Source organism: Anomaloglossus baeobatrachus, chromosome 2 (assembly GCF_048569485.1).
Source record: "Anomaloglossus baeobatrachus isolate aAnoBae1 chromosome 2, aAnoBae1.hap1, whole genome shotgun sequence".
In the NCBI taxonomy this organism is placed as follows: Eukaryota; Metazoa; Chordata; class Amphibia; order Anura; family Aromobatidae; genus Anomaloglossus; species Anomaloglossus baeobatrachus.
In genome coordinates this window covers 669310393-669454571 of record NC_134354.1, presented here as the reverse complement: position 1 = coordinate 669454571, position 144179 = coordinate 669310393, and positions in this window count along the sequence as shown.

Sequence of the window (144179 nt, the reverse complement as noted above, 5' to 3'; positions counted from 1 at the left end):
GTCTCCCTCGTTGCCACTAACTGGGCCACACACACCCCACTTGACTGGCATCGGTTGAGCCCCCTTTTGAAAAAGAAAAAGATGCTTTGCATGAAGCACTCTCAAAAATACGCGTGCCTTTCCCGTCCCCTGGCTGACCCAGGGGAAGAAAAGTCCTCTGAGAGCCATGACTTGTTCATCTTGGTTCTTTTAGAGACACAGCGAGGGGACTCCAACCACAGTCTCCCTCGTTGCCACTAACTGGGCCACACACACCCCACTTGACTGGCATCGGTTGACCCCCCCTTTTGACAAAGAAAAAGATGCTTTTCATGAAGCACTCTCAAAAATACGCGTGCCTTTCCCGTCCCCTGGCTGACCCAGGGGAAGAAAAGTCCTCTGAGAGCCATGACTTGTTCATCTTGGTTCTTTTAGAGACACAGCGAGGGGACTCCAACCACAGTCTCCCTCGTTGCCACTAACTGGGCCACACACACCCCACTTGACTGGCATCGGTTGAGCCCCCTTTTGAAAAAGAAAAAGATGCTTTGCATGAAGCACTCTCAAAAATACGCGTGCCTTTCCCGTCCCCTGGCTGACCCAGGGGAAGAAAAGTCCTCTGAGAGCCATGACTTGTTCATCTTGGTTCTTTTAGAGACACAGCGAGGGGACTCCAACCACAGTCTCCCTCGTTGCCACTAACTGGGCCACACACACCCCACTTGACTGGCATCGGTTGACCCCCCCTTTTGACAAAGAAAAAGATGCTTTGCATGAAGCACTCTCAAAAATACGCGTGCCTTTCCCGTCCCCTGGCTGACCCAGGGGAAGAAAAGTCCTCTGAGAGCCATGACTTGTTCATCTTGGTTCTTTTAGAGACACAGCGAGGGGACTCCAACCACAGTCTCCCTCGTTGCCACTAACTGGGCCACACACACCCCACTTGACTGGCATCGGTTGACCCCCCCTTTTGACAAAGAAAAAGATGCTTTGCATGAAGCACTCTCAAAAATACGCGTGCCTTTCCCGTCCCCTGGCTGACCCAGGGGAAGAAAAGTCCTCTGAGAGCCATGACTTGTTCATCTTGGTTCTTTTAGAGACACAGCGAGGGGACTCCAACCACAGTCTCCCTCGTTGCCACTAACTGGGCCACACACACCCCACTTGACTGGCATCGGTTGAGCCCCCTTTTGAAAAAGAAAAAGATGCTTTGCATGAAGCACTCTCAAAAATACGCGTGCCTTTCCCGTCCCCTGGCTGACCCAGGGGAAGAAAAGTCCTCTGAGAGCCATGACTTGTTCATCTTGGTTCTTTTAGAGACACAGCGAGGGGACTCCAACCACAGTCTCCCTCGTTGCCACTAACTGGGCCACACACACCCCACTTGACTGGCATCGGTTGAGCCCCCCTTTTGACAAAGAAAAAGATGCTTTGCATGAAGCACTCTCAAAAATACGCGTGCCTTTCCCGTCCCCTGGCTGACCCAGGGGAAGAAAAGTCCTCTGAGAGCCATGACTTGTTCATCTTGGTTCTTTTAGAGACACAGCGAGGGGACTCCAACCACAGTCTCCCTCGTTGCCACTAACTGGGCCACACACACCCCACTTGACTGGCATCGGTTGACCCCCCCTTTTGACAAAGAAAAAGATGCTTTTCATGAAGCACTCTCAAAAATACGCGTGCCTTTCCCGTCCCCTGGCTGACCCAGGGGAAGAAAAGTCCTCTGAGAGCCATGACTTGTTCATCTTGGTTCTTTTAGAGACACAGCGAGGGGACTCCAACCACAGTCTCCCTCGTTGCCACTAACTGGGCCACACACACCCCACTTGACTGGCATCGGTTGAGCCCCCTTTTGAAAAAGAAAAAGATGCTTTGCATGAAGCACTCTCAAAAATACGCGTGCCTTTCCCGTCCCCTGGCTGACCCAGGGGAAGAAAAGTCCTCTGAGAGCCATGACTTGTTCATCTTGGTTCTTTTAGAGACACAGCGAGGGGACTCCAACCACAGTCTCCCTCGTTGCCACTAACTGGGCCACACACACCCCACTTGACTGGCATCGGTTGAGCCCCCTTTTGAAAAAGAAAAAGATGCTTTGCATGAAGCACTCTCAAAAATACGCGTGCCTTTCCCGTCCCCTGGCTGACCCAGGGGAAGAAAAGTCCTCTGAGAGCCATGACTTGTTCATCTTGGTTCTTTTAGAGACACAGCGAGGGGACTCCAACCACAGTCTCCCTCGTTGCCACTAACTGGGCCACACACACCCCACTTGACTGGCATCGGTTGACCCCCCCTTTTGACAAAGAAAAAGATGCTTTGCATGAAGCACTCTCAAAAATACGCGTGCCTTTCCCGTCCCCTGGCTGACCCAGGGGAAGAAAAGTCCTCTGAGAGCCATGACTTGTTCATCTTGGTTCTTTTAGAGACACAGCGAGGGGACTCCAACCACAGTCTCCCTCGTTGCCACTAACTGGGCCACACACACCCCACTTGACTGGCATCGGTTGACCCCCCCTTTTGACAAAGAAAAAGATGCTTTGCATGAAGCACTCTCAAAAATACGCGTGCCTTTCCCGTCCCCTGGCTGACCCAGGGGAAGAAAAGTCCTCTGAGAGCCATGACTTGTTCATCTTGGTTCTTTTAGAGACACAGCGAGGGGACTCCAACCACAGTCTCCCTCGTTGCCACTAACTGGGCCACACACACCCCACTTGACTGGCATCGGTTGAGCCCCCCTTTTGACAAAGAAAAAGATGCTTTGCATGAAGCACTCTCAAAAATACGCGTGCCTTTCGCCTCCCCTGGCTGACCCAGGGGAAGAAAAGTCCTCTGAGAGCCAGGTCCACATTGTCAGTGGACAGACACGTGTGCTTATCTGCCAGCAGACCCCCAGCAGCACTGAAGACAGGTTCCGAGAGAACGCTGGCTGCAGGACACGACAAGATCCTCAAGGCGTACGTGGCGAGCTCAGGCAATTTATCCAGATTGGAAGCCTAAAATGAGCAGGGCTCAAGTTGCACAATAATGGAATCGATGTTTCTTTGCATATACTCATATATCTGTGTGTCTCCCTCTTTTTCCTTGTCCAGCTGTTTTGTTTTCACATGAGTATATGTCCTTGTCACTTTCCCATGTGTTTGTGTTATGTTGTGAGTTGTTTGTCACCTTTTGGACACCTTTCAGGGTGTTTTCTAGGTGTTTTACTGTGTTTGTGATTGCCTGCCATTGTTTCCTATGGGCTCGAGTTCGGTTCGTCGAACGTTCGACGAGCCGAACTCGAGCCAGACCCCCCGTTCGGCGAACCGCCTCGAGCCGAACCGGGACCGGTTCGCTCATCTCTACTCGCAAGCCATATTTCCGATAAATATGGCAACCATAAAAATGGTGTCTCAGCATGCGGACGATGCCGGCACACCCTTTTTATGGGAGCAGGACATTGGGAAATGCCCCAGGCGTGATATCAGCCAATGGGGAACTGGCAGACAGGTCATGAGTCCCCTCGTTCTGTAGCTAAATTCATAACTGTCACAATGAGAGCATTGGCGTCCGCCTACGACGCTCCCAGGCAAAGTTATGGCCATATTCCATGTTGTGGATTTTGTCCATAACTCCAGCCAGGGGTGGAGCAGTGCTTCCCTGTGAGGTCACTAAGGTAGGAGGGGACCTGGATTGCCCAGGTTGATAACCCTACTTCGGCCATTTTCCAGTGTTCTTCTCGCTGGGGGCACGTGTAGGAAACATCTGTGGGAGTTCCTGGAAACCTGGTCTACAGCGCCCCCCTGTGGCCAGACGCAACAAGGTAACTGCTGGAACTGTGTATGCCTGTTTGTAACCCATGCTTTGATTGTAACTGTACTCTGACATATGTATATTCTGTAGATTCCCTATTGTATATATTGTAGTTTCTAGTGTGCTTTAGGCTGATTAAATTATATAATTAATCTTGGGCTGTTCTGTTATCTCGATCTTGAATCCCACGTCTGTGTGTTCGGCTAATAGTTACCGTAAATCGGTTGGTGGCAGCGAATTGTGCCAAGGATTATTGTGGGGAGGCCAGTGAGATTCGGGGAGATTTTATATATTCCGCCCGCGGAGGTCGGGGGAATATATACCTTACTCTCACCGGGGACCCTTCAATAATCGGCATAAGTAGTATAGCGGCCTCCTTGCTTATTGTCGGGCAATTCCATAATTGGCCTGACTATAAGAGGGGCGCTAGAGAGCGCGTCACGTGCTCTGTCTGTCGGTCGGGAGGTATAAAGGAGGGGTGACCCCCACTTGTTACCCCCCGATTGTGACGTACTGGTAGCCAGCGCGGGGGATTTCTGAGTGACCCCCCCGGTGGTTTGTGACAATCATGTGGTCAGATGAGACCAAAATAGAACTTTTTGGTATCAACTTCACTTAGCGTGTTTGAAGGAAAACAAAAAATGAGTACAACCCCAAGAATAGTGTCCCATCCTTGAAGCATAGGGGTGGAAACATCATACTTTTTGTTTTCTTATCTGAAAAGCATACAGGAAAACTGCACCGTATTGAAGGAAGCAACCTCCTTCCCTCAGTAAGAGCATTGAAGATGGGTCATGGCTTGGTCATCCAGCATGACAATGACCCGAAACAGACAGCCAGGGCAACTAAGGAGTGGCTCCATAAGAAGCATTTCTAAGTCCTGGAGTGGCTTAGCCAGTCTCCAAATCTGAACACAATAGAAAATCTTTGAAAGGAGCTGAAAGTCAATGTTGCCCAGTGACAGCCCTGAACCCTGAAAGATCTGGAGTAGACCTGTATGGAGGAGTTGACCATAATCCCTGCTGCAGTGTGTGCAAACTTGGTCAAGAACTACAGGAAACGTTTGACCTTTATAATTGCAAACAAAGGTTTCTGTCCCAAATATTAGGTTCTGTTTTTCTATTGTATCAAATACTTATTTCATGCAATAAAATGCAAATTAAGTAATTCAAATTCTTCCAATGTGATTTTTCAGATTTTTTGTTGGGGATTGTGTTTGTTACAATTGAAGTGTAGTTATGATAAAAAAAATGACAGACCTCTCCATTCTTTGTAGGTGGAAAACTAGCAAAATCATCAGTGTATCAAATGCTTATTTTCCCCACTGTATATACAGTATGTTTAATGCCCTTACCGGTATTCCCGCACTGTCCTGCCACCCTCTCCCTACGGTGATGCTGGCACTCTCATCTTCCTGGCCACACTACTCTGTCTTCGGTCCCTGCTGCTGTTTCCTGGGGCCTATGCACACCGCATAGGTATCATAGGAGTGTCCTTAGGGCACGCACATGGACATGCCCCTTTTCTTAAAGAGCCAGTATGCCCTAACCTGGACTATAGCTGAGGGGCATCAGCTATACTTTCCTTGTTCTCTCGTCCTTTTGAACTGCATCTGCTGCTACTGTGTTGTGTGTTGTATACTGTAGCTAATTCTTATCTGTGTTCCAGTGCATGTCAAGTCTGCTACTGCTGCAACTACCCATACTGACTGCTGCTGCCGCAGACATCCATACCAGTCGCACCTACGATGTTGGCTGCTGCTCCAGCAACTATCTCGCTTGGCTGCTGCAACTATAAACACCAGCCACTCCTACGATATTGTCTGCTGCTGCTGCAACTACTCATGCTATGTCCACTCATTCCAGATGAACCTATGATATCAGCTGGTGCTGTTGCTCTTACTATCATACTATCAGAGACTGTTTGTGTCCATATGTAGCACCCAGGGATATAGGGTACTCAGTTCCGGGCAGTGTACGTCTGGGGAATGTCACGGTGGTGGACGTTACCCGGTTCCGTGCCCTGGGCCCTTTTTGTAATGGGGATATTTACAAGGGATTGTTGAATAAAGTTTATACATGACGCCACTTGCGGTGTAGGGAGCCGCCGCTGCTGAATGTCTCTACTGGGGCTGGTGGTAGTGGCAGCTAGTATGGTAGTCCCTCCGCAAGTAGGGATTTTCCCCAGCGGGTGTATGGTGCAGTGGACGTCGGCAGAAGGGAGTCCACACAGGAATTCAGTGCAACTGGTTTACTCACTTTCTTGAGATAGTAATTGGGGCCCGAGGCCGGCTGGTTTCTCCTTCTGGTTCCCTTCATCCCAGTGTCAGTCTGGTTTCTCTGGTACCTTCTTCCCCTGCACCTGTCTCTGGTAAGTGGGTCCCCGTGGTATAGAACACTGGGGGTCTCCATTCTGTGGTTTGTCCACTTCTGTCTGCATGACGGTAGTGTGAACCCTGTGGGGTTGGAGTCTCTGGTCCTGTCTCTGGTTCTCCCGTTGCTGCTAAGTCTTCGCATTCTGTAGGGTCAGCAAGGTCCTTGATGGTCCCCTTTGCTGTGCAGGTGTTGACAGGTCGGCTTGAAGCTCTTTCCTGTCCTAGGGTCCTGTACCCAGTCGGTGCGTAGTTCCGGGAGTACTCCACCGTACTGCACCGGCAACCACCTATCCTGGGTACCAGGTCACCGTTAGCCCGAATCAGGATGTCACTTTTGTGTTATGATACGGAACCATGGAAGACCACCACAAATCATTGGTAAAAGGTGACAAGAGCATTGGCAACTAATCTGGCCGCCATCCTCTTACTAACCATCAACACTAGAAGTAGCCGAGGGTTGAACTAACATCCTATGCACCGTGAACCCAGCCGGAGAACTAGCTATCCTAAAGGAAGGAAAGATGAATAACTCTCTGCCTCAGAAAATAGATAAAGAATAGCAAGCCCCCCACATTCAAAGACTGCGGTGATATAGGAAAACACAATACACAGATAGATGATAGGATTACCAAAAGGTGAGGCCCCACTGATTAAAATAGGAAAGGACAGGAAAGGGGCTGATGGTGGCCAGAGAAAAACCCTGCAAAATTCCAAATTCCTGATAGTACAAAAAGGCCCTCAGATCGCACGATCTGATCTCCGTCCTATACCAGGCGCTCTTCTCATACCGATGAACAGAAAACAAGAATCATTACAAATTCAAAAGGCCACAAACACATGGACTAATAGGAGCAATACTCCAAACATAACTGCAGGGAGTTTCCCAGCTAAGCAACTGAGAGGGGAAATCCCTGCATGCAAATAAACTGAAAACAACCACAGCAAATGAAAAACTCAGATAAGAGTACAAGAATCAAACAACAAATAAAGAGCAAAGCACTTATCTGGGGTAGATGTGGTGTGGAGCAGAATGAAGCAGGCTGGTGAACAAAGAACAACTGACATCCGGCATAGCCTGCTATCAGACCAGGATTTAAATAAGCAGAGAGTTAGCAATGGAGACGCCCATTGCTCAACACACCTGGTCTATGTCCAAACCATTTCTGGCCACAAGAGGGAGCCTCCCAGCAGCTAAAGCATAACTGACATTCACAACACTTTTGCTTCCACCTTTACACACCTACAGTCACCACTCAACTGACTTTTCTGTCCACAGTCTGCCCCTCCCACCAGATCAACTAGTGGACTGGAATGGCTCCACCTCTAGGCAGCAATCCATTGGTCCCAGCCTAGCTGGGTACCATTGTATGGGGGATTGTTGGGGAAAATGGGGATTACCTAGGACTTGGGTTTTTGTTGGTACCGACACTGGGATTCTGGGTCCTTAAGGGGGTAGGCCCTGCATCCTTGTGGGGATGCAGAACCTTGTAGCACCCTTATGGTTTCAGGGGCGCTCCACATACCTGTGGCACCAGCTGTCAAAGTAACGTGATCCCCTGGGGCTGCTCTGTCAGCTACCTACCAGCGCTAGCCTATCTCCAGTGGTTTTAGTGAAGACTCAGTTGCCGTTCAGGTACACTCCTCCAGGCCAATAATTGGTGCCTTGGTCCAGTGGTTCCCCTAACCATTTGCTCTCCCCGCAAGCATTTCAGTATGAAGCCCCACATAGCCCTCTTATGTGCATTATGAGCCCTCACATGTAATGTCTCCATCCAGCGCCACATCCTATAAGAAATGTCCCCAGTCCTGGGCCCCTTTTGATTATAATGTCTCCATCCTGGCCCGATTATTTTAATAATGTCCCCCATCCTGGGCCCCACCCTGTAATAATGCAATCAAAAAGAGCTGCATCCTGTAGGAAATGTCCCCCTTCCTATAAATACGTCTCCCATCTTGAGCCCCTTGCTATAATAATGTCTCCCATCCTAGACCCCATCCTATAATAATGTCCCAAACCTCGGATGCATCCTGTAAGAAATGTCCCCCATCCTGGGCTCTTTGCTATAATAATGTCTCTTATCCTGGACCCTGTCCTATAATAATGTCCCCATCCTGAGACACATCCATTAAGAAATATCCTCCTCCCTCAGCCCCTTCCTATAATAATGTCCTCCCATCCTGGGCCCCGTCACTATCTTGTGATTGGCCACTGGTCTGTATACAGTGCAGGAATCTGGCGGATCTCTGCGCCGCAATACACTTCAGCTGAATGTGCATTCTCGGAGACACGTCCAACAGAAATAGGCACCAGTGTTGGTGGGCCCCTCTAATGTCGCACCCTTATAGTTACGCCCCTGGGATCAGTGCCCCCCTTAAGCCATCAGGGCCAAAGTGGACCCAAACTAAGGTAGCCAGGATGTAGGTCTTCAATTTGTCTCTAAGCCCCCTAAGGCTAGTTTCACACATCCGGCTTTTTGCCGGTTTGCCGGATTCGGCGTACGCAAGTACAGTGTGATACAGTACAATGGCAGCGCGGCAACTTCTCGGTGACATGCTCCGGTCACATGACAGCACGTGACCGTAGCTTGTCGCACTGCCATTGTACTGTATACACTGTATAGGAGTGCGCCGAATCTGGCAAACCGGTGAAAAGCCGGATGTGTGAAACTAGCCTTAGTAAGAAAAAAATAGATGTGTGAATGAGGCCATATTGTTAAATGCTATGGAGACATATAAAGAAAAAACAACACTTTAGATCCTTGGCCAGATTTAGACATTGTACACTTGGATTGTTATTGGTAATATAGTATCTGACTAATTGCTGGAGTCATTGAAGGGCTGTTTTATTAGAAAAATAGTTCTTTATTCTACTCCTCTGCGCTTGGATTCATCTTAGGCGTCTTATTCCTTTAAAAACTGTAGCAGCTGGCGGGAAAAACAATCTGTGATTTATGTAAACCCAGGCAAGTCACATGATTTTCAGGAAAAGATGCCTCCCCATGTCATTCCTCCCCACGCACTCTGCTCCAGTACTTACTCCCTCCACACCCCTCCCCCCTGATGTTCTTTCTCCCCAATGTGGCCTCAGATTGGCATGCAGCAGTTTGCTAAGGAGGCCTAGGGAGGAGAAGAAGGAAGGAGGGAGAAAGAAGGGAGTAAAAGGCGACCTAGAATGACACAGGAAACCAGAAAAACTAACCTCTTCACTGCCACAGGGCTCTGGAATAACATATAGCCATACATATTCAGAAAACCAAGCATAACGATCTCCGCTGTAAAATCAGTTTCCTAATTTCCCTCTTGCATTCCGATAGTCAACAACACCAACCTATCTGATGGAAAACTCTTTGATTTGACATAGCGCAAACTACAGACAAAACTAGCTAGGATTACATAATACTCTGAAAGATGACACAAACAAAAACAGCTAAAAGAAGCATAAAGCAACATAAAAACAATATAGTAACCTAATAGTAAAACACTAATGTACAGTAGACATGTAGGGGCAATATTATTTGGAAAATTATTTTATTTTGTCCTTGACTTTTTACATTATTAGTAAAAAATTATAAGCTTTAGGCATTAAACACTAATGTACTGTGTAGGGCTTTACAAACAGGGGGCAAAGTAAACATCCAAAATATCTAGAAACCTACAAGCAAATCAAATGGAGAGATGAGATGACCCTGTATTTGCCTCTCTCTTAACATCTATATACATTTTTTGATGGTTAGTTGAACAGTTCTTTGGATTGTAGGTAACGTAAAGTACCGTAATCTCATTCTGTAGGAATTGAAAATCCTAATAAATATAGAAAAACAGTCAAAAAATCAACAAAAGTATTGTCATTTTTGTTTATATTTCCAATCAAATGTAGCAAATGTAGAAATGTCAACAACTGCAATAGTGAAGTTACTCCTCAAAAATAGAATATTAGTGAAAAATAATGTGGAACTTCTGTAGCAGAATTTTCAACACTTCTACGGGATTTAAAGTGTTTTTAAAAAAATGTAAAGACTTTATATTAATATAATAAACCATTATTGTAATGTGTGTCCTTGGGGGAATTAATTAAGAAGACAAGTTAATTAAAATGATACAAAAACCTACTCATACTCGTAGGTTATTACAAGTAACCGCAACTTTTTTCGCTGATGTGTTTATGCCCTCACAATTTGTGCTAGAAATATAATGACAAGTCCAGATATAGTAACAGTTTTGAAAACATCCAGCTGAACAGGCAGAACAGGTGGATTTTTTGCATGAATTTTTCTTAGAATTTCAGAGAGCAAAACGAAGGCAGAATTTTATATATATATATATATATATATATATATATATATATATACAGTGCCTTGCAAAAGTATTTGGCCCCTTTGAATTTTTCAACCTTTTCCCACATTTCAGGCTTCAAACATAAAAAATTAAATTTTATGGTGAAGAATCAACAAGTGGGACACAATTGTGTCTTGCAATATTGTTCATCCCGTTTAAGTTAATACTTTGTAGCACCACCTTTTGCTGCGATTACAGCTGCAAGTCGCTTGGGGTATGTCTCTATCAGTTTTGCACATCGAGAGACTAAAATTCTCGCCCATTCTTCCTTTGCAAGCAGCTTGAACTGAGTGAGGTTGGATGGAGAATGTTGATGAACTGCAGTTTTCAGCTCTTTCCACAGATTCTCGATTGGATTCAGGTCTGGACTTTGACTTGGCCATTCTAACACATGGATACGTTTATTTGTGAAACATTCCGTTGTAGATTTTATTTTATGTTTGGGATCATTGTTTGGTTGAAAGACAAATCTCCATCCCAGTCTCAGGTCTTTTGCAAACTCCAACAAGTTTTCTTCAAGAATGGTCCTGTATTTGGCTCCATCTATCTTCCCATCAATTTTAACCATCTTCCCTGTCCCTGCTGAAGAAAAGCAGGCCCAAACCATGATGCTGCCACCACCATGTTTGACAGTGGGATGATGTGTTCAGTGTGATGATGATGTGTTGCTTTTACGCCAAACATAAAAGTTCGATTTTGGTTTCATTTGACCAGAGCACCTTCTTCCACATGTTTGGTGTGTCTCCCCTGTGGCTTGTGGCAAACTTTAAATGACATTTTTTATGGATATGTTTGAGATATGACTTTCTTCTTGCCACTCTTCCATAAAGTCAGATTTGTGCCACGTACGACTGATTGTTGTCCTATGGACAGACTCTCCCACCTCAGCTGTAGATCTCTGCAGTTCATCCAGAGTGATCATGGGCCTCTTGGCTGCATCTCTGATCAGTCTTCTCCTTGTTTGAGATGACATTTTTGAGGGACGGCCGGGTCTTGATAGATTTGCAGTGGTATGATACTCCTTCCATTTCAATATGATCGCTTGCACAGTGCTTCTTGGGATGTTTAAAGTTGAGGAAATATTTTTGTATCCAAATCCGTATTTAAACTTCTTTACAACAGTATCATGGACCTGACTGTTGTGTTCCTTGGTTTTCATGATGCTACCTGCGCTTTAAACAGAACACTGAGACTATCACAGAGCAGGTGCATTTATATGGAGACTTTACACACAGGTGGCTTATATTTATCATCATCAGTTATTTAGGAAAACATTGGATCATTAGTGGCTAACAGTTGTAAAATAACTAACAATTTGAAGAATTTGGATTATTCTTCTACTAATTTAGAAATATTTACTGAAGCATACTACTGAACTGAAAATCCCTCATTGGCTTCTATGGGAGATTGTTGTGAGCAAAGTTTGTTATTATCAGATGAGATCCTATTTTGCTTCCAGTTTCACACAGGGTTCAGATGAGTGTATTTCAAAGTCCGTATACGGACCATAATGCCCAGATTCAATGCTGGTCTCCCAACCTAAACTTACAGTTTCATGGATACATATAAGGCTGGACGTTGGATCAGAAGACCCACGATAAGTCCAGGCATTGCATTCCATATATGAAACGTAAAATATACCGTACTCATGTAAACCTGGTTTTAAAGTCCAGCTAGACAGTCAGCGCAATAGTACCACTGATCGATAAACTTTTACTGATTGGCAGTCGTTCGAATGCCATGTCACATGGCGTTATGCACAAACTTCACCGACTGTCATGCTGGGGGTGGCAGACTCTGTTCACATTGCAGATTCTGACACTCCGCACCATGGTTTCTTTGGTGTCTGGCATCAACACAGGCAGACTCAGGCATCTACCTGCTGTGTGCTGAATCATAGGCACGGTAGCAATAGTTAATCTCTCCTAGACTGCTTGTTAGGTTCCTTTGATCACCTGTGGTGGGGAGGACAATCATCTCTGCTCCCCTTCTAGTTAAGTTGATTAAAATATTCTACCCAGGGCAGGCCCTATAGATTCTATGTTGGTCTGTGTAGTGTGGTGTCCCAGATTCTCTGCTTAAAATAGTGCTATTTGCTTATTCCAGTTGTGGACGTTTACACCTGTTGTTTTGTAGCTTCCTTCCATTTTTGTGTATCCTCCTGAATCTCTTATTGTCTTTACCTATGTGTGTGCACGCTGTGTGAAAGAGTTTTGGTTTTTCCTTTGTCTGTCTATATCTGTGACGTTCATTATACTCCTATCCCATCCCTCCCTGGGGGAGACGGAGGGGGAAACAGATCAGGACTGGTCAGGAGCAGGGCCAGAAAAGAGACTCAGGCGTCCCCACCATTAGGAGTATCTTTGAGAATAGGGATAGCATAGGGCTCACTAGCTTGAGGAACAGCTTAGGGACCCCTGTATCCTGCTATCAGAGTCATTGTGACAGCCTGTTCATACAGAAAGACTAAAGCAAACAATGTGCATGGTCTTCTATACAAAACATGACATGCTGAGTAATTTTGAGGCCTCCATGTTTTTTACTTGTGTTATTTCCCATATGTTGGAATGGGTCAAAAACGCTGATAGAATTGATAAGCTGCAAAAACTGCTTCAAATCTGCAAGTAAAAGATAAGCTACATGAAATGCAGTTTTTGTAACAAGACTGCATGGAAAAAATGTGCAAAAATATCACACACACACACACCTCAAAATAACACAAAATAACACCACACCACAAAAATAAATATGAGGATTGATGTAAGCCTACAACCCGCGTCACAGAACCTCATGCTTGTAGGTCCCTACACTAAATATAAACATAGCAACAATACCAACAAAAACCTCATATTTATTTTTTTGGACAGGATACAGCCAGGCCCCTTTCTGTTGGGCCTTTCACTGTAGAGTGTCTGTCCGTGCATGATACACAGGTGCGGTACGGCTTGGCAGCCCGCCTGATCTAATAGTATGGGCGTCACCTAATAGGCTGCGGGTTTGTGACTGTGTTATCTGCATGTGTGTACAGCGCTCTATGCAAGCCACTAGTGTGCAGTTTTATCATCTAGCAATCGCCCTCCTCCATTCCATGGAGGTGTGTGTGTGATCTGCTCTTCCTGTACCTGTGACGCTTCCACTTTAGTGGGGGTTTAGCTGTATCCTGGTAGAGTACTAGATTTTGGCCAGGGCGATGTACACACTGCAGCCCATCTTGCTGTAAGTAATACTTAATTTTTGGAGGATATTTTCCTCTTTTTGTTTCTATGTTTATCTTTCCTAATAACATGACAAAGGCTGAAATGCGCGTTTGGGCAGTCTACCAGTCACCAAAGGGAGTTTCTGCTATCCTCATATATATATACTTTACCTGCCATGCTACCTTTATTGTACAGCCATTGATGTCTAATGATTATTGATGGTGTGAATATTTTCTTTACTTCACATTATAGACTTTATTGTTTGCCTATATGCACTTTGTGCTACTATTTTGCCATCTAAATTCAATCTTGACAGTTGCTTACTGAACATTTTTCCTTTTCCCCTCCCACACTCACGATTGTCATACTTGTGTGACTATTTCAATTCATTTCATCTATATTTTGATTTTATGCCCCTTTTCCTTGTACATCCACCGCCTACCAATTGCCTGGAATAAAGATATTATTTTATTATTGACCTTATGATCGTTTTTCTTGTTCTTTGGTTTTATGTTTCATTACCGATTGATCTTGACCATGTTATGTCGGGTTGATATATAATGTGTATATATATATATATATATATATATATATATATACAGTGGGTTCGCAAGGTATTCAGACCCCTTTAAATATTTCACTCTTTGTTTCATTGCAGCCATTTGGTAAATTCAAAAAAGTTAATTTTCTTTCTTATTAATGTACACTCTGCACTCCATCTTAACAGAAAAAAACAGAAATGTAGAAATCTTTGCAAATTTTTAAAAAAAGAAAAACGGAAATATCTCATGGTCATAGTATTCAGACCCTTTGCTCAGACACTCATATTTAAGTTACATGCTGTTCATTTCCTTGTTATCCTCCTTGAGATAGTTCTACTCCTTAATTGGAGTCCCCCTGTCTTTAATTAAACTGATAGGACTTGAATTGGAAAGGCACACACCAGTCTATATAAGACCACCCAGGTCACAGTGCATGTCAGACCAAATGAGAATCATGAGGTCAAAGGAACTGACCAAGGAGGTTAGAGACAGAATTGTGGCAAGGCACAGATCTGGCCAAGATTACAAAAGAATGTCTGCAGCACTCAAGGTTCCTAAGAGCACACTAGCCTCCATAATTCTTAAATGGAAGAAATTTGGGACCACCAGAACTTTTCCCAGACCTGGCTGTCCAGCCAAACTGAGCAATTGTGGGAGAAGAGCCTTGATGAGAGAGGTAAAGAAGAGACCCAAGATCACTGTGGTTGAGCTCCAGAGATGCAGTAGGGAGATTGGAGAAAGTTCCTGGTCATTAAAGTCTTTTGGGATCTGTGAGAAACTGATTCAAATTGGAAGCTTTTCCAATTTGCTACCAGGCCTCAATGATCCACTGCCCAGTGAAAAATGAAAATCTAATTTAAAAAAAAAAAAAGTCAACCGAAAGTTGCATTACGATATTCATCTGTGTTTGGAGAATAGCATGCAGTGCAGATTAGTATTTTTTTGTTGATTCTCTGCATCACATAGACAATGTGCAGTGCAGATTCTGATCACTATAATATTGTGCAATATATATATATATATATATATATATATATATTACATGGTGTGTATATTGTGCAGAATTTGCTGGCCAGAGCTCCATGTCCCCTTTCCTAGATGTTGTAATGTAGTATTGGTACAGGAGCATCCTGTTCTCTGGGACCTTGGCCAAGAATTTTACTATGATCGGTTCGGAAAGGAAAACGCCTGAGAAGAGCAAGTGGACATTGCTACGCAGAGCAGGCCTTGGAAAAATGTGTCAATTTGCGCTGTTATAAATGTATTAACCCCTTTTCAACATTTAATCTACTAATGCGTCACATGTTCAGTCCTCATGTACAGTGCCTTGAAAAAGTATTCACACCCACTGAACCTTTCCACATTTTTCATGTTACACTCACAAATGTAAGATATATTTTAGTGGAATTTTATGTGATATACCAATACAAAGTAGCGAGTGATTAATTGCCTGCAGAAGTTACATAATTAGTAATTTATATTCAGTATAACTACAACTGTTCAGTGAAGGAAGGCCTCAGAAATTTATTTGAGAACATTAGGGATCAAACTGCATTATGAAAACCAAGAAACACTGAACAGGGATAAAGTTGTGTAGAATAAAGCAGGGTTAGGTTATAAAAATAGCTCAAGGCCTGAACATCTCCTGGAGAACTGATCCATCCACCATCAAATAGAAGGAGTATGGCACAACTGCAAACATGCCAAAACTTGCAGTCCATCTAAACTGACAACTCATGCAAGGAGAGGACTAATTAGAGAAGCAGCCAAGAGGCACATGGTCACGCTGGAGGTGTTGCAGAGATCCACAGCTCAGGTGAGAGAATCTGTCCACAGGACAACTATTAAGGGGGCTTTATACGGTAGCGATATCGCTAGCAATTTCTAGCGATATCGACCAAGTAAGTACCCGCCCCCGTCGCGCATGCGATTGTTTGTGATCGCTGCCGTAGCGAACATTATCGCTACGCAGCGTCACACATACTTACCTGGTCGGCGGCGTCGCTGTGACTGCCGAACAATCCCTCCTTCAAGGGGGAGGGACGTTCGGCATCACAGCGACGTCACCGCAACGTCACTAAGCGGCCGGCCAATCAAAGCAGAGGGGCGGAGATGAGCAGGACGTAACATCCCGCCCACCTCCTTCCTTCCTCATTAGGGCCGGCGGCAGGTAAGGAGACGTTCCTCGCTCATGCGGTGTCACACATAGCGATGTGTGCTGCCGCATGAGCGATGAACCACAACGCTAAACAACCCTTACCGATTTTTTACTTTGGGACGACCTCTCCATGTTGAACGATTTTCACCATTTTTGAGGTCGCCTAAGGTCGCTGGTAAGTATTACACGCTGCGATATCGTTAATGACGCCGGATGTGCGTCACTAACAACTTGACCCCAGCGACCAAACATTAACGATATCGTAGCGTGTAAAGCCCCCTTTAGTCTTCAGACTGTCAGTTTTTTAAAGCAAGTCTTAAGTAGAGTTGAACGATGTTCGATTCGAGCGGTTCGCCAATTTCAAATTTGAGTGATTTTGGGCGGGGTTTGAGTCGTTCGACGAACTCGAACGATTTGCTTCAAGTTCGACCGTTCGAGTTACCGTTCGATAACGGCTCGATCACCAAAAACCGTAGCTAGTTAGTAGCTGGCTTTTCACTGTAATACTGTGAGTCAGTGTTAATAATGATATTATCAAAATTCAGCATATAGTGTGCGGGGGGGGGGCGGGGTTTAGATCAGTGCTGCTGCTGAGTGCTGAAAGAATGGCGATCGCCATTTTTTTTTTCCTAACCGCGTGTACAGTTTGGCGGGCCAGCCTGTTAGCCAATCACAGACACACACATACAGAAAAGTGGATTTTTGCCAGACAAGCAAGGGCATGTGTCATAGGCTGTGCATGTCACATGTCTTTGCCCTATAAAACCTGGCCTTTTTCCCCAGCCATTATCTCTCTGCTGCAGGTGGGTGACAGTCACCGCTCCCGCTCCCGCTGCTGCTGCTGTGTGCGCTATAGAAATACAGTGCAATCTACACATCGCTTTAGGGATTAGGGACTACTTGTAATTTCAGCCCTTTTCAGGGCTACATTACAGCCGTTCATAGCCATTGTTGCTAGGCAGGTCTGTGCCAGCGCTGTGCAGGGGTTTATATCACAGCGTCTGGCTACATCAGCTCAGGCACTTCCTTGGGGCATAGTTTCATTGTCAGAGATAGAAAGTGAGGCTTCCTCTGCTGACAAGCAAGCTACAGCACCTCTGCATTGTACAGCACCTGTTCATTTGTGCTATTCAATTTTAATTGCAAAAAGTGCAGGCAGTTTTAGAGGCATACTTTCTTGTCTGGGATACTACGTTAGGGTTCCTCTGCTGACAATTTTGCTATACCACCTCTGCATTGTACAGCACCTGTCCATTTGTGCTACGCAAATTTAATTGCAAAAAGTGCTGCCATTTTTAGGGCCATACTTTCATTGTCTGGGATAGTAAGTGAGGGTTCCTCTGCTGACAATTTTGCTATACCACCTCTGCATTCTACACCACCTCTTCATTTCTGGTACGCAATTTTAAACTGCAGGGAGTCCAGCCAATCTGTGAGAAAGGTGCAGGCGTGGATATAATGTTGCCTTCATCCAAAGGTGGTGCTCTCGATGTCTGATAGAGCTCAACACCAGCAGCTGTTTCCACTTCCAAAACAACTGGCGACCTGACAATCACACTGCATGTTGCGGTTAAAGGGGTGGAAGGTCTGCGTCCAAAAGTATGTGTGACTGCTGTCCCCGCAGTTACAGAGGATGCAAGAGCATGCAGATGCACTTGATGGGGCAGACGGTGATTGCACCGCCCCGCTAGGCCGCATTGTAGCACAGTGACCTTCCCACTGCGACTTATGCTTCATTTAAAGTTGTGTACAGGGTGGACTCCACAGTATACAGCAAAACAACGCACTAGGAAAAGGACTCTATGTAGTTGGGTTGTTAAATGATTGTTTAACTTTACCAAAACAAACAATAACAGCCATGCATAAAACTGAAAGAATAGAACAATCTATTCACAAGTGCAAAAGCCTACACCCCTAGGCTGCGACACACTTGTAATGGCGATTTATATTCCCTTCTCACCAACCTTTGCCTAACCAAGGGACTGTCTAAACAGTTGCCTAATACCTGAGAATCCCTCTGCGTAGCAGGAGTAATTGTGTGTGTGTGTGTGTGTGTGCGAACACGACCTACAAGTGGCGCATCACAACAGCTTACAACTAATCTACCTAAACATAGACAAAACCCATTAATACCCTTGTTTGCTGAAGCCTCACAGATAGGGCAGATGATGAAAGTGGTGAGACAAACCACACAGCTCAGCAACACAGTCATGGAAATCTTGGAAAGCAACAGTCAATGCAAACATGTGCCGCTGTCCCTCTAGGATTTTAACTGTAACTGACAAACTGACAGAGCAGAGGCAGCAAGTCTAATTGTCTATATAGTCGGCCTAAGCAGAACAGCTATGTGTTTTGTTACCAAATCAAAGTGTTAGGTGCACGCAGTCCTGGCTGGGCCCAGCCTACTGTACCCGGGTACCGTGGTGTCCAGTTGCCATAAATACAGACTTGACGATCCTCTCACGGTAATCAGTATAGCCAGCAACTGAAGAATGGCAGTCTCCGGCACAGGATGCTGCTCACAGGCGTTACGGTCCTCCGCACCGAACTCCAACACAAGTCTCCTCACAATCCACCAAAGTGTTTCCACGGTGGCTCCTTTCTGTTCCGCACACCTTTCGCTTTTCCTTCAGCTCACATACAGCACCTACTCCGGTCTCCAAGTCCACAGCCGAAGACCGTTTTTGATATTGCTATAGTGACCAAACAATCAAAGGCAGATGCAAACCAGCAGCCCCTTGTGGGTAGTCAGCAACAATGCATACAATGAACGGCAAATAAGCATCTTGCATTCACAGTGGATGAAGGTCATCAATACACCCTCACCCTTTCATTTCATATTCATGTGACGGTTTATGGACGAAGTACTCAAAGTAGTGATTATTTGGCCTCTACTTAGAGATTGGTGATAAATCTTACAGATGACATGATTTGTGTGATCCTTTGTGATGTCAAAAAAGCCCCAGGCTAGGCAAGGCTTACAGCCATTGTGACCTGCAGAGCCACCACGACTTCTGCTCAGAGACAGAGTTGTGGCTGAGGATTCAGTTTGGTACGTGCTTCCAGTACTTTGTCTCTGTCCATGAAGACGCAACCTAACCTCGTCGTCAGTAGCATCCTCCTCCACCTCCTCTGCTGACCTCATCGACTGGCTGACTGTGGTTTGACAGTAAGTGGGGTTTCCAACTTCATCATCACCCTGTGTGTTTTCACTCCCCTTGTCCTGACTCCTCAAAGCCAACCTCTTCCTGCCCTGACTGAATAGTAAAGTTGTCATTCCAATCCGGTATCTGAGTCTCATCAGCATGTTCCCCATTTTCTCCACTAAGAGGAGTTACAGTTTGGGAATGAGGGTCTACATTATGCTCAGAACCTTTTTCATCGGGGCCTGGATCCGACTCACAAAGCTTCTGGGCATCAGTGCAGATCATTTCCTTGTCTGGACTCAATGCAGCTTTGGAGCAGACCTCTGATTCCCGGGCTATTGTGTGACTGAACAGCTCTGCAGACTCAACCATCTCTGTTACCCCATACTCAGCAGGGCGGGTGGAAACTTGAGAGCTGGTAGGAAGCAAGTGCGATTGGGGTGACACCACAGAGGAATGGAGTATTTAGGATATTGAAGTAGGCTGGAGGAGAGGCCACTTGATGGAACACTTGAGATCTAATTAAGCACCTCCTCTTTTGGTGCCTCATCTACAGTTGTTAGCGATGGTCGTGTCCGTAAACAAAGGGATCATATATTATCCACGGGAAGAAGTAGACATCTTATTTTGGCTGGAAGTTTGGGTTACGAATCGGTGCCGCCGTAGCCGCAAGCAGCCTTCTGCGGTTCCAGTTGTGCCAAGGCGTCAGCTGCCATTTTTGGCTGTGCCTCGGGTCGTCCAGCTGGCTGCTTCCTCCTCCACGTCTAAGTGTGGTGAGGCGGCTAGTGCGCATGCGTGTGCCGACTTACCCAGCCACAGCCAAAGTCCAGTGTTTCGCCTAGTGAGCATGCTCAGCCTCACTGTGCCATTCCTGAGGCTAAGTCCTCAGTTCGGGCTACTGAGCATGCTCCCACACTTAGTGCGAAAAGCCTCTTTGCACAGGTACTTGGATTCCATGCCGTGTCTAAGGCCCGTTTCACACGTCAGTGAAAACCACTGACGTTTTTCACTGGCGTGTAAAACACGCACATGTCCCTCCGTGTGCCGTGAATCACGGCACACGTGGGTTGTCTGAGTGAAATCCGGGCTCCGTTCTCCGTGGCCCGTGATTGCACTTAGAAATCAACTCACCTGTGCGCGCTCCCGCTCTCCATGGTGCTGATCGCTCCCGCGGTGCAGCATCCGGCCGGCGCTGACCCCCGCAGCAGCTGCTTCCGGGTTGGCTGTGTCGTGCATCATGAATATGCGCAACAGTAATGAGCCGGCTCAGAAGCAGCAGACTGCACGAGTTGCAGAGAGCGCCGCTGAAGCCGGGTGAGTAAAAATGATTTTTATTTTAAAAGCACGTTTTTTTCTGGTACGTGTTTCACGGATCACACCACTGCGTGGTCCGTGAGACATCAGTGATGCCAGAAAAAAATGGACATGTCTCCGTGCGGCAATCACGGACACGCGGGTACGTCGCACGGAGACATGGTCAGTGAAACATCACTGATGTGTGAGCAGACCCATTGATTTTAATGGGTCTGCGTATGTCAGTGATTCTGGTACGTTTAAAAAAAAGCACAAACGTACCAGAATCACTGACGTGTGAAACAGGCCTAAAGGGGGCTTTACACGGTAGCGATATCGGTACCGATATCGCTAGCGTGCGTACCCGCCCCCATCGTTTGTGCGACACGGGCATATCGCTGCCCATCATGCAGAAAATCGTGCTCCCCCATCACACGGCTTACATGCCCTGCAACGTCGCTCTGGCCGGCGATCCGCCTCCTTTCTAAGGGGGCTGGTCGTTTGGAGTCACAGCGACGTCACACGGCATTCGTCCAATAGAAGCGGAGGGGCGGAGATGAGCGGGACGTTACATTCCGTCCACCTCCTTCCTTCTGCATTGGCGGTGGAGGCAGGTAAGGAAATGTTCCTCGCTCCTGCGGTGTCACACACAGCGATGTGTGCTGCCGCAGGAACGAGGAACAACATCGCTAATGAGAGGTAAACGATTTTTTTGTTTTAGGACGACCTCTCCGCGGCAAACGATTTTGGACGCTTTTGTGATCGTTTGGGGCGTGGCTGCCATGAGGTCATCAGTGAAGTTGCGGTTCTGGATAGTCCGCTGGTTATGTCACTGATAACGTGGCACTCTGCTATTGCCTCCTGGGGGTGCATTGTGGTCCATCCTGGGTTGGGGCGGACCCTAGTTATAAAAGGGGCTGGAGACAATATGGAGGTGCGCAGTCTTCTATTATGCTCAGACAGAGCACACCTCCATGTGTTGAACCCATTGCGGCTTTAGGACAGAGGTAGGCAGGGATAGGGCGTCGGTGCTTGTTGCCACCACACTTGGTAATGCAGAATGGTTAAGACCAGCTCCTGTCCTACCAGTCCTGCTAGTGCAGCCCAGTGGCATTAACTGGGCTGCTGCGCCTGCTGTCCACAGGTGTGCCCACTTTCCACACGGACAGCGTACCCAATGGCCCCTGTGTTGTTAACAGGGAGTTCCTGGGCTGGGTGTGTGGACCCTGTGACGCTAACAGGGTTCACAGTCTCCAGATCCGAGTGTCGTCTAACTCGGTTCAGTACATTCAGAGCCACCCAGCTCTGTATCCTCCGCCTAACCTTCGGGTTGCCAGCATCTCCTTTTCCATCTGGGAGCACGGTGGACCATGACTGGCGATTGGGATATACCACCTCATCCAAATCTGCCAGTCCCCCTGTAACAGATAGTGTTTCTTCGGCAGATGTTACTGTTGCTTTACCACCAAACCCACGGACACAATCTTTTTTCCCCTTTCCAACACACCTGTTCCCCTTTCCACCAGCATCTGGCCTTTTTCCACTCATTTTGTATATGACCAAATTTGCAACTCTGCAGGGACACACTACTCAACGCCGTCTCAGCACAGCAGCCAGTTCTTGGTCCCTCAGATGTGGACAAGTAAAACACCATTTCCTCCTAGCCATGACAAAGCATTGAGATTCACTCTGTGCAGCACTGGTGTTTGGTGGAAAACCCGATCTAAGATTGCGTACCACCTTCTGCTGATACTCCTACATACGTGCGTCCCTTTCTATGGCAGGAATTATTTCACCAAATTTTGTCTTGTACCGGGGATCTAAAGGGTGCTCTACATGCTGCGACATCGCTAGCAATTTCGTTATTGATGTAACACGCCAGATCGCACATCTGATTTGCCAAGCTCGCACATGTGACCGGCGCTAAAAAAAAAAAAAAAAAAAAAAAAAATGACCTGTGTGTGATCTCGGCAAATCTAATCTGCGATCTGGCGTGTCACATCGCTAATGAGATCGCTAGCAATGTCGCGGCGTGTAAAGCACCCTTAAGAGTGTCGCAAACCAGTACTCATCATCACTTCTAATTCTGACAATCTGATGGTCATGTTGTAGGTAGTGCAGCAAGAAGGTGCTCATGTGTCTTGCGCATCCAGGAAGACCAACTCCTTGCTGTGTTGTTGGTGGCAAGGTGAGAATCATGCTTCCTTCCTCTGCCCTCTCCCCCCAACCACGCACAACAGAAATGTGATCAAGTTCTCCCTCATCTGCGGAGTCTTCCATGCCCATCGCCAGTTCGTCATCCATTTCTTCCTGGGCTCCTGCACCTTTCTCAACAGTTTGGCTGCTATCATGCGCCCTTGAAAATCCCTCTTCCCCACCGTCCCATGCCTGCCGCCTTGGTGCTGCTGACCGTCTGGACCTTGTAGATCTTTTTATCCCTTACGCATATGACTCCTCCTGTCCTTCCTCCCCTTCCTCTTATCCCACCACCTGACTCCGAATAATGGTTAGAGTGTGCTCCAGCATGTACATGACCGGAATTGTCATGCTGATAATGGCATCGTCAGCGCTAAACATCTTCATCGACATTTGTAAACTGCATAGGTCCTTGATCTGAGAACACTCCAGCAGCGTGATCTGCCCCACCTCTGGATCTCGTTAGCCCAGGCTATACGTCATAACGTATTGAACCAGTGCTCGGCAGTGCTGCCAAAGTCGCTGCCAAATGAGCAGAATCAAATTATTGCGTGTCGGCACAACGCATTTCAGGCGGTGAACCGGCAGGCCGAAACACTGCTGGAGCGATGCAAGTCGTTGAGCTGCAAGGTGTGAATGGTGGAAGTGAGTACATAGTGAGCGTGCCCTCTGCAGAAGCCCATGTAGGCCGGGATAGTGGTTTAAAAATTGCTGGACAACCAGGTTGAACACGTGAGCCATACAAGGCACGTGTGTTACATTGCCCCGGTGAAGAGCCGCACCCAGGTTTGCATCATTGTCGCACACAGCCGTCCCTGGCTGCAGGTTGAGTGTAGACAACCATTGATGAAACTCGGTCTCCAGGGCTAACCGTCCACAACTCCTCAGCTATGTGACTCACATTTCCCATACATTTCAAAGTAAGGAGTCGACCGCCTGATGCCGTTGAGCTCTGCTGCCAGCATACTAAGGAGGTGTGCGGGATTCCTTGTGCACAGTTACAACGCGGGTGGTCTTACCAGACAGGATTTGAGCATAGGTGGAGGACCAAGACGAGGTTGAGGAGGCAGAAGCAGTGGATGAACTTCTACATACAGAGGAAGGATTGACACACAACTCGTGGGGATGGCAAGACTTGTACAGCACACCCTTCACCATCTCTCACCATAGTTACCCAGTGCCCAGTCAGCGACATGTAACGCCCCTGTCCATGGTGACTGGACCAAGTATCTGTGGTGAAATGCACCCTGTCACACACAGAGTTTCTCAAGGAAGCGGTGATGTTGTGTGCGACATGCTGGTGTTGCGCAGGCACGCCTTTCTTGGAGAAGTAGTGGCGACTGGGCATCTTCTCTTGGGGCACTGCGATGGACATAAGGTCTCGAAAATCCTCTGTGTCCACCGGGTGGAAAGGCAGCATTTCTGTAGCTAACAACTTGCAGATGCTGAAAGTTAACCTCTTAGGCATGTCATGCCCTTCTAAAATCAGGTAAAACACAGCAAGGGGACTCCAACCAGAGTCTCCCTTTTTTCCCCAAAATTGGGCCCCGGACAACACTTAAGTGACATCACTTGTCCCCCAGTTGCAAACTTGACATGTTGATTTGCATGAAGCACTATCAAAAATCCACAAGCCTTTCGTCTCCCCAGGATGACACAGGGGTAGAAAAGTCCTTTCAGATCCATGATTTGTTCATCTTGGATCATTTAAAACATAGCAAGGGGACTCCAACCAGAGTCTCCCTTTTTTCCAAAAATTGGGCCCCAGACACCACTTAAGTGGCATCACTTGTCTCCCAGTTGCAAACTTGACATGTTGATTTGCATAGAGCACAATCCAAATCCACAAGTCTTTTGTCTCCCCAGGATGACACAGGGGTAGAAAAGTCCTTTCAGATCCATGATTTGTTCATATTGGATCATTTAAAACACAGCAAGGGGACTCCAACCAGAGTCTCCCTGTTTTCCAAAAATTGGGCTCCAGACACCACTTAAGTGGCATCACTTGTCTCCCAGTTGCAAACTTGACATGTTGATTTGCATGAAGCACTATCAAAAATCCACAAGCCTTTCATCTCCCGAGGATGACACAGGGGTAGAAAAGTCCTTGCAGATCAATGATTTGTTAATTTTGATGAACGTTAGTCTGTCCACATTGTCACTGGACAGACGCGTGCGCTTATCTGTCAGCACACAACCAGCAGCACTGAAGACACATTCCGAAAGAACGCTGGCTGCGGGGCACAACAAGATCCCCAAGGCGTAAGTGGCAGGCTCAGGCCATTTTTCCAGATTGGAACCCCAAAATGAGCAAGGTTCCAGTTGCACAGTCATGGCATCAATGTTCATTTGGAGATACTACTACATCTGTGTCTCCTCCTCCATTTACTCATCCAGCTCTTTTGTTTCAGCATGTACTTGTCACTTTCCATGTGTTTGTGGTGTCTTGTGAGTTGTTTGTCACCTTAGAAGGTGTTTTGTATGTGTTTGTATGTGTTTGCCTGCCATTGTTTTCAATGGGGTTCAATGGTTTCGTCGAACGTTTGCCGAACGGAGTCGCGGTTCGACGAACCGAACTCGAACGTTAGGGGGGTGGCTCATCTCTAGTCTTAAGATGTCCCGTTTGCAGTTTGAAAAAGCCATATAGAGAATGTAGCTAGCATTTTGAAATAGCTGCTCTGGTCAGAGGAAACCAAACTAGAACTTTCTGGGCTAAATGCAAAATGCTATGTGTGGCTGAAAACTTAACACTGCACATCACCCTGAAACACCATCCTCATCATAAACATTGTGGTGGCAACAACAGGATGTGGGATGCTTTTCTTCAGCAGGAACTGGAAAGCTGGTCAGAGTTGATGGGAACATGGATGAATCTAAATACAGGACAATCCTGGAGGAAAACCTGCAAAAGACTTGAGACTGAGGCATAGGTTCACCTTTCATCAGAACAATGATACTAAACATATTGCCAGAGCTATAGTGGAATGGTTTAGATCAAAGTATATTCATGTGTCTGAATAGCCGAGTCACAGTCCAGCCCTAAATGCCATTGAGAGTCTTTGGTAAGACTTGAAAATTACTGTTCACAGTCGCCTCCATCCAATCTCAGTGACCTAGAGCTATGTTGCACAGAAAAATGGGCAAAGATTATAACCTCTAGATGTGCAAACCTGGTAGAGATATACTCCAAAAGACTTGCAGCATTAATTACAGTGAAAGGTGGTTCTACAAAGTATTGACTTAGGGAACTGAGTACAAATGCAGATGGCGATTTCCAGATTTAGATTTTTAAACTACCGTATTTTTTTGCTTTGTAAGACGCTTTGTGAGTCTTACAAAATGGATATGGCTTACCGGGGTGGCGGTAGTTGAGCGGGGTCATAGGAGGCAAGGTCAAAGGATGCGCTCAGGGGTGTCGTGGTGGGCAGCATTGATCTGCAAGCGGACTGCTAGGGTGTATCACTACAAATATTTGAAAAATATTTGAAAAAAACTAACCCGCACATCCAGCAAATACCACTATTTGGACTACAAACCTCTATGTATGGGCAGCTAGACTCCTGCTATAAAGGTTATGCACACAGCCTCGTTATAGGGTGGAGTGCTCAGTCAGAAAGAGACTGTAACCAGGCTGTGTGCAAAACCTTTATAGCAGGAGTCTAGCTGCCCATACATAGAGGTTTGCAGTCCAAATAGTGGCATTTGCCCAAACACGGATGTTTTAACCTAGATAGTGGCATTTAGGTTAGGTTCCCGGATTACAGAGATTACCTTGCCGTTGGTCCGGGCTTACATGCATTGGCCAATAAATAAACCAAATATCTCTTTTTTCATATATTCCTATAGCAGTAATGCAGTGCCAAAGTTTCCTTTATACATTGTTGGCTTTTTAGTGTGCAGCTGTATGCATTTTCTAGTTGCTAGGCTGTCTCGGCGGCAGGTGTATTGATCTGTGTGCAGGCTGCAAGGGTGTCTCCGTGGCAGGTGCATTGAGCTGACTGCCGACTCAATTGAATCCCTCGCGGTTTATGCGATGAACTTCAAGAAAATGACTGCGGAGGCGGCACATGTGCAGATTGACGCGATGGACGTCAAGAAAATGACTATGGAGTCCTATCTGCGCATGCACCATCTCTGCTTCCATTTTCTTGCAGTCCATCTTGTCAATCGTGGGCGATTCAATGGAGCCGGCAGTCAGCTCAATACACCTGCTGCTGAGACACCATATCCTGTGACACCTGCACAGACCGCCCCCCGGCCCACAGATCAATGGCGCCCACCGTGACACCCCCGAGTGCGTCTTTTGAGCCTGCCTCCTATGACCCAACTCCATTACTGTTGCCCTGGTAAGCCATACCCAGAAGATTTAATTGCGCCCGCCGCTACACCCCTGAGCCCGCAGTATCGTCGACCCTCCTGAGCTGTAACACCCCGTCATCTGAGCCCGCAGCATCGCCTACCCTGCCTCCTATGACCCTCCTGATTTGCTCTGCCACCACTGTTAACCTCTGATGAGCACTAAAATTATAAGACGGACAGTTATTTTAACATTAAAAATAATTTTTTCCTATTTTCCTCCTCTAAATTTGGGGTACGTCTTATAATCCGGTGCATCATATAAAACGAAAAATGCGGTATTTAGAAAATTATTATTATTATTATTTATTATTATAGCGCCATTTATTCCATGGCGCTTTACAAGTGAAAGAGGGTATACATACAACAATCATTAACAGTACAAAACAGACTGGTATAGGAGGAGAGAGGACCCTGCCCGCGAGGGCTCACAGTCTACAGGGAAGAGGTGATGGTACAATAGGTGAGGACAGAGCTGGTTGCGCAGTGGTCTACTGGACTGAGGGCTTTTGTAGGTTGTAGGCTTGTTGGAAGAGGTGGGTCTTGAGGTTCCTCTTGAAGCTAAAATCATGTATCATTTCCTTTTACACTTCATCAATACTTTCTCCTTTGTGTTGGTATATCACATTAATTCTAGCAAAGGACTTCTGACTACTTGAAAGTGGGTGAGCGGGATTATTTCAGATTTTTCTTTCAATCCTGAAGGAAAACCTTTTAGAGGCTGTAAAAGACTTGAGACTGGGTCGTAGGTTCACCTATCTCAGGACAACGACCCTAAACATACTGCCACAGCTACAATGGAATAGTTTAGATCAAAGTATATTCATGCGTTTGGATGGCCCAGGCAAAGTCCAAAGCTAAATACCATTGAGAATGGGAGGTTTGCAGTTGTGTCATACTCCTTGCAGTTTTGGATGATGGATTGAACAGTACTCCATCAGATGTTCAGAGCTTGGGCTATTTTTTATACTCTAACCTTTCTTTACTGTTATCGGCGTCTTTATCTGACCTGTCTGGTTGTAGATACAGCATATTGAGAATAAATTATACACAGTTAGACTTGATTTACTAATTAGGTGACTTCTGGAGATAACTGGTCATTCAAGATTTTATTTAGGGGTATCAGACTACAGAAGACTGAATACAAATTCAAGTCACAAATTTCAGATTTATATTTTTAAAGTATTTAGGAAACCATGTATCATTTCCTTTACACTTCACAAACAATTGTAACTTTGTGTTGATATATCACATAAAATTCCAGTAAAATACATTTGTATTTCTAGCGCCTGTCCATCATCGGACCTCCTTGGCCTCCTGCTATAGTGTTTCATTTCATTCAAATATTGATGGATAGTTTGTGCTGACACTGATGCACCCTGAGTCTACAGGACAGCTTGAATTTCTGTGGAAATTGATTGGAGCTGCTTATCCACCATCTCGCTATGCTGCGTTGCAACATTTCATCAAATTTTCCCTGCCTTCCACGTCCAGGGAGATTATCTACAGTGCTATGGGTTGTAAACTTCTTGATTACATCGCACACCGTGGTCAAAGGAACATCAAGATCTTTGGGGATTGATTTGTAACCTTGAGATTGTTAATATTTAGAAGGGCTGAGCAGATCTCAGACTGTAAAAGTCCGGATCCGCGCGGTTTTAACGCTCTGTGGGTGCTGGACCCGGGCGCAGGATTCCGGGACCGTGATCCGGATTCGGAAATTAGAGTAAAAATAAAGAAAAGAAGAAATAAGTGAGTTTCATACTTACCGAGACTTGGTGTCATGGCGGCACACTGCTTCCGGGTCGCGCATTCACTTCCTGTACTGTCCATCGCATACACACAGCTTTCCGCGTTTTCCCCGCCCACCGGCCGTTCTCTCGTCTGTGATTGGTTGCAGGCTGATGCGCCCCCCACCCTATGACAATCTCTGCTGCAGTCATCGCTCATTGCGGCTCGGTAATAGGCTACACTCAGAGCTGGCAGTCTGCCCTATGGCTGCTAGCTGTGACATGTAGCAGACCTGGATGTGTCATTGTGGGATGTCGTGTGGATTATGCCGGAGCTGCAGGGTATTGGGGGTTAATAAAGTGGTGAAGGAGGGTGCATTTTGTGCTTTATTCCAAATAAAGGATTTTTCTGTGTGTGATTACTTACATTCACTTACTGGTTTGTGTGACGCAGGTATCTGATAGACGCCTGTGCTATCATAAACCTAGGGTTTAGTAGCAGCTGTGCGCTGCTATTAACCTCTCATTACCCCAATTGGCACTGCACCAGGCCATCAGGAAGAACCGATATCGCACTGGGATTGTCACATCTAATAGATGCGGCAATACCGGGCGGCTGCGGGCTGAGAATACCAGCCCCCAGTCAGCGTTAACATGGCTGGGGATGAAAATTAGGAGGAACCGCACGTCGTTTTTTTTTTTTTTAATTATTTATTTAAATTAAAAAAAAAAAGCCAGAGTCACACTTGCAAGGGATACACTACTTTCCCTGCCCACCGGCCGTCCTGGCACCTGTGATTGGTTGCACTCAGCTGACACGTTACCACGCAGGATGGGGACGTGTCTAACCGCAACCAATTACACGTGCCGGTAGGCGGGCAAAGTAGTGAATATTGAATTGTTAATTCCGGAAAGAGAATTACGTGACCCGGAAGGAGTGTGCCGCCATGACAGCGCCTCGGTGAGTATGCTGTGCTCGCTCCTTACCCCCCATCCCCTACACAAACGTTTTTAATCTCCGGATTGACTTTATGGGCACCGGATTCCGGAGCGGACTCTTTTTAAAATCTGGCAGTGATCCACCGCTCCCGGTTTTTGGGGGCGTTCGATCAGCTCTATTCGCAAGTCCTCAGATAGTTTTCTCCTCTTTCTATTCTCCATGCTTACTTAGTGTGCCACAAACGGAAACACACAATGCAAAGATTGAGTCAACATCTCCCTTTTTTATTTGGTTTCAGGTGTGATTTTCATATTTCCATCACCTGGTACTAGACACAGGTGAGTTTGAATGAGCATCACATGCATGAAACAAAGTTATTTCCCCCTTATTTTGGAAAGGTGCCAACAATTCTGTCCTGCCCATTGTTGGGGTTTTGAGTAAAATTATGTCCAATTTGTCTTTTTTTTCCTATTATTTTTTATGTTGTTTCAATACACACACAAAGGAAATAAACATGTGTAATTGCAATAATTTTCTGGGGAAGTACTTCATTTTCAGGAACAGTTTCAAGGGTGCCAACACTTTTGGTGATGACTGTATATTTGCAAGGCAATAAAAGAAGAAGAAGCAATATATGAAAGCACACAAAAGAGAAGCAGCTCTCTATGCTGCACCATACCAGGGGTCTTTTTTATCAGTTTGTAAGTAAGCACACTTTTCAGTGATAAAATATAGAATTCAGCTAGCATGATACCTTGGATGGTAAAATCACAAAGATGTGTGAATGCAAACTAATATCCACATACATCCTACCCAAGGTATCCTAGTAGCACATTGCCTAGATCATTGCTTTTCTGGCTTTCCTGCAGCCATGCTGGAAGGGGATCCACTGATGCTAACGACTATCTCAGCTGAATGTGCATACAAGGATGGGGACATTATACCAGAATAGAAGGGGCCCAGTATGGGAGATTACACCAATATGGGAGACATTATTATCGGAATGGGCCCAGGATTGGTGACAATATACCAAGAAGGGGTCCATGACGGGGTACATTAGTAGTGGACGTGGCCCAGAATGAGGGACATTATTACTAGAAGAGACACAGGATGGGGAACATTCTTACGGGAAGGGAGGCAGGATAGGGCACATTAACAAGAAAGGGGCACAGGATGGAGAACATTATTAATGAATAGGACCTAGGGTTGGGGACAATTATACCAGGAAGAGACCATGGATGGGGGATATTATTACTAGAAAGGGCCCAGGAAGTTGAACATCATTACTGGAAGGGACCCTGGATGGGGATATTATTCCCAAAAGGGGCAACGGATGAGGACATTATACCGGGAACAAGCCAATAATGGGTGATAATAGTATATGATGGGAACCACATTACATTATTGTAGGTACAAAAGCCCATACATGTGACCAACATGAATTTTGGGGCCAAAGTTTGCATTTTGTGTAGGGGATGCTGCAGCTGATGTGATGCAGAGACTCAAAATAGCTGGTATTCGTACTTATTTCATTAAGGAGCACTGGACTCGAGTGTTCCAGAAGCCTTTGCTTCTCTTTTCATTCTGGAAGAGGAGGAGTAGCAGAGCAAGGGAATGTTCCCATGATTAGGATCAGCAGTATTCTGGATGCAGCATATTTTCGCTGAGTCTAAAACGCTGCGTACTACAGTGCCAGAACAGTAAATGGGATTTATAGAAATCCTATGCCCGCTGTGCTTCCTTTTTCCACAGCATAACCTGACATGAGGCTCGGCTTTCTGAGCCGCAGCATGTTAATTTATGTTAACAGAGACGCGAGCCTTCTTGGCTGGAGAACACAGTGAATATCTGTTGCACCAAGAACCTTGATCATGGGCATGGATGCTGCATTCTCCTGTAGAGAACACTCGCGTCTCTGAAAGAGAAGGCATGTTGCTTCTAGAACACAGTGTGTCTTGATCGTGGGAACATACCCTTAAATACTGATTAGCTGAGCAAGGAGGGAGAGTAGAGAGGTGTTACATGGCCAAGAGAAGAGGTGTGACAGCTTATTAAAGACCACAGACAAGCTTACATTGGAAAACACAAAAAATAAGACACAGAGGGAGTCCTGAAAGACCACCATGTCCCTGTGAGAACTGAGAAGATGATCTTACTGCAACACTTTTATAGATCAACCAGATTTTCCACAGTCGGCTTTAGTATCCTGGCCTACCTCAGAGGGGGATCCTATTACCCAATTTATTTGCTCCCTTCGACCTATGGATGAAGAAGCAGACCCTCTTGCATTACTTTAGAGTTTCCAACAAGATTCAGGTGAAGATATTGCACTTTAGTGAGGTGAGAACTACAAGACACCGTGCTTATGATGTCTAGCTCAGAAGGGTAAATTGCTGATATTCTAAAATATTTTGATGCACCCATTTTTTTATACTTGTTATAACTGCTACCATCTTCCTTGTTTTCATCTTTTGGTTTCCTATATTGCAAGTTGCCCAAACATTTCCATAGACAATTATGACTATAGTTACGCCCTTCACACCCTTGTTAGCAGAGGACTCATTTATTTATTGCCACAATTACATACACGTTCCACTTCTTCTTTAAAGAAAAGTAAGTTCTTTAATCCATATTTTATGGATGTATTTATGAGCGGGAAGTCTGAACAAATTATAGCACAGGAATGTTGTCAATGGAAAACTGGACTGTGATAAACAAACTGACTGCTAGTGAAACTGGTGAATTACTAGTATGAAAGGAGATATATAGCCTCCTTGAAGGCACTATATATTATTGTATTTGATTCCTTGACATAGTGATACCAAAAAATGAGCCGGAGCATAACTTGGTACATGTGCAATAGTAGTATATTCACATCGCAGCCATTTCACAGACAAAATCCATAAGAAAAGCACAAAATGAGCTTACACCCTACAATGAAGTAAATAAGTAAATAGTTTTAGTACATTTTAATAACATACGGCACTTAGTTAATACATTTTGATCAAAAAGCCTAAAAGTCATCCCATCGTGGAAAGGACCATTTGGGCCTGGTCCTTCTCTGCCCTTATTTATACTGATATCACTGACACAAGGTCAGGTTTTAATGCTAGAGTTGGACCATCCCGATGGGTACACCTGGTTGAGGTGGGATGTATTTTATGCTTTTTGATCAGTATTACTCAACTACCCTATGTTATTTTACCATTTTACCCTCCAGCCGTTTTCACCTTCATGAACAGGCCAATGTTTTCAATTCCAACCAGTGTCACTTTATTTGTTAATAACTCTGGAACGCTTCAGTGAATCACAGTAATTCTGAGACAGTTTTTTCATGACATATTGTATTTCATTATAGTGGTAAATTTAGGACAATATTGTTTTGTTTTTACTTGTGAAAATATATTCGGTAAAAATTTCACAATATTCAAACTTTGAATTTTTATCCCCTTGAGGCCCGTTTCACACGTCAGTGAAAAACACTGACGTTCTTCACTGACATGTAAAACTCGCACATGTCCCTCCGTGTTCCGTGATTCACGGCACACGTGGGCTGTCCATGTGCAATCCGTGATCCGTGATTGCATATGGACATTACTCACCTGCCTTCACTGCTGCTGTCCATGGTGCTGAAGTCTCCAGCTCTGCAGTATCCACCCACCGCTCTCAGCACCTACTTCCTGGTCGGGTTTTCCTGCTCTCATGAATATTCATGAGCCAGGAAGAAACTGCCGAGAGCGGAGGCTCCAGAGCGAATTGCAGGCAAGGTAAGTTGAAAATATTTCATATGTAATATGTCCGTGATTTTCTGCTACGTGTTTCACTGATAACACACGGATCACACCATAGTGTGGTCCGTGGGTCATCAGTGATGCCAGATAAAAACTGACTTGTCTCCGTGCAGAATCATGGCCACGCGTGCACGCTGCACGGAGACACGTTCAGTGAAAAAAATCACTGATGTGTGAGCAGACCCATTGATAATCACTGATGTGTGAGCAGACCCATTGATTATAATGGGTCTGCGTATGTCAGTGATTCTGGTACGTTTTAAAAAAAAGCACAAATGTACCAGAATCACTGATGTGTGAAAGGGGCCTAAACCAGAGAATTATGTCACATAAAACAGTTAAAGGGAATCTGTCATCCCTTTGAGTTTTTCTAATTATTAATATGGGCATACCGGTAGCATAGAGCTTAAATTAGCCATACCTGTATACCTCCTGGATGAGGGGTCGTGTTTGAAAAATCCTCTTTTATATCTTCTATCCTCCGGGCTATGGGGCGTGTGCTGCCCGGAAGATAAGACTGCCTCCTATCTTCATTATGCATGATTCTTCCTCCCCTTCTCTTCAGAGTCCCTGTGACATCAGGTTGCTGCCAGAAATTCCATGCCTGCATATTTTGCCTTTCATCTCTCCTCTGCATTGTGACTCTGCGGCACTTGCACACATCAAAATTTAAGACTGCTCACGGAAGGGCAAGGCTTCAATTACAGTGATTTCTGTTGTGAATTTTTCTGAATCACGTTTTTCAGAAATTTACAAAAAAACTGAGGTGTAAGCACTCACTGTAGAGTGCAGTATAGATGTGAGCAACGCTGTACTGCGATCTTTGAGAAGCAGAATGAACAAAAATTGGCTTTATTTTTATTTTATTTTTTAGCTATTAATCTTGCGGTATAAGTGATTAGGCGGCTTTATTCCTTAGGTCAGTACGATTACAGTGATACCAGATTTATATTTAGGTTAGGCTACTATCACTATTTTTTTTTTTTAAAAAAGAATGTTTTATTTCATCTGAATTTTGTAGGCTATAATTTTTTTATATTGCTGCCAACAGAGTCAGGTGAGGGCTTCATTTCTGCAGGATGAATTGGAGTTTTCATTGATACCATTTTGGGCCACATAATATTTTTCTTTATCACTTTCTATTTTGTTTGTTTGTGAGGCAGAAAAAGAAGAAACAGCAATTCAGGAACTGTTTTTTTGGGGGGTTTATAATGCAGTTCACTGTGTCATAAAACGGAAAAAACTGTTTTATTCTTCTTGTCAGTATGACTACAGCAATACCAAATATGTGCACTTTTTTAACATAACTATACATATTTATTGGAATATTGTTCTTCATTATTTTTCTTCTTTATTTTCTGGGGTTTTTTTAATTATTTTTACAATTTATTTATTTTTTTTTAACTTTTTTACTTTGCACTGATTGTGGCTATAATGAATTGCAATTCACCTGCATTGCAATACACTATAGCTGTCAGTGCAGCACTGACAGAGGCAACTGGGACCATGCTCCTGGAATGATCCTGGAGGCTTTTCATACCTTACTGACCCTAGGTCATCATGACGATATCAGGTCACCATGTCAACAATTGAGCCCTCAATTGGAGAGAAGAGGGAGAGTAATCGCTCTCCCAGACTCCTAATTGCAGTGATCGATAGCGATCATGGCATTTAGGGGTTTAAACAGGCAGGGACAGCGCAAGGACCTTCCCTGGCTGGGAGAGCTGTGGCTCAGCTCTCAGATAAGCCGAGTCCCAGAGCTCCTATTGCCCCGCAAGCGCCATGGCTTAGCCAGTATGTCATGAGTTGGCAAGTCCTATCCAACCATGATGTACTGGGTATGTCAAAGTTTGTGAAGGGGTTAAATGTGCTACTATTATTAATATTATTATTTATTATTATAACACCATTTATTCCATAGCGCTTTACATGTGAAAAGGGCTATACATAGTATGGACAAGTACAATAATCATAAACAAGGCACAGACTGGTACAGGAGGAGAGAGGACCCTGCTCGCGAGGGCTCACAGTCTATAAGGGATGGGTGAGGATACAGTAGGTGAGGGTAGAGATGGTCATGCGGTGCTATAGCGGACTGAGGGTTACGGCAGGTTTTAGGCTTGTCGGAAGAGGTGGGTCTTCAGGTTCCTTTTGAAGCTTGTCAAGGTAGGTGAGAGTCTGATATCTTGCGACAGAGCATTCCAGATTATAGGGGAGGCACGGGAGAAATCTTGAATGCGGTGATGGGAAGAGAAGATGAGAGGGAAGTAGAGAAGGAGATCTTGTGAGGATCGAAGGTTACGTGCACGTAAGTACCGGGAGACTAGGTCATAGATGTAGGGAGGAGACAGGTTGTGGCTTGGTTTGTAGGCCATGGTTAGGGTTTTCAACTGGAGTCATTGGGCAATGGGAACCAGTGAAGGGATTGTCAGAGAGGAGAGATCGGGAAGTAGCGGGGGGACAGGTAGATTACTCGGGCAGCATAGTGTAGAATAGATCGTAGGGGTGCAAGACTGTTAGAAGGGAGGCCAAAGACATGAGGTTGCAATAGTTCAGGTGGGAGATAATAAGAGCTAGGGTTTTTGCATGCTCTTGGGAAAGGAATGTATGAATCTGGGAAATATTTTTGAGTTGGAGGTGGCAGGAGGTTAAGAGGGCTTGGATGTTTGGCTTGAAAGACAGAGCATAGTCTAGAGTTAAGGCCGCTTTACATGCTGCGACATCGCTAGCGATGTCGCAAGCGATCGCACCCGCCCACGTCGTTTGTGCGTCATGGACAAATCGCTGCCCGTGGCGAACAATATCGGTAGTGCACATCACACGAACTTACCTTCCTAACGATGTTACTGTGGCCGGCGAACAACCTCTTTTCTAAGGGGGCGGTTTGTGCGGCGTCACAGCGACGTCACACAGCGGGCCACCAATAGAAGCGGAGGGGCGGAGAGCAGCCGCATAAACGTCACTCCCACCTCGTTGACGGAGGACGCAGGAACGTTATTGTTTGTCGTTAATGGGGTGTCACACGTAGCGATGTGTGCTGCCTCAGGAACGCCGAACAACTTACGTCCAGAACGAGCAACGATATTTTGAAAATGAACGACGTGTCAACAATCAATGATTTGGTGAGTATTTGGGATCTTTAGCAGTCGCTCGTACGTGTCACACGCAACGACATCGCTAACGAGGCCGGATGTGCGTCATGAATTCCGTGACCCCAACGACATCTCGTTAGCGATGTCGTTGAGTGTAACGGGGCCTTTACTACCAGGCAGCGTCCACATTAGACTGGGGTGACTGAGCAGCTATTCACTTTGATGGATATGTCAGGTGGGGTGGTAGAGTGAGGAGGAAAAATAGTGAATTCTGTTTTGTCCATGTTCAGTTACAGAAATCGAGCAGAGAAAATGGATGAAATAGCGGACCGACATTGTGGGATTTTGGTTAGTAGGGAGGTGATGTCAGGAGAGAGGTAGATCTGCGTATCATCAGCATAAAGGTGATACTGAAAGCCGTGGGACTCTATGAGCTGTCCCAGGCCAAAGGTGTAGATGGAGAACAACAGTGGTCCAAGAACGGAACCTTGGGGGACACCGACAGATAGTGGTCGAGATGAGGAGGTGGTGTGAGAGTGGGAGACGTTGAAAGTCCGGTCTGTTAGGTATGAGGAGAACCAAGATAGTGCCAAGTCTGTGATACCCAGAGACGAGAGAATACTACTATTTATTTATTTAATTATTTATTTATTTATTTATTTAATTTATTTAGTTTTATATGCTCATTTTGTGTTTTTCTTTTGGGCTTTGTCTTGACACAGTGATGTTGATTTATTAATAATGGATAAAATTATGATAGTGTAAACCTAAACTAGAAAGGCAGAAGATGTGCCAAATTTATCACACAGGATCATGCTGTGTAATAGATTTTTTAAATTTTCCTAGACAAGCTAGACGCTTTCCTTCTCTTTACCTTATAGTAAGCTTGCTTTAGACCAATATTCTTCACCAAAATGTTGACTTTTCTAATCCATACTTCCAATTAAAGACACTTTACAACAGTTTAATAAGGTACAAAAACTGTCCAAAACACAATGGCCCGGATTCATCAAAGCGTGTACATTGGAAAACAGGTGTAAAAAGTTTTTAAAAAGTCACAATATTTTTGTGCAGCTTTAACATTTTCACAACAATTTTGTCTAGGTCTGATTAAGTGGGTGGACCTGGGGCGTGACAGGGCGTGGCGACCCCCACTTGTCAAATTCATGATGAGCAGTGGAGTTCCTACACCACAAATCTTACTTCAGTTACTTGGTGCCTCACCTGATTCATTAACCCTAGAACGCATAGCTGGGGCCTCGCAGGCCTGCTAGGTCATTTGTTTTCTATGGTAGATTGAATTGCTTGCGCATTCTAGGGTTAACAGGCATTCACCTCTTAATGAATCAGGACCCTTGTATTCCACTCCGCACCCTCACCAAGATCGGAGTGAAAAAATCCAATTGATGCAATGTACGGTAACTTGGGTTCCTGGGCTTGTTTAAATTAGACAGGCCAACCTCGCTTATGATAGGCACAAGATGATTACTAACAGATCATGCTATGCTGAAAGCTGTAATTGATCTTGGTGGCAAACGTTCTTTTTGCACACAACAATAGGTTGCAGAGAACAATACCAAAAGAGCATTTCACCCAGTGTGCAAGACATTTGCTATTTACCGGGTCATTCACAGTCTGTTTACACTTCATGATTATCAGGAATGAGTGTTCTTGAGAGGACTCATTTAGAACTCTCGTTTACAATAATCCTGAAATAAGTGCACCCCCAAAAAAGGCTTGGTTCATTAACTCTCACATAGAAATGCATATAATCTTTGTTGTAGAATAACACCCATATCTCTGCTCCAAACAGTTGTCTCTTGAGCCAGAAGCCTGGGATGAGGTCAAGTCAAAGGTCAGTTGCATGAATACCAGGTCGACAGATGAGAACTGAAGCAGAATTCACACTTCCATTTACTTCTCATCCACAAAAAACATGGACCGTTGTTTCACCAATGTGCATGGTTTATTTTTAATCCGTTTTTGGTTTGAGTGTTCAGTCTTACTATCGATGTGTCATCCGTTTATTTTAAATTCACAAAAAAACTTCTCTAACCAGTAAGTGAAAAACACAAAATACATGGATGCAACTCAGATGGCTTCCATGTGCTCTCCGTTTTTATTTAGTATTAAATAAGTAAGTTAGACCGGAAAGTCGAATCAAAATGGGACATATAAATAGCCACATAGAGTTTAATGTGTCAAGAGCGCTGTAACTTAAAACACTGGCAAACACACATACGACAGTCACTGAAGTGTGAATGAACCCTTAGGCCTGAAACACACATCCGTGAAACACGTGTGTGTTTGGTCCGTTTCCGTGTATACTGGAGACACGGCCAAACGTGCACCAATGTATTGTATGATAAAAGCTCCACATGCGTTTTTGATGCATGTCCGTTTGTCCGTGTCCGTGATCCGTACCTGTGTGTGTTTTTCACGGCAGCATGTCCGTTTTCTGCACGTAACACGCAGCACGGACCCAATGAAAGTCAATGGGTCTGTGCGCACGTCCGAGTGACAGGGACGCATCTCTGTTTGCTCACTTTACGTTTTGTGCTTTTTTCATGTGATGTCGGTCTTTTTTCTTTTTCTGTTTCGTTCTCTCACTCAGTCCGTCGGTCGGTCTCTATGTCTGTCGGTCGGTCTCTCTGTCTTATCTGTCCCTCTAGCTGTCTGTCGGTCAGTTCCCCCCCTTCTCTCATACTTACCGTTCCCCGATCTCCGGCGTGGCGCTGCACTGCTGTTATAAAAACTTCGGCGGCTTTTACTATTTTGAAAAAGCCGGCTGCCCATTAATCAATCTCATATTCCCTGCTTTACCTGCCCACCGGCGCCTATGATTGGTTGCAGTCACACACGCCCACCAGCCTAACAATATCAGTCAGCAGCCGCCCAGAATTGCCGCATACATTATATGCGACCGTTCTGGGACTGTACCCGGCTCTTCCCGATTTGCCCTGGTGCGTTGGCAAATCGGGGTAATAAGGAGTTATTGGCAGCCCATAGCTGCCAATAAGTCCTAGATTAATCATGTCAGGCTTCTCCACGAGATACCTTCCATGATTAATCTGTAAGTGACATTTAAAAAACACACACCCGAAAAAATCCTTTATTAGAAATAAAAAACACTAACAAAGTCCCTCATCACCAATTTATTAACCCCGACAAACCCTCCATGTCCGGCGTAATCCACAGTCCTCCAGCGTCGCTTCCAGCTCTGCTACATGCAGGTGACAGGAGCAGCAGAATACACCGCCGCTCCTGTCACCTCCACACAACAAATGAGGTGAGTAGCGCGATCAACTGCTGTCAGTCAGGTAACTCGCGGCCACTGCTGGATCCAGCGTGGCCGCGGGTAACCTCAGTGTCAGCTCAGCTGATCGCGCTTCTCACCTCATTTGTTGCGTGGAGCTGACAGGAGCGGCGGTGTATTCTGCTGCTCCTGTCACCTGCATGTCACCTGCCTGAGTGAGGGTCATTAGCAAATCACTTCTGATGCTCTCACAGTTCATGCCATATGTAAGTGGAGACGAGGCCTTCAATAAAGACCTGGAGGCAAATACTTAGCACAAAGACAGGCAGGAAAAAAAGAAGTAAACAGATCAGAACACTTAATGTAGGTGAGAGCCAAACAAGGCAGACTACACAATAAGAGACAATTGCTTAACATGACCCAGTCTTATTTTCCATAACCTTCAATTTTCAATAACCTTAAAAAAATCTTAGAAATATGGAATTTTCTAGTTAATAATTGATTTTTTATTTTCTGATGTTTCTAGTACAATGGAAATTTTCAAAGCAATGCTTATCCTGTATATCATTTAACCTCTTAATGACAGAGTGAATTTTGACTTTGGGGATCACAGCAAATTTTAGAAATCTGATCAGTGTCACTTTATGATGTAATAATAACTCTAGAATGCTTCAACAGATCCCAGTTGTTCTGAGAGTGTTTTTTCATGACATATTGTACTTAATGACAGTGGTAAATTTAGGATGATGTTTTTCTAAGTTTATTTTTGAAAAAAAAAAATAAATCTAAATTTTGTTGATAATTTTGAAAGTTTCTCAATATGCAAACTTTGAATTTTTATGCCCTTAAACCAGAGGGTTATGTTACACAAAATAGTTAAAAACAACATTTCCCAGACTGCTTTACATCAGCACCATTTAAGGCCTCTGTCACACGTTCGTGCCTCCGGTACGTGTATGGACAGTTTTCTCACGTACCGGAGACATGGGCACACGTTGACATATGTTTTCCTATAGTTTCGGGCACACGTAAGTATTTTATCACGGAACGTACTTACGTGTACCCATGTGCTCCATACACCGACATGTCCATTTTTCTCCGGCATCACGGGTGTCACACGGAAGCAAACGTGTCACACGTAACACACACGGACCACATGGATGTGTTGAATGTGACACGCACCGGAGAAAAGACATGTGTCTATTAAAAAAACCCCAAATCATTACTCACCTTCTCCTACCCTCCTGTCTCTGCCGCTGCTGTCACTTGCTGCCGACCGCCGCTCATTCTGCTCATTTAATATTCACTTCACTGCGGCTGGAAGCAGCAGCAGCGGGGAGTCGGCAGGAGCAGACACCGCAGATCAGCACCCCGGACAGCGACGCCAGGGACAGGTGAGTAGAAAGTTCCCGTTCTCCGTGTGTTATTACGGATAACACACGGAGAACACACGTAGCCCATACACACAGCTCACCGAGGACAATCCGCATCTTTGACACGTCCGTAAAACACGTGCGTGATTTTCACTGGCGTGTGACAGAGGCCTTAGAAACATTTTTTTGTTAGGAAGTTAGAGGGTTTAAAAGTTCATCAGCAATTTCTTATTTTTCCAACAGAATTTACAAAACCATTTTTTAGGCATCACATCACATTTGAAGTGAGAGGCCTAGGTGAGAAGATACCCAAAAGTCACACAAGAAGAGAGTAGGTACCAGACGGACCAGAGAGGGCCCTGCAGGTGAGTATAAAAATAAGCTGTTTGTTATGTTATACAGAGTGGCTTGGGGACTTATATCCAGCATTCTGGAAAGCTGTATATAAGGGCTCACTGGAGGTGGTCGCAGCTTTTAATGGACAAATCTGGTGACAGGTTCCATTTAATGCAAAGTGCAATTAAATATTTTATTTTATATTTTACCGAAAAATATTGCTTTAGCCCCAATTTATTCACTTTTACAAAAATATCATGACAATACGGAACCCAAAATTTGTTATCCAGTTCCCTATGAGTGCGCTGATACATGTGGTCAGAAATCTGTTTGGACAAACGGCCTGAAATAGATTGCTGGCACCATGTCGCATTTGTTGGGTCCCTAAGGTACCTAAAGAGCAGAAACTCCCCACAAGTGACCCTATTTTGGAAAACTATATGGATCAAGGATTTTATCCAGGGGTAAAGTGAGGATTTTGAACCCACCGGTACTTCACAGTTGCTTTTGCACCAAACTTCTCACTTTTAGAATAGGTAAGTTTGTTACCCACTTTCTTATGAGTGTGGGAATACTACACATGTAGTAAAAAAAAAATCTGTTTGGACAAATGGGAGGGTTCAAAACAGAAGGAGCAATATTTCAAATTTGGAATCAAATTTGGCTGAAATAGATTGCAGGCACCATAATAATAATAATAATAATAATTATATTCATTTATATAGCGCTATTAATTCCACAGTGCTTTACATACATTGGCAATACTGTCCCCATTGGGGCTCACAATCTAGAGTCCCTATCTGTATGTCTTTGGAGTGTGGGAGGAAACCGGAGGAAACCCACGCAAACACGGGGAGAACATACAAACTTCTTGCAGATAGTGTCCTTGGTGGGATTTGAACCCAGGACCCTAGCGCTGCAAGACTGCAGTGCTAACCACTGAGCCACCGTGCCGCACCATGTTGCATTTGCACAGCCCCTAAAGTGCCAAAACATCAGAAGCCCCCACAAGTGTCACAACGCAGACCAGGAGAAGATCCGGCATAAGGCCATACACACAATTTAACAGGAGTAACACCATGACAAATAAGGTGTACACCGGGGACACTTTAACAACAGTGAGTTGTAGTGCTAGTGAGAGGTATGATGGACATCCCCTTCGCTTACCTACGACTGTACCCTACACTCCTAGCAAGTCTCTATACAGGTCCCTCACCTGTTGGTGAGCAGGAACCTGAAATCCTAAGTGACCCTACAATAGTCCTGGATAGGGAGTGGGTAGATAAAGATCACTAGTCCCACCACTGCACCGAAACAACACACCGGGGAAGGAAGGAAGACAGACAGGGGGAAAATACAATGATAAACTGCTGCAATCAGCACCAAGACTGCAGCCATTACAGCATTTCAAGAGAGGGTTTCAACAGCTCCTTCCACCTCCTGGCCCAGCATCCAAATGGCAAAGAAAATAACCTGCACCCTCTGCTGGTAGTCAACGGTATATAAAGGGACTGGGAGTGGTCCTAAGTCCGGAAACACCTGACCAGGAGTCAGAAGCTGCTGGAAAGCAAACTCATATTAACCCTAAGACTGCCAATGGAAAGGAAATCCATTTAATATTGAGAGTCTAGCATGGAAATGACTCTCAAGTCCTGAATCTGTCACTAGTCTTATAATACAGAGAGACAAGCGTGACAATAAGTGACTCCATTTTGGAAACTAGACCCATCAAGGAATTTATGTAGGGGTGTTTTGAGCATCTTGAACTCATAGGTGCCTCACAGAACTTTTTAAAATGTGAATATGATGGTTATGTTTTTTTCTTCTGAAGTATTCTATTAGCCCCAAATTTTTAATTTTGACAATGAATAATAGGAGAAAATGAACCCCATAATTTCTTACACAATTTCTCCCGAGCACAGTGATATCCCACACATGGTCAAAAAGTAAACTTTGGGTACATGGCGGGGCCCAGAAAGTGAACAGTGCTATTTGATTTTTGGAATGCAAATTTGGACAACATGTAGCATTTGCAGAGCCCCTGAGGTGCCAAAAATGCAGAAACACCCACAAGTGACCCTATTTGGCAAACTAAACCCTATAATGAATTCATCTATTGGTGTGGGGAGTATTTTTAACTCACAAATTATACAGAATTTTATTAGATTGAGCCATGAAAATGAAAAACATAAGGTTTTTCTGCTAAAATTTTACCTTAGCACTAAAAACTTTAATTCACACAAAGTATAACAGGAGAAAATGGACAGGACAATTTATTATGCAATTTTTACCGAATGTGGCAGTACCCCATATGTGGTTGTACACTGCTATATAAGTACACAGTGGGCATCAAATGGGACAGAGCGTGACTTGTTATTTGGAATGCAGATTATGTTTGAATAGATTGTGGCCTCCTTTAGCCGAGCCCCTGAGGTGCCATATCAGCAGAAACCTGACAAGTGACCCCAAATTGGAAATGTCCCTGCCTAAGGAATTTATCTAGGGGGTTAGTGAGTATTTTCAACCCACAGGTGCCTCACAGAATTTTATAACATTGGGATGTGGAAATATAACATTTTAGTGGTTAAAATGTAATATTTTTTTATTATCTGCAAATTTGTCAGTTACACAAGGGTTAAAAGATCAAAATGGACCCCACAATTTCTTACGCAATTGTTTCTGAATGCGGTGATGCCCTATATCATCAGAACCTACTGTTTGGCCACACAGCAGGGCTGAGTAGGAGAGGGCGCTATCCAACTTTTATAGCACAGATTTTGCTAATAATACATTGCGGTCGACATTTGCAGAGCCCGTAAGAAGCCGGAACAGCAGAAACACTCCCAAAGTGACCCCATTGTAGAAGTTGCACCTCTCAAATAATTTATCTGTGGCTGCAGTGACTATCTTGTAGTATCCACGCCATGCTCTGGATACAAAAATGCCAGCTTATTGCCCACACACTGTGCCCAAATATATTTTGCCCAACTTCTGCTTCTGGAGAGAAGCACCCTGTAATTTGTTAACTGCGCTCTCCCCGCTACAATAATGGCACTCTGGTGGCCGCTTACTGCGGGTTGCTACACAGTGGGGCTTAGAAGGAGAGCGGCATTTAGATTACATGTTACTGGATTTTATTTGGGTTATAGGAGCAATTTTGCTTTTCCAGAGTCTTTGTTCTGCCAGTAATGTGGAAGCCATTGATATTTCCAGTGACAGATGATAGACCTGAGCTGGGTTTGTGCAGGATACGTTAGGGGTTTGCATGGTAACTTTTTGGAGTACAGAACATTTTTTGATCGCTTTCAGTATAAGGCTGGGATCAAAATCTTGTTTTCTCCCCTGAGCACTTACATTGAGGTTTCATGTAAATCTCCCAAAAATGTGATTCAGACGAAACCCCGGATGGAACCACTCACTCTATTGAGGAAGATGGAGAGACTTTGGACTCCACTTGTTTGTTTTGTTGGTGTATTTCATTTTAGGTGTGAACAGAGCTGTGGTTGTCGACACTTGTGCACTAAAGTTGCCTCAAATTATCGGATACCGCAAAATAGAGACCAGATGGAGTCCAAAGAATCTCCATCTGCCGCATTATAGTGAGTGGCTCCAAAGGGTATGTTGTCTGAATCTCATTTTTTGGAATTTACACGGAAACCCCGGCGTAAGTGCTCAACGGAGAGCGCATGATAAGTGTGAAAAGAGCCTTATTCTGATTTTTTGAGAGGCAGAATGAAGAAATAGACAGCAGTACAAGAATAGTTCTTTTTTTTTTCACAGTTCATTGTGTGGTATTAGTGTTAGGACGTATTTATTCTGTGGGTCGGTGCGATTACAGCGATACCAGACTTATCTCTTTTTTTATGTTCAGCTTCTATCACACAGTAAAAATGCTTTTTTATAATTCATGTTTTTTCCGTAGCAATATTCTAAGAGCTGTAACTTTTGTTTGCAAATAGGGCCGTATAAAGGCTTATTTATTGCACTGGGACTTGGAGATTTTTTTTGGTGCCATTTTAGGGAACATAACATTTTTTGATTACTTTTAATTCAGATTTTTCAGATGAAGAATGATTACAAACCAATAATTCACTTATTGTTGGGTTTTTTTTGCGAAGTTCACTGTACGGTACAAGTTATAAGACCAATTTATTCTTCTGGTCAGTACAGTGATACCATATTTATATCGCTTTTTGGTGCTTTGCTACTTTTACACGCTAAAATCTACAAGTATGTTTTACAAAAATGTATTTGTTTTGCATCTCCATATTCTGAAAGCTGTGACTTTTTTCTTTTTTTTTTTCCGAATGAGCCATATTGGGGTTTGACTGATGCGGTCCGGTTTGGTGTTTTCATGTATACCAATATTTTTGTATTGTACACATGACTTTTTGATAGGTTTTTATTCTTTTTTTGTGTGTTAGTATAATGGGAAAATGCCATTTCAGGCATCTTTTTTATTTTTATTTCACTGTATTCGCCATACAGAATAAGTAACCTGTTTTTGTTTATTTTATAGATCGGGATGTCAGAGACACGGTGATAGCATCTATGTGTACCATTCTTTGTATATTTTTGGTTGAATACAAAAGCTGCGTTTTTAGTGGCAAAATAGTTTTCTGTGATTTGTGATTTGCTTTTTTGTGGAGTTTTTTTTTACACATATTATTTAACTTTTTTATTTTGCCACTTTGGTACATAATTTTTCTTTCACTTTGATCACTGATCTCATGTGCTGCTGACACTGATACAGCCTGTAAGACCCAACTTATAACTGGATCTTACGGTACCTCCTCAGATGACTCCATAGTACTATGGCATTGCTCGGCACCCGCGATTATCATTGTAGAGGTCCACCCCTGCCAAAGGGCTCTTTAACCCCCTTTAATCAGCTCCTATTGCTTCCAAAACCGGTTGAGGACGATGCCTGCGGGTGTCACCTGTGATGTACAGCTGTCACCTGTGAGATTTCACGCTTGTGGCAGTGCTGTTTACTTATTCCTCAGCGCCGTTAAAAAGCGTCAATAAGGAATACGGCCCCTGAAAGACTGTAGTTAATAGGCGTATCGGCAGTCGTTAAGGGGGTTAAAATGAACATGCAGTGTGGTCTGATCCCCTAAAATGATGTCAAAAGAGGCAACATCAGTGGCACAAACCTGTGTAGAGTTTAAGTTCTGTATAATGTACAGTACAGTTTTTATTTTTGTCTGTGACTTTGCATTTACTGTGACAGATTTTTTTTCTAACGCTTTAAAAATGACAAACTTGACAAACTTGTCTGCAAAAATGTTCTCTGACAATTTGAAGATGGGTGTGTTTGCAAACGAAATAAAATGAGCCTATTTTCTCAGTATGGAGGTGGGAGGTGGGACTGTCTTTCTGCAAGAAGATCGGATATACAGTATAGAGTCTTTTTGCAATGCTGCATGTTAAAAACATATGCATATTAGCTGTGTGCCATAAAGAAATATATGATCTTGCTTGGAGAATGACTAGGGAACTCACAGATACCTGGTATTGGCGGGTCTAACTGAGTTTTAGGAAAAAAACTGTTCTGGCCTGGAATTGATCACAGATATCTAGAGTCCCACCGGTCCCCATAAAAGTCAATGAGGAACAGAATACGATACTTAAAAATGGTGGTAAAAGGGATAGGGGATCGGAGCAGACGCATTATACTTTCCAGTCTCCGCATAGCTCTAATGCTACTTCCTGGGCCGCTCATTATCGCTCAAACATATTCACTGCTTTCCACACCCACCGGCAGTCTCGATGTCTGTGATTGGTTGCAATCAGACGCGCTCTCACCCTCTCATATTCCAGCTCCCAGCTGTCAGATTTATTATGGCTGGGTATCAAAATTGGGGGTACCGCATGCCGTTTTTAAATTATTTATGTAAATAAAAAAAACACACATGTGGTTCATCTTATTTTGATACACAGCCAAGATAAGCGCACGGCCCTATGCCAAATTTTCAGTTTATTTTATTTATTTTTACACCAACCTACAGTGACCCACAGACAGAGTCTGTGATTGCCAGGAGTCATACACACTGTTTGACTGCAACCAATCACAAAGGCCAGGACAGCCGGAGGGCAAGGAAAGTAGTGCATATGCATGACGTTAATGAGCGGCCCCGGAAGTTGAATGAGTGACCTGGAAGCAGTGTACAGCTGCACCAAACACTCGGTAAGTATAGCCTGCTTGCTTTATTCTTTTTTTCTTTACTTTTCCTTTTATTTTTCCTTACCCGAGTTGCTGGATCTAGATTGTTACCTAGAGTTTTCTGAGAACTCCGGGCCCGTCACTCAGGTATTTTTGAACCTGTGTGGATCAGAGCTTTTACAGTCCAGGTCCACCCATCACTACTAGGAATATTAAACAAGTCAAACATCCACCTAGAACAGATTTTCAGGGTATGGTACTAGTCAGCCATTTACATGGTTGGATGTAGGTGTACCTACCGCTATAGGCAATGAGACAGTTTTCTTTATGGAAGAGAGATAAATTCCATACAATAAATTACAGTCATGGCCAAAAGTATTGGCACTCTTGAAAGTGTTCCAGAAAATGAAGTATTTCTCATAGAAAATTATTGCAATTACATATGGTTTAAGCAAAACCAAAAGAATGAGCTGGAGTATGAGTTAGTATTCAAGCAAATTATAAGCACATTTTCACACTGTCCATTAAACAAACAAAACCTAAGATAAAACAATATGGACATATACACTGCTGTATATAAGGAAAAAGCAATAGTTCATATAAATAAATAACATAGGGTACTTAGCAAATATTGTTTTTGTAATTGAAATTTGTAAAGCCATCCCACCATGACAAGGTGTACACAAATCGGGAAGGTACTTACACTCTGTAATGTTAAAATCTTTGAATAAGGGCAGAGAGAGACTGGGTCGCGACTATAGACGCCCAGCCATAGGCAAGATTATAGATGAAATGGCCAGCTCAGTGAAAAGAGGCAAAGGCACCGATCCCTGACCTAGAGTAGCATACCTGAACAGCTACCAAGTAGTGATGGGTGGACTCACAGGTACCTGGGATCGGCTGGTCCAACCGGGTTTAAAAAAAATCTGGTTCAGTCCCGGAATTGATCCCAGATATCTGGCTGGACGCCGCTCCTCATATGAGTCTTTGGGGGACCCAAATCCAAAGCTTAAAAATGGTGGCAGAAGGAATAGGGGGATTGGTGAGGTCACTCAGTTCAATGAGGTCACCTGAGGTCAGTTTACCTTTAGAATCACTGGTGGAAGACCATGGGAATGGGTATCTCCAGCTTTGACTGCAAATAAACTGAGTGACATCACCGCTCATCGCGCAGCTCAGTCTCTGCCTGAAGCTTTCAGCGAGCAGTTATATTCTGTGCCCGTGAGCTCTCATTTCAGATGTAGCAGAGCCAAAATCGTCATGGGACCTTGGGTGGATTATATTGGACCTGGGTGTTATTGAAGTTAATAAAGGGGTGAAAGAGGGTGTTTTTTTTTTAATTTTATTTCAAATAAAATATTTTTTCAGTGTTTGTGTTTATTTTTTTTCACATACATATTTGTAATGGGGGTCTCATAGATTACTAATCTAGGGCTTAGTGGCAGCTATTATCTGTTATCCACCCCTTATTACCCCAATTGCCACCGCACCAAAGCAATTGTGATGAGGTGGGTAAAAGTTCCAGGATTGATGCATCTAATGATTGTGACAATCCAGGGTGGCTGTGGGCTGCTATTTTTAGGCCGAGGGGGCCCAATAACCATGGATTTCCCCAGCCTGAGAATACCAGCTCCCAGTTGTCAGCTTTATCATGGATGGGTATCAAAATTGGGAGGACCACACAACGTTTTGTTTTTTTATTATTAATGTAAATATGTCTTTTTTTTAAAGCTACATGCGGATCTTCTTATTTTGATACACCGGCAAGATAATGCGAATGGCTGGGGGTTGCAGCCTGTAGCCTTGTGCTTTATCATGGCTGAGTATCATAATATGCGGGAACCCAACTCCAATATTTATATTTATCTTTACACTAATCTAGATGCAGACAACTCCTCTGATTGCAAGCAGTCAGACATGCTGTCACACAGGGTGGGGGCACTGTCTGACTCAAACAATCAAAGAAGCGGGAACTGACGATGGGTGGTGGAAGCAGTGCATATGCATAAAGATAATGAGCAGTCCTGGAAGTAGAGTGAGCGGCCCCGAACGCAGTGTACAGCCGCACAGAAACTGGTAAATATGAAGCACTTGCTTTATTCTTATTTTGTTTCTTTTTTATTTGATTTTTGTTTTATTGCCCAGGTGGCCAGACCCAGATCATTACCAGGAGTTCCCTGAGAACTCCAAGCCTAGAATCGATGCTCGGGTTCTTTTGAACCCGCATGGATCCGGACTTTTACAGTCCGGGTCCACCCATCACTACTATTGAGTCTTCGCTAAAGCCACTGGAGGTGGAGATAGGCTAACACGGTGGTATGCCGCCAACAAGGGCAGCCCCAGCAGCTGTCACCACTGTTATATACACCATTGGGCTATGATAGTAGGAGCAGGAGCTGGTATTGTACGTTCGGCAGCAGACAAGATGGGTAGTTGTAGCAGTGGCCAGGATGGGTAGTTGCAGCAGCTGGGATGGGTGGTTACAGTAGCGGTGGTCAAGATGGATGGTTGCAATCGCTTCTTAGAACCATCAACAAGCTTCTTACACCTCTCAATTTTGGACCACTCTTCTTTTGCAAACTGCTCCAGGTCTCTAATATTTGAAGGATGCTTTCTCCCAACAGCAATTTTAAGACCTCTACTCAGGTGTTCACTGGGATTTACAGTAGATCTGGACTCAATGCTACCACTTCAGAACTCTCCAGCGCTTTATTTCCATCCATTTCTGGGTGATTAGTTAAGTATGTTTGGGATCATTGTCCTGCTGGAAGACCTATGACCTAGGACACAAACCCAGCTTTCTATTACTGGGCACTACATTGCGACCCAAAATCCTTTGGTAATTTTCATATATCATGATACCTTGCATATAATCAAGGCACCCAATGCTAGAGGCACTAAAACAACCCCAAAACATATTTAAACCTCAACTACATTTGACTGTAGGCACTGTGTTTTTTTCTTTGTAGGCCTCATTCAATTTCCAGTAAACAGTAGAATGATGTGCTTTACCAAAATGCACTATCTATCTTGGTCTCATCTGTCCACCACATGCTTTCCTAAAAGGATTTTGGCTTACTAAAGTATATTTTGGCAAATGTGTTGGCAGTGGGCTCCTCCTGGGTCTCCTGTTATAGCGTTTCATTTCATTCAAATGTCAATGGATAGTTCACATTTACACTGATGCACCCTGAGCCTGCAGGACAGCTTGAATTTGTTTGGAATTTGATTAGGGCTGCTAATCATCCGGACTATCCTACGTCACGACCTTTCATCAATTTTTCTCTGCCTTCTATATGCAGGGTGCTTATTTAAAGTGCCATGGATTGAAATCTTCTTGATTATGATGTGTACAATGGAAAAGGAACATCAAAATTTCTGAAGATAGACTTCAGTTCTCTTTTCTTTCTGTTCTCATTTTTAAATATGACACACACGATGCAAAGATTGAGTCAACTTCTCCCCTTTTTATCTGGTTTCAGGTGTGATTTTTATATTACCCACCCGTGTTACTTGCCACAGGTGAGTTTGAATGAGCATCACATGCTTGAAACAAAGTTGTTTACCCACTTTTTTTGAAAGACCAGAACAGTTTTGTCCTGCCTATTTTTTGAGTTTTGTGTGAAAGTATGTCTAATTTGTCTTTTCTTTTCCTATGTTTTTATGTGTTGTTTGTTCCAATATACACAAAGGAAATAAACACGTGTTTAACAAAATGTGTAATTGCAATAATTTTCTTAGAGATATCCTTCATTTCCTGGAACAATTTCAAGGATGCCAACACTTTCAGCCATTACTGTATTTGAAATTTCAAGCATAGTGCAAGTCTACTGAATTTCATTTAACACTGGAAAAAAAGATTTGTAAAATAAGCAACAAATGTCATATTGTACATGATCTGCACTTGAGGACCCAAATACCATAAGTTGAACGTCAGAGATCAAGTACATTGTCAGGTCATCCACTTTATCTTTTTGTAGGAATTGTGAAACAGGTCATCCAGGGGATAGGCTACCATAAAAATAAAATGTTTACACCAAGTACTTCCTGTTCTGATGAGAGATCAAAGAATTTAGCAACAGTGTTTTGTTACTAGTAGACAGAAGATCTTCAAATACTTGACCTAATTTTGGCTAAACCCACACAGGACAGGATATTACACACATGCATGGACTGTAAAGGTTAAACCCCATAGTAAAAAAAAAAAAAAAAAAAAATCTGTAGTAAAAATGTATCCTGTATTAGGGTCAGAGTTCATTTTGGGACATTTTTATTTTTGTTCCTATTGTTATTCTTTTATTTATTGCAATAGATTCATGTGTATTTGATAATTTCTGTACAAAATCTGTTATCTAACTCCCTCATTAGGGGACCGGAGGATGTTGCACAGGTTCGGACTGTAACACGTCTTATACACAATAGAAGACAACTCTATTAATGGATTACTTCTCATACCCAAAGCTACCATGGCTAAGATGCATTAGTTTTTAGAGGCTTTGTTTGCAGTATGTCTTAAGGCTGCTTTACACGCAGCGACATTGCTAGCGATGTCGCTTGTGAAAACACCCGCCCCGGTCGGTTGTGCGTCACGGGCAAATCACTGCCCGTGGCGCACAATATCGCTAAGCCCCATCACACGGACTTACCTTCCCTGCAACCTCGCTGTGGCCGGCGAACCGCCTCCTTTCTAAGGGGGCAGTTCGTGCGGCGTCACAACGACGTCACACGACAGGCGGCCAATAGAAGCAGAGGGGCGGAGAGCAGCCGAAGGAAAGACACGCCCACCTCATTACTGGCTGGACGCAGGTACGGTGTTGTTCGTCGTTTCTGCGGTGTCACACGTGTTCTGCCGCAGGAATGACAAACAACCTGCGTCCTGCAACAGCAACGATATTTGAGATTAGAACATGTCAACGATCAACAATATGGTGAGTAATTTTGATCGTTAGCGGTCGTTCGTGCATTTCACACGCAACGACGTCGCTAACGAGGTTGGATGTGCGTCACGAATTCCGTGACCCCAACGACATCTTGTTAGCGATGTTGTTGCGTATAAAGCCCCTTTTAGACCTATATCAGACATCTACGAGACATCTATCTATTATATATCTTCGTATATAAATATGTAAAGATGTAACCATAGTTTTCAATGCCAAAATATGTCCATACTTGTATTAGGCAATTTTCAGAATCAAGTCAAAGGCAAATACATCCAAACTGAAAAAAGGCAACCAAAAACTTTCTAGGCATTAAATTCCCTTGTTTTTGAAGTGTACTCTTTAAGTTTAAAATAAGAAACAAAACATAAACATTTTCCTATCATTTTTGCTGATTAGGCTTGAGTTCGCATATACAGTTCTGGTACAGTTTTTTGTTGAATCAAAAAGGAAAAAGAAAGAACATATATGTCTTGTAAAGTTGTGTATTTGAATTGACTGTGGATAAAAAATTGCATCCAAAATTGAATTAAAATTCTGCATGTATGAAGCCAGAAAGTAAATAGAATAAAGATTAATAATTGTTATAATTGATTGAAAGACTGATGCCTTTGAACAACAGATGACCCATTCACATCAGGTCTTTAAAAAAGTTGATAAAAATACAAAATTCTTGTTAAAGTATATCTTCTTTCTGTATTTAAAGGGAATCTGTTACCAGGTTTTTGCTACCTCATCTGAGAGCAGCATGGTGTAGGCAAAGAGATCCCGAATCCAACGGTGTATCACTTAGATTACTGGCTGAAGCCGTTCTGACACAATTTGAAGTTTTAGGTTTATTCATGTAGCTGAGCCCACGGAGCTGTCCCCGCCCACACCAGACTCTCAATAGAGTTTGTACATTGACTGGGAGGTGTCAATGAGAGGAGGGGCGCTGAGTTTCTAGTTCTCTAATGATAAGGGTCCTGCTGCTTAAAAATAAGATAGCAAATAAGCAAAAGATGGGACTGTGACAAAACAGGCTTCCCTGAATTTTCTGTTAACCCTTGCAGCATGGCAAAAACCTGCTGACAGATTCCCTTTAATACTTCTGCAACATGTTTTCTTTGCTGTGTAAAAGAAAAATAGAATTTAGCCAAAATTTACATTTCAGTATATGCATTATATAATAGTATAGTATCACTAGTTTAAACAATGGTTTTATGATTTCCTTCGTGGGTTTAGTCACTAACCCGGTCCTACTGATGGACAAAAACATCTTGGGAACTTAAATGCGATTGCTATACATAGCATTCTCATAATAATATATAGTCAGTGTGGATTTTATATATGTTCTTATTACAAAGTTGTCCTAAACTTATGTTCTAATGTGCCATTGGATCTATGTAATTAATCGCTAGTAGGAGCGAGCACATTTTCTATATTCAATAGTGTTTCTGACCAGCAGTGAGATGTGCGTTGAATAGGATATAGCTACTAATGCAGCAACCCTTGTTGACCTTCCCCATCCATCTGTAAGACAGAAATGAACCGGATACAGGCTTGAAGAAACGCCACATTCCTAACATTCTATTCTTCCTACAGGCTTTGCAGACAAGCCCACCTGCTCCACTGCCTTCCCAAGACTACAAATGATCAGCATTGCAACCCTCTCCCAAAATCTCGGAAGAAAACTAAACGTTTCCTTCAGTACACAAAATGGGAATGAAAATTATGTTTTAGGGCCTCAACATTGTTACGAGTGATTAACATTACTGCATTCTTTCTTGCCCTTTATGTAACGAGTTCTGGAAAACACATTGAAAATGTATATCAATAATATACTTAGTCCCCTCCGCCTGCTCTAAATCTAGCGGAGCTTAGTATGTTCATGCTTCTATTGCAATAACTTTGGTTTATTTGTAGCCCTATGGCAAATCATGATTGATAACTTAGAACGATATCACAATGGGCTGTGCCAAAACACAGCTCTCTTATATTGATAGGTAAACTCCGCAGCCCAACACTGTAAGATCTGTGCCATATGTGCTGAAATACTATCTGGTATGTTGATCGCACCATTGTATATTTGCTATTGCCTTACTACAGCTCACGTTGTGATTTCATACATAGGGAATGAGCCCCCCAATTTAATTCCTGTGTACTAAGTCCTTCACCTCTGTGGAGCATGGGCGGGCGGGGAACGGAGAAGTCTGTTGCTCAGAGCTCAGGAATGCATAGCCAATGTGGCAGCAATAGGAAACAACCTCAGATTATAGCAAGGGGCCCAGTAAGGGAAACTCTTGCCTGTGTCCAAACTTAATGTAAACATTGTATGGCAGGCAAAATTAGGAGAGGGAAAGAAACTGGAAAAAAACAACCGTAAATACATCAACTTAGGCATTTTCTTGTCCGCAGAACCTTATTTATTGCTTTTTCGTATAAATGTAGCTCCGACCACTTTATTCTTCATCTACAACTAATGTTCGGCTGGAATGAATCACAGCATTTTATGTGGCGTTATCTTTGTTTTTTTGTTTTCTTTCAAAAGCACTTCCATCATTTTGTTACTATTCACCTTACTACAAAATAATGAAAAGGCTCAGGAGAGTTCACGAGGTTTGTCTGTTTTGGTGGTGTGTATAGCGCTCATGTTTTTTTTCCAAAACATGATATGTGTTTTGATATTTTCTTATCAGCTTCTCTATAAGGTTATGCACATAAAGAGGTTTTTTTGAGGAGTTTTTTGAGCAGAAACTCAATGAATAGTGGCTATGTGCACATGGAATCTTTTTGCAGCGTTTTCAGAGAGGAAACTCAAAGTTTTTGTGGAGTTTTTATTTTTTTTTAGTAGGATTTTTAGTTTTTACTCCAAAAGCACCGTAAAAAACTCTATACTTTGCGCATAACCACTCACTATATTCTCCTTAAAAACGCAAAACTCTTCAAAAACGTATAGTTTCTGCTCCAAAAACTCAGCAAGAAGACTCCATTTGCACTTGCTATAGACTATAGCAGGGGTTCCCAACTCCAGTCCTCAAGGGCCACCAACAGAGCATGTTTTCAGGGTTTCCTTAGTATTGCACAAGTGATAATTTAATCACCTGCACAGGGATCATTCCAACATCCATGCAAAGCTAAGGAAATCCTAAAAACATGCACTGTTGGTGGCCCTTGAGGACTGGAGCTGGGGAACTCTGGACTATAGGCTTCAAAATCAGCGGAAAACACTTGAAAAAAAACTATAAAGCTGCTTTCACATTTCGTTATTATCTACTTTCAGTGGTCCTGTCAGAGCTTCCGTCCGAACACCCCCACAAAAACGGGGCTATTGACTGTAATTGACTGTCATGGAGCAGATGGAGTCACCGTGTGCTCTGTTTTGCACCATTTTCGGACGTATATGCTTTCTGCAGGCGGACACTCAGACGAAGTAGACTATGTCTGAGTGTCCGCCTGCAGAAAGTATATACGCCTGAAAATGGTGCAAGAGAAAGCACAGGGTGACTTTGTCTGCTCCATTACAGTCAATGGTCCCGTCGGCGCATGCGTCGGAAATCCGTTATGTGGGGGTGTTCAGACAGAAGCTCCGATGGGACCATTGAACGTAGATAAAAACGAAATGTGAAAGCAGCCTAAGGGTTTGTGCACATGGTATGTTTACATAAAGTGCCTTGTCTGACATTTTTGGACATCTTTTATGGTGATATTGCCACCATCGCCTTTTTTATATTCTGTATATAAAGTAGTGGTGGAAGCCACCAGAAGATTGGACTGGTTACTTCTTGTAGCCGCTTTACAGCTTACAAAGCCTGAAGATGGAACATACTTACCCTACAGCAAGTCTTCTTGACTTTACCAATCATATGTTCATTCTTTTTGAGCCTTGTTTGCACATAATCTAAATCACATTAAATTTAAGATGGTTTTTGCAATCATTGAAAAACAGAAAAGTTCTGGGCCCCAATTTACCCTTTGTAGGGTTGTCATATTTGTCAAAATGGTTCATGGTATTTGCACAAAATAAATACTGGTCTTTATTTTTCTCTGACCCTCTGTATTTTTCTCTTTGACATTTGGTGAGTTTTTCTTCTGACACTTAGTCACAGGTTTTGCTAAATAATGCAAAATCTGCACCAAAAACAATTATTGTACATAAAGTCACTCCAGGGGGGACTGAATTATATTTGAGACAAATATAAAGTTGCATTTAAATCAGCTGAAAATAGGGTATAAAAAATAGGACTCCCCCCCCCCCTTTTGACTATTGCTTTACAAAAAAACACCTAAAGAATAAAATCAGCTCAAATTTTAAATAATATGAAAGCCCACATGTCCCACCTCAAACAAAAATGGATAGCCTAAGACATTAAATAAGTAAATCAATTTTAGAATGCAGGATCCTAAAAGATTAAATTTATCTTAGGACATTAAGGTTTAAAATAGCCAGGTAATGAAAAGGTTAACATATTTTAGGAATAACATGAAAATAAGAAATATATTCCAAATTGACCGATGTACTGTACGGATCTGTGAATGTGTATTGGTCAGAGACGCTTTCCCACCACTGGGTGCCTCAAGGCTTCACTAGCCAGTTGAGTTTTGATCTCAACCGTAGAACACTACACAGGATGTTGGTGGGGTGGGGTCAGGCCAAGAACATAAAATAATGCTCCCGTGTCATGGCAGTTTAATTTCTTTTTTTTTTTTTGTTCCTGTGCAGACTCTGTGGTGTCCCAGCTCACACTGTGTGTCTCAGGATTTCTTGGAAAAATGAAAACATACTCTAGCGTATGACGAGGAAGCAGAAAGTTCTGATTACTTAGAGAACGTTTTTCCTTGGTGGCAAGTAAGACAGGATTATTGAATTGGCAGTCTGTTGCCTAAACCCATACAGTAAGTGTTTATATTATCCTGCACTATAAGATTTTTAAACAGATGAATCTCTAATTGGGTACTTTCTGGATGCACACGTAGATGTACATATTTTGACACTGTTTTCTTGGTTTGCCATCTTTACACATAAGTAATATATAAGTAAGGACATCACAGAGGATTATAATAAAAGGTAAAAAGATATTAGCATTCTCCAAAATCAAGCTTCTGTTTTCAAAGTTTCTTACAATTTCTGATCATTGGATACTCTAGTCTAGTGTGTGGCTTCAAGGCTTGTGTTATCTACAGTCATTACCAAAAGTGTTGGCACTCTTGAAATCGTTCCAGAAAAGGAAGTATTTTGCCAATAACATTTTTGCAATTACCCAAGTTTTGTTATATACATTTTTTTTTCTTTGTGTGTATTGGAACAACACAAAAAATATAGAAAAAGGCAAGTTGGATATACTTTCACACAGAACTGTCAAAATGGGCCAGACAAAATTGTTGACACCTCTCCAAATTTGTGGGTGTGTTTCAAGCATGTGATGCTCATTCAAACTCACCTGTGGCAAGTAACAGGTGTGGGGAAATAGGAAAATCATACCTGAAACAAGATAAAAAGTGGAGAAGTTGACTCAATCTTTGCAATTTATGAATGTGTGGCGGCACGGTGGCTCAGTGGTTAGCACTGCATCTTGCAGCGCTGGAGTCCTGGGTTCAAATCCCACCAAGGACACCATCTGCAAGGAGTTTGTATGTTCTCCCCGTGTTTGCGTGGGTTTCCTCCGGGTACTCCGGTTTCCTCTCGCACTCTAAAAGACATACAGCTAGGGACTTTAGATTGTGAGATCGAATGGGGACAGTGTTCCTAATGTATGTAAAGCGCTGCGGAATATGTTAGCGCTATATAAAAAATAAAGATTTTAAAAAAATAAAGATTTGAATGTGTGTGCCACACTAAGCATGGAGAACAGAAATAGGAGAAGATAACTGTCTGAGGACTTGAGAACCAAAATTGTTAAAAAAACTCAACAATCTCAAGGTTACACAAGTTCATCTCTGGAGATCTTGATGTTCCTTTGTCCATGGTGCGCAACATAATCAAGAATTTTACAATCCATGGCACTGTAGCTAATCTACCTGGACATGGACGACAGAGAAAAATTAATGAAAGGTTGCAATACAGGATAGATAAGCAGCCCTAATCAAGTTTCAAAGAAAATAAAGCTGTCCTGCAGACTCAGGGTGTATCAGTGTCAGAGTGAATTAATTATCTGTTGACATTCGAATTAAATGAAACCCTATGGCAGGAGACCCAGGAGGACCCTACTGCTGACGCAGAGATATAAAAAAGCTAGACTGCAGTTTGCTAAAATGTACATTAGTAAACCAAATCCTTCTGGAAAAGCATTTTATGGACAGATAAGACCAAGATAGAGCTTTTTGGCAAAGCACAGCATTGTACTGTGTACCAAAAATAGAATGAGACCTATAAACAAAAAAAACACAATACCTACAGTCAAATATGGTGGAGGATCAAAGATTGTTTGGGGTAGTTTTGCTGCTTCTGGCACTGGGTTCCATGTCAGAAAGGTGGGCTTCCTAGGTCATCCAGCAGGACAATGACCCCAAACATACTTCAAGAAGCGTCCAGAAATGGATGGAGACAAAGCGCTGGAGAGTTCTGAATTGGCCAACCATGAGTCCAAATTTAAATCTCATTGAACACCTGTGGAGAGATCTTAAAATTGCTGTTGAGATAAGGCACCTTCAAATATGAGAGACCTGGTGCAGTTTGAAAAACACGATTGGTCCAAAATTCCAGTTGAGAGGTGTAAGAAGCTTGTTGATTGCTATGGGAAGCAATTGATTGCAGTTATTTATTCCAAAGGGTGTGCAACCAAATATTAGGTTGAGGATGCCACCAATTATGTGTGGCTCATTTTTGGAGTTTTGTGGGAAAGTTGTCCAATTTGCCTTTTTTTCTATGTTTTTGTGTTGTTCCAATACACACAAAGGAAATAACATGTGTATAACAAATAATAATGTATTCATTTATATAGCGGTATTAATTCCATAGCGCTTTACATAACAAACCATGTGTAATTTCAATAATCTTATGGGAGCAGTACTTAATTTTCTTTAACAATTTCAAGGGTGCCAACACTTTTGGCCATCACTGTATATTGCTGTATTGTATGACAGTTTGAATAAAGAACCCCAATTTTGGAGAATGCTGACATTTTTTGAATTTTATTGAATTTTGTAGACTTGTAATACTAAAGACCCCCATACACATTAGATTCATGTTGGCTGAACCCGTCGATATTGGCAGACTGGGCTGAAAGTCTAATCTGTAAGGGGGCCTCCCAAATCTTTCTCGACTGATCATGTTGGGTGAGATATAAATCCGGTATGTCCAATTTCAGACTGTCAATCCTTCTGATAAGCCAGAGGAGTCTGTAAATTGCTCTTTCATAGAGAAGACAGGAGCACTCAGCAGTATGGAGGAATTTAGAGAGGTAACTATTATGTATGGGGTACTTAAGTGTACATTTACATTGGCCATTTATCGTGAATGAGTGTTTCTTAGGAACGCGCATTTCCTGAATATCAACCAGTCTAATCAAGCTGCAAATCACAGGACAATCAAAAAAATTCTCATTGTACTCATTGGTTGAGTGTCACAATGTGAATGCATGATTGCGAGGGACAGAGGGCTCCTATACTGTCCCTCACACTAGGGAACCCTAGACTATCCATAACCTCCAAATTACCCCTGATGGTGGAGATGCCGGAGTCCTGTGCCTGGCTATTCTCCTGACCAGAGCTAATCTATTCCCCCCATGGAAAGGAGGGGCAAGAGTGTGATGAAAACACAGATTTAGACAGGCAGAGAAAAAACAAAACTCAGGCACACTGCAAACTCCCAGAAACAAACAGTAAGAAACTAAGGAGAAAAGCAAGAGAAGTAAGACAGCAACAAAAGGACAACAAGAGTTAACACCACAACTGCTTATAGCAATAGTGCACTGCAACCACCAGAATGTCTGGGTCACAACACCTCACAAAACCAGTATAGAGAATCTATGCCTGGCATTAAAGAAAGTTTCCAGCCAGCATATATAGGAGGGGAGTGAATATGACTGGCTCCCCCACACCATAGGATCAAAGTAGATTAACTCTTGCTAGCCTTACTATGGACTATAAGTCTGTGGGTCGACGCCCAGCCTGCTTGCGTTGATCACAGACATTAGAGAAGTTAGCAGGTAGAGTTCCAGAATCTGTAGTCTCCACAGATCTTGACGCCACCATGACAGTCATCGATGTTTGTAAAAACCTCCTCATGACAGTGAGCTGACTTTTCATCTGACTTAAAAATATTGTTCTCAGCAGCGCATCGTCCTGTGCATACGAGACATGTGCTGCCAATAAGAATGATATTCTATGTGCACAGAGGATCTATTACTGAACATTATGTATGCATGGGATATACGGCTGGTATGACCAAACAGGCTTTTATACAACCATTGATTTGCATTGGAAAGCATGTAGGCAATTGGCGGTCATTTACCGGTCGCCACATCCTAATGTAAACCCACCCTAACTAGTAGGGATGATCTTCTGCACTCCAGTGGAAACGTGGGGTTCATTTTTGCTGCTTGCAATTGCAATTATTGTGTGCAGAAACTTTTCTCATCCAATGGGCTATTTTAGAATACTGAGTTGGTGAAAATTATTAATGTGCTAACAACATGTCATTGTAGGGAATATCATTATGTCCATCCTATACCCAAAAAATAGCCACTGGATAGGGTATACAGGATTAAATCATCAAAGTAGCTAGGTAACTCAGCAGAAATATAATAATTACACCTAAAAATTAACTTTTAATAAGTATATGGTTAAAAATTAACAAACAAACACATCATTGCATATAAAACGCCACACTCAGTTAAAATAAGTGTCCCCCTCTGTGTTGCTTCTAGATATTATGAAGCCTATCAAGAACACAGGGACACCAACAAATCGTCAGCAGCAAAGTTTCCACACAGCAATAGATTTTATATATTCAGGGAAGAAGAATTAAATGAAAGGAACGATCTCACCAGTCTTCAACTCTGTATAGATGTACGTCCCTTATCGAATGCCAAGCTTATGTGACCTATATTAGATCCCCCAGTCCTCCCAGGTATTCATAAAGGATCCAACAGAACAGTCACATAAGAAATTTTCATATCTGGACTCCACTCTCGACGCGTTTCAACATCCTCAGGAGAGTAGTGTGTCCGAATATCATTCAGTGACCATAGAAGGACCGGCACCAAGCCGCAAGGCCCGACACGTGGCGCACACGAACGCTTCACACTGTGTTCTTGATAGGCTTCATAATATCCAGAAGCAACACAGAGGGTGACACTTATTTTAACTGAGTGTGGCATTTTATACGCAATGATGTGTTTGTTTGTTCATTTTTAACCATATACTTATTAAAAGTTAATTTTTAGGCGTAATTATTATTTTTCTGCTGGGTTACCAAACTACTTTGACCATCCTATACCCACAATCAATAAGATCATCATGATACCTCTTGGGCTTGATTTTGTATTTTGGTGTGGCTCGTAGTTGTGCCAAAACCACAAAAGTTAAAACCGCAGAAAGAATTGCATTTTTGACACAGTTTAGCAACAAATATGGTTTCATCAATTGCTGGTGCCAGCTGTATTATAAAGCCAAAACCCCACTCTATGTAACCACTTAGATTAGCATAGGAAAAATAGTCTAAAAGTTATATTGAATTGACTCTTTTCCAGCCGCACTCCCCACAAAATGAAATAAAAGAAAATTATTTATCAATTATATGCTTCCCAAAATAATTCTAATGAAAACTAACACTTGTCCAAAAAAAACACCCCAAGATCTTTTTGGATAATGTTAAACTAGACAGTTCCGGTTTGTAGAATGTGTATATATTTTCTTAAAATAAATTTTAATTATGCAGAATTAGTAAAATTTGAATATTATTAATATTTAGTATTGCTTATATGGCTAAATCGATAGAAAAATAAAAATGTTATGGATATTGGAAAACGGTAATAAAAGGCCTAATTATTCTGGAATTTAAAAAAGGGATTTTTTCCAGTAATAGAATATGCCATTAATGTAATCTCTACGGCCTTCGCCTCTCGGTAGAATGGAAGTCCCCTGACTTCAGTTCACTAATTACTGGCCTACTCATTCACTGTAGTTTCATCATTTGTATTGATGTTTGTGGGAGGTCCAAAAAGATTTTTATGCTGAACCCAATTCCCAAAAAGTTGTGACGCTGTGTAAAATGTAAAGAAAACAAGAATGTAATAATTTAGAAATATCTTATAGCCATATTTTAATCACAACAGACCATAGAACACAGATCAGAAGGTAAAAGTTAGACTTATTTATGTTTCATTTTCAAAAAATTACTGTAACTCCTTTAGAAATTCATGGCAGCATTCACTGATTCATTCATTAATGCATCTACTGTTTCTATTTTCTATTGGCAAAAATGATATAAAATAATTGATGACGTGTTGATGTTTAAAAGGTGACTCCATGGTTAGCACTGCTGTCTTGCAGCGCTTGGGTCTTGGGTTCAAATTGCACCAAGGATATCACGGTTGTCTCCCTGCCGGTTTGAGACTAGTGATAGCCTTAGGACTCGAGCCTCCCTCTAGATAGACTCCTCATTTAAAGTTTCCTTTCCTTTGGCGTCTCTTGAGCTAATGTCAGCTTCTGTTGCCAGATGTTCATAGCAGTGCAGGTCAACTGTAGCTGCTTTGGGCCCATGCCCATTTAGGTTTAAATAGTTGAGTTTTCCCAGCAGTCCTTGCTTTTGTTAGATTTCATTCTACTCTGGCCATCCTGGTGGAAGGAGCTGCTGAGGGATTAGCCTGTGCTCATGCATCTGCTACTTTGTAGTCTGTCTGCTGCCATGAAGTTTGGTGTTTGTATCCTTCTGTTTATCCCCCTGTCCGTCTTTCCTTTCCCTCCATGTTTATTAGTGCAATGATGGGACTAGTGTCTCCCGCAAGCTATTTCCCTAGCCATGGTGTTTGCAGCGCTAGAGAGGGATTAGGTATTCGACTTGGTGACAGGTTGAAACACCCTATATAGGGATGCTAGGGAGCTCAGGTAACAGCTTGAGGTGAGTTCAGGGGGTGTCCCCTTACCCCATTCCCTAGCCATATTGCCCACCGCTGTTAAAGTGTCCCTCCTTTGTGGTGTTATAGTAGTGCATCAGACGCCCATTGGTCTGAACACGAGTGTCACACAGTGCATACGGATATCTCCCACTCTGTGCATGACAAAGGACAACATCTGCAAGGAGTTTGTATGTTCTCCCTGTGTTTGCGTGGGTTTCCCCCAGGTACTCTGGTTTCTTCCCACACTCCAAAGACATACTGATAGGGAATTTCGATTGTGAGCACCAATGGGGACAGTGTTGCTGAGGTATGTAAAGCGCTATGGAATCAATGGCGCTATATAAGTGAATAAATATTATTGTTATTAACCTGTCACCAGGTTTTTGCTACCTCATCAAATAACAGTATAATTCACGAAAAAAAAGACACTGAGTCCGAAGTTGTATAACTTAGTTTACAGGGTGAAGCAGGTATGACACAATCAGTGTTCATAGATATAGAGCTCAGATAGCTAATTCCGCCCACATAATAGCTCTCTGTGTACATTGTCTATTGACAGTGATCTGCTTGTCAGAGGGAAGGGGTGTGGTTGGACAACTGCTCATGAAACCTGTAGTCCGGGCACTGATAATCACCATGTGATCAAACCTTCATTATAAGTAAACAACATGACAGTCTAATATATGCATATTGCTGTATTCAGTGTTTTAACTGATACATCAGTCTCTTCTCAGATTAGAAAGCAAAAACCTTCTAACAGATTCCCTTTAATTACACAGTGTATGAGTGTTTGAGGATCTGTATTACTTTAATCCCCATCAGCTTCTGTTAAATTAATAAACGTAACTATTACTCACCCGCCTATCATTGGGCTCAACCGCTTGTGCTGTCCACATTAGCAAATCTGCTGAGCCCAATGATTGGCTGCAGTGGTCACTTGTGCTGCCATCATGATATCACTGCTGCAGCTTGTCAACAAAGACTGAGGCAGCAGTGCAGAAGCATCGCACCTGTGGAGGATGAGTAACACATGAGTTGATCATTTTACCAAGAGGAAGTAGTCAACAGGGAGAAAAAAAAATAATCCTTAAACAGTTTTCTATGCTATGTACAACTACCTCCCTCCCAACACTGAGAAGAGCAAAGAGTATGGCAGTATGGCATAGAGAGCTGATGAGATCAACACTGGGCTGAGAACACCCATGTATGATCTAGACTAGAGTGTAAAACTGGTATCTACCACTACATGAATATTGTATCGTGGCCATTTCGATGTTACATAGGACTGCAGGTAACATCTACTACACTATCTGCACTCAGAGAGTTATTATTGTGTTAACAGTAATTAATGTTACATAGGACTGCAGGTACCAAGTACTACAGTATCTGTACTCAGAGTGTTATCACTGTTTGATAATAATATTAATGTTGCAAAGGATTGAAGGTAAAGGCCCCGTCACACTAAGCAACATCGCTAGCAACATCGCTGGTAACGAACAACTTTTGTGACGTTGCTAGCGATGTTGCTGTGTGTGACATCCAGCAACAACCTGGCCCCTGCTGTGAGGTCGTTGGTTGTTGCTGAATGTCCTGGGCCATTTTTTAGTTGTTGCTCTCCCGCTGTGAAGCACAGATCGCTGTGTGTGACAGCGAGACAGCAACAACTAAATGTGCAGGCAGCAGGAGCCGGCTTCTGCGGAGGCTGGTAACCAATGTAAACATCGGGTAACCAAGAAGCCCTGTCCTTGGTTACCCGATATTTACCTTTGATACCAGCCTCCTCCGCTCTCACTGCCTGTGCTGCCGGCTCCTGCTCTGTGCACATGTAGCTGCAGCACACATCAGGTAATTAACCCGATGTGTGCTGTAACTAGGAGAGCAAGGAGCCAGCACTAAGCAGTGTGCGCTGCTCCCTGCTCTGTGCACATTTAGCTGCAGCACACATCAGGCAATTAACCCGATGTGTGCTGTAACTAGGAGAGCAAGGAGCCAGCGCTCAGTGTGCGCTGCTCCCTGCTCTGTGCACATTTAGCTGCAGCACACATCGGGTTAATTAACCTGATGTGTGCTGTAACTAGGAGACTGGGGGCTGGTCACTGGTTGCTGGTGAGCTCACCAGCAACTCGTGTAGCGACGCTCCAGCGATCCCTGCCAGGTCAGGTTGCTGGTGGGATCGCTGGAGCGTCGCAGTGTGACAGCTCACCAGCAACCTCCTAGCAACTTACCAGCGATCCCTATCGTTGTTGGGATCGCTGGTAAGTTGCTTAGTGTGACTGGACCTTAACATCTACTACGTGACATGTAACATAGGACTGCAGGTAACATTTACTTTTTTGCTGAAAGGATAGTATTTGGTTACCTTTATTTTAAGGGTGAGGAAGAGGCTTTCAAATGCATGTGGTCTACAAATGGGGTGACGTTTTATGGAAGAGACCAGGTTACTTGTTATTAAAAATCTGAATCCCACACCTTGTACATGACACTATGAATACATTTCTGTATACCATACATGCATATATTTACATTCCTGTAGACAAGTTGTCACCAGCTGACACCAAAAGGTTTAGTCACATGCACTTTCGATTGTTATATAAAGGCTATGCACACATGTTATTTTTCTTTTGTTTCCTAAATGGAAAAATAAGCTTGTAAAAGGGAATCTGTCAGTAGCTATGTCATCTGAAAACAGCATGCTGTAGGAGTTAAAACACACATTTTAGCAATCTGTATCTTATCAAGCTCTGTGCTGTTGTTTACTTGCAATGATTGTTTTAGCACCAGGAGATTATCATTGCTCAGACTCCAGAAAGTGCATGCCTGGTAGTCCAACACACATCCTCCTATGATAAGCAATGATTGTTTTAGCACCAGGAGATTATCATTGTTCAGACTCCAGAAAGTGCATGCCTTGTAGTCCAACACACATCCTCCTATGATAAGCAGCTCCTTGTCTATAGACATTTTACATATAAAGCCTGGTGCGGGTGTGGCTAGCTTTCTCAGCTCTGCTGCATGCTAAATCTAAAAACTCTGATTGTGATACATCATTGGATTCAAAATCTCTTAGCTTACATCATGCTGCTCTCAGATGAAGTAGCAAAAATCTGCTGACAGATTCCCTTTAATAAACTCTTCATTAAACCAGTTGTCCTACTATTTTGTTGCTATATAATGTATGTGACTATTGTACCTAGCTGGCTGTGTTGCTGCTTCTAATATAAATCCAACAGCATAAATCTCTGATCATAACCATTCATTTTTTCTTTTCTTGTCCATCTAATCCAGGTCGCCATTAAGACTTCTTCCATCTGCAACTCATCTCTGCACAATGTAGCACACTGTCATCTTTGAATCATCACTAGTGATGGGAGAACCCCCCAATGTTCGGTGTTCGGGAGACTCCCCTGAACGTTTTGTAAAGTTTGAGTTCGGGTTCTGAGATAACGCGAACTTGCGTCCGAACACCAAACTTGGACTTTACAGTTATGTGATGAGGCGGGGGGCTGTAAAATAAAGAATATAGTTAATGATAAACATTATGATTATACTTACAGGTCCCGCGACGCATCCTGCAGACTCTGTCTCCCGGCGCTTCTGCTGCTGAGTCCAATCATCGCTGTGCCCTCCCAGTAACCACCGCTGACGATAGGACATTCTGTGACATCATAGTCATGTGACCAGTCACGTGTGAATGTTATATTACCTCATTGGCTACAGACCGGTCACATGACTATGACGTCATGCAAGATCCTGCAGTGTCAGTGTCTCAGTGCTCGTCGGTGCTCGCCCGAGCATCTCAGTACTCAATATGCTCGGCGAGCGACAAATACAGGCGAGATGCTCAGACACATCTTGGCACCCCCTCCCTGCAGGTTGGCGCTCTTTACAGATTCAACCCACATGCAGGGATTGGCTGCCACACACTAATAAATAGCGGCGCCAGAAATCAGGTGATCGGAGATCACCATTGCTATAGTAACCCGCTTGTTCAGTTACTATGGCACCGGTGGCAACGGTGACGTCACCGCTTACCAACCCACAGCCTTTGATCACTCATTGAGTGATTAGACAGTTCGGGAAGCAGAAGTGTTCTTCCTCCCCTCCGTGCATTCTGATATAGCAGAGCTAAATGGGTTGAAGAAAAAAGAAGACCAGGATCATGGAGGGGTGAGAGGGAGTAATAAAGATGGAGTCCCTAAGTGTGTCTGTGTATTTATTTGTAGTAAAGTATTTTTTCTCTGTGTGGTGTCTTTTTTTAATCCTTTATTGGAGATTCTTAATGGCCGGGTCACACTTGGCCTGACATTAAGAATCTCGGGCTTTGCTGGGTGAAAGAAAGGACAAGATCACATGGGCGACACTATATGCCCAAATGCAGAGTCAACGAGATCTAGGTAAAGAGAGCAAAGTGGGGGAAAGTGGAACAATAAATTTGAAGTTGAGGGTCTACAGGAAAAAATACTCAAGGAATGGTTAACTGTGAGAAAAGTGGTGGTCAACGAACAGTGGCGAGAGATGCAATTCTAACTAATGCACAATGCTATATACGCCTTTGACCTTCCGCACACAAACACCCCAGCACATTATCTCAGTAGCTGCCCCAATTGCCACCGCCACAAAGCAAATCTGATACATTACCTATGGGAATTTCCGGTGATAGCAAAACTTTGGGGGGATACAATCAAGCAGATAGAAAAGGCTTGGGGAATCAAAATTACAAAAGATCCGATTCTTTGTTTATTCCATGCCACAAGTCGAGAGGCAAGAGAGAGGGAAGAGCAGTTATTCATTCCAAAAGCAGTATACGCGTTAATACTATCGGCTAAAAAATGCATTTTGCGACCCTGGCTTACAAAACAAGCACCAGATATAACGGGAGTGTTAGATGCCATCAAAATGTTGATACTGATGGATCAATTAGATGCAGAAGATAGCAAACAGAAACACACATCTAGTTTTTTGGTTTTTTTTAAAAAATGGAAAACATTTATAGCAAAAAGCTACTCTCAAAGAGAGATTTCTAATTTAATGCAACGTTTCAAAGATACAGCCTGGTATAGCTCAGGAGAGCTAGATGGCTCGTTAGGGAGATTGAGGATAGAGAGGTAAAACAAGGAACCCTTATGTTATGGTTATTTCTATGTTAATTTATTGTTTTTGATGTATAACTTGAAAATGCCAACATAGTTCTGCAAAAAAAAGATTTAAAATGGATGAGAATTTGTAAAAAGCTAACTGAGAATGTTTGCATTTCTGTAACTATTTTGTCAACTCATCAAATAACATATGTTTAAGAAAAAAAAAAAAAAGGATCTTGGGCTTAATACCAGCTGGTAAAACAAAGTTGGTATTAACCCCTTATTACCCAGGGCCGCTAGAAGAGTTGTATACAGTGCCAGAAGATGGTGCTTCTGTGAAGGTGCCATTTTCTGGGGTGGCTGCGAACAGCAATTTGCAGCGGGGGGGGGGGGGCAGAAAGCTTGGTCCACCCTGCGCTACGGATTGCAATTCCCAGCTGCCTAGTTGTGCCTGGCTGGACACAAAAATTGGGCGAAGCCCACGTAATTTTTTTTTTAATTATTTCATGAAATTCATAAAATAATGAAAAAAGGGCTTCCCTATATTTTTCCCAGCCGGGTACAAATAAGCAGCTAGGTGTTGGGGCATCCCATACCTGCCTGCTGTACCTGACTAGCATACAAAAATATGGCGAAGCCCATGTTATTTTTTTTTAGTTTTTCGGCAAAGAAATTTAAAAAGAAAGGGCTTCCCTGGATTTTCCATTTCCAGTGAAGGTAACAGCAAGCAGTGGGGGTTAGCAGCCAGTAGCTGCTTGGATTACCCTTAGCTAGCAATAGAAAATGCAGCAGGAGCCCACACATTCTCTGTGTCAGGACTGTGATTGCCTGACATCACAGTACTGTAAAAATAAATAAATCATTAAAAAAATGACATAGCGCTTAGCGGTACTTTTCATTTTCTGCGCAGATAAAGCAGATGGCTAGGGGCTGCCACCCCCCGCTGCCTGATTTACGTTGGCTGGCAATCAAAATACAGGGAAGCCCATTAATTTTTTTTATTTAAAAAAAATAATTAAAAAAAATGCGTGGGCTCCCGCTGTAATTTGATCGCTAGTCAGGTAAAGCCAGGCAGCTGGGGGCTTGGATTCTCGGAAGCCCACAGCCGCCCCTGGAAATGGCACATTGTTTTTTAGCGCCATTTCTAGTAGAGTTACCCGGCTCGTCCAGCGGCCCTGGTGCCAGTTGGCTCGCTGGGTAAAAAAGGGGTTAATACCAGCTTTGTATTCTCAGATGGTACTAAGCCCGAAATTCATGGTGTCACACCAAATTAAACATGGCCACTATGAATTTCTAGGAAACAGTAAAAAAAACACAACACGTAGAATTTTTTTTTTTATTAGAAATGAAACAAAAAAACATTTAGACACTACATCTTTATTATAAAAAAAATCCTTATTCTGAAGTAATCCTCTGGTACAGCAATGTCAACTCTACTTCATCACTGTGCACAGACACAGTCTATACATAGTGAGAAGCAAAGAAATCCATGTCAGCTCTGCTACATCACTCTGCACAGAGCGATGAAGCAGGCTGACAGTGAAGGGATGATTGCACTTGCGTCTCGCATTGCATCACCCCACTCTCCCAACAGCAGCGCCTCAGCTGCATGGAAGTAAACGTAGCTGACCCGCTGCTGTCAGGAGAATGTGTGCCGTGATGCGATACGACAATTGCATCACGCCGCACCAGGACCTTTGATGACGTCACAGTCATGTGACCAGTATGTAGCCAAAGAGTCACATGGGTATGACGTCACGGAAGGTCCTGTAACTCAGTGCTGGTTATCGGGCGTCACAGCAATGATCGGATGGACGCAGAAGCGGCTGGGAGACAGAGTCTGCAAGACGCGTCGCGGGACCTGTAAGTATGATCATAATGTTTTTTTAATAACGTGCTTTTTTTTACAGCTCCTGGACCCAAACTGTAAAACAAGCTTCCTGTAACGCCTGCCTGGATCAACAGACTCAGGTGGGATGTAATGGACAGACTAGAAGGAAGCCACTCACCAAGCAGGACCCCCAGAACCCTGAAACCCTTTAACCCCTATACAGGGATTTGGAATTACACAGGGCCCTGGAGATCACTACCTGTGGAAGGCTGCAGTCCGATAAGAGTAGTCGTCAGGCAGGGTCAAACCAGGAATAGCAGAACAGGGGACACAAAACGTAGCAGAGGTCAAATCCGGATCGGGCAGCGAGTTACAAAAACAGTAGGCAGAAGGGTAGTCAGAAAACACGCAGAAGTCAGCACACAGGAATCACAAAACAGAATAGGGCCGACCAGGAGCCAGGAAATCAGAACTATCTCTGGCAGAGGTGAGCAGACAGGAGGGGAGCTAAGAAGGGTGTGGTGTCTTCCCATTGGCTGTAGCTGAACGCTGGCAACTTCAGCTGGAAGACACACGCCACCCACAGTCAGCCAGTGGTACTGCAGATCCCAAGATAACCCAGCCCAGTGGATGATCGGAGCCTGCACCCACCGGTGCAGCTGGCATTGACTCCTCTCCCATCACCAGCGCCATCCACGGCACGAACACGGCAACGCCTGGCAATCGGAGCAGAAGACGCTGGAGCGGACTCCGGTGGTGAGGTAACACTTCCCAGGAAAGCTCGTGTTCGGGATCGTGTGCACGAACACCATGTATTCGGTAAGGACCCCGAACTTTACAGTTCAGGTTCGCCCATCCCTAATCATCACTGTTCTGTCATCCTGCACTTTCTCCACCTCCATACAAGCCTTACAGAGCTATGCCCATCCAAAGTGATCCAGGCAGGATACCAAGCTGACCTCCACTTCAACCGGCAGCGCCATAAACATGATCAGTTGTATCTAGAAAATCACCTTTCACTGCAATTACTCCTGCAATTCATTTGGGGGATGTGTCTACCAGCTTTACACATTTAAAAGCTGAATTTTTGCCCATTCTGTTGTGCAAAAGAGCTGTAACTCAGTGAGATTGGATGGAGAGCGTCAGTGATCAACAATTTTCAAGTCTTGCCACAGATTCTCAATGTGGTTTAGGTCTGGATTGTGACTGGACTATTCAAACACATGAAAATTAGTGACGGGCGAGTGTGCTCACCAGTGCTCGATACTTGATCGAACATTTGGCTATTCATGGTGTTCAAGCAAACATCGTGGGTGCTTGGATGTGTCGTCTGTGAAACAACGACCACAAATCACAGACTTGCTTCACTGTATGATGTGAGCAGGCACCTGAGTGAGAGCAATTTTGAGTGCCTGAATGGCTCTCACTGGGGATTAAAATAACTTTTACAGATATAGTGTGTCTGAAGAAACAAAAAAAAAACCACACCCTCCCTCCTCCAGAAAATGCTCGTATATGGCTGGCTGTATGTGAACAGAGAGTCGAATTGGCTAGTCATGGACTTCCATTATACTCGTAACTCAAGTTGAGCTCTTTCAGAGCATTGAAATGCTTGGCTCAAGTAACGAGCACCCAAGCATTTTAGTGCTCACCCATCAGTAATGAATATGCTTTGATTTAAGCCATCTATTGTAGATCTGGAAGAATGTTTAGGGTTGTTGTCCTGCTAGAAGGTGAACCTATGCCCCAGTCTCTAGTCATTTGCAGCCTTTAACAGGTTTTTCTTGAGAATTTCACCATATTTAACCCTATACATCTTCCCATCAACTCTGACCAGCTTCACCATCCATGATGAAGAAAAGTGTCCCCACAGCAATAAAGCTGCCACCACCATGTGTGATGGTGGGGATGGTGTTTTCAGGGTGATGTTTAGTGTTAGTTTTCTGCCACACATAGTGTTTTACTTTTAGTCTAAAAAGTTCTACTTTAGTCTTATCTAACCAGAGCATCTTCTTCCACATACTAGCTGTGCCCTACATGAATTTTTCCAAACTACAAATGGGAATTCTAATGGCTTGCTTTCAAAATGGCTGTGTTCTTGCCAATCTTCCATAAAGGCCAGATTTGTGGAGTATACGGCTAATAGTTCTCTTCTGGACAGAGTCTCCCCGTCTCTGCTGCTCCTCAAGAGTGATTAATGGTCCTGTGGCGGCTTCTCTATTTAGTGCTTTGCTTGCTTGGGATGTCAGTTTAGGTGGACGGCCATGACTTGGTAGGTTTGCAGTTGTACCAGACTCCTTCCATTTTTGGATGACGGATTGAACAGTGCTTCGTGAGACGTGCAGAGCTTGGGCTATTATTCTATAACGTAAACCTGCTTAACTCTCCTCCAAAATTTTATCCCTGACTTGTCTGGTGTGTTCCTTGGTTTTCCTAATTCTGTTTGATCCCTAATGTTCTTATATAGACCCCTGAGGCCTTCACAGAATAGCTGTAGTTATACTGAGAATAAATTACCGACAGATGGACAATTTACTAATAAGGTGACTTCTGGAGGCAATTGGTCACTCAGGATCTTAGTTATGAATTATCAAAGATTGGCACTCACTTTTGTCGTGTTTTTTTAATTATTTTCTTCAAGTCATCATATACAGTAGTGACGCGTTTCGATCTAACCCATAGCTCTTTCTCAAACTGTGTAGCACACCTTAAATACTATAGGGACCTTACACAGGGGAAAAAGACACAGCTGTATTACATACAAATAAATTGCTCACAGCGCCCAAGATTCTTTAACCCCTTGTGATCATCATGGTGGCTCAGTCCACTCCCAAACTTAGAAAAGAAAAAAAAGAAAAAAACTTTAAAAAAAAATTTGAAAAGTTGTGTTTTTTTCACTTGTGTATAGTCATTATAATAATTAAGGTGTGTGTTTCACTTGTAAATCATACACAGTTTGAGAAAGATTTTTTATGAATTAGATCAAAATGCCCTATTGTATATAATGACTTGAGAAAAAAAAAGATGAAAGTGATCGCTGATCTTTGATAATTCATTATATCTGGAGTCCATCCGCTGATTTGAGCAATATGTGGCAGGAGTAGAGCCCGCCTGATTATATTCTGGATCAGGATTTTATTTAGTATATTAGACTACATATTTTCAGATATATTTTTTTAAATATATAGAAAACCATGCATTATTTCCTTTACACTTCACAAATACTTAGTACTTAGTATTGGTATAGCACATAAAATCCCAATAAAATACATTTAATTTTGTGGGTGTAACGTTTAAAAATGTGGAAAAGTTCACAAGTTTGAATACTTTTTAAAGGCACTGTATAACAATGTGTCTAACCATGGTGTATACAAATGTATGTTTGTTGTTCTGGACTGTAAATATGGTATAGTGGAATAGACTAATCCTGGACTATCAGTATAGGGCAATGTACCAATAGCACTGAAGGAGTAAACATGGCATAGTGCCCAGCAAGTGGCCTCATATTACCTCTGTGCTAGAAGCCAGTGTTGTTTTTCTGAGTGTGCTCTGTACACAGTATTTGTGTTACAAGGACAGATTTAGGACACACAGAGCAATGCACTTCCAACAACTTCAAATATTTTAATGTATACCTCAAATGAGACACAGTGTATCGTTAGCTTAAATGTCATCTCTGTTTTAAATGTCCTTTAAGTATCACTTTCCACTAATTATTTGCCTTTGGATACAATTTACTTGAAATGATTCTTCTTCTCCTTCATAGTACCACTAATAGAAATGATGAGGAAATATGGAAATTCCAATGTAGAATTCAGTTCTAATGCAAACATGGAAAATCAAATGTGTGGCTTTTAATCAAAAACTTATCAGGGATTCATTTTATGTAAACATTATATAAAGATAAGGTTGATGTATGTAAACAAAAAAGCACAACACAAATGATTACATTCTCATGTTAGTTAAATACAGTTAGGGACTCTAGATTGTGAGCCCCAATGGGGACAGTGTTGCCAATGTATGTAAAGCGCTGTGGAATTAATAGCACTATATAAATGAATACATATTATTATTATTATTATTATTATTATTATTAAATGGTGCACGGTAACTCTTTAATATTTTTTACTAATAAAATAACTTTTTTCTTCGTTCAGATAGGGTTTTATTTACAATTTTTAAATATAGGTAGGAGCTGATTTACTAAAATACATAAACTATTTTACTTGCTTGAACCATTTATTATTTTTTTATTTATTGTACTTATATACCATACTTTTCGTTTTATGAGACGCATCGGATTATACGACACACCTCAAATTTAGAGAACAAAAAAAGGGGGGGGGGATTATGGGGTCTGTTTTATACAGTATTCCAGTGCTGTCTTACTGGAGGAGGGGCGGCAGCAGTGGTGGAGTGGGATCACACGAGGCAGGGGCAGTAGTGGAGTAGGGCGATACTGCGGGCGACACTGCGGGTGACTCGGATGCTTGCTGCTGGCACTGTGAGGCAGGAGGAGCATCCAGAAGCTGTCGGCAGTGTGGGCTTCAAACAAATAGTCGACAACCACAACTTGGCACCGGAAATATCCGACCAAGAAAGAAGTGATGAAACACCAAATTTACTATGAAATCTTAAATATTTTATTTTAATTAAATTAATTCAATTATTGTATAAACAAGAGAGCCACCTGGGGGGCACATGATTCCAGATACATTATACAATCATCATATCCATCCAGAGAATAAACTATTTGTTAGACATAGTGGAAGGTGATAAAGCATCACAGTGATCAGACATGGGTTTACATATCATATCAATCTCTACAATTTTATGTTAATATAAAGCATGTGGTGAACTTGAATAGTATAACATACATTATTCAGCCATAAAGGCACAGACATCAACCATATATTATTCCACTGATATATGTACACACCTTAAGGTATACCTCTACCACTATTATACATTAAATGCATCCATATCAGCATTTAATCACAGTATATCAAATTACCTTATTAACAGATTGTCTCATCAATCACTATGGGTATATGGTGAACATATCACACAGTGGAGTTGGACAGTATAACATACATTATCTAGCCTTAGAGGCATTTACACCCATCATATACAATTCCACTGATATATGTGCACCTTAAGGTATACCTCTACCACCATTATGCATTACGCATGTCCATATCGCCTACCGGCATTTAATTGCAGAATATCTGGTTGCCTAATTAACAGATTGCCTTATTAGTCACTATAGGCTGACCACTTAGGATGTGTAGGCTGCCTCCCATATAATTACAAAGTATAACAATGCTAGAATTGCATACATACATCTGGATGGAAAATTACTTACATTAACAATGGACAGTCTGGTCATGCGTCCCGCCACCCCTGACGTACGTTTCACCTCACGCTTTATCAAAATTGCAATGTCCCTCTGTGTCCTAAAGACCCAACCACGCTGGTGACCCCTTTTGACCCAAACCTATCCCGGTCCACGGTAAAGGAGGGCAACCTGGATGTGTGTATGAGTTGTGTTAGTGGAATCGGCACCGGCCTCCTCTGGATCCGGGTTGAGCACTGCACTTAAGTCAGGTGCAGTACCCTGTGGTGACTGAAGCCTCAGGAGCGCCACACGTGTACGTCCATTGCTATTTGTGATAAATTATTCTTTTAATTTGATCCTTTTTTAAGTCTATTTTATATGCATTTAAGTCTGTTTTTATATATATATATATATATATATATATATATATATATATATATGTATTATGTTTGCTTAAATTTTGAGACTTGTAGTGAAAAATGGAACTGTTTCCTCTAACAACGCACACAGAAAGTAAAGAAAAAGAAACATTTTTTGTTTAGCACCAAATTCATGATGGTGCAAAATAGGTCAAAAAGTACCGCAAGACAAAAAAGGAGAGGTGACTTAAAAAAACTTAACAAATGATGATTCTGGCTCATCGTATGCAATAGGGATAGGTTATAAATCTAATATAGAAAGCTGAGTGTATGTATGTACTGTATGTGTATATGTATGTGTGTGTGTGTGTGTGTATGTGTGTGTGTGTGTCCACTAAAGGAATCCGCACTGTCGCATGTAGAATCACAAAATATTGCACAAACACTTCATGTGACCCAGGGAACATCGTAGACTATGTTTTGACAGGAAAATTTAACCCTGCACTTTACAGTTATTCTCCAAAAAACATGTCTCCATTAAAGTAAATGGAGCCCGAAACTACTGGTTTTAATAGCAGCTGTTATAGGTTGCTATAGGAACAAAAGACATTGTTAGTATAAGAAGCTTATGTGTGAGGTAATATGATGTCGGTGTGGAGACGGATAGAGAGAGAAAGAGAAAGAGAGAGACAGACAGAGAGAGACAAACATACATAGGCATAGACAGAGTAAGAGGCAGACAAGGAAAGAAACAGACAGAGACAGACAGGGAAAGAGACAGAGAGATAGAGACAGACAGACGGTAAAAGAGACAGACAGAGACAGAAGGGGAAAGAGACAGCCGGGGAAAGAGACAGACCTGGAAAGCGACAGACAGGTAGACAGGGACAGAGACAGGCAGACAGTGAAAGAGGAGACAGACAAAGATAGATGGGGAAAGAGACAGACCTTGATAGAGACAGACGGGGAAAGAGACAGAGAAATAGAGACAGACAAGGAAAGAGACAGACAGAGATCGGCAGACAGTGAAAAAGACAGATAGGAAAAGACAGACAAAGAGATGGACAAAGACAGGCAAGGAAAGAGAGAGGAAAAGAGATGGGGAAACAGACGGGGAAAGAGACAGACGGGGAAAGAGAGACAGACAGACACAGACATAGAGACAGACACAGAGATAGAGAGATAGACAGACACAGAGATAGAGACAGATAGACTGATACAAAGACAGACAGAGATAGATATAGACAGACAGAGACATAGACACAGACGGACAAGGAAAGAGACAGACAGACAGTGACACACAGACAGAGACTGGGAGAGTACAGAGAGACAGTTACTATCCCGGGCAACGCCCGGGTACTACAGCTAGTATCAGATAAATATGGTCCTGAATCTCAGCTCTTCAAAGCCAGTTGATTGAAGAAGCCACATTTACATCATTGGGTGCCATGCAAAGTAGAATAGTTTTAGCAGTAGTTGCACTGGTAATACTGCTCACTATAGCTTCCATTCAACTGAATGAAACTGAACTGTAAACCAGGTGTAGTGACTACCAAAAGCAATGAAAGGGATGAGATGTGCATTTCTTCGGCCCTTATTAGTCAGCAGAACAAAGGGGATGGCGAGTTGGATCTTCTTACCGATCTGATATTGTCCCATAAATTTTGGTGTCTCAGTTAAACCACTTTTCTTTCCTAGTTTTTGACCAAGCAAAATGTGCAATACAAAAGCAGCTGTAATGCAAATGTTACTTGGAATGCTGACTTCAGTGCCATAGATTATTTTTGGGATATAGTGGAACAGTATGACACTACTAATGATGCGCAGACTGTTATTTCAAATAACTATTTCGCCTTGCCAGTAATATATGACATCTCAGTGTTGGCAGATTGTTATGTGACAGCGTGTGACTATTAATCGACTCTATAATGTGAGTATTACACAAAGTTAGATTACTACATCCTGATTATAAAACACAGTCTTTATTGATGCAAGATGCCATAAAATCACAATGAAAATACACTAGAAGAGGTATATAAAAGAAAAAGCCTAATATCCAAGTACTGGGAATCAGCCTGCAAGAATACAAATATCAATAAATACCGTAAATATACTTTTTTGTGGCACATAAAAAACACAGTTTGGTGATAATAGTTGACACTTTTAAAAGCAATAAATATAATTAGATCCACTAAAATTATGTGCAAATAATTTATGAGCCAAAATTGTATTATTATTATTATTATTATTATTATAATACAAGGCCCGTAACTGTTGCCTATGTAATCACACAATGTAGCTATAAGTGCATTTCAATCAATTAGAATATCCTCAAAAACTTCATTTATTTCAGTGGTTCAATACAAAAAGGGAAACACATATATTATGTGACCACACCTCCCTGACGAAGGCCACGTGCCGAAACACGTGTTGGTTTGGCGTCGGCACGGCAGCGGGACATGACCTCAGGTGAACCCTCCTCACTATACACATAATGCTTTCCTCCATTTGATTTTTTGTCCTGGTATTAATCCATCTATTATTACATTTTCCACGTGTTAGTACTTGGATATGAGTACCCACTTGGGTTTTATACATCTTATGATTGCACTTTAATAATTTTCTATATTGCAGTTTTTCACTTTATTTATTGTGTCAGGTTTCATACTATATATCTTCATTTATATGAGTGCCCACCTTTATCACGATTATGCATCTCATTGATAGTACTTTAGTATAAATTCCCTGCCCTGTAGTCCTGCACTTTATTCATTGTGTGGAACTACCTACCTATTTATTTATTTTTACATGTACTGCGTCACCTTCATTTCTCTTACATATTACATTTTTGTGCAATCTTGTGCTATATGTGTAACTAATTAATATTTAGTATATATATCACCTTGGACATTTAATTCACACTATAATTCATACTACATCTTATAATTTATGTGGAGTCATTTAATGCATTTTTTTGTAATTTTGTATTTACTATTATCCCCCGTCGTGCTGTCCTTTTGTGCAATTTGCACTTTTTACCTTGTTTTTAATCATTCATTAATAAAACTTGTTTTTATTGTCACTATTTGTGTATTGGCTATATTTTTGTTTATAGGTTTATGTGGGCTACAAATGTCACATTGATAATTTATAGAGCCTAGCGATATCACTAGTGATGCACAAGGGGTGTTTGGGCACGCTTGTTACCCGACCAAGTATCCGCAGGTGCTTAAGCTCCACGCTCACATCCCCGTCCATTATGTTTTGCAGCTTTTTCCCCATTCGACAACATGCGGGGATTGCCTGTCATACATGGTAATGCCGTATCCATGTTGGCTACTGGCATCACTGTGATTGGCTGGCCACATTGCATCATCAGTTCTTATATAACACCTGGATGCAAGATGCTTGTCACACTGCAGTTCAGGGAGAGTTGATACAGGAGGGAGAGCTTAGATTAGACCAGGCATATAGGCAGGGTTTATTACCTTACTACAGTCCTTCTACACTTATATTGCTGTTGCAACCAGAAACCAAAAGTTCTTTTCAGGGATAATTACTGTCATTTATTTTAGTAAAACCACTGTTAAGTGCATTGAGTAGAGAAATAGCTGGTTAAGGGGGGATAGTTTTGGATTAGAGCAGGCATATATGCAAGGTTTATTGCAAAACATTCCATCTATACTTGTACTGCTGCAACCTAAAACCAAAACTCCTTTTCAGAGCTAATTACTGCCCTTTTTTGTAGTAAATCCACTGTTACATTCATTCACTGTAGGGATAGCTGGAGGAGAGATATTTTGGAATTAGAGCAAGCATATATGCAGGGTTTATTGCAAAACAGTACTTCTATACTTATACTGCCACTGCAACCTAAAAACAAAAGTCATTTTAAGGGCTACATACTGTACTTTATTTAGTAAAAGCGTTGTCACCAGAATTCAGTTTAGGCATAGATGTTGGAGGAGGAGGGATAGTTTATGATTTGAGGCATATATGCAGGGTTTATTGCCTTACTCAACTTTTACGGACTAACAATAAAACATACAAAACCGAAGATAACACATTATTTCCTGTATAATGACTTGTGTATAAGGCAAAATTAAAAAGAGACAAAAATCTCTCCTCTTCAAAACCCCTTAATTGCAGAGCATCTCTCAGCATATTTCCCCATTGCTTATGATAACAGTAGATGACATAGTAGAAAGGGAAATAAAACTACATCAAGCATTAATCACCAGTAAATGTAGTTTTATAATTGTACTACCTTATCTGGGTATGTAGTGTGTGTGTGACATAGTCAGACACATCCTGTTTAATTTATGAAGGAGGGACTCTGAAACTCCCAAAACCTATGTTTACAATGCAAGAACTACCAAAAATTAGAAGGAAGAGGAAGAGAAACTCCAATACACCTTGTACTACACATAAAGAAGGGACTCATACACATTCTGTTAAAATTGGTAGATAGTGGGACTCCTAGTACAAGGACTGGCAAAAATTAGAATTTTTAAGGAATAGGACTTCTAGACTGGTAAAGCCTTTGCACTAAGTGCAAGGGCAGAAAAATATTTACCCCTGGAGTGTACATCTATATTTGTAGAGGTAAGCCTAATACGCATCATGAAAAATTTTTGAAGCAGGGCATCATACATACCTTGGAAAATTTAAGAGCGAGGGTCGCATGACCCTCTAAAAATTAAAAATGAGTGCCGCCTGATGAGCCTCTAAAAATGAAGAGTAAGGGTAGCTTGATGACTTTATACAAATTAAGAGTGAGGGCCACCTGATGACCCTATAAAAAGTAAGCACAAGGGAGGCCTGATGAGCCACTAATAATTAAGAGCAAGGCCTTTGTGAAGACCCTATAAAAAGTGAAAGCGAGGGCTGCCTGGTTACTCTATAAAAAGTAAGAGTGTGGGTGACCTGATGAGCCTCTAAAAATTAAAAGCGAGGTCGGCCTGATGACCCGCTAATGATTTAGAGTGAGGGTGACCTGCTGACTCTGTAAAAATTTAAAACAATTACCATGTTGATATTGTAATGCCAGCATCCCTGCACTGCCCCGCATCTCCTTCCTGTCAGGGAAGCCGACATACTCATCGCTGCGGCTGCCCACGTGTTCTTCCAGCTTCTGTTCCGGTCCCCTCTCCGGCTCCCAGGTCGCCTGTCCACAGAAATAGGGTGCGCTTCCCTGCACTCCCCGCTTCTTAAAGGGGTAGTGCAAATACTCCAGAAATGTTTCAAGCCTATAGCTGTGAAGCACAATCTATTTAAGGCACACTCCCCTGTGGGAAAATGCCTGAGAAAATTCCAGATCTGGTGTGTATTGCACCTGTTAGTGTGTTTTCAGGTCCCTGTATGCACCTAAACGTCAACATGTTCTATCTGAACGTAAACCTATCCTGCCTGAACCCGAACCTGTCCTGTCTTCTGCACCGGTGCCCAATCCTTTTCCGTCTATATCAGCCATCCCATCTGAGACCATACCAATATCTACCCTGCCTGTGATCCTGATCTTGTCCTGCCTCATACTCCATATCAACTGCTGCAGTTCAGGGATTGCCCTGGAGTAGTACCTGGTGTCTACCAGCAGCCAAGTTAAGTTTCACCATCAGAGGCTCTGATGAGTACAACTTAGTCATGCCCCACCAGGGTAAGCCCTGCCCATGGCGCAGTGGGTCCCCACCCACTCTTATTACAGATATGGTGGAGGAGATGAAGGAGGAGAACAAGAAAAAGAGGAAAACATGAACTGCATACCCTTTTTTGGGTGGAGGCGGGTACATGGGAATACAACAGAAAAAACAGGAACATTTGAATTAGCTTTAGGTTCTACGGCTGTAATCCGATTGGGTTGAGAAATTTGGGCCAATCCAGGCATTGTTCATTTTTATAAGAATCAACCTGTTAGCATTTTTAGTTGACAGGCGGATGTGACTATCATTTATTATGCCCCCAGGGGCACTAAATCCTGCTTTGACAAAACAGTAACAGCAGGGCAGGCTACCATCTTCAAAATGTAGAAGGACAGTTCATGCCACGTGTCCAGCTTCGATACCCAATAGTTGTACAACACAGAGGAATCATGGAGGACACTGGTAAGATCAGATAGATACTTTTTCACAATCTTCAAAAACTTTTCCCTTCTTGTCAGACTACCCCATGCATCAGGGCCTTGGCTCGAGGAGGGTCTAATGAAACTGTCCCAGACTTTTGATCGTGTTCCAGTGCCTCTGTTGGCCCTAGTATGTGTCTCCCTCATCTCTTCTTATTGATTGACCAATGAACTATGACCTCTACTACCAGCATTGTCAGATGGAATTTTTATACAAATTGTTCTACTAGGGCCTTCTGGTATTGCACCATTTTACTAGCCCTCTCCACAGCTAAAAGGAGAGATAGAAAGTTTTACTTGTAGCATGGGTCAAAAGGGATGAACAACCAATAATCTGTTACAGGAAAGGATGGGGGGCATAAAGTCAGCCATGTGTGCCAGACTAACAATGGACAAGACTTCTCTCTCCCCACCAGGAGGACATTCTCCATGTCATCCTCCTCCCTCTTCTACTCCTCCTCCTCTTCTTCCTTTTCAGCATATAACAAGCTCTCCTACTACCATGACCTTTTCCTTTCAAATTCAATTAACCTCCTAGCTCTTACTGAGATCTGCTGTTCTCTCGTATAGTGTCCTACAATTTAAACATATCACTTGACCTGAGAACAGACCAGGTGGAGGTGTTGACCTGCTGCTTTCAACAAATTGTGCTTTTATGTTATCCCGCCTGTACCCTCATTCATCTTCCCTTCTTTTAAGGTCCACACTGTTAGGCTTTACAGGGCCTTGTCTCTAAGTGGCGGCTGTGTATCACCCTCCAGGTCCCCCAACCCATCAGTTTCTCTCACTTTGCCAATTGGCTTCCACATTTTTTGGCCTATGATATTCCCACTCTCATCATGGGGAACTTTAACATCGCTATTGATGATCCCGTCTCTCCATCTGCCGCTGATCTTTTATCTCTAACTTCCTCTCTTGGCTTTTCACAACTTACTAACTCTCCTACACAGGAAGATGGGAATACACTGAACCTGACCTTCTCCGGGCTCTGCTCAGGATGCCCCTACTTACCACACTTATAGGAATATACGTGCCATTAATATCCAGAGACTCATGAAGAATTTGCAGTCATGATTAGCACTTAATCTCTTCCCTATCATGTCCTGATTCTGCTCTGAAACATTGTAATTAAACACATCAAAGTGCTCTGGAAAAAGCTGCACCTTCTATACACAGAGCAACTCGGCACAGATGGCGGCAACCCTGGCACACGCTACAAACATGTTTTATTATTATTTTTATTATCCATGCTGAACAGATGGAATGAAGCTGGTGCGGGTAGTACCCTCTGTAGCGCAGGCAACCATCTCCTGTTCCTCCTCAGCCTCTTCCTCCTCACTATCAACCGATCCGCGCTGAGAAGATGAGATGAGGCTGGGTTGGGTAGTATCACCCTGTGTACTTTCTTCCTCCATCTCATTTCTCTTTAACCCCTTCAGCCCCGGGGCACTTTCCGTTTTTGCGTTTTTGTTTTTTGCTCCCCTTCTTCCGAGAGCCGTAACTTTTTTATTTTTCCATCAATCTTGCCATATGAGGGCTTGTTTTTTGCGGGACAAGTTGTACTTTTAAATGAAACCATAAGTTTTACCATATGGTGTACTGGAAAACAGCAAAAAAATTCCAAGTGTGGAAAAATTGCAAAAAAAGTGTGATGGCACAATAGTTTTTGGGATGTTTTATTCACGGTGTTCACTATATGGTAAAACTGATGTGTGGGTATGATACCTGAGGTCGGTGCGAGTTTGTAGACGCCAAACATGTATAGGTTTACTTGTAACTAAGGGGTTAAAAAAAATTCACAAGTTTGTCCAATAAAAGTGGCGCACGTTTTGCGCCATTTTCCGAAACACGTAGCGTTCTTATTTTTTGGGATCTATGGCTCAGTGACGGCTTATTTTTTGCGTCTCGAGCTGATGTTTCTAATGGTAGCATTTTTGCGCAGATGCTACGTTTTGATCGCCTGTTATTACATTTTGCGTAAAACTTGCGGCGACCAAAAAACGTAATTTTGGCGTTTGGAATTTTTTTGCCACTACGCCGTTTACCAATCAGATTAATTGATTTTATATTTTGATAGATCGGGCATTTCTGAACGCGGCGATACCAAATATGTGTATATTTATTTATTTTTTAACCCTTTAATTTTCAATGGGGGGAAAGGGGGGTGATTTGAACTTTTAGGTTTTTTTTTTTTTTTTTTAATTTTTTAAAACTTTTTTTTTACTTTTTTTATTTTATTTTACTAGACCCCCTAGGGGGCTATAGCGATCAGCAATCCGATTGCTGATTGCTATCTGCTGATTACAGCTATACCGCTGTAAACAGCAGAAATAGTCACTTTCTTTCTTCCTCTGCTCCGTGCCGAGGAAGAATGAAAGTGAAACTTCGTAGCACCAGGCGTCATCACATGACCCTGTGCTACGATGGCAACCACCGAACGTCACGTGATCACTCACGTGACGTCCGGAGGGGGCGGCGGTAAGAAAAAAAGATGGCCGCGCGCATATAGATCTCGCTGCCAGACTTTGGCAGCGAGATCTAAGGGGTTAATGTTCCGGGTGGAATGCGATTCCACTCGGAACATGTAGGCACACATGTCAGCTGTTGAAAACAGTTGATATGTGTGCCGATCCACGCCGCCTGCCCGCGGCAGGGGGCGGGGCTTACCGGGACACGATCCATGACGGATATATCCGTCCATGGTCGTGAAGGGGTTAATTGTGAGCCGCAAGCGTTTGAGTAGACACAAAAGCGGGATGGTTACACTAATTATGGCATCTTATGGCATCATCGTTGCTCACCATCTTTGGTTGATTCCTCAAAGTTTTGTAGAACCTCACAGATGTCAAATATCCATGCCAACTCATCGGTTCTTATGTACAGAGGCTGACCAGAATACATATGGGAATGTTGTAGCTGGTATTCAACTACTGCCCTCTGCTTCTCACAAAGCCTTGCCAACGTGTGTAATGTGGAGTTCCAGCATATGGTCAACAGTTGGTGAACTGAAACTAGCAAGCGTTGGTGCAGCAGTGCCAGACAGTGGCAGTTGTAGCTGACCTGCGGAAATAAGCACACACGCGGCATAACTTCACAAGTAGCTCAGGCAAATCTGGGTAGGTTTTCAGAAAACGCTGAACAGCTAAGTTGAGCACATGGGCTAGACATGGTATGTGTTCAAGCATGCCAAGCTTCAGAGCCGACACCAGGTTACAGCCATTATCACACATGACCATGCCTGGTTGTAGGTTCAGCGGCAGAGAAACAGATGTGTCTGGTCTGTTATAGCCTTCAACAACTCTGTGCTGATGTGCTGTTTGTCACCTAAACAAATTACTTTCAGCAGAGCCTGTTGCACTTCACCGACACAGTGCTGCAGTGCACCCTGTTTGTAACTGACATAGGCGACCTGCTTTGAGATGACAATTCAAAAATGGAGGAAGATGAGGAGGAAGGGGTGCAGGAACTGGTGTAGGATGTGGAGGAAACCCTGATGGAACCAGGGCTCGCAATCATCGGCGTGTGCGTCATCCCAGGGTCCCAGCCTCCATAAGGTTCGCATAGTGTGACACTGTGACTACTGTGGTTCCACCAGCCACAAAGGAACCCCCAATGAGTGCTACCACAAACAGGGTACACCAAGGAAATGGTACAAAGGTGGCTCCTGGTGCTACGAAGAAGAAAGCGGGGACACCTTCTGCATTCACCTGTGTCTGGTCCCTGCACACACCTGCTGGTGGTCCCTGCACTCCCTAACATCCCTCCTCTGTCACTGATCACAAGCCTAGGCCCTCAAATGCCCTGCACTCACCTTGGCTAATGAGAAGGCCAGATAGAGCACTAGTCCCACCACTGCAATAATAAATCATGAGGATAGGTAGACAGACGGGGAACAACAAATAAAGGATATAACACAAACTACTTGACTGCAGGCATATACCAAGACTGCAGACAAAACTGCTCCTAACAGCAATAGCTTCAACAGCTCCTAAATGCTTCCTGTCTCAATTATGGACAGAAAAGAAAGATGAGATTCTATTTCTGGCATCAGATGATGGATCATGTGACTATTTAAAGGTGATGGGGAGTGGTTACAAACCAGCTACACATTAGGTGAATAAATAAGGAGCTGCTAGCAGAGAAACTTCCTTTAACCCTTGCTGCACCAACAGAAAGCAAATACATTTAATATATAGAGCCTCACAAATGAATGTTGAGCTTAAATCCAAGAACCGTCACAAATATCATAAGGAATATAATACAGATAATAAGCTGCACACTAACCACTATAAAGATATAAACATGAAAATGGTAAAGTATTACTGCTATAGGGATACTGTACTGTGAACTATGAAAAATACATTTAGCTATCTGGAAAAAATGAAATACATGAAAAATGGTATTGCAAAAACTGCTATGAATATTTGAAAATAGTAGAGATGTTTAGCAAATGTATTGATCAATGCAAATGAGCCCGAAAACCAATGACAAGGTAATCTCTAATCTTTAGTTATATACTTTTATTTCCTTTGTGCGTATTGGAACAACACAAAAAAAAAAAAACAGTGAAAAAAGACAAACTGGACATACTTTTAAACAAAATCCCAAAAATGGGTTGGATAAAATTGTTGGCAGCTTTCCAAAATTGTGGGTAAACAACTTTGTCTCAAGCACGATTAGATAACTTTTCTACATTGGAACTAACACAAAAGCCAGAATGTGGCAATGTTAATGCCCATAACTGGCTAAGCAACTCATAACATACATGAAAATGCAGAGAATGCGATGAATTAATGCTTAATTACAAATGGTTTATTAAATGACAAATTCACAAAGTGCATAGATAAAATCCAAAACAGAAAAGAAGGAGGAAGTGGTACAAATCAGTGAGTTCCTTGAAAGATTGCTGCCTTTAGGCTACATGCGCACGCTGCGTTTTTTGCCACGTTTTTGACTCATTTTTAGTGCTGTTTTTTTGTTAGAAAGTTCTTACTTTTGACTTTCCAGCAACGTCTATGAGAATTAAAATTTGCTGTGCGCACGTTGCAGTTTTTTTGTCTGCAGTTTATTTGTCACAAACGTCTGACAAACAGCAGCATGTCAATTATTTTTGCGCTTTGTCCCTGCGTCTCTCACTAGTGATGGGAGGACTCGCAAATTATTCCCTCGCCGACTTGGAGTTGGTGGGGGATTGATCCCTGGTATCTGGTCGTATGCCGGTCCCCATATAATCTATGGGGATCAGAATCTGGCGCAAAGGGGTAGGAGCAAGCGCTTCATACTTAGAGTTACCAGAGCAGCTATCACACTGTCCCCACAACCACTCATTCACTTCCCAGGTTGCTCATTACCTTTATTGAATATGCACTTTCCACACCCACCAGCGTCTGTGATTGGTTGCAGTCAGACGTGCCCCCACACTGAGTGACAGCCTGTCTGACACTTCCAATCACAGATGCCGATCTGTGGATCTATTGTACAGTAAACTAAATAAATAAATAAAAAAATTGGCTGAGGGTCCCCCATATTATGATACCCAGCACAGATAAAGCATATTTTTTTTTATTATTTAAATAAATAATTTTAAAAAATGGTGTGCGGTTCCCCCCAATTTTGATACCAAGCCAAAATAAAGCCAGACAGCAGGGGGCTGGTATTCTCAGGCTGGGGAGACCCATGGTTATTGGGAATCCCTCAGCCTAAAAATAGCAGCCTGCAGCCGCCCAAGATTCACGCATCCATTAGATGCAACAGTCCCTGAATTTCACCCGGCTCTCCCCGATTGCCCTGGTGAGGTGGCAATCAGGGTAATAGAAGAGGTTAATGGCAGCCCACAGCTACCACTAAGCCCTAGATTAGTAATGGTGAGGGTCTATGAGACGCCCCATTACTAATCTGTAAGTGAAACAAAATAAACACAAATACCCAAAAAATCCTTTATTTGGAATAAAAGCCAAAAAAACCTCTTTCACCATTTTAGTAACCCCCCAAAAACCCCTGCAGGTCTGACGTAATCTCATGATTAATTTCATGACGTAATTTCATGATTTCTTTTTTTCTGAAGTAGGAGACGGAGATGTCTCTGAAACGCGTAGAACTGTGAAATGATTTTTTTTTTTTAAGTATACAGCATCCATGGTTTTTAGCGCGTCATCCAACCCGTTTTTCTTTTTTAACTATATATATTATATGCCTTACGGGGCCGCTGCTGTACCACCAGGACACTCACAAGCTTGGGGTGACTAGCACAACCTCACCAGGTAAGTGTAATATTCTTTACTTCCTTCTACCCTCATACCGGGTAAGACCCTATTTGTGCTTTCTTTCCCTCCTACAGTGTTATATAGCCAGAGGTTGTCTTTTCAAAATAGACGTATGAGTGCTGCTAGCATTGCTGCAGAGGTTAAAGGGGTGGGGTGGGGTCATCCCGTCAGTGCTCAGTCCATACAGCACACACTGTATCAAATTGGTCTACATGGCTGTCATCCCAGAAGGAAGCTTCTTCTAAAGATAATAACGATGATAAAGCAGACAAGCAGATTAAGGACATGGATTTCTGGAACCATGTCCTGTGGTCTCATAAGACCAAGATAAACTTATTTGCCTAAGATGGTGTTAAGCATGTGTGTCGGCAAGCGGGTGAGAAGTACAAACACATGTGTGTCTTGCCTACAGTTAAGCTTGGTCGTGGGAGTGTCATGGTTTCGTATTGCATAAGTGCTGTCAGCTGTGTGGAGTACAGATCACTGAGGGAATCATCAATACCAACATGTCATGTGACATAATGAAACAGAGCATGATCCACTCCTTTCGAAAACTGGGCCGAAGGGCAGTATTCCAACATGATAATGACCGAAATCACACCTCCAAGATGACCACTGCCTTGTTAAAGAAATTAAAGGTAAAGGTGTTGAACTGGCCAAGCATGTCTCTAAACCAGTGTTGGACAGACCTGCCGATACTCAGAATTGGCAGGTCCAACTGGGTTTAAAACCAAAAACTTGGTTCGGGCCTGGTATTAATCCCAGATATCTGGCTACACGCTGGTACTGATATAAGTCTATTGGAACCTGAATCAGGAGCTTAAAAATGGTGGTAGAAGAAATAAGGGGATTGTTGGAAGTGCTTCATACTTACGGGTCTCTACGCAACTGTACACTGCTTCCAGGACCACTCACTATACTTTTGGGGCCGCTCAATATCTTCATGCATGTGCACCGGCAGTCCCCGCATCTCTGATTGGTTGCAGTCTGTCAGTGCCCCCAGCGCTTGCTTTATTTTTATTTTCTTTATTTTTTCTTTTGATTTTTTTTAATACCCGGGTGGTCAGATCTGGATTGTTACTTGGAATTCCCTGACAACTCTGGGTCCAAGGTTGGGTTGGTGCTTAAGTTATTTTGATTGAGCATCTGTGGTGCATCCTCAAATGGAAAGTGGAGGAGCGCAAGGTCTCTAACATCCACCAGTTCTATGATGTCGTCATGGAAAAGTGGAAGAGGATTCCAGTAGCTTCTGTGAAGCTCTAGTGAACTCCATACCCAAGAGAGTTAAGGAAGAACTTGAAAATAATGGTGGGAACACAAAATAGTTACTCTTTGCGCACAATTTGGCCATTTTCACTTAGAGGTGTACTCAATTTTGTTGCCAGAAGTTTAGACATTAATGGCTGTCTGTTGAGCTATTTAGAGTCACACAGGTAGAAGAGAAGACCGGGTTTATGCCACTCTAAAAACCAATGATGCGTGTAAATTAAAAGATTTCCTTTTTATTTGACAGTTCCTTCGCGTTTCAGAGACATCCGTCTCCTTCCTCAGGAAAAGAAATCATATTACAGCAAGGCCGCTTGGACCTATATACCACTTTTCCTGAGGAAGGAGACGGATGTCTCTGAAACATATAGGAACTGTCAAATAAAAAGGAAATCTTTTAATTTACATGCATCAGTGGTTTTTAGCGCGGTATAAACCCGGTCTCTTCTACCTGTGTGATACAAAATTCCTCTCCCGGGGCTGCAGCTAAACCACCGGGCACTCACAGGCTATCATAAGGGGTTGTGACTGGCACAACCTCGCCAGGTGAGTGCTTCTTTGTCTTGTCTGTCTACCCTCATACCGGGTAAGACCCTATTGCACTTCCCCCCCCCCCCCTACAGTTTTACAAGGAGCTATTTAGAGGGCACATCAAATTTACACTGTTATACAGGCTGCACACTGACTATTTTACATTGTATCAAATTGTCATATCTGCAGTGTTGTCCCATGAAAAGATATAAAATATTGACAAATATGTGAGGGGTGTACTCACGTTTGTGATATACTGTAGTTAGTGTTCTATTAACTACAAGACAATGCACTATTTGCTTATCTATGGGGACCTGTGAACTCAAGCTTTGGTTCTGGATTTACATTAAAGGGGTTTGTCACACAAACAAAGTGAATTTTAAGAAATGTATCTTGGAATAGTAATAATTGACACAATTATATGTCTTTAAAAAAATGTTCCTGTGCTAAGATAATCTTATATATGTGCCCCTGCTATGTACTGTGTAATGGCCGTGTCTGACTGTACAAGGGACATGACAATAGTAAGGATGACAGCGTTCCTCTGGGTGAAAAAACATACATTTCTTTATTCCATCAGTTGTTTTACAGCAACATTTTGACCTGGTGGTCTTTGTTAAGCTTGAAATGTTGCTGTAAAACAACTGATGGAATAAAGAACTATATGTTTTTTCACCCAGAGGAACGCTGTCATCCTTACTATTGGTATGTTATTTCAAGTGATCCCTTGATCTTGGACGTGCGCTCCTGAGGTGCTGATTGTGCTGTTGCACAGGCACATAAGTCTTTTAAAGGGAACCTGTCATCAGAAATTTCGCCCAAAAGCTAAAAGATTCCCCCTCTGCAGCTCCTGGGCTGCATTCTAGGAAGGTCCCTGTTATTATTGTGCCCCATGTGAGACCAAAATAAAGCCTTTATAAAGTGCTACCTTTTTGTATGCAGCTTCTGTAAATGTGACACGGGGGCGGGCCTTCTGCCGTCCGTTATTCTGCCTCCTGGTCCTGTATGCCGCCCCCATCGCTCCTTCCATATCTGATGCACCGCCCACTGCTCCAGCCATCCCCGCGCATGCCCAGTGCCAGTCTCACAGGACTGAGCAGTGTGACCGCTGGTGACGTGTGCGCAGGCAAGTGATTATGGGCGGGACTGTGATTGTTATCAGCAAGTACCCGCCCATAATCTCATGAGCGCGCAAACCTCTCCAGCGGTCACACTGAGCTCAGTGTAGATGCTAGACTGTATGGGCTGCTTCCAGGGATGACGTCCCTTTGTCACGTGATAGTATTTTGAACACGCCCCTATCACATGACAAAGGGACGTCATCCCTGGAAGCAGCCCATACAGTCTAGCATCTACACTGAGCTCAGTGTGACCGCTGGAGAGGTTTGCGCGCTCACGAGATTATGGGCGGGTACTTGCTGATAACAGTCGCAGTCCCGCCCATAATCACTTGCCTGCGCACACGTCACCAGCGGTCACACTGCTCAGTCCTGTGAGACTGGCACTGGGCATGCGCGGGGATGGCTGGAGCAGTGGGCGGTGCATCAGATATGGAAAGGAGCGATGGGGGGCGGCATACAGGACCAGGAGGCAGAATAACGGACGCCAGAGAGCCCGCCCCCGTGTCACATTTACAGAAGCTGCATACAAAAAGGTAGCACTTTATAAAGGCTTTATTTTGGTCTCACATGGGGCACAATAATAACAGGGACCTTCCTAGAATGCAGCCCAGGAGCTGCAGAGGGGGAATCTTTTAGCTTTTGGGCGAAATTTCTGATGACAGGTTCCCTTTAACCAAGGTGCTGTGGACTTTTCTTTTTTGGATATGCGTACAAGGGACATGGTCTGGAGGGGCACATTTATAAGATTATCTCTGGACAGGAACATTTTTTTTTAAACACATCCAAATGTGGAACTGATTTTTATTCCAAGATCTGTTGATTAAAATTAACTTTAAAATGAACTCTCTTTGTGGTAAAAACCCCTTTAAAATGACTCCCTTGAAATCTTGTAGCCCCAATATCTGTGTAAGTGTACACTACAGACAAAAGTTTGGACACACCTTCTCATCTCTAGAACAAATGTTAAGAGGGGACTTTGCGCAGCATGCCTTCATGGTAAAATAGCTGCTAGGAAACCACTGCTAAGGCAACAAGCAGAAGAGACTTATTTGGGCTAAAGAACACAAGGAATGGACATTAGACCAGTGGAAATCTGTGCTTTGGTCTGTTGAGTCCAAATTTGAGATCTTTGGATCCAACCACCGTGTCTTTGAAGAAAAGGTGAACGGATGGACTCTAAATGGCTGGTTCCCACCATGAAGCATGGAGGAGGAGGTGTGATGGTGTGGGGGTGCTTTGCTGGTGACACTGTTGGGGATTTATTCAAAATTGAAGACATACAGAACCAGCATGCCTACCACAGCATCTTGCAGCAGTGTGCTATTCCATCCGGTTTACGTTTAGTTGGACCATCATTTATTTTTCAATAGGACAATGACCCCAAACACACTTCCAGGCTGTGTAAGGTCTATTTGACCAAGAATGAGAGTGATGGGGTGCTATGCCAGATGACCTGGTCTCTACAGTCACCAGACCTGAACCCAATCGAGATGGTTTGGGGTGAGCTGGACCGCAGAGTGAAGGCAAAAGGGCCAACAAGTGCTAAGCATATCTGGGAACTCCTGCAAGACTGTTGGAAGACCATTTCCAGTGACTACCTCTTGAAGCTCATCAAGAGAATGCCAAGAGTGTGCAAAGCAGTAATGAAAGCAAAAGGTGACTACTTTGAAGAAACTAGAATATAAGACATATTTTCAGTTGTTTCACACTTTTTTAAGTATTTCATTCCACTTGTTTTAATTCATAGTTTTGATGCCTTCAATGTGAATCTACAATTTTCAGAGTCCTGAAAATAAAGAAAACTCTTTGAATGAGAAGGTGTGTCCAAACTTTTGGTCTGTACTGCATGTGCACATGTTTACTGCAGGAGAAAAAACATGGGAAAAACGGTAAAAACTTATCTGAAATGCATAGGTGTATCTGGGCTTTCTTCTGGGGGAAGAATTCTTTTTGGAGACCCCCTCCTGCAGTTTGGATACTTGCCATGTGACTGCTCATTCATATATGATTTGCACACCTAGTCACGTGTACATGAACTGTCCTTGCTGACTCTCTCAATGTTCAGTGAATAACACAGAGATAGAAAGAGAAGCGAATTGTCACATGAATAAATATGAAAATCACATATGAGTGGAGTGGCCATGTGATGACTGCTGGAACCAGTGAGCAGAGCAGAATCCTGATAGGGAGTATATTACATGTTGTTAGAACTGGGCTACACTGCTTAATTTTATATACTGTGGCTGCATATACATTCCTCCACTCTCCTTATACTGTGGCCACATATACATTGCTATCCTCACCCTCCCTCTGTACTGTGTTTGTAGATGATTCCCCCCTCACCCTCTATTGTTCCTCTTCAGTGTCTTCAGCTCACACTGGAGCACGCACAACCAGTGCTGATTGCCGCCTCTGCGGCACCACCGAGTGACGTCAGCAGTGTGATCAGCTGATCTGATCACACTGCTGATGTCGCTCTGACCTGGAAGTGGCGGTGGTCAGGGTCAATTGTACTCACGTCTGAAAGACACAATTACAATTGATCACAGGCAGCCACGTGCTAAGCTTCCTCTGAGTCTGGCTGTCAACGTGAATAGAGAATAGCCGTCTCCAACTACAGGGGCGGAAAATGCAGCTACCAGGGAGACTGTCACGCTCCCCGGGTCCCCTGCGCTGCCCCCCGGCTCACCTGTCACGCTTCCCGGCTCCCCTGCCTCGCTTCCCGGTTCCTCGGTCCGGTCACCGCCGCTCTCCAGCATCCATTGCCGGCGCGTCCCCGGCGTCCTGGTCCCCGCTCCCGGCGCCCGTCGGCTTCTCAGCCCCAGCCCGGCCCTGCTGCTTCCTCCTCTCAGCTTCCTGCCCTGGCTTCTGGCACTCGGGCCGCGCGCATGCGCATTAGGGCGCGCACGCGGTCATTGACCCTTTCTTAAAGGGCCAGCGTCCATTAACAGGAAATGATGCAAACAGGTACAGGGTATAAAGGGGTTTAATGTCCAAGTGGGCGGGGCCTGATCTTCGTGTTTCTCAAGCTAGGAGTCAGGTCTCCTTGTGTTCCTGAGATACTCACCTCTCTCTCTTCCTAGAGCCGAGCCTGCCTCGCCATCCGGTCCTGCCGAATCCCGAACCCCGAACACTGCCTATCTGCCATCCTGACAGTCCGTACCATCTCGGATCCCTGCGGTGACCCGTCATCTCGCTCCAAAGGTTCCGGACCCCGCCTGACATCTTCTCGGCTTCCGAACCTGAGCTACGTCACCCGGACTACCATCAGTGACTCCGTGGTCCCAGGGACTTCTCCGTTATACTCTTGTGCACGGACTGTTCTGCTGCCTATAGTGCTCCAGCTACCGGACCCCTTACCATCATCAAGGAGTTCGGTCCAGTGGATCCACCTCCTGGGTCTGCCCGTCCACCTGGCCCTAACAGTAAGATCAGGCCATGGATCCCGCTGCAGCACTAGCAGCCATACAGGAGGAACTCCAACGCCAGCGTGAGACTCAGACCCGCATGCTGCAGTTCATGTCTTCTGTGGACGCCCGCCTGAACACGCTACAAGCGGCAGTTACGTCTTCAGCATCCCGGGCTTCCACTAGTCAATCCACGGCTCCAGCTCCCGTGGCGACTTCGTCGGATGCTTCCAGACTTCGTTTGGCCTCACCACCCCGGTACGCCGGAGACCCCAAGACCTGCAGGGGATTCATAAACCAATGCTCCCTCCACTTCACGCAGCTGCCGCATTTGTTTGCCTCCGACCAAGCCAAGGTCGCCTTCATCATGTCCCACCTAGAGGGTGAGGCACTGGCGTGGATGAACCCCTTGTGGGAGAAGAGGGATCCTGTGACCACGAACATCCAGGAGTTCCTGCAGGCATTCCGTGGCACCTTTGACGAGCCCGGACGCGCCTCCGCGTCTGCTTCATCCCTCCTCCGGTTACGTCAGGGGACTCTGACGGTGGGTCAATACGCAATCCGGTTTCGCACCTTGGCCTCAGAACTCGGGTGGAACAACGAGGCCCTAACCGCCGCCTTCTGGGAAGGACTCTCGGGGCGAATTAAAGATGAGCTGGCGGGTCGTGACGTACCGTCCACCCTGGATGCCCTGATTACCCTAGCGACTCGAGTGGACATTCGCTTTCAGGAGCGATCCAAGGAAGTGTCCCGTGAGAGACGTCCGGTACGGCATTCCCTTCCTCCGCAGAAGCCCTCCGTACTGCAGTCAACGGCATCTGGGGCCCCCGTCCACGAGCCCATGCAGATCGACCGAGTGCGGCAGTCTGAACAACGTCGAGCCGAGCGACTCGCCAAGGGCCTCTGCTTTTACTGCGGAGAAGGCACACACCTGCTACGCTCCTGTCCAGAGAGGCCGGGAAACTCCAAAGCCTAGGGTTGGTAGGAGAGGCCACCCTAGGTGCTGGGACTCTCTCAGACCCGGTTACGTGGACAGTTCAAGTGACAACGGGAGAGACGCGGTTCACGGCTGAGGCGTACCTCGATTCTGGGGCCGCAGGCAATTTCATCCAGCAGGCCACGGTGGACAAGTACCAGGTGCAGGTTACTCCACTCGACAAGCCCCACGTGATTGCCTCTGTGGATGGGAGACCCCTCTCTGACACCATCTCCTGGATTACCAGGCCGGTCGAACTGCGTATCGGTGCCCTGCACACCGAGAACATCGCTCTCTACGTCCTCCCACACATGTCCCATCAAATCTTGCTGGGACTTCCCTGGTTACGGACACACGAACCATCAGTCAGCTGGGGCACTGGTGAAATCACCCGATGGGGCTCTTCATGCCATGATAAATGTCTGAAGACCATACAACCCATGCGACGACCGCCGGTTCCAGAGAACCTACCGGGACTGCCCTCGGCCTATTGGTCCTTCGCGGACGTCTTTGATAAGAAGGAATCTGAGGTTCTTCCGCCACATCATCCTTACGATTGTGCCATCGACCTGCTCCCGGGAACAACACCACCTCGAGGACGGATATATCCATTGTCTCCAGCCGAAACAAGGGCCATGTCTACTTACATCACAGAGAGCCTGGCAAGGGGATTCATTCGGAGATCCTCCTCTCCTGCTGGAGCAGGCTTCTTCTTCGTGAAGAAAAAAGAAGGCGACTTACGCCCATGTATAGACTACCGGGGAATGAACCAAATCACCGTAAAAAACAAGTACCCTCTGCCGCTCATCCCCGAATTGTTTGACCGGCTTAGAGGAGCTCGTGTGTTCACCAAGTTGGATCTTCGGGGTGCCTACAATCTAGTCCGCATCCGCTCTGGGGACGAGTGGAAGACCGCCTTCAATACTCGCGATGGGCACTATGAATACTGCGTGATGCCTTTCGGCCTGTGTAACGCACCAGCAGTCTTTCAAGAATTGGTGAACGACGTTTTCCGGGACCTTCTCTACGTCTGTGTGGTGGTGTATCTGGATGATATCCTTGTCTTCTCTCCGGACCTCCAGACCCACAGAGAGAACGTGCAGCTGGTTCTACAAAGACTCAGAGAGAATCGTCTGTACGCCAAGTACGAGAAGTGTGTCTTTGAGCAGTCTTCTCTCCCCTTTCTGGGTTACATCATCTCTGATACCGGACTGCAGATGGATCCAAAGAAGGTCTCCTCCATTCTCAACTGGCCTCCCCCTTCGGGACTGAAGGCAATCCAACGCTTCCTGAGGTTCGCCAACTACTACCGCCAGTTCATCCCTCACTTCTCTGCTCTGACTGCTCCTCTCTCCGCCTTGACCAAGAAGGAGGCTAATCCAAAGGACTGGTCACCTGCGGCCGACGCCGCGTTTGGCTCTCTGAAGCGGGCATTTGCCTCCTCTCCTGTGCTCCACCGTCCGGAGTTAAACCGCCAGTTCACCTTGGAGGTGGATGCCTCCTCCTCGGGAGCCGGAGCAGTGCTCATGCAGAAGTCCTCCTCCGGGAAGATGGTGACTTGCGGTTTCTTCTCCAAGAGCTTCTCAGCGCCTGAACGCAACTACACCATCGGTGACCGAGAGCTATTGGCAGTCAAACTGGCTCTGGAGGAATGGCGCTACCTTCTGGAAGGAGCAGTGTACCCCGTGATTATCTACACGGACCACAAGAATCTGGAATACCTGCGGTCCGCTCAGCGACTGAACCCACGACAAGCCAGGTGGTCCTTATTCTTTGCCAGGTTTGACTTCCAGCTCCATTTCCGACCCGCGGACAAGAATGTACGCGCAGATGCCTTGTCCAGGTCATTCATGCCCATGGAGCAGGAGGAGGAGACTACCCAACCCATCATCTGTCCTAGCAAAATCATCCCGGTGGCCCCTGTCACCCTGGCCCAGATACCGCCCGGGAAGACCTATGTCTCTGAGACTGACAGGAAAAAAGTGTTACACTGGGGACATGCCTCGAAAACAGCCGGTCATGCTGGTCAGAAGAGAACATGGGGTGCGATTGTACGTCATTACTGGTGGCCATCCCTTCGCACGGACGTCACTGCTTTTGTCTCTGCCTGCCCCTCTTGTGCCAGAAACAAGACGCCCAAACACCTGCCATATGGCCGTCTTCTGCCTCTGCCGATACCCTCAGTTCCGTGGCAACACATAGCGATGGACTTTATTATGGACTTGCCATTGTCCTCCGGACACAAAGTCATATGGGTCGTGGTGGATCGGTTCTCTAAAATGGCTCATTTCGTCCCTATGGCTGGATTGCCCTCTGCCCAGGAACTCGCGGACGCCTATATACATCACATCTTCCGCTTGCATGGCTTTCCATCACACATCGTATCCGACAGAGGAACTCAGTTCACCTCCCGCTTCTGGAGGGCTCTATGCAAACATCTGGGAGTGACTCTGGACTTTTCTTCTGCCTACCATCCTCAGTCTAATGGCCAAGTGGAAAGGGTCAATCAAATCTTGACCTCCTTCTTACGTCACTACGTCAACGCCCATCACGACGACTGGTCCATGCTTCTTCCTTGGGCTGAATTCTCCCATAACCACCACATCAGTGAGTCGTCCTCCAGCTCTCCCTTCCATGTCGTTTACGGACTTCAGCCCTCCGTCCCATTGCCTGTATCCCCTTCTTCGGACGTCCCTGCTGCTGATACTGTAGCCCGTGACTTTGCAACCATTTGGGACTCTGTCAAGGCGTCCCTTGGGCGTGCTTCCCTGCGGATGAAGAGACACGCAGACAAGCGACGTCTGGACCCTCCGTGTTTCTCTCCTGGAGATCTAGTCTGGCTTGCTTCCAAGTACGTCCGATTGAAGATACCATCCTACAAGCTGGGTCCTCGCTACATCGGGCCGTTTAAAGTCCTCAACAAGATCAATGAGGTCTCCTACAAGCTACAGCTCTCGGCCACGATAAGGATACCCAACTCATTCCACGTCTCCCTGCTCAAGCCGGTTGTCCTTGGTCCCTTCTCCGCTGCTGCCACTTCGGCTCCTCCTCCTATTGCCGGTGACGACATCTATGCGGTAAGAGATATCGTGGCCATGAAAACCGTACGGGGTCGACAGTTCTTCCTAGTGGACTGGGCAGGGTATGGTCCTGAGGATAGGTCCTGGGAGCCCCGGGAGAATGTGGGTACTCCGCTGATCCGTGCCTTCCTGTCCCGGTTGCGGGGAGGGGGGCGTGGGGTGGGGGTACTGTCACGCTCCCCGGGTCCCCTGCGCTGCCCCCCGGCTCACCTGTCACGCTTCCCGGCTCCTCTGCCTCGCTTCCCGGTTCCTCGGTCCGGTCACCGCCGCTCCCCGCTCTCCAGCATCCATTGCCGGCGCGTCCCCGGCGTCCTGGTCCCCGCTCCTGGCGCCCGTCGGCTTCTCAGCCCCAGCCCGGCCCTGCTGCTTCCTCCTCTCAGCTTCCTGCCCTGGCTTCTGGCACTCGGGCCGCGCGCATGCGCATTAGGGCGCGCGCGCGGTCATTGACCCTTTCTTAAAGGGCCAGCGTCCATTAACAGGAAATGATGCAAACAGGTACAGGGTATCAAGGGGTTTAATGTCCAAGTGGGCGGGGCCTGATCTTCGTGTTTCTCAAGCTAGGAGTCAGGTCTCCTTGTGTTCCTGAGTTACTCACCTCTCTCTCTTCCTAGAGCCGAGCCTGCCTCGCCATCCGGTCCTGCCGAATCCCGAACCCCGAACACTGCCTATCTGCCATCCTGACAGTCCGTACCATCTCGGATCCCTGCGGTGACCCGTCATCTCGCTCCAAAGGTTCCGGACCCCGCCTGACATCTTCTCGGCTTCCGAACCTGAGCTACGTCACCCGGACTACCATCAGTGACTCCGTGGTCCCAGGGACTTCTCCGTTATACTCTTGTGCACGGACTGTTCTGCTGCCTATAGTGCTCCAGCTACCGGACCCCTTACCATCATCAAGGAGTTCGGTCCAGTGGATCCACCTCCTGGGTCTGCCCGTCCACCTGGCCCTAACAGAGACTCTCAGAGCACCACATCAGACGGCACAGCGGTGCTCCCTGACAGCTACGCCCAGGGCACATGCTCCTTCAGCCCCCCTCCTAAATACGGCTCTGCTTAACTGTGTATGTAATGTACGTCTAGTGAGCCTCATGCTCCATAGACTTACATTCTAAAAGTGAATTCCACCTAACACATAAACCCCAGTGTGACTCGACAAGTCGGAACTGAGACAGTCGCATGAGAAGAAAGGTCCAGAGTGGCGCTGGAAACCAGGGAAGACATCGATCGGTGAGTATATGAATGCACTTACACTACATTACACACATTTACACAGTTTTATGGCATAAAAATGAGAAATCCTCTCCATCATGTACTGATGATTGATGAATGAGCATTTGCAGGAATGCTCATTGGCTAATATACACAGGCCGCACACACCCAATGAACAAACAAAATGCTCAACCATTGAGTGTGATCATTTTCAGGGTCCAGCCAGGATGCGCAGCCGTTGCAGCACTGCTTCCAATTGTGAGGCAAAAAAAATAGTAATCATTGAAGGGAGGAAGGGGTAGAAACAAATCCAGCACTGATGTCCATAAAAAATTATTTTTCTTTATTTCAAATTCATCATAAAAATTAGACTGGATCAATCCTTCCAAAAGCCCTGATTACGCCTTACGCGTTTCAGAGAAAATACTCCTTAATCATAGGGAAATGTCTATGATTAAGGAGTATGTTCTCTGAAACGCGTAAGGCGTAATCAGGGCTTTTGGAAGGATTGATCCATTCTAATTTTTATGATGAATTTGAAATAAAGAAAAATATATTTTTATGGACATCAGTGCTGGATTTGTTTCTACCCCTTCCTCCCTTCAATGATTGCTACACCTGTGGAAGCCAACCACAGACTTGGGCACTGGCCCAAATGGACATCTAGATCTACAGACTGGTGAGCTGGAATATTTACCTTTTTGGTGTTTTTCTACTCAAAAAATTAGTAAGTATATAAAAGGTTTTTGCCCTATTGTCGGCTGATCATTTCTACCTGTATTTGTGATTTTTTATGATCAGTCACTATTGAGCACAGCCATAAAAATAAAGCAACATAGAAATAAAACTTCTCTCTGGTCCTTACTCATTTACGCTATAAAAAAGAAACAACACACATTCGGCAACTTTTAACTTGTGCCTGTGGTCTCAGGTTGAAAGTAACAGGACACAATGATAACTCGCTGTGTACACATTAATCATGCAGAAGCCACCTGTCTCAGCCACCAGATGACAAGTCTCAACAGTTTCATAAAGTGCATCCATACCAAGGAACATGTGGAAACTAGCTTTTTTTCTTTGTGTATCACATAACAAGGAAACGATTAACAATAAACCAATAAGGGGACGAGAAGAAAGCAAAAATGCATTTTTTTCCCTCCATGGCGGTGATTACATTCCAGACTAATGGTCACAGACATGCACCGCCTCTCCTTTCCCATGCTTACATAATTATAGAGAGGGGCATTCCATCACAGCATTGCTCGCAGACATGATTATACTTCTAGATGAAATATTCACTGTAAATTATGATCCCTCCTCCATAGTCTCCACTGATCATTAATGTCTGATATCAGCTTTTTACATCGATCCTTTCACACTGAGCAAAAATATCAAAAATATAAATGCAACACTTTTCTTTTTCCTCCCATTTTTCATGAGCCGAGCTCAAACATCTAATACTATTTCTATATACAGAAAAGGCCTTTTTCTATCCAATATTGTTCACAAATTTGTCTAAATCTGTGTTACGCTGAGTTCACTTGTCCGGTAATTATCCGTTAGACCGGATTAAGCAGCAATCCGTTGGCTATTTAGCCAATAGTTTTCCATCATTGATAAAGGATCCATTTTTTGCTTACTGGATTATTTTCAAATGGAAGATAAATAGTAATCCGTTAACGGATCCATTTTCTATAGACTTTAATGTTAAAAAAAACCCCAACAAATTCTACTAAAATCAATTATTTAAAAATGGATGAAAAAGTTGTGTTTGGAGAACTTTTTTTCCAATGGTGTTCTGCTGGATCCATTCTAATGGATGATTACTGGACAGGTGAACTAATGCGGGCGTCACACGATACGATCTATCATGCGATCGCACGAGCGATCATACCCGCCCCCGTCGTTTGTGCGTGACGGGCAATTAGTTGTCCGTGGCGCACAAAGTTATTAAACCGCCATCACACGCACTTACCCGCTGAGCGACGTCGCTGTGGGCGGCGAACATCCACTTCCTGAAGGGGGTGGGACATTCGGCGTCACAGTTACGTCACACAGCGGCCGGCCAATAGAAGCGGAGGGGTGGAGATGAGCGGGATGTAAACATCCCGCCCACCTCCTTCCTTCCGCATAGCCGGTGGGAGCTGCGGGACGCAGGTAAGCTGTGTTCATCGTTCCTGGGGTGTGGTGTGCTGCCCCGGGTACGATGAGCAACTGGCGCAAAGAAAAATAAACGACTTTTTAAAAATGAGCGATGTGTCAACGATACACGATTTGCAAACGTTCTGTGTCGCTCGTAGGTGTCACACGGGACGACGTCATAAACGATGCCGGATGTGCGTCACGAAAACCGTGACCCCGACGACATATTGCACGATAGATCGTCTCGTGTGACGCCGGCATAAGCCTTAGGCTATGTGCGCACTATGACGTTTTTGCACTTCTCAAAAACGCTGCATTTTTTGACGCAAAAAACGCACAAAAATGCACCCGCGGAAAAACGCAGCTGTAAAAACGCATGCGTTTTGCTGTTTTTTTGATCACTGCATTTTGCTGCGTTTTTCCAATGCATAGTGTCGCGGGCGGAGGAGGGGACGCTGCGCTCTCCCACTGCTCGGGTCCGGCTGCTGCTGCTGCTGCTCGGTGGTGGCTCGAGCGGTGGGCCGGATCCCGGGGACTCGAGCGGCGTTCCTCGGCCATGAGTCAAAAAGGGGGGGGAAATTGTGGGGATTTGATATTGTCCGTGACGCCACCCACGGTTGTGGTGAGATTGGTGACACCACCGCTGCTCTGGACGGGGATCCCGGGAGCGATGGCAGGGAGCAGCCTGGATGTTAGTTCTCCCCTCTGTGGGTAGAGGGTTGGTTGTCCCGGGGCCCGGTGATGGGGTAGGGATGGATGGCAGGCGTTTTATGGGGCCTGGCGAGGTGCAGGGTCGCGGGGGCAGCACTGTGCCGCATGGCACGGTGGTACTCACTCAGCCAATGATGTACACAAAGTCTCCCGTAAAACATACGGCTGGATGGACGGGTCCCACAGACGGCTGCGGTGTTTCTCCTCCCGGCAGGTTGATGGTGACTGCCTTTCCCTGCACCTGTGTAGTGTAAATGGTTCCAATGGGTTCCCACCGGTAACCCACTCCCCAGCTTGAAGGTTACTGAAGGAGCCCCTTTTGCCCGCAGGCTCTGGCCCTGGGAACTTTAGCCTTGGCGGTGACTGTGTTTCCCTCTAACGGTTGGACTGTTGCCTTCTGTCGGGACTTGGCTGCTGGGAAACCCAGGAGGTTCCCTTCGCTAACGGATTTGACAAATTGCACGGCGACTCCTAGCCTTGTCGGGGTCCGTAAGCCCCTGCCGGATGGTGCTGGCTTCTCTTTGCGTACCGGTCCGGTACCGCCGGGCCACCGCCCGTCCACGGTCCTTACGGCTAGCTTTAATAGACCTCTCCTGCAGACAGTCACCACCGTCTGCCAACCTTGCTGTTCCGTCCGGGCCACACACCCGGACCACTTTCTGTCTGCTCCTTTACCACTTCACTCTCCTCTCACTTCCAAACTCAAACTCTACTGCCAACTATCTGCTCTCTTTTTCCTGCCTCCAGGACTGTGAACTCCTCGGTGGGCGGGACCAACCGCCTGGCCCACCCCCTGGTGTGGACATCAGCCCCTGGAGGGAGGCAACAAGGGTTTTTGTCTGACTTAGGTGTGCCTGACCGGGGTGTGGGGTGTCTTGGTGTAGTACCTGTGACGTCCTGGCTTGTCTAGGGCGCCACATTAGCATGGGTGAAAAACACAGTAAAACGCAGGAAAGAATTGACATGTCCATTTTCTTTTTAGCCCAAAAACGCACAGATGAGGCAATACTAAGGAAATCGTGAGAACATATTCTCTTGGTAGCCTTCAGGACTTGGGTAAAAGAACACTAGTCTATTAGACTAAAACTATTTTTATAAAGGCTAAAGGGGGCTTTACATGCAACGACATCGCTAACGAGATGTCATTGGGGTCACGGAATTCGTGACGCACATCCGGCCTCGTTAGCGTGTGACATGTACGTCGTTGCGTGTGACACGTATGAGCGTCCGCTAACGATCAAAAATACTCACCTAATCGTTGATCGTTGACACGTCGTTCAAATCCCAAATATCGTTGATGGTGCAGGACACAGGTTGTTCGTCGTTACTGAGGCAGCACACATCGCTACGTGTGACACCCCAGGAACAACGAACAACACCGTACCTGTGGCCTCCAGCAATGAGGTGAGCGTGACTATCATGTGGCTGGTCTTCTCTGCTTCTTTTGGACGCCTGCCGTGTGACATCGCTGTGACCGCGCAAGAACTTCCCCCTTAAATAAAGAGATTGTTCGCCACCCACAGCGACGTCGCTAGGCAGGTAAGTACGTGTTACGCGTCCTAGCGATATTGTGTGCCACGAGCACCGATTTACCCGTGACACACAAATGACGGGGCGGGTGCTTTCACGAGCGACATCGCTAGCGATGTCGCTGCGTGTAAAGCGCCCTTTAGACTAGCTGAAAAAAATAAAAAAGAATATCTCTTTCTCTTTAGCTTTTTCTGTAGCTCCAATTCCAATGCTTAATAGATCCATATCCTGGTCCCATCTTGACACAAAGGAATGACTGAAAATGACTGCTTAGTTAACCACTAGAATGGGAGATGTAGGGATTAGTGAAAGTAATAAATATTTATTTTTTAACAAAATTGAGCCCTTTAAAAAATATGTTTCATATGCTGAACAACCCCTTTAACAATTGTTATAATAAGGAATCTGACATGATTCATGCTGTCTAAACCAGAACCATGGACATCATGTATCAGACACTGGCTGCTTTACTGCAACCACGTATGTTTTAAAGGGAACCTGTCAGCAGAAATTCCGTATTAAACTTAAAAGATTCCCCCTCTGCAGCTCCTGAGCTGCATTCTAGGTTCCTGTTGCTATTCTGCCCCCTTTGAGAACTAAATAAATAGTTTATAAAGTCTTACTTTTTGTATGCAAATATTTTTTCTGTACACGGCGCATGTGCGAGACCTCGGGAGCACTGGCCGGTGTCCTCAGTATGGAAATGAGCGATGGGGGACGGCGTAAAGCGGCAGGAGGGTGACTAACGGACGCAAGAGAGCCTGCCCCCGTGTACAGAAAAAAATATTTGCATACAAAAAGTAAGACTTTATAAACTATTTATTTAGTTCTCAAAAGGGGCAGAATAGCAACAGGAACCTTGCTAGAATGCAGCCCAGGAGCTGCAGAAGGGGAATCTTTTAGGTTTATTACGAAATTTCTGCTGACAGGTTCCCTTTAAGCATTTCAGAAAAAAACATACTTTGAAAAACAAATAATGGCCTTGGACAACTAGTCCAAGAGGAAGGACCCCAGTGACTTTAACTCACCCCACAGCAATATACTGACAGGTCGCTCAATATACAAACATTAGGAGAGACCTGTCCATCAAAGGGAGAGGGGTGGGGAGAAGCTGACGGGGACAGGCCTTAGACAAGTCATCTAAGAAGCCTGGTCTGCTGCCGGCTTTTGAAATACATTAGTGAATCAGAATGAAGCATACACGGCAGCTCTAACTCAGCTGGTGTCTGATTCTTGATGCCCATGGTCATAGTAAACTGATTTGACGCTAACGCCCTGTATGATTGTGTTATGAAATGCTCTTTTTCATTTACAAACGGAATCACAGAAGAACCAAACCAGTTCACTGTGCACACAAGTGCATTCTTTCACAACTGGAAGACGTTCCCTGCATAATCTGTAAATTTGAGCTGTTCTAGCTTGCAAGAGGCCCCAGTAAGTGAATGTTAGTGTAACTCAATCTCTTGTTATCGCTTCCCTATTTAGGAGACAAACTGCTGCCTGATGCTATATTAACGTTTGACTCTTGGAGTATGGGGCTCACATGGCGTCTGTGTGTTATAGATTCGCACAGAACTGTCTTGTGGGTGGGGGATGGATGAAAATAATGGGGAAATGCTGGAATATATTCAATTATGGTATATTATGCACTGCCTGCAGTTTATTATGTCGTTAGCTACATATAAATTCACTGAGATGATATTCACACACTAACTTCATGAAAGTGAATATATTCCATATTTCAAGTTTATGCCATAGATATCCTATCCTACGGAATATCAATACACCTATATGCACAAGAAAAGAATATTCTTGGAAAGTGGGTCCTGCACTAATGTAGACCACATTTACATATCCTCACTCATTATTTTGCAGCTCATCGTTAAGCAAGAAGACTATAAATAGGTAGCCAAGGCCACAAGAAAAGGAAGTTAAGGCTTGACCTAAATAATGACTTTTTACCACCTATGAGCAAAAGTAATATTGCTGCTGTGGCGCCCCTGACCTGGTCAGGCACCACAGAGTATTGCACCCATGCGGGAGCAATGCTTCCAGGTAATCTCCAAAGGCCAGGATGAGGTGCACACACAAACATATAGTGACCAGGCCTCCCACATTACCAGAGGGGACCCTTGGGTAGCCAGAAGGAGTTAACTTTCAATTCCCAGCTAGGGGTGTGTTCAGGGGCTGGTTGCTAGGAAGCAGGGCAGAGAGAGAGAGGAAGTGAGGTGTCGAGAGGAAGAAGTTGAAGTGTATGGAGGGGGAGCAGAGAAGCTCCCGTGCAGACAGGTCCTGAGGAGTGCTGTAGCTGAAAGCGGAGGAGAACGGAGTACTGTGGGTCGGCCTGAAGAGCATCCAGAGAAAGAGGGGTGGCTGAGTACGGAGATCCCGGTATCCGAGCACACAAGGGGAACTAGGTCCCCAGTACAGGCAGCAGATCATCCAGAGCTGCTTAACCTACAGGTTGGGGGGGTACTTCATGCCCTCACCACGACTACACAGAGCTTGAGCCAAGCAGCACACCAGGCCCATAAGGGGACAGGGCCAGAAGCCATCCCACCAAGGCCACGCTGCCGGCAGACGAGCCAGAGAGAGGGGAGCAGGGTGGTAACAGCTTCCCTGGAGGGGTCCTACCATGCTTCAAGCAAAGGATCCTCCTAAAACAGAAAGAGTGCAAGGAAGGCGAGTGGACAGCTACCCTCAGAACGGCCTCCTGGAATTCCTGGTTCCACCTGGTTATCACAGTGTCGCCCGGGCATCTCACCGTGACCTCCAAACAGTGAGTAAACACGTTAAAAGACTTCTTGGACTGTGTTTGAGTCATTCTGCGACTTGTGGTACTACAAACTCACACCGGGCCCTGGGGCTTGCCTCACTCTCAGGAGGCTACTATATCCGACTGCACCCACCATCAGCCCCAGGCGTCCCCTAACCTGCAGTGGCGGTCCCCACTGACCGCAATACTGAGAGTGGCGTCACGATCAAAACTGAAGATTCCCTACCTGTGACCAGCACCAGCTACGTGGAGTCCCTGAAGGTATGCACCGATACAACACCTGTGGGGCTTCACATCTTCTGGCGTCACGAACAGGATAAGGACTAGACCTGTTCAGACAGGTGACCGTGTGCCTCAGAGGTCCGACCGCAAAAATTGAACCGCCGCCATATTGCCATCTTCAAAAGCGCGCGCTGCAGCCCGCGCGAGGGAGAAGAGCACCGCCCACGAAGAGGTGTGGCCGCCCCAGAATCCCCACAATTCAGAGAGCGTTCTGACCCAGGAAGTGGAAAGGGAGCGCGCAGATTTCTGAAGAAAAATGGACGCTGCAGGAGGTAATGCCCCTGGTCAGGGCGACGCAGCCCAAGCGATGCCAGCCCCTGTCGCGCTGGACGCCGCAGCGCCTGGTGCCGGTGCCGCGGTCGCAGCTGCGCCGGCCGAGGTCGCCCCCATAATGCCAGTGTCCTTGTTGTATGCCCCAGGGGCGCAATGGCTGCCTCAATACGCCGGTAAAATAGACACGCTGACCGGGTTTAAGAAAAAGATCAACACCCTGCTAGACATGCACGCGATGACTGGTAAACAGAGGGCCGCTGTGGTGCTGGGACAATTGACTGGAGCAGCAGAATTGGAAGCTGAGTCCTGGGCCAATGATGACCGGAGCTCTGTTGAGACCATCTTTGCCAAACTAGCAGCTGCTTTTGAACACCGCACGGAGGGAGAGCTGAGAACGGACTTCTATCACTGCCGTCAGAAGCCCCAAGATAGTATAAGAGACTATGCCCTCAGGCTGCAGGCGGCACTACGGGCTCTCAAGCTGGTGGACCCTGTCAGTGACCAGGAAGGAAACCGGATGATGAAGGAACAATTCCTGCGGGGCCTGCGCTCTCCTGAGGATGGGAAGCAGATGAAGCTGTGGTCCCTAGAACACCCCGACGTGGACTTTGCCATTCTGAAAGACCGGGCAGTGAAAGCACTCCAACCCCCTGTGGACACAGACCCTGCCAGTTCCACGGCTGCAGGAGCGGAATCCTCCACGCAGGCCCTGATGACTGCAAAAGGACTCAACGCGCCAGCAGAGACCATAAGTACGCTATCCTCCCAAGTGCAGCAGCTCACTAAGGACGTCGCACAAATCCTGAAAGCAATGCAGTTGCCCTCAGAGACCAAAGTCCCTCATCAGATCCTGCTAGCCGACAACCCAGAGGACGTCCCTTGGATGCGGAGGAGAAGGGGTCCCCCAACTCGAGGCAGGAGCAGTGATCGCTATGACTCAGCTGGACAACCCATCTGTCGTCGTTGCCAGAAGGCAGGTCACTATGCAAGGGCCTGTCCTTTAAACGAGTCAAACCTGGGGCCGAGGGCCAGTCCTCAGGATTAAGAAGATCAGGCCCAAGTCGCTGCTGTGATCAGTACGTGGGTGGACGTCCTGTCCTGTCCATCGTCTTGGACGGGATCCCTACCCCGGCATTATTGGACACCGGCTCTCAGGTCACCACGATCCCGCATGTCCTTTATCGGAGGTTTTGGTCGGACGACGATCTCCGACCACCGGACCCCTCCCTCACCATCTATGCTGCCAACGGACAACCTATAGACCAGATCGGGGTCAAAGAGGTAACCATAAAGGTGGGAAGGCAGGAAATGAAGGGACAAGGACTGATTGTTGTGGACACTGATGTTAGAGAAAGGAATCCGCAAATGATTTTAGGCACTAATGTCATAGAAAATTGCCTAGGGGAAGTGTTGTTGTTGCTTCACCAGATTGTTGAAGGTGCTGACGGCAGGTCGCAAAGAGCCTTGCAAAAGGAGATCCGAATCATTCTGAGGAAGCAACAGGTAAAACAGACTGGCGGTGAGATTGGTAGTGTACGGGTGATGGATGCTAACCCCATTGTGATACCCCCACGGAGTGAAATGATGATGTGGTGTAGAGCAGCGGTAGGTCTCAGAGGACAGGATTACCAGGCTGTACTAGAGCCCACTCATTCAGACCACTGGCCCACGATTCTGACAGCCAGGGGGGTAGTTGATGTACACAAGGGACGAGTGCCTGTACGAGTGTTGAACTGTGGGGAGGAGGAAGCCAGACTACCAAGGTACGCTACCATAGCCAAACTGTTTACATGCTCAGATGACGCCATAACACCTGTAGGTCCCCTGACACAAGCTGACTCAAAAGAGGGCGAGACCTCCCAAAAGCAGTTAGAGGACTGGTGCCAGAAACTACACGTGGGGACTGACTCTACACCCGACTACCAGAAACATGGGGTTTACAGGGTCGTGCAGGAATACGAGCAGGTCTTTAGTAAGAACCCACTAGACTTTGGTAGGATCAAAGGGGTGCAACATCACATACCCACAGGCAGTCATCCTCCCATTAAGGAAAGACATAGGCCTATTCCACCAGCCCATTACCAGCGCACAAAGGACATGCTGAAGGACATGAAGGAGGCAGGAGTCATAAGGGACAGTTGCAGCCCCTGGGCAGCTCCCCTGGTCCTGGTAAGAAAGAAGGATGGCACGATGAGGATGTGTGTGGATTACAGACGGATAAATCAGATAACACACAAGGATGCCTACCCTTTGCCAAGGATAGAGGAATCCCTCGCTGCCTTGAAAGCCTCTAACTACTTTTCTACCCTAGATCTTACTAGTGGCTACTGGCAAGTATCTGTAGCAGAAGAAGATCGGGAGAAGACGGCCTTCACCACCCCAATGGGCCTCTGTGAGTTCAACAGCATGCCATTTGGACTCTGCAATGCCCCCGGGACCTTCCAGAGGCTTATGGAATGCTGCCTAGGGCACCTCAACTTTGAAACCGTCCTGCTCTACCTGGATGATGTCATCGTGTACTCCAAGACCTATGAGGACCACCTGAAACACCTGGCTGAAGTCTTTGAAGCACTATCCCGATATGGAATGAAGCTGAAACCATCCAAGTGCCATCTACTGAAGCCAAGGGTCCAGTACCTAGGTCACGTGGTCAGTGCAGAAGGAGTAGCACCGGACCCAGAGAAGGTCACAGTCATCCAGGAATGGCCCACACCTACTACCGTCCGGGAGGTACGTCAGTTCCTTGGCTTGGTAGGCTACTACAGAAGGTTCATCAAGGGCTACACGAAAATGGCAGCGCCTTTGCAAGAGCTCCTGGTAGGCCACCCAAAGAAGAGAGGAAAGATCTCCGGCCCGCCATTTCACTGGGGAGAAGCAGAAGAACACTCCTTCAGACAAATGAAAGGGGCCTTGACGGGTGAAGAGATCCTAGCCTACCCTGACTACGGTCTGCCATTCGTACTGTACACAGATGCCAGTAATGTGGGACTGGGAGCAGTGCTTTCACAGGTGCAGGGAGGCAAAGAGCGTGTGATTGCTTACGCCAGCAGGAAGCTCAGGCCTACCGAAAGAAACCCAGAGAATTATAGCTCATTCAAGCTAGAGTTCCTGGCCATGGTATGGGCTATCACAGAGCGGTTCAAGCACTACTTGGCAGCCACCAAATTCACTGTCTTCACGGACAACAACCCCCTGACCCACTTGGATACTGCTAAATTGGGTGCCATGGAGCAGCGTTGGGTAGCCCGACTGGCGAATTATGACTTTACTGTCAAGTATCGAGCTGGCCGCAAGAACGGCAACGCAGATGCTCTGTCCAGGATGCCTCACCTAGCAGACGAGGGTGAAGATGAAGATGATCTGGAAGAGATTGAGCTGCCAGCGTTCCATCGCCATGGAGCAAAACAGTGTCGGCAGTCGCGTGCCAACCGCCAAGAGGTGACCCTGAACCCACTACCTCATTACAACTGGAAGGAGACCCAGGAAAATGATCCAGCGGTGGGCTTGGTAAAGAAACTGATCAGCCAGCCTGGCGCCAGCCTTGACAAAGGAGCCCCACCTGAGGCACAGTACCTATGGAAGGAGAGGGGTCGATTATTCATCTATCAAGACAAACTTTACAGGAGCATCATTGACCCGAGGACGCATGAGAAGGTGTGGCAAGTGATTGTACCACAGAAGGATACGAGGATGGTGCTAGAAGCCTATCACAATGGTGCAGGCCACTTTGGTTGGAAGAAACTGGAGGCCCTACTTAAAGTAAGATTCTACTGGGTGGGCATGAGATCTGCCCTAGAGAAGTGGTGTCGAAACTGCGGGCCTTGCAATCTTAGAAGAAAAGACCAGCACCGCCAGAGAGCACCACTCCAGCCCATCCAAACTAAACGGCCCCTGGAGATCGTGGCCCTGGACCATGTAAAGTTGGCACCCAGCAGACAAGGCTACAGCTACGCTCTCACTATGGTTGACCACTACTCCAGATTCCTGGTGGTAGTACCAGTCAAGGACTTGACAGGTCAAACTGCAGCCAAAGCTTTCCAGACACACTTCTGTCGACCACATGGCTATCCAGATCAAGTGCTCACTGACCAAGGACCAGCCTTTGAAGCTGAAGTGTTTAAGGAGTTTTGTAACCTATACGGCTGCCAGAAGATCCGTACTACGCCTTACCATCCTCAGACCAATGGCATGTGTGAGAAGATGAACCACATCATTCTCGATCTTCTGAAGACGCTCCCACTAGAAGAACGAAGTCAGTGGCCGGAAAAACTGCCCGATCTAGTGGACATGTATAACAACATCCCTGTGAGTTCCACGAACTGCACACCGGCATACCTGATGAGGGCCAGACCAGGGAGATTGCCAGTAGATCTGGAAATGGGAGTTGAGACCCCTGAAGACCATCTACAAGGTGCTGATTGGGATTCCAACCGCCAAGCCCAATACAAGAAAGTACAAGAGTGTGTGGAGCGAAGCCTGACTCAGCAGCGTGAGAAACAAGAAAAGGCCTACAATCGAAAAGCACCTGCTGTTACTTTGATGCCAGGAGATATAGTTCTCAAGGGAAAGAGAAGGCGTCATAAACTTGACAATCACTTGGAAGAAGAACCCTATACTGTGTTACCATCAACGCTTAGCAATGAAAAGATATGCCTTATCAGCAAAGATGGAGGAAAAACAACAGCTGTCGTTTCTAGAGATCGCCTAAAGAAATGTCCTGAACAACTAAGAATCCCTGAAGAAATTCCCAACCCTGTGCCAGTTCAAGAACCAAAAGAAAGGATGATCCATACTGCGCTTGGAGATTTTCCAGCAAGTTGGCCTCAATACAATGGAGCAGTTGTTATTCCGGTCATTACATTCACTCAATCTAGAGAAGTAGGAGACCTAGAAGCACCTGTTCAGAACCTAGAAGTGCCAAATGTAGCTGAAGCAGAAAACCACGCATTGGTATCAGTACCCAGTACACCCAGAATTCACATTGAGACACATACAACGGGTGGGAGGACACAACCTCAGACAGATGACAGTATAGTACTGCGTAGATCAACCCGCAGCAACTTTGGTCAGCTCCCATTACGCTATAGACAAAGTACAGTTTAGTTGAAAGTGACGGTATGAAGTGTAATGTTTAACCTGTTATAGTTAAGCAACGTTTAAGCGAAATGTGCCCACAAGGACTATTGTGAGACTTCCTTAAAATGTTAGACCACTGGTTATGAACTGGCTTTAACCACAAACTTTGCATTGTAAAAAGTTGCCTTCTTGGTACCAACCACAGGGTCTGCCTGTTGAGGGGCATGGCTCTGCACCAACAAGGGGGCACGCCTGTTTATGGGGCCTGCCCTCCAACACTCGGAAGCGGGTACGCCTGTTTATGGGGCCTACCTTACACCACTCTCCTCAGGAGAGGAAGATTGGAGGAAAGGTCTGGGGAATGTGATGGCCCAGACCTGGTTACCAAAAGGACCGGTGACCTACCTCCTGAAGGTTTTTGGGTGGGTTTCGGACATGTGGGTGGTTGGTGGTGGAATGGTACCTGGCATGTTTAAATGTAAATAATTGCCCCTGTGTGGGAAAAGTTTGTATTTACCTTTTTCTTTCTCTTGTCTTTGCAGCCCGAGGACGTGCTGATGATAACTAAGGGGGAATGTGGCGCCCCTGACCTGGTCAGGCACCACAGAGTATTGCACCCATGCGGGAGCAATGCTTCCAGGTAATCTCCAAAGGCCAGGATGAGGTGCACACACAAACATATAGTGACCAGGCCTCCCACATTACCAGAGGGGACCCTTGGGTAGCCAGAAGGAGTTAACTTTCAATTCCCAGCTAGGGGTGTGTTCAGGGGCTGGTTGCTAGGAAGCAGGGCAGAGAGAGAGAGGAAGTGAGGTGTCGAGAGGAAGAAGTTGAAGTGTATGGAGGGGGAGCAGAGAAGCTCCCGTGCAGACAGGTCCTGAGGAGTGCTGTAGCTGAAAGCGGAGGAGAACGGAGTACTGTGGGTCGGCCTGAAGAGCATCCAGAGAAAGAGGGGTGGCTGAGTACGGAGATCCCGGTATCCGAGCACACAAGGGGAACTAGGTCCCCAGTACAGGCAGCAGATCATCCAGAGCTGCTTAACCTACAGGTTGGGGGGGTACTTCATGCCCTCACCACGACTACACAGAGCTTGAGCCAAGCAGCACACCAGGCCCATAAGGGGACAGGGCCAGAAGCCATCCCACCAAGGCCACGCTGCCGGCAGACGAGCCAGAGAGAGGGGAGCAGGGTGGTAACAGCTTCCCTGGAGGGGTCCTACCACGCTTCAAGCAAAGGATCCTCCTAAAACAGAAAGAGTGCAAGGAAGGCGAGTGGACAGCTACCCTCAGAACGGCCTCCTGGAATTCCTGGTTCCACCTGGTTATCACAGTGTCGCCCGGGCATCTCACCGTGACCTCCAAACAGTGAGTAAACACGTTAAAAGACTTCTTGGACTGTGTTTGAGTCATTCTGCGACTTGTGGTACTACAAACTCACACCGGGCCCTGGGGCTTGCCTCACTCTCAGGAGGCTACTATATCCGACTGCACCCACCATCAGCCCCAGGCGTCCCCTAACCTGCAGTGGCGGTCCCCACTGACCGCAATACTGAGAGTGGCGTCACGATCAAAACTGAAGATTCCCTACCTGTGACCAGCACCAGCTACGTGGAGTCCCTGAAGGTATGCACCGATACAACACCTGTGGGGCTTCACACTGCATCTCTCAATTTTCTACAATTTTACTTTTTTCCACGAGGAAATGTTAAGGTTCCATTCAGGGGTGTAACTATAGTAGAAGCAGCGGTTGTAGTCTCACCTATTAATCAAGCCTATAGGAGCCCAAAAGTCACTTTAATCCATAAAACAAGACCAATACTATTACAGACCTGTGATAGTTCAGGAACCTGTTAGAGATTTTGCATTGGCGACAGATTATGCCATTGGTTACATTGTAGTAATCCTATTATTTCAACAAAATTCAAACATGATGAAATGGCATTATGCAGCCATAAACGTAGATAAAAAATGTATATCATACTTATATATTTTTTATGACATTTATTACAGTAGATCACAAACGTGAGTACACCCCTCATATTTTGGTATACAGTATACTGTATGTTATTATACCGTATCTTTCCATGGGTCAACACTGACAATATTATTATTATTATTATTTATTATTATAGCGCCATTTATTCCATGGCGCTTTACAAGTGAAAGCGGGTATACGTACAACAATCATTAATAATACAAAACAGACTGGTATAGGAGGAGAGAGGACCCTGCCCGCGAGGGCTCACAGTCTACAGGGAATGGGTGATGGTACAATAGGTGAGGACAGAGCTGGTTGCGCAGTGGTCTACTGGGCTGAGGGCTATTGTAGGTTGTAGGCTTGTTGGAAGAGGTGGGTCTTGAGGTTCCTCTTGAAGCTATATGACACTGATACAATGTAAAGTAATCAGCGCACAACTTCTACACAGCTTATAACACCAAATGAAACACACCTGATCCCTATTCACATCTGAGACCTTGTAACACTAATGACTCCATGACACTAGGGAGGGAAAATGGTTTCTTGGGCACAATATAGCCATTTTCACTTACTCACTTCGGTTGCCAGCGGTTTTTATATTAATGTCTGCGTGTTGAGTTATTTAGAGGGAAAACCAAATTTATACTGTTATAAAAACTGTACACTGACCACTTTACATTGTATCAAAGTGTCATATCTTTAATGTTGTGCCATGAAAAGATATAATAAAATATTTACAAAAATATTAGAGGTGTACTCACTTTTGTGATTATACTGTATATGTAATACCAAGAAAAATAAGAGATAAAGCCCAGAAGTAGAAGAATATGACCATGTATCCAGCGGCGTAACTAGAGTCTAATGGGCCCCGGGACCTGGGCCCTTACTTGTATGTTCGTCAGATGTAGTTGGTCTTGTAGCATTCCAGATCCTATGAAGACATATGTGTTTTCCCCCTCCATATAATAATGTCCCGCATCCTGTAATAATGTCCGCAAACTTGGCCCCGTCATGATATAATATCCTCCATCCTGGGTTCTTTCCTGGTATAATGTACTCTATCCTGCGGCCCCTCCTAGTGCAATGCCTCCCTTTCCTAGTATAGTGTCCCCATCATGGAATAATGGGAATAATGTAGCCAGCGCAGAAGCCGGAAAATAACTTTAGTGTACAAGTGACGGGCAGCAAATTACGTTACTGCCATGCGCCACATGTGACTAGCACGCCGACGTCAGCTGCTGGCCTCTGTGCCTGGCTGAAAGTTGTATTGCTGTGCAGGGACCCAGCTGTTCTGCGCCACATAAATAGTGTGTGTGTGTGTGTGTGTGTGTGTGTGTGTGTGTGTGTGTGTGTGTGTGTGTGTGTGTGTGTGTGTGTGTGCGCGTGTGTGTGTGCATTAGTACGTAATCTCTTTATCACTATGTGGTTGTTTCACATGCACAAGAAAAACAACCCAGTTTTGTGGCTTTTTTCCCAGTCATTTTAAATCCATGCATCAAAACTGCTGGAAAAACTGCTCCAAAAACTGTGATTTAAAAAAAGAAATAAATAAAAATATTAACAAAACTCTGTGTAAAACCAAGCTTAGAGTATGTACACATGGTATGGTTTAGATGCTGGTGGAGCCGTCAAGTTTTCCCAGGGAAATTTGCTTCAGGAAAATACCAGCAGTCGATTTTCTAAAGCAGATTTGTTGTCAGTTTGTCGTCGTTTTTGCTTCTTGGCCACCGGAATGTTAGTCTATGGGGCCGTTTCCATCTGCGATTTTTTTCTCAGCCCTTATCGGACCGTGAAAACAGTCGCAGCATGCTGTGGGTGGAATCCAATCCGTATTCACTCGCACCCATACAAGTTTATGGGTGCAAGTGAAATATCATACTGCACTCAGATGACACCAGAGTGCAGGGTGATAATCGCATCAGCTGGCGATGGAGGAGATAGGGAGATCCACAGTGCCTGCCCTCTCCTCCGCAGCTGTGATCGGATTGCATCGGATGCCATACACTTGTGTGGCTTTATCCTAAGGCTACATGCACACGCTGCTTTTTTGCTGCTTTTTTGCTGCTTTTTTGGCTGCAGTTTTGTTGTCAGAATTTTCTGACATTTGACTTCCCAGCAAAGTCTATGAGAAGTCAGATTTGTCATGCGCACGTTGCAGTTTATTTGTCAGCGTTTTATTTGTCAAAGGTTTGTGACAAATAAAATGCAGCATGTTCATTCTTCCTGCGTTTTTGTCAACATTTGTCACAAAAACACAGCAAAAACGCAGGGTGTGAAAAACGCACCAAAAACGCACCGATAACTCAACAAAAACGCACCTAAAATGACATGCGTTATTTGTGACATTTCCAGGCTCTCTCTGACAAGGTGCAGTTTTGGCTGCATTTTGGCTGCAGTTTTGGCTGCAGTTTGTGAACACAAAAAGATGCAGCGTGCGCATGTAGCCTAAGGCGGATTCTGACAAGATTCATCTAAAAACGTTGTGTGCACATATCCTTAGGAGGTTTATATGGAGACTTTTGAGGAAAATTTTGAATCAGATCTGCACCAAAATCCTGTTCAAAGAAGGCTTCAAATATGCTTGAAATGCTTATCCTATTCATCTGCCTGAATCAGTGCTTAATAAATGTTAAAAATACTGAACAGTGTCCAACCATTGGTGCAACCTGTGCAGCTGCACAGGGGCTCAGTAGCTAAGGGGGCCCATTTGTACCTTCAAAGCAGGTGAAATTGTGCCTTTTGATAACTTATTGGACTGAAAAGGGCCCACACACTGTTTTTGCACAGGGCCCCTATTCTGTCTGTGTCCAACAGGGGTCCAAATGGCTTGCTGTATATATATGTTCTGTCTTTCTGAAATTGTTTTAACCATTTGAGGCTTCGAAAGCCATTAGCTAAAATAAATTTCCTGACCATTCTTCAAGCAGTTTCTGAACAGAAGAAATACGGATGACATATGGGTGCCTCCGTATTTTAATCACTCTCCATAAAACTTCCTTGGCCATCCCCAATATGAATAAATGGAGCGCTTGCTGCTTTTTTTTAATAATGCACATATTTTAGATCAACATTAGCTCTTACTAAGGGCCTCTTTACACTGCGTTTTTATTTACGTTCAGTGCTCCCATTGGAGCTTCCGTCCGAACTGTCCATAAGGCTGCTTTCACACTGCGTTTTTACTCATGTCCGCCTGTCATCCCCCCCCCGCAAAGCGAGTTTCGGACACATGTGCCGACAGAACCATTGACTATAATGGGGCAGACGGAGTCAGTGTGTGCTCTGTCATGCACCATTTTCAGGCGTATACGCTTTCTGCAGATGGACATAAAGACATAAGGGTGCTTTACACGCTGCAACATCGCTAACGTTATATCGTCGGGGTCACGATGTTTGTGATGCACATCCGGCGTCGTTAGCAACATCGCAGCGTGTAACACCTCTGAGCACCCTAAAACGATCGCAAAAGAGGAAAAAATCGTTGGTTTTGGAGAAGTCGCTCCAAAACCAAAAATCGTTGACAAGTGAGTAGCGAGGTTGTTTGTCGTTCCTGCGGCAGCACACATCGCTATGTGTGACACTGCAGGAACGAGGAAACTCACCGTATCTGCGTCCCGCCAGCAATGAGGAAGGAAGGAAGTGGGCGGGATCTTCCACCCGCTCATCTCCACCCCTCCTCTGCTATTGGGCAGCCGCTTAGTGACGCGGCAATGACGTCGCTATGACGCCGAACGCACCTCCCCCTTGAAGGAGGGATTGTTCAGTGGTCAAAGCGACGTCGCTGCACAGGTATGTGCGTGTGACGCTGCCGTAGCGATAATGTTCGCTACGGCAGCGATCACTACATATCGCACACACGACAGGGGCGGGTGCTATCGCGCACGACATCGCTAGCAAACGCTAGCGATGTCGCAGCGTGTAAAGCACCCTATAGTCTACTATGTCTTGGTATCCACCTGCAGAAAGCGTATACGCTGACTCCGTCTGCTCCATTATAGTCAACGGCCCATGCGCATGCGTCCGAAATCCGTTTTGTGTGTGTGGGGGGGTTCGGACGGACATAAGTAAAAACGCAGTGAGAAAGCGGCCTTATGGACAGAAAGAAACAGAAGAAAAAATGAGGGAAAATACACGGGCATAGATTACATACCAATAGATATTTTATTAAATGCCACATTTTACGTGCAGGGCCCCTTTAATACCAGAATTAAAGTGGTAACCCTTGGAAAGTAAAGGTATAAGAAAATGAAAAGGGATTTTTTTATTATTTAGGGTAGCGTTAATCTTCTTATAGGACTGTAGACGTATAATGGAGATCCTTTTATTTTCCGGACAGTCGGTTCACATGAAAGGAAATCACCATTCTTAATTCTCACATTGTGAGGCTGTAGTAGGATTACTTGTTTAGATTTGCAAGTCTTGACAGTGTATAGCTTGTTTTGTGTCAGAGCTGACTGGCTCCCAAATGACATAGACACCGAATTCTTTTCCTGGCGTCCATCATGCTTTCTCGTGTTGTGTAATGGGAACCGTGCCCTGTCGTGTCACATGACTGTTGCATAGCAACCTCTGCTCTGGGGCTCCACGCTGCACACTGCGAAACGGGAGAGCCGTGGAGAAAAACAAGAATGACATTTTTAGGCTGAGAGCTCTTCTCTGTGACACAAGTCTGTGCTCGTATATATTACCACGACATGCGCGCCATGATTTGTCAGTCTTATTTAAAACATAGCAGGGAAATACATTTCAAAGGTCACGTTGATGGATTCTGACAGGCAACTTCACAGCGCTGGTTAGGAAATTCCCTCCACACTTCTATCAGACACCACCATCTTACTTTACAGGATAAAACTATTAATTAATTGCACCTATTTTTTCCACAAAACCCTCAAAATGGTCGCTCTATAGAATGCTATGCAGCATGTACAAAGCAAAGAAGAAGAACATGGCTCAGGTCACTGAGAAGATATTTCTTTTGGCGGTCTTCATTTATGCACCAACCTTGCCTGAGCACGGCCATATTGTGCTTGTGGAAGGGCATAATGGCAGTGGATGGGATCTGCTACGTGTGGGGTCACTTGACTTATCTATCAGCGGGTGCACTGGCGGACACAGTTAGAAAAGGGCCCCTGTGCAAAAACAGTATAGGGGCCTTTTACAGTCAAATAACTCAACAAAATGCACAAATCCCTCTGCATTGGCGGTAGAAATGGGCCCCTTTACCTCCTGGGCCACTGTGCGGCTGCACAGATTGCACCAATAATATGTGGCTTGTAAATGGCTACAGGGCCCTAAGTGCTTAATCTCAGTGGAATGTTAGGGCAAGTTTCCACGATGAAGCCTGCTTTACATGTTACGATTTTGCATACGATATCGTATGTGATCGTACACGCCCCCATCGTATGTGTAGCACGTTCAATTTGTTGAATGTGCCGCACAAACGATTAACCCCCGTCACACGCACTTACCCGTCTATACGACCTCGATGTGGGCGGCAAACGTCCACTTCCTGGAGTGGGAGGGACGTTCGGCGTCACAGCGACGTCACGCGGCAGCCGGCCAATAGAAGCGGAGAGGCGGAGATGAGCTTGACGTAAATATCCCGCCCACCTCCTTCCTTCCGTATTGCTGGCCGGGAGCCGCAGGATGCAGGTAAGATCTGTTCATCGTTCCCGGAGTGTCACACACTGCGATGTGTGCTACCCCGGGTACGATGAACAATCTGACGTTCAATTTTTAGGAATTGAATGACGTGCATGCGATGAACGTTTTAACGTTCAATCGCAATCGAACGTACCTGTCACACACTGCAATGTAACTTACGATGCGGATGTGCGTCACTTACGACGTGACCCCGCCGACACATTGTAAGATACATTGCAGCGTGTAAAGCGGGCTTGAGAGTTTGCAGCATTTTAGATGCAGTGTATTTTTACTGGGGCCAAAACCCTGAGTTGTACAGTATGGGATTTATAGAAATCTCCTGTCCACTGTGCTTCTTGTCTAAGCAGCATAAACTGATCCATGGCATGGCTTTCCGAGCCACAGCAAGTCAATTTATGCTTGTGGAGACACAAGTGTTTTCAATGGGAAAACACCGAGAAAATACACTGCATCCAGAATCCTGATCATGCGCACTGATGGTGCGTTCTCCAGTGTAGAAGACTAGCGTCTCCAGAAGAAGAATGACATTGTGTCTAGATAGCAGTGTCTTACTGATCATGGGAACATATCCTTAAATGGGTATTCCCAAATCCAAGATCCTATCCCAATATGTAGTAGGTGTAATAATAAGATTAGCAAATACCTCCAATTAGAAATAAAGAATAGTTCTCCTGATTCACTATGTCGCTTTCCTCATGTTCAGGATATTGCAGGATCTTAGGTATCCATGGTTACAACCACGAGCAACTAACTAACTATGACTATATGCATGGCCGTAACCATGGATACCTAAGGTCCTGCAATGCCCTGGACATGAGGTAAGCGATATATTGAATCACGAAAACTATAATATATCACTAATGGGAGGTATTTCTTAATATTATTATTATTACACCTACTACATATTAGGATAGGATCTTGGAGATTGGAATACCCCTTTAGGGTAAGAACACACTTTGCTTTTTACCTGCTTTTTACCTGCTTTTTCAACTGCAGCGTTTAATGCCAAAATGGATGTGTTCTAATTTTCAAGCAAAGTCTATGGGAATTTGGTTTTCTAAAACCGCACTATGCAGTTCAAACTGCAGCCTTTTTGTGGCAGAACTTTGGTCAAAAACTCAGCTTTGCAGTGCAAAACCCAAATGGCAAAAACAATTGACATGTCAATTGGCAAGCAAGCAGGTAAAAAGCAGGTAAAAAGCAAAGCGCGTTCTTACCCTTAGGCTATGTGCGCACGTTGCGTCGGTGTACCTGCAGTTTATTCTGCACGTTTTCCTTCCCTTGGTTTTTGACCAAATGGCTTTTGACCATTTTTTAGCGCTAAAAACGCATGCGTTTTTACCGCGTTTTTAGTGCGTTTTTAGCGCTTTTTACCTGCGTTTTCACCTGCGTTTCTGCAGATGCGTTTTTGAGATCAAGACACTGAGAAATAAAGTTGAATTAGTCAAAAAGAATGAAAAAAGAGAAAAAAAGTATAAAATTAACTTTTCATAAAATTATATGGGAAATTATCAATTTTAATGTAATAATAGTGGTTATGCACATTTTAACAGAAAAATAGCTAAAGTTTATTATTTTTTTACATTTAAATTTTCGGTTATTGTGTGTGTGTAAAGGAACATTAGAACCCATTAATTTTTGGCCAGAAAAGCATGCGTTTTTGGAGCCAAAAACGCTGTTGAAAAGCAGGTAAAAAGCATGTAACGCGGGAATTGTGATTTTGGTTGCTTTTTGCCATTTCTCATTGACTCCAATGTTAAGGAAACGCTGCAGAAATGGCAAAAACAACTGACATGCTGCTTCTTTTTCAGCATGGTTTTTGACCACAAATATGCAAATTAAACGCTGCAGAAAAAAAAGCAAAGTGCAGACAGGATTTCTGCTTTTCCCATAGACTTTGCTGGAAATCAAAAACGCATGCGTTTTTGCCCAAAAACGCTGCTGCCAAAAACGCTGCAGAAACGCGGTAAAAAACGCAACGTGCGAACATAGCCTTAAGGTCTTCATACACATAGCACTAACATGACAGGATAACTGTCAAGATAATGCATATTGACACTCCATGCAGTATGCTACCCTTTTGTTTCTCAGGAGATAAGCCACTGTCGCGGGTGGCGGGGCGTAGCGCTCGCTAACGCTCGGGTCCGGCGCTGCTGCTGCTGCTCGGTGGCTCAAGCGGTGGGCCGGATCCGGGGACTCGAGCGGCGCTCCTCGCCTGTGAGTGAAAAGGGGGTGGTTTGTTTGGGGATTTAGTCCGTGACGCCACCCACGGGTTGTGGTGAAGATGGGCACCACCGCAGCTGGTGACGGGGATCCCGGGAGCGATGGTAGGGAGAAGCTGGGATGTTGTTTTCCCCCTCCGTGGGTAGGGGTTGGTGGTCCCGGGGCCCGGTGGTGTGACGGGGAGGCAGGGTTGGTGAGGTGCAGGGTTGCAGGGACAGCGCAGCACGGTGCTGGACGGCACTGGTGTACTCACTCAGACAATCACTGACAAAGTCTCTGGTAAACCAAAACGGCCGGATGGACGGGTCCCACAGCCGGCTGCAGTGTTGTTGTTGTGCTCTCCCCAGACGGCTGATGGTGGCTGTCTTTCCCTGCACCTTTAGAATGATGTTCTGACTCCTGTGGTTGCCCACCGGTAGTCCGCTCCCCGGCGTATATGTGCCGTAGGAGCCCGTTTTGCCCGCAGGCGCTGGCCCTTGGATCTCTAGCCTGTGGCGGTGGCTGTATATCCTCACGGTGTAAGCGGTTGCCTTCAATCGGGACTTGGTTATTAGGAAACCCCTGGGGTTCCTGTCACATTCGGATTTGACTATTGACGGCGGCTCAAAGCCTGGTCGGGGTCCGATGGCCCTGCCTGTGTGTGCTTAGCTTCACTCCGTTCCCCGTCCAGTACTGGCGAGCCGACGCCCGACCCCGGTCCTTACGGCTCTGCGGAGTTCCACCAACTCCTGCAGACGGCCACCACCATCTGGCAACCTTGCTGTCAGTGCCTGGGCTTCGACCCAGACACCTTAAGTGTTTACTCCTCTCACTTCCACTTCCAGAACTCAACTGACACTTTTCCCGCCTCCAGGCCTGTGAACTCCTCGGTGGGTGGGGCCAACTGCCTGGGTCCGCCCCACCTGGTGTGGACATCAGACCCTGGAGGGAGGCAACAAGGGTTTTTGTCTGACTGTTGTAACTGTCTAGGGTGGGGGGTGTGTATGTTAGTATGTATGTGACTACCTGGCTAGTCCAGGGCGTCACACCACTGCCAGATCTGTTTGGCAGAGGCCTTATCTGCTTGCCCCTTTGAAACCACATGAATATTTGGCCAAACCAATGTGTTCATGGGTATCAGGAAATCGTGAGAGATAGCTGACTCACTGAATGTGCGCTTAGACGTGAGCTAAAACTATAGTTTCCTTTGGCTGATTAGCCCACAAATGAAACAGTCTTCTAGTCATCTTCTCAGAGCAGACCTGCTCTCCTTGACAAGGCATTGCCATGATTGTGACATCAGGTGCCCACCCAATGGCAGCCAAAATTTTGGTTTCTAACATTGTATACATCGCTTTAAACTGTCTAGCTGGGCCACCATCTTGTGGTAATCACTGTAAATAAAATGTTATTTGACTGCACCATGTGAATGTAACCCTATGGAGAGAGTTTGAATATTAGACAATAGAAAACCAAGGGCTCAATTCATCATTTTACGATTTATTGAGTTCACTTTTCTTTTTTGCAGTGTGGAATGCATTGATGTTTTTTGCTCCAAATTCTTCAAAATGACTCAAGTAATTTATGAATTTGGTGGAAAAACAAAAAAATAATTTTTCTGTTTTTTACACAAAAATGTGTAAAATTAAAAACTCCTCCAGAAACCTTACCACAGAGGGAGATGGGCGAGATGTGGCAAAAAATTGCAACATTGGATAAACGTTGCATTTCATGAATCTCCCCATTACGTCTGTATAAGCAAAGTTGTCAAGGAAAAATGACAAAAAAAGACTTTTAATAACACAACTTAAAAAATACTAAAGCCACTAAAAAATAGGAAAAAACTCCAGAAAACTGGAGAAACAGAAATGATGAATTAAGGCTCAAGTATTTACAAGAGACCTGAAGTAAAACGAAGGTTAAAATAAGCAGGATGACTAGTGTGGCATGGTATATCACTAGTGAGAAGGGATTTCCCATTAACAAAGTTTATTTTAAAGTTAATTATAATTAATAGATCTTGGAATAATAAGTTCCACAATTGGATGTGTGTAATTATCTTTTAGCTTTGCTGAGATAATCTTATGTGTCCATGCTATATACTGTGTAATGGCCGTGTGTAACCGTACAGGGATATGGTTTGTCATACCACATTTCATGGGCAAAAAAGTATAAAGACATGTTGGGGAGTGTGGTTGAATCTGAATGCACGCAGGCACCTAGTCCAGCAGTGTTAATCTCCTACTGATAAAACACTCACTGTGTTGAAAGCACAGCTTAGTCTAGTGACACATCCCTGAAATCAGTGTCTTAGCCCCTACCTCATGTTGCCCCAGGTTGCAGCTTAAAAACCTGCTGACAGATTCCCTTTCAGTTAGAAAAAACTAACATATTGTTAACACAAATGGGGGGCATTGTAGGCAACTCTTCCCATCATATAAGGATGATCATTAATTGTACCATTACAAGGGGAACAGAAGTTTGATGCCGATATAACTATACATGTAGAAGTTTGCAGTCATTATTATATACTACTAGCTGTAGTACCCGGCGTTGTCCGGGGTAGAAATTGTTTCTCTGTCTCTCTCCCAGTCTCTGTTTGTCTGTCTCTCTTTATCTCTCTTTCTGTCTGTCTGTCTCTTGGCCTGTCAGTCTCTGTATATCTTTGTTTGTCTCTGTCTGTCTTTCTCTTTCTGTCTCTCTCTCTCTCTGTCTCCGTCTGTCTCTCTCTGTCTGTTTGTCTCTCTCTGTCTGTCTATTTGTCTCTGTCTGTCTCTGTGTGTCTGTCTTTGTCTCTATCAGTGTCTGTCTTTGTCTGTCTGTCTATCTCTCTGTATCAGTCTGTCTGTCTCTCTCTATCTCTCTGGCTGTCTGTGTGTCTGTCTGTCTCTGTGTGTCTTTCTCTGTGTGTCTGTCTCTTTCTCTCTCAGTCTGTCTCTATCGTTCTCTGTCTCGTCTCTGTCTCTTTCCCTGTCTGCCTCTGTCTCTCTGTCTGTCTCTTTCCCTGGCTGCCTCTGTCTGTCTGTCTCTTTCCCTGTCTGTCTCTTTCACTGTCTGTCTATTTCACTGTCTGTCTCTTTCCCTGTTTGTCTGTCTCTGTCTGTCTGTCTCTTTCCCTGTCTGTCTGTCTCTCTCTTTCCCTGTCTGTCTCTTTCCCTGTCTGTCTCTTTCCTTGTCTGCCTCTGTCTTTGTCTTTCTCTTTCCCTGGCTGTCCCTTTCTCTATCTGTCTGTGACTGTCTGTCTCTCTCTGTATGTCTGTATCTCAGTCTGTCTCTCTCTATCCGTCTCTCCACCGACATCATAGTACCTCACACATAAGCTTCTTACACTAACAATTTTCTTTGTTGCCTATAGCAACCAATCACAGCTCCTATTAATAACCTGTAGCTCCCAGCTCCATTGACTTTAATGGAGGCAGGTTTTTTGGTGAATAACTGTAAAGTGCGGGGTTAAATTTTCCCATCAAAACATAGTATATGATGTTCCCTGAGTCAAATGGGGTGTCTATGCAAAATTTTGTGATTGTAAATGCGATGGTGTGGATTCCGTTAGCGGACATACACACACACACACACACACACACAAACACACACACACACACACACACTCAGCTTTATATATTAGATATACAGATACATGCAACCCAAAACTAGGCAGGTAAACTGACAGTATTCACTCAACATCATAGACTAAAACCACCGACTAATTTGACCTCGAAGTACAATATAAGTGAGGAGAGATTTCAAAGAAATTACTTCTAGTTAACCATATTGCGCTAAGCTAAATAAGAACAAAGGAAAAATCCTGAAAAAACTATGGGGAACAAAATTACCTGTGCTGCAACTAAACATTGTTCTGAGTAGAGCATTCTGCCGCACAGAACTATGACTGCGACATATCCATATATCAACCACGCAGCGTCAAAAACTCAACAAAAGCTCATCATGGGAATGTAGTCTTACACATACTCATATTGTCCCAAATGTGTACAAATGCTAGTGTATATACATCTTTTCCTGGTATATTTTCAGTGATTTTTTACCTGAATTTTGTTTGCATTTTTGTTGTCTTTTCAACATTCCTAGAATCACATGTCCTGTCATGTCAAAAACAAAACAAAAATGTCACCAAACATGAAATATTCATTAACACATGTAGGAAAAAACAACAATGAAGGGCTTTGGGAGAAAAGACATAAATAACAGCCTGGAAAAAAAATACCAAAAATGCATTGTATGTATTGTATTCTATAGTTTTCTACAGTCTACCTGCCTGCTTTACTATACAGAATTGCTGTTTTGTGTGATTTATAGTGCAATTATTTTTTTTATATTTTATATATTCATATTGTAATGCATACAACATTGCAATTTGATTGGGGTCTGCCTTAAAGAGGACGTGTCACCAGATGAATGGTGGCCATATTTTATTCTAATTTTATTTCTGCTGCACATTGGAGTAGCCCAGTTTTTGCTTTTTTTTTGCTAATGTAGCATATGGTTCCCAAGAAATATTGGCTTTTTCATTTTGTTCACTGAATATATAAATGTTTATAGTCTTTTCCAATGAAGCGTTCCTCTCAGGGTAATTGTGCAGAGCAACATAAAGACATGGGACTAGAAAATCCTGTGGGTGACGCCTCCTTGGTAAAGAATATAAAAATTAATACCAAATAAAAAAAGACTATATGTTTGGAACCGTATTTAGAAAAAAAAATGAATACTCAAAATATCAACAAGTGATCAAAGAAGAGCAAAACTTGCCACTTTGGAACCAAATGACAGGTCCTCTTTAAAAAAGAAAACTTAGGGAAACTTCAGACTTGTTGTCAAATATTAAGGTTACAAGTTGTGGGGACATAAAGTGATCATATGAATCTTTCCTGCTATCGATATGCTTAGATTTGATGATGATCTTAAAGGGAAACTGTCACCCTTTTGAGTTTTTCTAGTTATTAATATGGGCATACAGATGACATAAAGGTGAAATTAGCGATATCTTTATGCCTCCTGGATGATGGGCCGTTTTGGAAAAAATCCTCTTTTATATCTTCTATCTTCCGGGCTATGGGGAGTGCGCTGCCCGGAAGATAAGACTGCCTCCAGTCTTCATTATCCCCAATTTCTTCTCCTCTTTAGTATGCGCCTGTGATGTCACCGTCTGTGCATTCTTCCTGCCATCCCTCCCCCTGTACTTTTTTTCCCTTCCGTGGGCACAGTCTTCAATTTTGATGTGCGCAGGTGTCGGGGAGTCACTGCTACTTCACAATGACTCTGTAGCACCTGCACACATCAAAATTGAAGACTGTGCCCACGGAAGGGTGGAAAAGTGCAGGGGGAGAGATGGCAGGTAGAGTATGCAGGCGCAGGATTTTCATCCGCACACCTGACATCACAGGCGCATGGTAAAGAGAAGAGGAGGTGAAACTGGGGATAATGAAGACTGGAGGCCAGCTTAAATTCCAGGCAGCACACGCACCATAGCCTCGAAGATAGAAGATATACAAGAGGATTTTTCCAAAAAGGCCATCATCCAGGAGGCATACAGATATGGCTAATTTAACCTCTGTGCCACCTGTATGCCCATATTAATAACTAAAAAAAAAAACACAAAAGGGTGACAGATTCCCTTTAAGTGTTTCTTAACAGTTTTGCTCCTTCTCTCTATTTACTTGTACAGTTCAGTAATTACCTTCCTTCTTGAAAGCTAAGAATTCCTTGGTCAGTAATATCTCGTTCAATTGCTTTTCATTACTGTTCAGTTTCTGCTTGGAATAGTGAATAGATGTTTTTGCAAATAATTGAGTATATGGGTCATTTAATCAATCTAATCCTTGCTTGCTATTCTTTCAGGCCTTTTAGGGTCCTCTCAGGATCCTGCAATGATTTTCTGCAAATATAAGTTACCAGAGTGAAGTCAATAAAACGCTATGTTCACAGGTTGCGTTTTTTGCAGTTTTTTTTTTAGTTTTTTTTAATGCAAATTACAAGCTGCTTTTTACAACAGTAAAAGCGTTTCAGAACTCTTATGCACATACTTGGTTTGTTTTTCCGGACAACATTGGAAAAATTCACAGTTTTTGAAATCTGCAGAATGTGAATTTTTTCAGCAGTTTTTAGCCCATTCAAAGCAATGAAAAAACTCTGCAGAAAACACAAAGATGTTTTTTCACATAGTTTTCTATTTGGTGAATAAAGCTAATGTTATTAAATGTACTGTAGACAAAGCACACGTGCAATCCGCACGTGAACAACACTGCAACCGTTAAGATTATGGGAATGGGGTTCCTACAACTAATTTATTTCCTCACAGGTGCCCCTGCATAACTTTGAAGAAGTGTGTTATATATGTCCTGCACTGCAAGTAAATTGTGTGATCTGGTCCGATGGGTGAATCCAGATTACAATCAGCACCGCCTCTGTCCCTTAAAATGCCGCCTTTCCTGGCTGCATGATAATGGATGACGTCTCTAGGTCATCCACACAGTGCCAGAAGTCGTGCAGAAATCACTATTTGGATTATGAAATGGCAATTTGTGGCTGGACCACAGAAGTAGAAACTACTATTTAGATTATGAAATGGCAATTTTTGGCTGTGCCACAGAAGAAGCAATCAGGATTTAGATGATGAAATGTCGATTTGGGGCAGGCCGCAGGACCACAGATTTAGCTATCAGAATTTAGATTCTGAAATTTCAATCGCTGGTAGGACTACAGAATTACAATCAGGATTTAGATACTGAAATGTTGATTGGGGCCAGGAGCACAGAGTTATTATGAATTTGTATTTATGTGCATTTCTATGCAGCAGCAGCACTGTTCCCAATCTGTAACAGTGTCAAAATGGCGCCGACGCCGCATGTCCGCTTCTAATATGCAGAGCGACATGTGACTTAGGCAGTCAATGACACAAGCCCTTGTTTCTGAACATTGTGGATGGTTTCATCGCCCTAATTGGCTACTGGAACATCTACACATTAAGTTAAGAAAAAATAAAAAAAAAAACACTCCACCACTCCTCTGACCTCTCCCACCATCAAACACTGCCTCCCCCGCTCATTATACAGCACCACTATCCTAGCCAAAGTCATAATAACATAGAAGAAAAGCATTACTGTGCCTCCCCCGTGCCAGCAGCCGGGCTGCTCGGATCCAGATCTGCGGTGGCTCGAGGGGTGTCCGGACCCGGGGGTCCTGCCGTCACTCAAATGAAGGGGTATTTACAGGGGATTGTGTTTAGAGTTTGTGATGCCACCCGTGGTGTGTGGTAATGTGGAGTACCGCCGTTGCAGTTGGGAGTACCCGGGGGCGATGGAGTGGGGCAGCCAGGTGTTAGAACCCTCCACGGGTAGGGGGAATGCCCCGGGACTCGGTGATGGTGTCTGGGGAGTGCCGTTGGGTACAAAGGGGGTCACTTTCGTACTCACTCAGTCTAGTAAACTGACACCGACAACTGGATAAACCAAAGTTCTGGATACCGCTGCCACTGAGGGGAGCTAGTTCAGGTCCCGTCCCCAATGGTGATGCCTGGTGATCCATGACCTTCCTCCTGGCACTAAGTTCACTTCTCTGTTGATCCCAGTAGTATGGAACTAGTCGGGTCCCGCTCCCCAGTATAGCTAATTGTGGAAGCTTGCTCTCAGGGTTCTCGCTTGGGATTTTCTGGACCGTTTTTGTGGAAAGTCCTATCCCCCTCGTCGGGTAAATTGTCAGGTTGCCTGAAGGTACTCCCTGACCTAGGGTCCACATACCCCGTCGTGCCCTGGTCCCAGCCCGGTGATGGTACAAGGCCGCCGGCTGTCGACAGTTCTGTGCCCCTTGTCACGATCTCCTGCGACCGGGGGTCCAGATCCTACCAGGTCCAGACCACCGTCTGCTACCTAGGTGTTTCCAAGGAGCTCGGCTCCTGACCTCCTCTCTCCTTCACTTTCCACACTCAACTCTCTACTCCTCACACTTCTGACCTCCCCTTAACCAACCCCCCAAGTGGGCGACCCTTTTCCACTCAGGCCATCCACTGGTGTGTCTTGTGGGTGTGGTGCAGAGTGTACCTTAGGATTTTAATCAGCTGATGTAGGCAACACCATGTAATTGGGGACCCACAACCAAGGAGGAGGCGGATATTGCACGGGACGGCAGACTGTGCAATACCCTGTGACGACCCGATAGTCCAGGGGTGTCACATTAGTGCAACCATGAACAGTTATCGAAAAAAGCTAAACATTGCTAATTTTTTAGAAAAGTACTCGGGTTTCTGAGCACGAATCCGAATAGGCAAGGCTCGGGCCGAATTTGAAATTGGCAAACTTATTTCAAACAAGTTCACTCATCTCTAATTATGAATAATGAAGGGACCAAATTATGTCAATTTCCATGGTTTTAAAATGATTGTCTGTAACTAGACAATCCCTTTTTAACTGTTGGTGTTGCCCATATAAATAAGAAAAATAAAATGACAATAACAAGATATATTTATTTACCTCCTGGACCCCAGCTACTTCTCCAATTTTGGGTCTGTGATTCCTGGCAGTCACGTGACAGTGTTATACCAAGACTGCAGCCTTTCATTATTCTGTCAAAGTGTAACACTGAAATAATACTAGACAACCCCTTGAAAAAAATGTGCTTACAAACCTTTATCTGAGAGCCTCCATATGCAATGATTAATTCAATGTTAATATTATTCCCATGTTTAAATTATAGAAAATAGGTACTGAAAATTCAGAAATCTCAGGAAGTGGCCTTGCCAGTATGTGCCAATGTTTCCTCAACTGGGCACAACTTATCAAACAGTGCTGGGCACTACAATGGCAAATTTGCAATTTTCACTCTGCAACATCCTTTGCTGCTTGTTTCTGGAAAACATCCATGGAGTCAATATTGTGGTTACATCTGTACATTCTAGAAGGGTTTCATTTTCAAAAAACGAGTAATTTTAACCCCTTAACGACCGCGGGCAGTAAAATTACGTCCTAGCGGTCATAACGTTACTGCCCGCGGTCTGCCGGCAGCATCATGCTGCGATCGGCACACATCTCAGCTGATTTTCACAGCTGAGATGTGTGCCTGCTAGGCACGAGCAGAATCGTTATCTGCTCGTGCCGTTTAACCCCTTATATAGCGCTGTCAATATGTGACAGCGCCATTATAAGCGCGATCGTGGTAAGCTTTTACTTACCGCCCGATACCGGAAGTCACGTGACGCGATCACGTGACTTCCGATAGTTGTCATGGTAGCACAGGGTCATGTGATGACTCCTGTACTACACCTTACTTGCTTTCACTTTCGCTGTGCCAGCGGCACAGCAAAAGAGAAAGAGAGCGTATCTGCTGTTTACAGCCTTGTAGCTGTGATCAGCAGATACTGCAGAGCGATCGCATTGCTGATCGCAATAGCCCCCTAGGGGGACTAGTGAAATTAAAAAAAAAAGTTAAAAAAAAAGTTTTAAAAAATTAAAAAAAAACAAAAAACCTAAAAGTTCAAATCACCCCCCATTCGCCCCATTGAAAATTAAAGGGTTAAAAAAATAAAAAAATATACACACATTTGGTATCACCGCGTTCAGAAACACCCGATCTATCAAAATATAAAATCAATTAATCTGATCAGTATACGGCGTAGCGGCAAAACATTTTTAAAAACGCCAAAACGACGTTTTTTTGTCGCCACAACTTTTGCGCAAAATGCAATAAGAGGCGCTCAAAACGTAGCATCTGCGCAAAACTGGTACAGTTAAAAACTTCAGCTCGAGACGCAAATAATAAGCCGTCACTGAGCCATAGATCCCGAAAAATGAGAACACTACAGGTCACGGAATATGGCATAAAACGTGCACCACTTTTTTCGGACAAACTTCCGATTTTTTTTAACCCCTTATATAAAAGTAAACCTATATATGTTTGGTGTCTACGAACTCGCATTGACCTGAGGCATCACACCCACACATTTCTTTTACCATATAGGGAACACAGTGAATACAATATCTCAAAAACCATAGTGCTATCGCACTTTTTTTGCAATTTTTCTGCATTTGGAATTTTTTTGCCGTTTTCCAGTACACTATATGGTAAAACTGATGGTTTCATTTAAAAGTACAGCTCGTTCCGCAAAAAATGAGCCCTCACATGACCATATTGACTGAAAAATAAAAAAGTTACGTCTCTCAGAAAAAGAATGGTGAAAAAAAAAAACAGAAAGCGAAAAATTGGACGGTCGTGAAGGGGTTAAGAGGGATTCTGCTGGTTTGGCACTTAGGGGAGTCTGAAACTATTCTATAAAAATTTGTATGGTAAGACAACTGCAAGGAACGGGTATCTTTGGTCCACTATACCTACAGCACTATTAAGTAAAAAAAGCATGACAAACTGTAGATCCAATGTACTGCTAAAAAATATACAGCTGCACTCTGAAACACTAAGGTATGCAAACACTGAATATAGGAATTTTGGAACTGCATTACTGCTATTGATGTGTTAATAATGAGATGCTTAGCGCATGAATTGTAGGCTTTAAGCACAGATAGAGGCATATTAGGTTAGGGACTCAACAAATAGATACACCTTGTCGCTGGCAGTTGGGCTCTCAATGAACTGGCCATTTTATGCGTTCAGTATTTCATTTTTAAAATTTATTTTCAATAGCAGTAATACAGTTTCAAAATTCCTATATTAATTTTTTGCATACCTGAGCATTTCAGAGTGCAGCTGTATATATTTTTTTAGCAGTACATAACTACTGGACATGTATATATCTATTGATTAATTTGTTTATAATTGTATAATTTAATTTATTAAAAATGGAAGGAAGAAAAGGGTAAATATCCCGTGCCGCCAAACCAGTCCAAATGATGTAGATAAAATATGATTTATTGGTTAACCCGTTTCAAATTCCTCAGAGGCTTCTTCATCAGGACAATCATATACAGGTAAGCAGTATAAAGGCACATATATGTGTGTATATATATATATATATATATATATACACATATATGTATATATATATATATATATATATATATATATGGTCTAATAAACGTCTACATCATTTGGACTGGTTTGGCGGCACAGGAAATTACCCCTTTTTTTCCTTCCATTGTTTGTATGGGTTCTGCAGCGGCCTCCAGGCATTTTATGGTGGTTGTGACTTGCCTCTCTGAGTTTTCTCCTTTAATTTTAATTGGATAAGACCCTATTTTGCGCAATTTCCCTTTCCAGTTCCTATTTACTATCATTTAATTTATAACATTTTTAATTTGAAAAATTATGTTATTTTTTCTAAAAGATAGTTGAAAAAAGTTATCAAATATATTCTCACATTGCCAGAATAGATCATCATCCCATTGTACTTATCCCTCAATTATACATCTACTCTAATATACACTACTTACAAAAAGTTAGGGATATTTGGATTTGGGTAAAATTTATGTAAAGCTTAAAAAATTCACCTTACAGTGATATTTCCTCATGACAGTTAGGCATTTAATTAGAAGCATGAAATCATAATTTCCTCATCTCAAGCAATTTATTGAATCACCAACAGTGGTGGGTATACTTCCCAAAAAAATGTTAATGTCTCAATGACTTGTCTTGTGGCCTTGAGGAAGAATTACAGTTTCACAACGACGTCTCATGCTGTTCCCAAGTCGAGTTATTGTCTGCTTAGGCATGACATATCACTCATCTTTAAGGCTGGCCCTCAAGTCGTTGAGGTTCTGGGGTACAGAGTTATGAGCCTCTACATGGCGACTCAGCTGATCCCATAAATTTTCTACAGGATTCAGGATGGAAGGAAGTGCATGCCACTCTATTTGAGGTTCCCCAGTCTCCATCAGCTGTTTTCTAATACTAAGATCTCGATGAGCATTGTCATTCATGAAGATGAAATTAGGCCTGTATTGTTCATGCAGAGGCACAATGTCTGGATTAATGATGTTATTCAAATGGTAAGAGCTCGTCACTGAACCATTCACAACGTTTTGGGCAGTTTTATATTGACTAGGCAAAACTATCTGCACTGTAACACCACCACCACCAAAGGCTCATCTGGTGACACCAGTGGCTGATGCATCGCTCTCTCCATGACATCTTCAACATCATTGGCAGACATTTTTTCTGCTCAGCATGAATCGACTTTCATCACTGATCAGCACTGAGGCCCAGTAGTCCCATGTCCAGCTTAGATGCTCACTGGCCCATGCAAGATGATGATGCTTGGTGGTGTGTATAAGTAGTCTTGCAAGTTGTCTAACATGCAGGCGACACTTATTTAAACGGTTTCAAATGGCCTTACGTGACACTTGAGTGCTTCTCACCTTCCTTAATTGTGCCTGGAGTTGTGTGGCAGTCATCATCTGGTTTCAAAGGGCATTCTTCACAATGAAGAAGTCATCAGTGAAGGATGTGGCCAAAGGACATCCACTTCTAAGCCTTTCCAGTCTCTTTGTATCTCTATTGCAACCTGCTGATAATACTCTGTGACACGCTAAGCTCAGTGGCCACTTCTATCTAAGAACTGCTGATCAATTGTTAGGTGTCATCTTGGCCTCATGATGTCAAAATGTGAACATCATGATGAGGAGGACTGTTTAAACACCAATTCTAATTGATCCCTGAACTTTATTGGGCGATTCATGGATTAAACACAATGAATGTGAATTTTACCATTGAGCTTCTTGTTAGAGAACAGCAATTTGTGCCAAAAGTACTGAAACGCTGAACAGTTGGACATGTGCAAGCAAATGTTCACCTAAAAAGGTTAGAGGGCATTTTAGGATCATCTTGAAACTTCACCTGAATGCCAAATATCTCTAACTTTTTGTGAGTAGTGCATATAAACTAATCCTAAATATAACTAAAACAAAATGACTAGAGACAAACATTTTCTTCTAAAACAAATTAGCCTTAATTATGTGTTCTATGAATTTCTTAGGATTACACGAGAGTTGCTTCTAAAAACATTTTTTGCGCACTTTTTGTTTTGCCTTTTCTTCAGTAAGAAACGTGTACTGCAGACATATTTTGCAATTATATACTGTACACTTTTAATTTCTATTGAAGTAAACAAGGTTGGTGCAATGCAAATGTTTAGCATTAATACCAATTAAGGGATTGCAGTTGTAGCATGTTCGAACATAGATGGCAACAATATAGTATAATAAAACGAGTATCGGGGGGAAATTGTGTGGAAAACTTCAATTTAGAAAATATTGGCAACAAAAATGCAATGCTAATTTATGAATGAACTGAAATTTATAGCCAGTTCAATCAAATTGTGTGTATGAAATGAAAGTCCAAAACCAGAATACTGACCCGGTATAGTATAATCTTTGATTATAACCTGGCATTGGGATACTCTTTGAAGTTTAGGACAATGTGTTTCTTAGGTATATTTTTAGTTCCAGATGAACTTCAAAGTTTTTTCTTAGTTTTGCTCCATGGTCAATAAATTATGAAGAAAGTGAAAGGCTGTACATGTCATATTCATGACAAGCCCAAGTCACACCCTGATTCTCCGATTACAGAAGAAAGTAAACTTCTCTGCTAGCAACAAGTTGTACAATACATAATTAATCTGTTTTCTTATCGCAGTTAAACATTAATCAAAGTAAGTTCCATTATTGTGTTCACCAGATTTTCTTCCCACAGGTCATGATGGTGTTACTAAATCAGCAGACATTTCCAATTTTACATTGATATAAATATTTAATACAGTATTTATTAATTCAAATTAAAATGTTACTATGAGATTTAATAAGAGGGAAATAAAATATCAGTATAGGAGATCTACACTAATTATCATATTGCTCAGTTATATACAGTATAACGACAAATAAAACTTAATTTTAGATTAAAGTCAATGTAATTTATAATTCATTTTCTATAGCAATTTTTCAACTTCCTTTTACAATGTTTTCTCTCACTCAATAGGAAACTTTATTGTTTATTTCTAATACATAAAAACCTATCCAGATGATGTTTAGAGGGAACCTCTCAAGAGCAGTTCTGGGTGTATATTCCTAATCCCTGCCTAACCATCCCTGTATACACTAGCATAGATAAAGAGATCTTTAGAAAAAGGATTACCAAAGATCTTTTATCTTATGCTAATGAGCGAGGGGACTAGTCCCAAGGGCGTTTGTTCCCTTAGCTAGTCGGCCCACATAGCATGCTAACATGCACCTCTGGGTGTACTAATATGCTAATGAATACGCAACGACGTGCACTTACCTCACTGTTCATGGTGGCCGGCGGAGGATGGATGCACACTGCGCATGATCCAGAGTACCTGAGGCTTCCGATCATGTAGACTAAACTGATGCCGGGTGTAAGCTTCCCGGCTTCAGTGAGGTACAGTGCGCATGATCGGAAGTGCTGAAAACTCCAAATCATGCCCAGTGTGCATCCATTCTCCGCCGGCCGCTATCAACAGCAAGGTATGTGAGGCGTTGCTGCGCATTCATTAGCATGTTAGTATGTCCACAGGGGCGTGCTAGCATGCTATGTGGGCTGACTAGCTAAGGGGAGAAACGCCCTTGGGACTAGTTCTTGGCCTCATTAGCATAAGATAAAAGATCTTTAGAAATACTTTTTCTAAACATCTCTTCATCTATGCTAGTTTATACAGGGACGGTTAGGCAGGGATTAGTAATATACACCCAGAACTTCTCGTGGTCCTGGGTGCAGATTGTACCTGACAGGTTCCCTTTAAACCATATAGGTCTCGTTAATCTCTGATACATCTGGCCAGAAGCATTGAAGGTTTCCATTGTATTACTGTTCATTAACTAGTAAAAAAGTACTTTTTCTGTATTCAAATTATTGTTATAATGATTGAATAAATTACCAAGATGTAAATTCTCTCTACATTGTCAAAAAATAATTAAGTTTTTAATTTTTTATTACCCATCTTCAATGAATTTTCAGCTACTTACCCCCTTCCCGTATTAGGACATGAATTAACAATGTCCTTTAAAAAGGTCCAAACATGCAGAGAGGGCTCAGAATCTAAGTCACCTACATCACAAAATAATCAATTAAAGCATCGCCTTTTAATTTTTACAATATTCTAAGTTTTTTTTTACTTAATTAAAAAAATTGATGCATGTTTGGTATTGCCGTAATTGGACTGACCCGGACAATCATGTTTCCAGATGATTTTTACTGCACAATGAACACTATAGAAACAAAACCCCAAAAAGCAAATGGGGAATTGCAATTTTTTTTCATAATTTACTCCTACTTGGAAATTTTCTTCAATTTTTCAGTACAATGTATGCCAAAACAAATGGTAATATTCCAAATTACAGCCTTTATACAGTTATGTTGACAGAAAAATAAAAAAGGTATTGGTCTTGAAAAAAATAAGGAAAATCAAAAGTGCAAAACTGAAAAAATTCCCAAGTCTTTTAAGGGTTAAGCTCCTTAATGTTTCTGGTGAATGTGCAGCTGGCAGTTTTATTCTTATTTGATATAAAATAAGTAAAGCTATGAAGTATTTTACTGTTAAAGGGAATCTGTCACCAGGTTTTAGGTTATATTAGGTTGCCACCTATTCTGAGAGCAGTGTGACGTAGGGGCAGAGATCCTGACTCCAGCGATGTGTTACTTACTGGGCTGCTTAGTGTAGTTTTGATAAAATCACTGTTTAATCAGCAGTAGATTATCATTAGAGGACTACTTGACGTGCTGCCACGTAATCCAGCATATTCATGCGTTGGTAATAACATTCTCATTTTTCAGTATCTGGGGCTCAATGATGGCTTATTTTTTGTACCCTGAGCAGATGTTTTAATTATACCAGTTTTCGGTAGATGCAATGTCTTGATCTCCTGTTATTGCATTTTATTGCAATGTTGCGGTGACCAAAAAAATGTAATTTTGGCATTTTGTTTTTTTTCTCATCACGCCCGTTACTGATCGGATTAATTTACTTTATATTTTGATAGATCGGGCATTTATGAACTCGGTGATACCAATTACGGTATGTGTATTTTAATTTTTTTTATTGTTTTATTTTCAGTGTGCAACAAGGGTAGGGTGGGGTGATAGGAACGTTTGTGTTTTTTTTATTATTTTCATATTTTTTAAAACTTTTTCCCCACTTTCTATTGTATTTACTTAGGGAACTTGAAGCTGTGATCATCCGATTGCTTGGGCTGTATAGAGCGGTGCATCAGTGCTGCTCTGTGCAACAGACATGATGACTTCCTAAGAATACCGGTATGCAGCTAACCCCTGGCTGCCATGAGAACCCATCGGCACCCCGTGATCATGTTATGGTGTCGCTGATGGGAGTGGAGAATGACGTGCTCCCTGCCGGCGCACTTTTAATCCCACTGTGAAATATTGTTAAAAGGGAACCTGTCACCAGTTTTTTGCCCTATAAGCTGCAGCCACCACCACTGGGCTCTTATATACAGCATTCTAACATGCTGTATATAAGAGCCCATACCGCTGAGTAGAACATAAAAAAACCTTTATAATACTCACCGAAGCGGCTGCGGCACCGGAGGACGAAGATGCCCATTTAAGCCACATCCACCCGAGCAACCGGTTTAGGTGAAGATTATAAAGTGTTTTTTTATGTTCTACACAGTGGCCTGGGCTCTTATATACAGCATGTTAGAAAGATATATATAAGACCCCACTGGCGGTGGCCGCAGCTTATAGGGCAAAAAACTGGTGACAGGTTCTCTTTAACTAGTTAACAACTGCAGGCGGATCTCCGATCCACCTGCTGCTGTTAGAGGCACATGTCGGCTGATCAGATCAGCCGACATGTGTAGGAAAAGATCCAGGAGCGGCGTGTAAGCCTGCATCAAAGTCAGGGAGCCAAGATAGGAAGTAGCAATACGTTCTATGTCAGTAAGGGGTTAAAAAAAAGTAAAAAAAAAGTGTAAAAATATTTAAAACATCACAAAATAAAGAACAAAAAAAGTAAAAAAAATTATACCAATAAATTCATATATTTATGTAAAATAAATAAAGAAGTAAAGTACGCATATTTGGTATTATTGCTCGATCTCCTAAACTGTCACACTAGTTAACATCTTCAGTGATCACTGTAAAAAAAAAAATGAAATGAAAAACTATACTTTTTCAGCATAATGCCAAAAATAAAGTGGAAAATAACACAATCAAAAAGTCAAATGTGAATAAAAATGATATCACTGGAAAAGTCATCTTGTCCTGCAAATAACAAGGCCCCAGTTAACTCCATCAGCGGAGAAAAAAACCCCTACAGCTTTCAGAATAAAGCAATGCAAAAACAATGCTTATTTTTTAGAAAAAAATTTTTATTGTGTAAAGGAGGCAAAACATAAAATATTACACAAATGTGGTATCACTGTAACCCTATTGACCCAAAGAATAAAACTGTCTAATCAATTATACTACACATTGAACGGTATAAAAACAAAAATTAATTCCTGAATTGCTTGTTTTTGTTCATTATGCCTCGCAAAAAATTAGAATAGACAGAGATAAAAAATGTTGTTATCGTAAAAATGGCACCAAAAAATCTTCAACTCGTCCCGCAAAAACAAGGCCTTGCATGAGTCTTTCGGCAGTAATGTAAAAATATTAGAGCTCTTAAAATATGGCAATACAATAACTTTCTTTTTGTAAAAAAAAAGAAAGCATTTTTTAGAGTGTAATAGTAGCAAAACCTAAAAACTGTATAATTCTGGTATCACTGTAATCATACCATATTGAAAAATATAACCGTCTAATCACATATACTGCACGGTGAACAGCATAAAAAAAAAAATAAAACCAATTCTTGACTTGATGTTCATTTATCCATATATCCTCCCAACTATTGCAGTAAGACTCAGCTCATATTTTTCCGCTGCACTATACTAAACATTTAAACTAGAGTTTAGGTGCAAATTTATGAACTACGTAGAACCCCAGCAATAGATCTAATATAATGAGGCAGAGACACTGTAGATTCTCTCTGGCCTATAATTTGATGGTGTCCATATTCTTAAGAGTCCATAAAAGTGCAGTCAGCCAGTTTTGTGCAATTCTGAAAGAAGGACAACACTGAACAATGGAAAGATGGAGTCCTGAGTAAAGGGTGCTTTACACCAGGCAATCTATCGTGCGATAGATCGTCGGGGTCACGGTTTTTGTGACGCACATCCGGCATCGCTGGCGATGCCGGCCTGTGTGACACCTCCTAGCGACGCAGTATCACTCACAAATCGTGAGTCGGGTACTGCTCGTTAGGTTCCATAATATCGTTTACTTTAGTTGACCATCGTTTCCGTGGTAGCACACGTCGCTCCGTGTGACACCACGGGAACGATGAGCAGCTCACCTGCCTCCCGCGGCCGCCGCCGTCTCTATGTGGAAGGAAGGAGGTGGGCGGGATGTTTACGTCCCGCTCATCTCCGCCCCTCCGCTTCTATTGGCCGGCGCCCGTGTGACGTCGCTGTGACGCCGAACGTCCCTCCCACTCCAGGAAGTGGACGTTCGCCGCCCACAGCGAGGTCGCACGAGAGGTAAGTATGTGTGACGGGGGTTACTAACTTTGTGCGACACGGGCAGCGATTTGCCCGTGACGCAAAAAGGACGGGGGCGGGTACGATCGATTGTGAAATCGCACAATCGGTCGTACCGTGTAAAGCAGGCTTTACTCTGCTGCCGCATTATAGTAAATTGATCCTGAGGGGTTTTCATCTGAATCATTTTATTGGGAGAGTTAGATAGAAACTCTGATGTACCGTATTTTTCGTTTTTTAAGACGCACCGGATTATAAGACGCACTCCAAATTTGGAGGAAAAAAAAGTAAAAAAAAAAATATGGGGTCCATTTTATAATCTGGTGGTGTCTTACCAGGGAGAGGGGGCAGCAGCGGAGCGGGGTGGCGCAGCCCAGAGACTCACTGCGGTCACTGCTCTGTGCAGGGCCAGTGATGTCATTCTGTGCGGGGCCAGTGACGCTGCTTTGTGCGGGGCCGGTGACGTCACTCTGTGCGGGGACGGTGATACCGTTCTGTGCAGGGCCGGTGACGCCGTTTTGTGTGGGGCCGGTGACGCAGTTCTGCTCTGTGCGGGCAGTGAGTCACTGGCCATTCTGAAGATGTCGGCGGTCTACGGTGAGGGCTTCCAATAATGGAGGTCATAGTCTGCGCATGCGCAGATGACAGCTTGAGCTGAGAGCTCCATATGTACAGGCGCTAACTCTAGGCGCCATTATTTGAATCCCTGACCGCTGACATCTTCAGTATGACCTCCCGCCGCACAGAGCAGCCGCACGCTTAGCAGCACAAAGCAGCGGCGCACCAAGCAGCACAAAGCAGCCGTGCGCCGAGCAGACCAGCCGCGCACAGAGCAGAGCCGATGCGCACAACAGCGCCGTACTGACAAGCGCCGGCAGCACCCGGTAAGCTACATTCGGATTTTAAGACGCACCCTCATTTTCCTCCCAAATTTTTGGGAGGAAAAGTGCATCTTATAATCCGAAAAATATGGTAAGTGCTCCTGTGTAGAGCGCAGGATAAATGTGATGCAAAATTTTATGTAAAATATTTCTAATATAAGCTTCAACTCAATCTACAAAAAATAAAGTTTCTACTTAAGTTTGTCATCTGTTAAAGGAATTATAGTATGTTTCCACAATACTGGTAACATAAAAGACTTTGCAAAAGCAAAATGGCTCCCCCCAAAAGAAATTAAGTGAATTCTGTGCAACCAAATAACCCCCTCTTTCTGAACGCCACAGTGTTCTTAAGCCATATTTAACATTCTCATGTTTGGCAATTCGGTAGTGAGGAGAGCCTGCTTAATTTATGTGGTGCTTGTCTTCAGAAGCACAGGCTAGGGGCTATGTATTGGCTCTACAACATATATGGCACTACAATGTACTCGGTACTACAATGACATATTTGTAATTTTCACTCACCAATATCCATTGCTGCTGGTTTCTGGAAGAACAGCCATGGAGTCAAAATCATCACTACACCTCTAGATAAGTTCCAAGAAGGCTGTAATTTTCCAAAATGCGGCCACTTTAGGGAGAATTCTGCTGTTCTGGCACTAAGGGGCTCTGTATATGGATACGGCAAACTATTCTAGGAAAATCTGTGCTCCAAAAGTCAAATAGTGCTCTTTCCCTCCTGAGCCCTGCATTGGGCTAAGCAGTACTGTACAGCTACATGTAGGGTAGTGCCATGTTCAGCAAAAGTCGTGTTGGAAAATGTAAAATCTGAGGCTAAAAGAAAATTTTTCTGGAAAAATATAATTATTTTTCCTTCACTACACAATTCTATAAACTTCTGTGACACACCTGTGGTATCAATATGATCACTGCACCCCTAGATAAATAATATCTATGTAAAAAGAAATGGCGCTATATGCTGTATAACTAGAGGATAGGATGGCACTATTAGAGATGAGCGAACCGGTCCCGGTTCGGCTCGAGGTCGGTTCGCCGAACGGAGGTCCCGTTCGAGTTCGGCTCGTCGAACGTTCGACGAACCGAACTCGAACTGCATAGGAAACAATGGCAGGCAATCACAAACACAGAAAAACACCTAGAAAACACCCTCAAAGGTGTCCAAAAGGTGACAAACAACTCACAACACAACACAAACACATGGGAAAGTGACAAGGACAAATTCTCATGTGAAAACAAAACAGCGTTACGAGGAAAAAGAGGATGAGACACAGATATAGGCATGGCATGCCCTTCTAAAATCATGTAAAACACCGCAAGGTGACTCCAAGCGGAGTCTCCCTTTTTTTCCAAAAATTGTACCCCACACACACCCACCCATTCAGTGGCAGCACTTGTGCCCTAGTTGTACACTTCACAGCTAGATTTGCATCAAGCACATTCAAAAATACGCTATTCTTAACCGTCCCCAGGATGACACCGGGGTAGGTAGCAAAGTCTTTCCTGATCCCAGCTCTGTTCATCTTGGCTTCTTTTAAAAACACAGCA